The 144179-nt window shown below is 36.3% G+C and overlaps 7 protein-coding genes across 12 annotated transcripts in view; 4 read left to right on the plus strand and 3 right to left on the minus strand.

Moving 5' to 3' along the window:
* Nucleotides 1-225: 225 nt before the first annotated feature.
* On the minus strand, nucleotides 226-4989 carry LOC306878410 (uncharacterized protein). The gene is made up of 5 exons (XM_079430758.1): nucleotides 4528-4989; nucleotides 3741-4226; nucleotides 2158-2314; nucleotides 1842-2080; nucleotides 226-821 (listed from the first exon to the last, which is right to left on the minus strand). Exons 1-5 carry the CDS (start codon nucleotides 4588-4590, stop codon nucleotides 687-689), a joined length of 1080 nt encoding a protein of 359 aa, XP_079286884.1. The 5' UTR covers nucleotides 4591-4989; the 3' UTR covers nucleotides 226-686.
* Nucleotides 4990-5740: 751 nt separating this feature from the next.
* LOC306878438 (pre-B-cell leukemia transcription factor 1-like) lies at nucleotides 5741-14627 on the plus strand. 2 transcript variants are annotated; one of them, XM_079430793.1, is made up of 9 exons: nucleotides 5741-6149; nucleotides 6773-6846; nucleotides 9216-9460; nucleotides 10229-10419; nucleotides 10917-11052; nucleotides 11202-11343; nucleotides 12643-12737; nucleotides 12897-12947; nucleotides 13552-14627. In XM_079430793.1, the coding sequence occupies exons 1-9, from the start codon at nucleotides 5905-5907 to the stop codon at nucleotides 13630-13632; spliced, it is 1260 nt and encodes a 419-aa protein (XP_079286919.1). In that variant the 5' UTR covers nucleotides 5741-5904; the 3' UTR covers nucleotides 13633-14627. The 2 variants fall into 2 exon arrangements, with proteins under 2 accessions (XP_079286919.1, XP_079286920.1); XM_079430794.1 differs by lacking the exon at nucleotides 12897-12947 and having other exon boundaries at nucleotides 5824-6149.
* Nucleotides 14628-15414: 787 nt separating this feature from the next.
* Nucleotides 15415-26326, minus strand: LOC306877552 (uncharacterized protein). Of its 2 annotated transcripts, XM_079429383.1 has the most exons (11): nucleotides 26003-26326; nucleotides 24329-24473; nucleotides 23274-23606; nucleotides 21952-22181; nucleotides 20597-20918; nucleotides 20349-20485; nucleotides 19360-19418; nucleotides 19079-19208; nucleotides 18454-18551; nucleotides 16506-16840; nucleotides 15415-16426 (listed from the first exon to the last, which is right to left on the minus strand). In XM_079429383.1, the coding sequence occupies exons 1-11, from the start codon at nucleotides 26058-26060 to the stop codon at nucleotides 15910-15912; spliced, it is 2364 nt and encodes a 787-aa protein (XP_079285509.1). In that variant the 5' UTR covers nucleotides 26061-26326; the 3' UTR covers nucleotides 15415-15909. The 2 variants fall into 2 exon arrangements, with proteins under 2 accessions (XP_079285509.1, XP_079285510.1); XM_079429384.1 differs by lacking the exons at nucleotides 23274-23606; nucleotides 24329-24473 and having other exon boundaries at nucleotides 15467-16426; nucleotides 26003-26294.
* Nucleotides 26327-27196: 870 nt separating this feature from the next.
* On the plus strand, nucleotides 27197-35440 carry LOC306877701 (antigen peptide transporter 1-like). Its single transcript, XM_079429615.1, has 13 exons — nucleotides 27197-27339; nucleotides 27698-28032; nucleotides 28126-28321; nucleotides 29199-29313; nucleotides 29765-29895; nucleotides 30010-30215; nucleotides 31115-31312; nucleotides 31733-31861; nucleotides 32071-32259; nucleotides 32354-32527; nucleotides 32813-32972; nucleotides 33613-33749; nucleotides 34253-35440. Exons 2-13 carry the CDS (start codon nucleotides 27706-27708, stop codon nucleotides 34484-34486), a joined length of 2196 nt encoding a protein of 731 aa, XP_079285741.1. The 5' UTR covers nucleotides 27197-27339; nucleotides 27698-27705; the 3' UTR covers nucleotides 34487-35440.
* Nucleotides 35441-36045: 605 nt separating this feature from the next.
* Nucleotides 36046-56388, plus strand: LOC306877702 (bromodomain-containing protein 2-like). Of its 3 annotated transcripts, none has more exons than XM_079429616.1 (12): nucleotides 36046-36210; nucleotides 38000-38306; nucleotides 39906-40043; nucleotides 40844-40991; nucleotides 41142-41317; nucleotides 44315-44767; nucleotides 44925-45053; nucleotides 45943-46218; nucleotides 49883-50127; nucleotides 51579-51895; nucleotides 53804-53932; nucleotides 55309-56388. In XM_079429616.1, the coding sequence occupies exons 1-12, from the start codon at nucleotides 36179-36181 to the stop codon at nucleotides 55437-55439; spliced, it is 2481 nt and encodes an 826-aa protein (XP_079285742.1). In that variant the 5' UTR covers nucleotides 36046-36178; the 3' UTR covers nucleotides 55440-56388. The 3 variants fall into 3 exon arrangements, with proteins under 3 accessions (XP_079285742.1, XP_079285744.1, XP_079285743.1); XM_079429618.1 differs by having other exon boundaries at nucleotides 36061-36210; nucleotides 45943-46206; XM_079429617.1 differs by having other exon boundaries at nucleotides 36138-36210; nucleotides 38003-38306.
* On the plus strand, nucleotides 55310-60223 carry LOC306877704 (HLA class II histocompatibility antigen, DO alpha chain-like). Of its 2 annotated transcripts, none has more exons than XM_079429620.1 (4): nucleotides 55310-55606; nucleotides 57168-57425; nucleotides 58948-59232; nucleotides 59974-60223. In XM_079429620.1, the coding sequence occupies exons 1-4, from the start codon at nucleotides 55588-55590 to the stop codon at nucleotides 60105-60107; spliced, it is 696 nt and encodes a 231-aa protein (XP_079285746.1). In that variant the 5' UTR covers nucleotides 55310-55587; the 3' UTR covers nucleotides 60108-60223. The 2 variants fall into 2 exon arrangements, with proteins under 2 accessions (XP_079285746.1, XP_079285747.1); XM_079429621.1 differs by lacking the exon at nucleotides 55310-55606 and adding an exon at nucleotides 56899-57037 and having other exon boundaries at nucleotides 59974-60222.
* A 10186-nt stretch (nucleotides 60224-70409) lies between these two features.
* Nucleotides 70410-144179, minus strand: part of LOC306877575 (raftlin-like) — a 99094-nt gene continuing 25324 nt past the window's right edge. The window contains exons 3-10 of the mRNA XM_079429417.1: nucleotides 126427-126604; nucleotides 115576-115684; nucleotides 102615-103029; nucleotides 96627-96830; nucleotides 88989-89104; nucleotides 80374-80477; nucleotides 76422-76497; nucleotides 70410-74119 (exon numbers count right to left, since the gene is read on the minus strand). Coding sequence (XP_079285543.1) covers nucleotides 73634-74119; nucleotides 76422-76497; nucleotides 80374-80477; nucleotides 88989-89104; nucleotides 96627-96830; nucleotides 102615-103029; nucleotides 115576-115684; nucleotides 126427-126604 — 1688 coding nt within the window. The 3' untranslated portion in view covers nucleotides 70410-73633. The remainder of the gene's footprint in view (nucleotides 74120-76421; nucleotides 76498-80373; nucleotides 80478-88988; nucleotides 89105-96626; nucleotides 96831-102614; nucleotides 103030-115575; nucleotides 115685-126426; nucleotides 126605-144179) is intronic.

Here is a 144179-nt window from a genome sequence, read left to right on the forward strand (position 1 = left end):
AAGTATTCCTCAATATAAAGGCCCACATGGCAAAATATATTACAAAATATATAAAAAATATATCGCTGATAAAATGTATTGATGATATATTAAAATATATGATTTTACAAAATGTATAAAAAATTTATATAATTTATTAGGCCCATTTGGCAAAAAAAAAAAATATATATATATATATATATATATTTTACAAAATATATTGTAAAAATGAACTCAAAATATATTGGTGATAAAATGTCTTTATGCTACTCAAATGAGATGAAATTTGTTAGTCTCTTTCGCCCTCTAGTGGCTGAATCTGGGATGTAAAACAGAGAAACTACAACTTCAGAAATGTTTCATCTTGAGTTTACATATCTTTTCATAATAAAAGTAAACTTTATAATTCACATTTAAACATTTATTTCCATATTTTTGCATATACATAACAGAAAGAGGCAGAGATCCTTCAAATGGTATCTTTAAAGCAAGAGATATTCTGTGACTCTCCCATTCATCATGGGGCTCTGAATTCAAGCACAGTGAATGTAGCAATGTTGAGAAGTAGTGCAGGTATTCTTATACTGGTAGTCTGGTCTTTATAGTTATTTGGACAGGAAAGAGTCTGCCATGATAAACTCACACACTGTAACAGACCCAGGGAAGCAGGAACCTCCCGTTTGATTCTCAGCTCATCGTAGCATCTATTAATGAACAGGCTTGAGATCCGTTCTCTGTTCATCCATTCTTCCGCCCTGGACCTTCAGCAACAAAGAAAAGAAATCTTCATCGTCCATCGGTCCTGGAGCTGCACTGCGCTGCTCCTCCAGCCGCCCCTGGGCCTAAAAAAAAATAAATCCATTAATAATAATAATAATTATATAATAAATATATTTATTATAACATTAGCCTTTTCCAATTTGACATTACTGACCAGAAATTTAATAATAATTAAATAATAAAAAATATAAATAATAATAATTAGTAGTAAGAGTAGTAGCAGTATTAAAAAGTTAATACAATAACAATAATTGTAAAAATCAAAAACATTAACCAATTTGACATTACTGGCCAGAAATTATTATAATAATTATAAACATTTTGAAATGATTGTTAATGATAATAATAATAATACATTTTAATATAATGATATATAATTATTATTATATTTATTTTAGGAATCCGAAACATTAGCCTTTGCCAATTTGACATTACTGACCAAAAATTATTATATTGATTATAAACGTTTTGTGATTTTTTAAAAAAAATTATAATTTTTTATTGTTGTTATTATTATTAAAAAGTCAACAAAATAATAAAAATAATTTTAGAAATCAAAAACTTTCGCTTTTACCAATTTGACATTACTGACCATACATTATGATATTAATCATAAACATGTTGCAATTAATAGTATTAGTAGTAATAATAATAAATATACACATTTTAAATAAAAATAAACTTTACAGATTTGATATTACTGACCAGAAATGATAAGTATTCATATATAAGTATATTAATTATGGTCTTTTTGTGCCTTTTGACAAGCAGAGTTTTAAATAAAAACAATCAAACAAACTAATTAATTAATTAAAAACAAACAAACAGTTATTTATTTAAAAAAAAAAAAAAAATCATGTTTACTGTATGTGTCTTTTTGCACATATACAGCTGTCTATGTAATATATTTGGAATGGGGTCCTCATAAGAGGATGCCCTTGGCATCAACAAGTTTGAAAACCCCTGTCTTAAGTGAAGCTAGCAAAAATAAAAGAAAAGTTTGCTGACACAAAGACAAGCATGCCATGTACAGGCCAGGACTATGTCATATGTGTGCTAAACAGCATCTCGGCAGCGCTCACTTGTGAGTTGACGATCATGTTGTAAAAGTCCTCATTGGGTGTTTGCGTGGGAACGCTCCGGGTGACCTCTGGGATCTTCCAGCTGCTCTTCCTCTGTTTGGCTTTGGGCAGCAGAGGTGGGGGGGCAGAGGGAACGTCTTGGAGTTCTGCTCGCTGGTCATCCAGTCGACGACCCTGAGAGGTCACCAACAAATCGAAGAACTCCTCCTTCTGCAGGGACGTCATGGAGGAGAACACCACTGTATGGAAAGACACGCTTCATGAGAGCCCTGTTATTGTCTGTGATTATGGTGAGGAAATGCGTTCATCTCTTCACCTCTCTGGCTGTGGCGAGGTGTGCTGGGCTCTGAGTAACATCTCCTGCGGTGCTCCAGACGGAACGAGCAGCGCTGGTCATTGAGCCGCCGGCCCTCTTGTAACGTGAACAACAGCTCACACAAAGCGTCTGGGAAATCTGGAGATATCCTGTGAACCTGAGCACATCATCATTATCATATCGAATCCTTTCACCCAAAATGACAATTCTGTCATCATTGACTCCCCCTCGTGTTGTTCCAGACCTATATGAGCTTCAAAAGAAGATATTCTGAAGAATGTTGGTAACAAACAGTTGCTGGTAGCCATTGACTTCCATAGTATTTTTTTTTTTCCATTTATGGAAGTCAATGGCCTCCGCCAACTGTTTGGTTACCAATGTACTTCAAAATGTATTTTCTTTCATGTTCAACAGAAGAAAGAAGCTCTTACAGGTTTGAAATGATGCGAGGGTGAATAAATGGTGACAGAATTTTCATTTTTAGGTGAAATATCCCTTTAATTCAAAATAGTCCATCCATAAGTGTCTGATACAGCTTAATTTCCAAACGTCAGATTGCTTCGAAAAGTAATAGTGTCTCCTTAACACAATCGGTTCCTGAAGGATAAAATCAAGGCTCTTTTCTTGATGAATAGAATTTTCACTCATAAAGAATATTACATATATATTTAAAATATTAGAATTTAGTATTTTTGTAAATTCCTTTTAAAGAAAATTTCCAAATACTTGGAAAATTAAAAATTCTGAAGAAAACAAAAAGGCTTTCTAATCCCATGACAACTAAAACGAATAATATCAGTGTCATTATGTGAAGCTTTTTTAAATAACATTAGTCCATGCCTGTTAGCGTTGAGGCTCATTTACAGTACTGTTCAAACGTTTGGAGTTATGACGGTTTTTATTTTTTAAAATTGTTATATATTAATACTTTTATTCATTAAAATAATACAATTTTGCATTAAAATAATAAAAAGTGACAGTAAAGGCATGTATAATGTTACATAAAATGTTTATTTTAAATAAATGCTGTCCTTTAGAACTTTCTATTCATCAAAGAATCCTGAAAAAAATTATTACTGTGTCCATAAAAATATGAAACTGATTTCAACATTGATAATAATGAGAAATATTTCTTGAGCAGCATTTCTGAAGAATCATATGACACTGAAGACTGGATGCTGATGCTGAAAATAAGCTTTGCGTCACAGGAATAAATTACATTTTTAAAACATATACAGATAGAAAACAGTTATTTTAAAATAAAATAATATTTCACAACATTAACAGTTTTTACTTTATAAAAACATTCAACTCCAACACCAAAGTTTTGAAAAGTAGTCTATATGCTAATATAATAAATAATGAAATAATAAAATGTTTATTTGTTATAATAAATTATTTGAATTTCTCAAATTTCCTAGCTGTAACTAACAACTATTAGCTTAAAACGAAAAACGACAAGAACTTCAAAGGTCCCGCCCACTTAGTGATTCAATAGGAAATTCATCAACACTGGAAAGAAACTGCACTTGTCAAGCTATTTCATGGTGTCTTCTTAATGCAGTATAATTATTAAACGTTACCGTTAGTTTCGCATCGTCAGGGCTGAGTCTGTCTTTGGGCCGCAGTTTTACTTCTGCTTGAGTGCTTGGTTTGTCTTGAGTCTCTGCTTGTAGTATCTTCTCTGGTCCCGCTGGTGATCGCTTATCCGTTTTCGCAATATTTTCTTCCACCTTCTCTTCTTGTTGACTTTCCAGAGTTACATTCCTCTCCTCATCTATTTCTGCCTGCATTGCTTCACTTTCACCTTTTCCTACTTGGACATTGTTGTGATCATGTGAACTTCCCTCTGTGGCTTCTCTAATGTCATCTTTTGTGTTTTCATCAGTCGTCCTAACTCTCAGTACGGTCCTTCCTCTCTCTGTGTTGTTTATCACATCCGAAGGTTCATCCCCCTCTTCGAGAATGAGAAGAGGTTCCAACTGCTTGTCCACCGAGGTTTCAACTTTGACCTCTGAGCAGTTCATCGTAGCTTCAGCTGAGCTCTCCGTGGAAGAAAATATGAGAGCCTATAAAAAAAAGCATGAAGTTAGAGATCCCTCATTTCCATATATTGAACAAGTCGAGACATTGAGAGACACTGAACAGTCATGCACGTAATCAGCATATATATCTAAAGTATGTTTATCATTTATAATGCCACTTTTTATCTAGCAATCAAAGCATAGGCTGTGGTAGAACATGACATATGGCAACTAATCTTAGATCAAACTTTTTCAGCACGCAACATAGTTATTGTAATATAGTTATAACATGTACTTATTTCGACTCCGATTTAGATAGCGGGTGACATTTTACGGCCCTGCTTACCTTCACAACCTTAGACGAGTTAAAATGAGGTCCTCTCAGCGGAATGTCAAGTAAAGCCCACATGCATCTCACCTCCGTGTACGAACACGCATTAACTCCCACATTTCTCAGCTAAACTTTGAGTGTTTCTCACAAACGAATCTGAAAAGAGCTAAAAGCTGACACGATGCATCGACAACTTCACTGTTTCACAGTCTGCTTGCTCTGTCTCTCTTCCTGTTCCTCTCTTATGGCCCTGATCCACCCCTATTTATTTGGCCCGTTTCAGTTTAACTAGTGGAATAGGTTCACGTATAGAAATGCACTATAGAAGTGCTTGATGCAGTATGTCCCATTTAAACCCACTTTCATTCAAATTCTAAGCTATTTTATAATCATACGTAAGGGAAATGTGTGCTGATGCTCAACAGTTCTGAAAGTGTTGCATGTTGAAACTGGCGGCCTGTTTGTTTAACGCAGTCTGTGGTTTTGCAGGTTTCCTGTTGACTACCAGCAAAACGAGAAGTTAGACTTGGTGATATAGTGTAAGACTTGAGCACAGAGGAGAAGATGACTGAGTGTCTAGAATTTAAATTAAGGTACTTGACATTCATGTGCCATTTAGCACCAAGAAACATGTCCTGTTTCTCCCCCGGTTGATTACACTGCAGACCTAAGCCTCCAGGCTGTGATATGATGACATGTAAACTATGCACTTACAGAAAGGAATTTTGTATAGGTTGAGCAACTCATAATTTATCATGAAATATCATGAAAATGGTCAAGAACATGACCAGAGTTCACATTTTACCCTTAAAACAAACAAACAAATAAATAAGAAAAATAATAAACTTTTATTTATATTATCTTAATTATAATTAAGACAGTTTCTACTATTTCCATCTAAATCATCTGGATGTTTTATTTTTTTGAATACGTTTTTAATTCCACTTAGCTATAATTCATAATATATCATAATTTTTCTTCTTTAAATTTGCATAAATTAAAGCATAATCACATTTACATTTCCTTTTAATGTATTTTGCTATGAAATGCAACCTGAGCATGTTCCTGTGAGATTTATTTACAAAAACCCTGAACTTCTACATATTTGTGCATTTAAACTACACTTTCCTGGACGCATAAATCCACGTTTCATGGACTTGGTTAGATGAGGTGTCATTTAATTTAATCTCTGTGTGTTTTCATACTGTTTTTCACCCATGCAAAATGTACTCATATCTTGACTTTTGCATTTGCAGAACGTCTATTTCCATGCAAGGGCACGTTTTTATGTGTCAATCGCTAGGGGACTCCAGTGTGGTGATGCATGGACACATACTCACTCACAGTCACACACACACACACACTCATCTAGATTAATGTGTACTGCTCAGGATGTTGCAGCCGCAGCAGCCCATCACAGGCAACGGGCCCAGCGCAAGCCGCGGTCTCGGGTTGAACATCCACCCGGGAATGCATCCCCTTAACCCGGTGCACCCGCCTTCTCAACACCGCCCCGACAGAGACCCCGCGGGCCTCGAAGGCACCGAAAATGGACACGACAACCGCCGAGACATTGGAGATATCCTGCACCAGATCATGACGATTACTGACCAAAGTTTAGACGAAGCTCAAGCAAAGTGAGTTATTTAAAACTATTTCTTTGAAAACTTACAAGTTTAGCATCGAGCTAACGATCGCGTGCGACAAGGGTATGCTAAACATAGTATAATCTATCATCTAACCTTTTTAATGACACCATTTCGTCTTTAATCCGCTTAAATACACCTTTATTTCATTTAAAAAGGCCTAAAATGTTAAAAGAATTATTAGAATGTGTGCTGAAGTTCACGGACTTGACGTTAGCTGCTATTGTTTACGTTTTTCTTGACTTCAAACAAACTCTTTTTCGTAAATTATGCAATATATACGTAGCAAAATAGCGATTCGCTATTAAATGTAAGTTACATACATATATGTATTTTTTATTTATCTTATTACAGGAGTAACTTTATTTTTATTCATGTCACAAAAACACAAATCACTGCCTGAAGCTAAGGTGAAAGGCTAATGTGTCAGGAGAATCGAAATGGGAAATAATATATATAAATATATATATATCCCATGTATATATAAAGGGAGGATGTGACATATTATATTTTCACCTTATCCTTTATATATTTACCGCGAGTCTTGCTGTCACTGTTATATCGGAAGCATGCTAATGTTGGCTAACTGACTTTTGTTTGTTGTTTTGTGACAGAAAACACGCTTTAAACTGTCATCGGATGAAACCGGCTTTATTTAGTGTCCTGTGCGAAATTAAAGAGAAAACTGGTAAGTAATGCATTTCGTTTTCTAAGTGGTAAATATCATAACTGCAACTTTATAATTGGTTTAAAAGTTGTCATTGGATTCGGCACAGGCGCCATGTTCTGCAAGAACAAAGCCAGAGAGAGCACACTTCATAAAATACAATAATTGCATTATTTTTTCCTTAATAATCATTTATGTTTTATTCTAGTTCATGCATCTATTCTCAAACCCTGCCGTTTGCATGATTTGAATGCTAAAACAGCACTTTTTACTCAACAATAGCATGATTATGGGGTTGACCAGGTTTTAAAAATTGAAGTTGCTCTCGTATCTTATACCAAAAAAGCAGTCTCAGAGCAATAAGCACACCAATAACAAATGGTTTCTGGTTTGTCTAAAGACCACATTTGCAGTTCCTGAGTACCAAATGAAAATTTATCTCAGCACTGTTTTAGCGATATTATTATCTTTTTGCATGTGATACCACATTTGCATGCATTAGGATATCAGTACAACAATAAAGTCATAATTGGCTTGTATGAGAAGCTAAATAACTCTCCAGTATATCAACACAAACATTTTTATTTGCATGCAGCATCCTATTGTTTGCATGCAAGAATTGAACTATTATTAATTGCATTAAAAAAATGGCTTAGGTAGTCCCATAAGAGGACTGAAATGTTTACTGTGATGGTTAGTAATTAAATGGCGTGGTGCCTAATGGAGTCGTTTAATTTCCGTGGTTTGGCACGCTCCCTTACAGCCCGTGCTGTGTGCCATTAATCATACAGTACTGCCCTGCACTAGTCACTGTTTATTGCACAGTGCTGTCTTGAAACATTTTGTAAAGTATATAAATAAAAATGTAATCTCTCCTAATCGGACTATGTGTAATAGAATAAAGCAGTACTTGGGGTAGCTGCAATGTTAAGCAGTGATGACACAGGAACTGTCAAAATGAGTCCTGCTTAATGTTTTGCCCTTGACTGAAGCACTTAACCTTGTCTTTCTCCAGGGAATAAATTAAAATTAATTCAATATTCATATTTATCTTGTAGGTCATTGACTGCCATTACAGTATCAGACATATTGGATTGTACTATTTCTACTCCTCTGAGAAAATTGATTAAATAAATGAACCCAAATTTAGTTTTAAGAAAAATGGGTATAAAATTGAATATCTTATTTACTCTCTGCTTTAAAGTTTAACAGCTCAAAAATAGTTTACAGCACGAACATAGACTAATAATTTGGCATCACCTTCAAATAAACAGTCATTACAGTACAGTTGTATAATTATATATTTTTATTATATATCTATTAATGTGTTTTATTTTTATGCATATTATTCACATGCACAATTTCTTACATTTGAAGTACTAATACCAGTGTTGCACAATTAGGCATCTGCATTATTAAAATTAAACATAATATGGTGAATATTAAAGGGGTAATTTTTATTTTTGAATCATGATACATGACTAGAGGAAAAGGGCTGTGATGAAGAAAAAAAAAAACATGGAAACACTTCATTACCCATAATGCACTGGGTTCGATCAGACTACCCTTGAGCAGTGATACAAAAATGCGAAAGTACAATCGGTAGTTTTCATAAAAGTTGTAATACAGCAGACCTTTGCTGACAAATAAATAGATTTTTATTTTTTGGTGCAGGCATAGTTTTCATGTGACGTTCATAGGAACGCCCACCTGGCGGGCAAACGAAGCTTTGCTCCGCTGACCGCCAGCTATTTTTACGCAGATTGCATCAAGTAATAATGTAGTAAAATGCAGATATTAAAAGGCGAGATTAAGTGGACACCTTATTGATGATGTATATTTTGTACAGGCAAGAGGATGAAGCCAGAATATAAACGCAATGTGCAAAGTTTCACATTAAATAGCTTCCCGTAGAAAACCATTAGAAGGACTGTTAAGCGGACTGCGTTCATATTCCAGCCTCATCTGCTTGCCTGTGTAAACTATGCATCATTAATGTGGTGAATACTGAATTTGATCTTTTAATATTACTGTTTTAAATATATTAAGGCACTTTAAGTGTTTTTACAACGTTTTGTCACACTGTTTATGATTGAAATATTGCTTAATATGGATTGCATATGGCCAAAACTTGCATTTTGTTCAGAAATAGCTTTGTTTTATTCTTTTGAGAGGTGATCTAAATATTTGCGGCTGTGAAACATGAAAAATCGACACGCTTGTGCAGCAGTTCTATGGACGTTTTGCCCTACAAGTCTTCGAGCCGGTCACGTGACTGAAAACTATCTATACACAATGATCGTTTACTTAAACTACCAACATTGCAACAATGCAAAGCTGAAAATCAGTGAATGGATGAATCCTTTAATGAATAAATGTCTTATTTGCAGGTCTTTCCATTAGAAATGCTCAGGAGGAGGAGCCTTCAGACCCACAGCTCGTGCGATTAGACAACATGCTGCTGGCCGAAGGTGTGGCCGGTCCAGAGAAGGGGGGCGGAGCTGCCGCCGCGGTCTCTGCCGCAACAAGCTCTGGCGGGATGTCACCTGACAGCTCACTGGAGCACTCTGACTATAAAAGCAAGTTGAGCCAAATTCGGAACATTTACCACACAGAGCTGGAAAAATACGAGCAGGTACATGACGCTGCCATTATGCTGGGTAGCCATACCCACAGCAAAATCTCATTGGTCCAGAATCCTGCATCACAATAATAGAGTGCAGCAGTGCACACCCACTTTTTTTTTAGCAGCTTTCTTTCAGCAAGTATTTTTCTCATTCATGTTTTCACATAAAAAAAGTTTGTTAAAAAAAAAAAAAAAAAAAAGTGAACCAATCAACCAGCTGCAAGGCGAATCACAACATTGTGATTATTTGAAATGTTGATTTTAAGTATTTGAAAACTGGCCAAAAGACAAGATTAACAACTTTAATGAGGAAAAGAACTATTGTTTATTAAATATAAAGAAACTATAAATTTTATTGCAAAATAAGTCTATTGTGCATACAAATATTGATGTAGTTTCAGATCATAGGAAGACTTATTTTTCTGCAGAATCATGGGTAATATAGTTTTTCATCAGGAATTCCACATTTGAACATGATTATATAAAAAATACGCTGAATCAACAAAAGCATTGATTAATAATCTCATAGATCACAGTAGGTCTCGCTTTATAAGTTATTGTTCAAAATCAGTTGTTTTATGGAGAAAATGAATGAGATTCTTACTTCTGGAACCTGACTGTTGCACTCTATTGAGTTTGAAATACATCTTGATCTGTTGTTTACACAGCATTTGTCTTTGAGTGGGGACAAAATTGTATGTCTGACATAGGAAGACACAGGTTTTGAGTGTCCTCAGACAGAAAGGAGCTGATTTCTAACCTCATTGCTGTTTCCAGGCCTGCAGTGAGTTCACAACCCATGTTATGAACCTGCTGAGGGAGCAGTCTCGCACCCGGCCCGTGTCTCCGCGTGAGATCGAGCGCATGGTGGCCATCATCCACCGCAAGTTCAGCTCCATTCAGACACAGCTCAAACAGAGCACCTGTGAAGCGGTCATGATACTGCGCTCACGCTTTCTGGATGCCAGGTGGGATTTGTGATGTTACATTTTAGCTTTTAGTGCTTTTTTGTTTTCCTATACAAATATCTAAACATAATCAGGATGCATTTACTCAACAAGTCTTGAAAGACTGAGCAACTTTAAGTGAGTTCATGCTTAAAACAAGAACAAACATCCGTCAATGGGGAATGAAAACTTGTTTTTCCCTTTTAATGAAATCGATTTTTCTGAGCCCATCGGCATATATTTGATCATGTTTTAGTCATTTTGATCAGTTTCACAGAAAACAAGACTTCTTATCTTGTCATTTTTCTTCTCAGTTAAATGTATCTTGATTTAAGAATCATTTGAGAGAACATACATATAGTATTCCCTACAAGTTACTCCTTCATTTTCTTTACTTTGTCTTAAAAAGGTCTTTAAAAGTCTCAAATTTATCTGCAGAAACCCTGTTTGTTCTTCATGCAGATGTTGATTTCAGATTTTGCATTTTTTTTGACTATGACATTTTCTTGCTTTGTCAGGCGTAAACGGCGTAACTTTAGTAAACAGGCCACAGAGGTCCTGAACGAGTATTTCTATTCACATCTCTCAAACCCTTACCCGAGCGAGGAGGCCAAAGAGGAGCTGGCCAAGCAGTGCGGAATCACTATGTCTCAGGTACGAGCTCTTCTACCAGATCTATTTTCTCTATTTAATAGGCTTGTTTTCTTTTGAGCGTTTGAAAGGAGCCTGGCTCTCAGTCCACTATGGGAGCGTCCGGCCGTCAGAGACGGATCAGTTTCATTCTGGCTCTGAAATCGTGACAGGTGTGCAACTGGTTTGGCAACAAGAGGATTCGCTATAAGAAGAACATTGGGAAGTTCCAGGAAGAGGCCAATCTGTATGCCATGAAGACGGCCTTGGGGGCGACACAGAGCGAGGATTCACCCCACACTCCAAACTCTACTGGTTAGTTCAAGTCTTTAGCTCTAACAGGGCATTTTCACTCTAGTTTTTGAGATTTGAAATAGTCCTGAGCGATATATTTAATACATATTAAGAAACAGCAACATTTATCTACATGTAGCTTACTGCAGCAGAGTTTTGAATTGAATCATTGAGATGAATCATTGATATTTCAATCACAAAGTGATTAAATATGTTTGAAAGCAATAACTATATATTTAGATGTTTAACAATATATAATACAATGTTATAAATATATTACTGTTCAAAAGTTTAGGGTCTGTACATAATTGTAAATTGTGTGCATTTATGAAAAACTTAAATGTTATTACAATTTCAAATAACTGTTTTCTATTTGAATATATTTTAAAATGTAATTCATTCCTGTTATGCAAAGCTGTCACACGATCCTTCAGAAATTATTCTAATATGCTGTTTTGCTGCTCAAGCTTTTTTCAGAATTCTTTAAGTTAAGTCTAGCATTTATTTAAAAGATAAATCTTTTCTATGCTTATAAATGTCTTTACTGTCACTTTTGATCAATTTATTGCATCCTTGCATCAAACTTTTGAACAGTAGTGTATATTGTGGCGGGAGGAGCAAACGACAGACACAGTGGGCGTGGCGTCAAGCCTTGGAGAGGTTTTTATTAAACAATAATAAGGGAAAATAAAGTGTCCAAGGGGAAAAGTGTCCAAAATAAACAGGGATCTGGTGTCCTCGTTGTGCTGCGGGGCTTGTGAAGGAGGGTAGTGTTCATCAGGGAAGGGTCCAGGTAAGGGGCGGAGTCCGGTGGCCGCACGCGCTCCCCTCTCGGGGCCGGGAGCGAGTGGCGGCGGCGTCTCTTGTGCGGCTTCGTCCATCTCCTATGGTCCCGGCGCTTCTGAGGGACTCGACGGCCCGGCATCCTGGCCCGTCAGCCGCCTAACAGGTGCGGCAGTCCTCCTCGACGCTCCCTTCCTGGACCCACGAGGACACCAGCGTGCATGCACGGGGAAGAGACCGGTCTCTCGAGGAGAGGCGCGTTCGGCATTTAACGGAACAAAGACCACAATGTTTAATCACTTTCTGTTAGGATCTATTGTTAATTGCATAATGTTAATTGAAACTATAACAGTAAAATGTATGTATATGTTTATTTCTTCACATAGAAATGCTCTTTATACTGCTGGTACCACAGTGCAAAATCCTTCTTAATTAATAATTAAATTCATTCAAATTGATATAAAATTGTAGTACTAGTAAAAGACATTTGGGAGGTTTTTCATACATGACTGAGTCTCGTACCTCTCATTCTTCCAGGCTCGGGATCGTTCTCGCTGTCAGGGTCAGCTGACTGCTTCCTAGGAGTTCCTCCAATGAACGGAGAGCAGCCTCCCTATCACATGGGGGCTCAGGTACGACTCTCCCGAACTCAGTCAGCATTCAGCTGCATGGCATCATCTCTGTGCATGTGTTTGGATCTCACTGGTTCAGAGAGGCAACGGTGTGGTTTTGTGTGTTTGCTTTGCCGTGCAGCTCTGCCTAAATGTCCTTTTCCTCTCTCTCTCTGGTAGGACGCTCAATCACGCTTCTCAGAAAGACTCTATAGTACCAGAGAGAGCCGGGTGAGGAGCTCATCACATGCATGCTCTTGTCTGCCGTCTATCAGTCTCGCTTTTTAAGTGACTTCACTGTGATGGTCTTTACTCAGTTATGCAGTTTTGCAAGGATTCACATTGATTTGAATTAAGGCCTATTCATATCAAGAGTGACGTGTGAAGTGTTACATGACTTTTTCATGAGAAACATTCACACATTTGAACAAAGGTGAATAGCACATACGTGGTCATTTACATAAATGAAAATTATCTCACAATTAAATCAGATTTCACCTGCTTTAAATAAGTGTAAAATAGCAATATATTGGTATAATGATAATATATTAGTAATAAAAATATAGTCTGGTATAAATGTTGAAATGATTATTATTATTATCTAACAGTATATTTCACTTGCATTAAATGAGTAAATTTTCTCCCTCATGTTGATCCAAACTTTAACTTTAAGCCGGATCATTGTAAATAACATCTTCAGTATAAGTGGTAGTTTTTTTCACTCACTGTGAATAGGCCTTAAATTCTGGCATGTATGCTAGCATCATGTTTATAGATTTCTGTACAGGACGACTTCTGTTTTTCTGGTTTTAACAGCAGTTTTCTGTGTCTGCAGACTAATGGGAACTGGCAGGAGCAGAACACGCCACCCTCCGCCACTTCACCCGGCAGCGATCACTCCGACAACTCGGACTGATGAGCTCCTTCCGCTGGCGTCCCGCTCCGATACCGGAGGACACACGGAATGACGAAAGAATGGTCACTCTTCTACCCAAATGCAGTTTTAGTTTTTCGCATTTATTTTGTTTTTAGAAGCTTATTATCAGACTTGACATTGAGCCTCATTCATGAAACACGAGCAGAGATTTTCCATTCATAAAGCTGTTCTTATGACAATTGTCGTATTCCATTCAATACGGTAATTTACATAAGAATGGGCCTCATTCATGAAGCATGAAATAAATTGTTCATAAAATTGTAATTTTTTACATTCAGTTCAGTGCGAGCAGAACAGATTTCTGTCATAATATTTCACACATATATATATATTTTATGTGTGTGTAAAGCTAATTTACATACAATTTTGTTACAGTTTATGCATATGCATACATATGTGCGTGCGTATGTATGTACAGTATATACATATACACACAATTTATGCATTTGTTGAGCTTTTGTTTCATGAATAAGGCCCTTTTCTCCATTCGGATGAATGAGTGTGTTTGTGTGAGAGAGACTACTTGGATGAGTTCATGGCGTTTAGTTGCCGTCATGTATTTTATTTTAGTTTTATTTTCACTTTTCCACTACATTACAACTTCCACTATTTGTTACTGCAATATCTGGGTGTTGAAAGGGGAACTTTTTAACTGCATTAAGACTGCTTTCATTATAGTTATTATATTATTGTTATCACTGCTCTATATTGTTTATTCAAAGCTCACATATAATTGGCTTAGATGAAGGGGGAAATAGAGAAAAATCCAAAGATTGTTTGTTTTGTTTTTTTGTGTGTGTGTGTTTCTCTTTTTTACTGGGTTTGTGTATGTATCGGTTATATGAATGAGGTGTGTTTGCTGTCTTAATTTACCGTTTGAATGAGTATATCAGCAGTGCTGTCTTTTCTCTGTACAGTGAAACACCTGTATTCTCTACCTCTTTTACAATAAAGACTGTCTGTGTACACATTCATCATTTGCGCTCAAATGTAGTTTTTTTTTTCAAGCAGATTATACATTTTACCTTTATTTTTAACACTGAAAAATGTTTACTTAATATGGCACTTGCAGCCCATTTTACTTTAGTAATCTGATTAATTTCCCAGTGAAATGTTATTTGTTAATATTTCGCTAGACTATATTTTAAGTCAGATTCTATAAAAGCGAGAAAATTTGGTTACGACACCATTGTGCAATATACACCGGAATCTGGATGTTTCTTGAATCTTCATCTCATGTGAGTGTACATCTTTTTAAATATATTTACAATTCTTTTTGTTTGTTTGTTTGTGGAAAACAGTAATGGACATTTTATGAACACCCTCCTCAACTAAAATGGAGAGCAGATTAGACTGCTAGAAAATGCAATTCAACGCAATAATATTAGTGCTGTCAAACGATTAATTGCATCCAAAATAAGTTTTTGTTTACATAATGTGTGAATTTATTATGCATATATAAATACACACACAGAATATGTTTTGAAAAATGTACATGCGCATATATATAAAAAATATATAAAATTAAACAACATTTTTCTTGAATATATACATGCATATGTGTATTTATATATATATATATATATATATATATATATACACATAATAAAAATACACATTATGCAAACAAAAACTATTTTGGATGTGAGCAATCTCTTGACAGCACTAAATAAAATCTAATAGGATGAATTTCATAACTTCTGTCAAGAGCATGTCTAAATAATATTTCAACTCTAAATAAAGAGAAATAAGGATTTTTTTCCTTACAGAAAATGAAGCCAAAATTTGTGTTTATTATATATGTTTATTTTTTACAGAAAATATTTTTGCATCAAGGTTTCGTTATGGTATTGTAATACAAATATTATATGAAGTCACTATTTTCATGAAAATGTCCTATTACTATAGTGAAAAAAAATTGAATTCTCACTGCTGTAATGAAATTTTGTTTTTATTTGTATATTTTGTGTAGTATTAAAGTAAACCATGAATTACAATAAAGCAAAACATCTAAACATATAACACTTATGAGGGAATAATTAAGGAGAAAAATATGCTTTATTGTCCTGAAAAATAATGTCGAAATGCAAAACTAACTAATCTAATTATTGCTTTTGATTTTGGGGCGAGGACAAGTTTTCCTGAGATTCCACCACTAATATTAGATTATTATTAAGTGTTAATAGAGAAATTGTAAAGCACAGTTTTATGCATTTTCGAGTTGTCTTGTATAATTTCTTCTCTCTTTATCTTCTCTCACATGCTGCTTTGGATGATGACGGGGAACTCATTACTGATCCTTTCACTCATTTTGGAGTTGCAGTTCCTCATATTCTCCCTCTGAGAGTCCATCTGAGCTGCGCTGAGGCCGTTCCTTGTGGTTTTGCTCTCTGATTGGCTGGCTGCTTCTCTTGGGTGTGACATGATCACTATTTCTACATGCTCATTGGCTAATTTTTCAGCTGGCATGGCTACGGACAGCTCTGGATGGTTGCCGCTGGAACGGCGGTTCAGTGCATGCTGGGTACAGGAGAACGAACGCTGTCGAGGTGCGGGTTGAGGAGACAGGAAGTGAGGCGTTGCCGCTCGAGTAACGTCCTGGGTCATCTCCCTCTCCTCGTCCTCCGCCTCTGACGTCACTTCCTGGAGAGTACTGATAGGCCGAGATGGGAGGCCAAGAATCCTGGGGCTGACCAATGCCATTGCTGATTGGTTGGGCGCTGGACGCCAGTTCTGGGGGGAGGAGCATTGCGTTCTTCCCATCTGCCAATCACTGTTGAGAGCAAAACATGAGATCACGTTGGTTAAAGTTGCATATGGTTTTTGAAGGAACATCTGCAGAGGTGACTTACGTAGGCGGAGGTGTTGACATCCCCCTGTGGCTAATGACCCCTGAAAACGAGGCACTTCTTCCAGGTAGACATGGAGGTGAAGCGACCCAAGGAGAACAGACATACGTGCGATCGTCCCAGAGCAGCTCGGTGGTGGGATCTAGAGGAACCGGCGCCCTGTGAACTCTGTGAGCCAACAGGAGCTCGAGGACCTGATGATGTAATCCCTCTCGAGCCACATCCAGTGACCGCCGCCCCTTGTAGTCAGACAGATCCTGATTGGCCCCGTTGAGCAGCAGGAAGCGTGCGGTGTCATAGCAACCGTGGAGAGCTGAGAGAAACAAAGCCGTTTCACCCTATAGAGAAAGATTGAGTTTTATTCCATTAGTATTGGTGGATTACAATTAATCATTCATCAATCTATTGTTCATTCTGTCTATCATTCTGTCTATCTACATATAAATCGTTTAACTGTTTGTTCTCTATCTATCTATCTATCTATCTATCTATCTATCTATCTATCTATCTATCTATCTATCTATCGACAGTGGGGCAAATAAGTATTTGATACATTGCCGATTTTTCAAGTTTTCCCACTTACAAAGACTGGAGAGATCTGTAATTTTCATCGTAGGTACACCTCAACTGTGAGAGATAGAATCTAAAAAAAAATCCAGAAAATCACATTGTATGATTTTTGAATAATTAATTTCCATTTTATTGCATGAAATAAGTATTTGATGACCTACCAACCAGCAAGAACTCTGGCTCTCACAGACCTGTTAGTTTGTCTTTAAGAAGCCCTCCTATCCTCCACTCATTACCTGTATTAATTGCATCTGTTTGAACTCATTACCTGTATAAAAGACACCTGTTCACACACTCAGTCAATAAGACTCCAACCTCTCCACTATGGGCAAGACCAAAGAGCTGTCTAAGGACACTAGGGACAAAATTGTAGACCTGCATAAGGCTGGGATGGGCTACAGGACAATAGGCAAACAGCTTGGTGAGAAGGCAACAACTGTTGGCGCAATTATTAGAAAATGAAAGAAATTCAAGATGACTGTCAATTTCTCTCGGACTGGAGCTCCGTGCAAGATCTCGCCTCGTGGATTATCAGTGATCCTGAGAATGGATTTTCCATCCCAACCGTGATGCATGGGGATCGGAACATCATGCTTTGGGGGTGCTTTTCTGCAAAGGGGACAGGGCGACTGCACCGTATTGAGGGAAGGATGGATGGGGCCATGTATCACGAGATTTTGGGCAACAACCTCCTTCCCTCAGTAAGAGCATTGAAGATGGGTCGTGGCTGGGTCTTCCAGCATGACAATGACCCCAAACACACAGCAAGGGCAACTAAGGAGTGGCTCCGTAAGAAGCATTTCAAGGTCCTGGAGTGGCCTAGCCAGTCTCCAGACCTGAACCCAATAGAAAATCTATGGAGGGAGCTGAAACTACGCGTTACCCAGCGACAGCCCCAAAACCTGAAAGATCTGGAGAAGACCTGTATGGAGGAGTGGGCCAAAATCCCTGCTGCAGTGTGTGCAAACCTGGTCAAGAACTACAGGAAACGTCTGACCTCTGTAATTGTAAACAAAGTTTCTGTACCAAATATTAAGTTCTATTTCTCTATTGTATCAAATACTTATTTAATGCAATAAAATGGAAATGAATTATGCAAAAATCATACAGTGTGACTTTCTGGATTTTTTTTATATTCTGTCACAGTTGAGGTGTACCTACGATGAAAATTACAGATCTCTCCATTCTTTGTAAGTGGGAAAACTACTTATAGTATCAAATACTTATTTGCCCCACTGTATATGTAGTTTTACTATAGTTCTCTCTGTCATTGTCTGTCATTCCATACGTCCATTCATCCATCTACCTCAATTCAAATTTTGAATGGCGCATAACCCCAATTTATTTGATTGGTTACACAAAAGATTGACTTTTTCTTTACCTTATGGTCCTGTAAGTCCACTGCAGCACCGTAGCGAATGAGAGTCCGTGTCAATGGGAGGTCGTTTACTGAGCATGCCCAGTGGAGGGCAGATCTCCCTGGATGAAGAGAATTGGAGATAGAGAGAGAGAGAAAAGATGCAAGAAGGAATTGACAACAAACAGGGCAAGGGTGATCAGGAAATGGCGTGTTGTGGCGCGCAGAGGGGCCAGAAAGTAGTGGACAAAGCCAAAAAATGACATGCGAGCATCCAGGAATGTGTTATGGGAAGGGAAAACAGGAAGCGACAATAAAAGAGGGAAATTTTTGAGAGAGAGAAACAGAGGCATGGCAGGTTAATACATTATTTCCACATTGACCGGGCGCTACAGCACATTAACTGTGTTCTGAATCAGACGTGTTTATCAGGGGTGCTGGAGTGACGCGAGGGAAGCAGGAGGAGACGGAGGACCGCAGTGGGGAGTTCAGGACAGGACAGAGACAGTGACAAAGACAAAACCAGAAAGGGCAAAACACATTACTCCCCAACTGCAAAGGAAACAAAAACTATTCCTGTAATGTATTCTTGAAGACCACTTTGATTGAAGGGACCCGTTCCACATGCAAGGGTTAATGGGGCTCTTACCCGTGTGGTCGGTGTTGTTGACTGGCACTCCGGCTCTCAGGAGCTCCAGAACCACTCGGTCAAGCCCGCTTCTGACAGCTCGGATCAGCACGACCGAGCCGTCCGGACCGCACCACTGCACCGGAGCAGCCTGAGAGAGGACAGCACAAATAATCAGCTCTTCAGAGAGCATGCACAATGATGCAGCATGCAGAAATCTTTTTAATAACATGTATCAAGAGCGTTGTGGTATAATATGTTCTTTAAAGTGCAGGCAGATTGTTAAAATTAAATAAACTCACATTTCTTGGAGGTCTTTGAGGTGTAGGAACTGCATTTCTTTCCCATCCTCTAGGGGGAGCTAATGGTATAAAAGAAAAACACAATTGAAGCACAGTAGCTGTGTCCCATTTCTCCTCCTATCTGTGCTGAATAGTATGCATGATTAGAAATAGCACTCTCTCCATTCATGATGCATTGAAAATAATATGCAAATGTTATTCAGATGCACATGATTTTCAAAGGTCATGTTGGGGATGTAAAACAAGTTTTTCAACATGAATCTGTTGAAAGATTTTCTTGAATCATCACTTGGAAATGTTCACAGAAGTCCCCACATGGCAGTTACATACTTTTAAATGCATAAATAATGCATATATTTATACCGATTCGTTTAATACATTATCTAAATTAATCTAAAAAAAATTTTTTTTAATGAAAATTAAATATTAAACTTAAATTTCAGAAAACTGAAATCAAAAATAAAGCTAAATAGCAATGTCTAATAAAATGTAAAAAAAAAAAAATAACAAAAGCAAATAAATATTACTAAAACCTAAACTAAATTTAAAATGAAAACTGAAAATAAATGCTCATTTAAAATAATAATGATAATAGTAATAAATGCTATAATAGTAGTATATAAAACGAATTAATCACATTAACTGCATTGTTAACATTATACATTATATTGTTTTGTTAATCTTTTATCTTTTGAATCTGCTTGGCTGTTTGTGAAATGATTGTTCCAAAATAAATAATATATATATATATATATATATATATATATATATATATATATATATATATATATATATATAATATGAAGAGAGAATAACTAAATTAACATTTATTGTTCCATCTACTAGGCTGTTTTGCCAAAATGATGGTTTCACAGATATAAAATAACACCCTTCTTTTGTCATTTAAGAGCAAACACATAAATAACACTGAAAAAATATCATTTTTAGCTGTATGCCAGTGAGTGGCTCCTCATTCCAGCAGGTCTCACCCAGCATGCGGGGCTGTTGGTGGTTGAAGTGTTTTTGGTCGGGTGATCTGTGGTCACAGATGGTCTTGTTGATGTCCTCCATGGAGCTCTGGGTCACATCGGTGTCACTTCCGATGTCCAGTTCCTTCCTCAGGGGTCTATAATCAGCGTAAAGGACACGGACAATTCCTCCCCATTAGCACTGTTTCCTCACTCACAGTATGAAAACTCTTCAAAGACCCTCGAGCTCCTTTGAAAATCAGACTCACCGCATACGGATCGCATCCTCGCCGAGGGGCTCCTTGCGACTTTTTCCTGACTCCTTTCCTTTCTTGTTTTTCTTCGTCCCATTTCTGTCTTTATCTCTTCCCGATCGGCTTCTTTTCTCCTCAGAGCGGCGGGACCAGTCCTTGCTGCCATTATTGCTGTAGGTCACCGTGGATCTGTGACGCACCCGCTCTCCTCCCTCTCGCCTCTGTCTTCTTCTCTTTAACCACAGGAACACCACCGTGATGATCACGGCAGCCGCCACACCGAGTCCCGTCGCCACACCGACCACAGGCCACATCCAGGCAGGAGAGGCTTCATGAACTGAAACGTGACATTTAGCAGCTAAATAAAGCTCAGGAATACAAGAAAACATGAAAATGAGGCTAAATGCTAGATCATTAGTGAATAATGATTTCAATTTCAGTTAGTTTCTAACACAAAGCTATTGTATCGTTTCAAAATACTACTTTTATGGTGCTTTTTTGTTGTCATTTTAGAGATAATAGTCATTGTTAGTGAAAATAAATATTGCTGCTTTTTTTGTTAACTAAATATGAAACTAAAACAAAAACTACTAGTAACTGAAATAAAATTTAGATAAATATAAGATGAACAACTAGGCATAATTAAATGAAAATTAGTGTTAGCTGAATCTTAAACAAGTTTACATTGAAGTAGTAAAACTGAAATAAATATAAAGCTATAGATTTTCTTTATTCAAAAAAGTTTAAAAGCACAACTATTTTCTGCAAATAGTTGCATAAAATTAAAAGAAATCTTAAAATAAATAAAATCTCAAAATAATCTCAATAAATACCAAAATAACATGAACATAACTCAATTAAAATTTAGTTTTAAAATAAAATAAGTAAAAGAAAAGCTTAAAATGTAGAATATGGCCTCTTTAAATTTTGCCTTAGCAAACTGAAATTTTAAGTCATAAAATTAACAAAAATAAAGCTATATAGAAATTCAAATGAAATGAAAATTTAAAAAATGTAAACTGAAAAGAAAATGAAAGCGAATTGAAATTATTATTTTTTAATTAAAAAATGAAAAAAATAAGTTTAAATAAGTAAAATAAAAGCTTAAAATGTAGTATATGGCCTCTTTAAATAAAATAAAGATGAAAAAATTAACCCTACAAAACAATTTAAATAAATAAATAAAAGAAGCTAATTGAGAATATTAATAAATACTCATACTAAACACTTTCTGCAGGTAAAATAACAGCATGCTGGTTTGAAATGATAATAGTGAGTAAATATTAGCAGAATTTAAATTTTGCATAAAGTTCTTCTCTAAGTGTCTGAACAGTATGCTTATGTTTTGGCAAAGTACAAAGAATACAAACCGTTGCGCTCCTCCTTGGGCAGTTTCACCTCCTCTCTGGCTCCTATTTCCTCATCGACTCCTCGTACACTGATCACAGCCGCCAGGATCTCTGGGATCATGGGAAACATGGAGGCATGATTCTGTGCCAGGATGGCACGCAGGAAGTGTGCAGCCTCGATGGCATACAGGAAACAGGTGGAGGAAAGATGGGAGCAGGGTCTGTTATCCAGCTGCAGGAATAACACTGACCTGTAATACATTAAAAAAATACAAAAATATAATACTAAATGATTAATTTTGTACATACTTTTTAGGTATATATATATATTTTTTTACAATTGTTTGTTTATATCATGAGTAATTTTGGTGCATAAAAATTTTGATTAACATAGAATATAAAACAATTAAGACAAAACATAAAACGTATAAAACAACAAAGCAGCGAAATGGTGGAAAATAGCTGTGTAAAATTAAATTATTTATTTGACATTATTGTAAGTGTATTTTTTAGCCTTTTCTTCATGGGTTATTTATATCATGAGTATGTTTGGTGCATAATCCCTTGATTAACATGGACTATAAATAAGAAATATAATAAAATAAAATAAAAACTTGAAATGTAGCATATGGCCTCTTTAAAGGATTTATTTTACATAATTTTTAGTTACGTTTTATGCTTTTTACAGTTTATATTATGAGTATTTTTGATGCATAAACATTTGATTAACATGGAATATAAAATTAAATTAAATTAAAATAAAAAAAAATCAATTTAAAAGCTTGAAAAGTAGAATATGGCCCTTTTAACTTAATATTATTAACATTATTTTATAGGTATTTTTTAGGGGTTTATTTATATTAGGAGTATTTTTGGTGCATAACCCCTTTAGGGGAAGTCGTGGCCTAATGGTTAGAGAATTGGACTCGTGATCCAAAGGTTGCGGGTTCGAGTCTCCGGCCGGCAGGGATTGTAGGTGGGGGGAGTGAATGTCCAGCACTCTCTCCACCCTCAATACCACGACTGAGGTGTCCTTGAGCAAGGCACCGAACCTCCAACTGCTTCCCGGGCGCTGCAGCATAAATGGCTGCCCACTGCTCCGGGTGTGTGTTCACGGTGTGTGTGTGTTCACTGCTGTGTGTGTGCACGTTGGATGGGTTAAATGCAGAGCACGAATTCCGAGTATGGGTCACCATACTTGGCTGAATGTCACTTCACTTAATTAACATGGACTATAAAAATAAATACTTAATATTTAATATTTAAAAAAAAAAGTAAAAAAAGAAAGCTTGAAGTGTAGAATATGGCCTCTTTAAATGAAAACATAAGACAGTATCACTAACCCATTGCTGTCATAGGATGGTGTTTGAGCGTACAGCTCGGCGAGCTGTCGGGTGTCCATTGTAAGTAGGTCTGTGGTGGGCTGGAGAGGTGCCATCCCTCTGAGTTTGACGCTGGTCAGCAGGACAGTGCTTAAGGCCCATAATAGAGAGCTGTTCTGGGTCTGACCCCTCTGGAAAGGGATTCTAGTGTGCAGTATGAGGCTCCCTTTGGCCCAGATGGGGTACTGCTTTTTGTGGCAGTCCGAGCCATCCCACCCACAGGGGGCGTTGTTGCAGCCCTGGTCGCAGTGGCCGTTGTCATAATGATTTCGGCAATATTGAATATACCCTAAACTGAGAAAACAAAACATTTTACTTCAAGCATGCATGTAACAAATGATAAATATTTGTGTTGCATTGCAATAAATTCATATGGATATCAGTTGTAAGTTCTTGTGTGAATAGCCTAGGCTAATTATAACAACTGCATCCTCTTATGCTTTATACTCTTTAAAGGCATGCAATTTGATGCATTGTAACTGTGGTTACAATTATTTATGACAAATAATACTTTATTAATACTTTATAAAATCCTATTTAGGTCACGACTGAGTTGTTTGTGAACTAAATATGCTGTAAAAATGTGAGCTATTTAAACCCACCACTGTATGAAATGTTTGAATATGGACATGTCCACATTTGTGTATCACCGTCTCAACGGGGTAAGTTTTTTCGTTTTTAAATACTATGTTATATTTAGATTTTTTTCAATTGTTCGCACACATGACGTATCGGTTACCTAAATTGATATTTTAATATATTTTTAATGTTGGGATAGTGTATGATAGCCCCCCCTCCCCAGGTATTTTGTGCAGTAGGAAAACAAAATGTGAAAATATATTAATTAAAATAACAAAATAAACACTTGATTTAAAATTGAGTACTAATACTCAAGTCTAGAGTAATATTTTGTTAGGGTATCTACTAGATTTCTGTACTTCCTCCACAGCTGGAGTTACTTCTCCTGGTTTGTTTTATGTGATATTATATTAGCATGTTTCACGTTGGTTTCTTACATGCAGGTGCCTTTGTCTTTGAGGCAGTCGAATCCATCTCTCAGACAGTCAGACGTTGAGCACTCCTGATCACATACTCCATTCCCAAACTTGCCATGACATGTATTTCCTTCACTACAGCTGCTGTATGGATCACTAGGGGAGCCTTTTTAGGAAAAGCCAAAGTAAGTATGATTATCATGTAATAGAAATGAGTAGAACACATGGCAATGTCAAGCATGTTTTTGACCTATTAAAAGGGCCCAGGTCACTATAGATGTTCAGCATCATCCAGGCTGGAGTGGGCGGGGCCTTGACCTGAATTCCAGGAGAAACAGGAAACGAGGGGCATGACACAAACAGGAAGTTTCCAGAAGCGATGAACAGCAACAGGAAATGGGGTGGAATGGGAGTGGATGAAGGCAGAAGGGCATTACTGTAGCGATGAGGGATGTAATAGAGAGGGACAATAGCTTTGACAGGTGTGTGAAGTAAAAATCAAGCCCTTATGGCTGAACAATATACCAGAATTTTTATATTGCAAAACACAGAAAGTATAAATGGGTTTACTTTTACATTGTATATATTTTTAAATCCTACAATATATGCTTATGTACTACAGTACTGCAAAAATTTTGTTGAAGGAAATTTGACATGACAACTGAACAATATCACACAAAAAAATCTCTTCAAAAAATTTCACATTCAATATCTCATTTTTGTATGTCTGCTAAAAATCTTGTAGATTTGTATTTTTCCTCTTAGCATTTTCTCCATTGAAGTGAAGTGAAGTGAAGTGACATACGGCCAAGTATGGTGACCCATACTCGGAATTCGTGCTCTGCATTTAACCCATCCAAAGTACACACACACAGCAGTGCACACACACACACCGTGAACACACACCCGGAGCAGTGGGCAGCCATTTATGCTGCGGCGCCCGGGGAGCAGTTGGGGGTTCGGTGCCTTGCTCAAGGGCACCTCAGTCGTGGTATTGAGGGTGGAGAGAGCGCTGGACATTCACTCCCCCCACCTACAATCCCTGCCGGCCCGAGACTCGAACCCGCAACCTTTGGATTATGAGTCCGACTCTCTAACCATTAGGCAAAATACAGAAAGTACATATGGACAAATTGATCAAGTAGATACTTACACACACACACACACACACACACACACACACACACACACACACACACACACACACACACACACACACACACACATATATACACACACACATTATATTTTTTATAAAATGCTTTTTTTTAAATTAGAATATATTTACTTTGTGGGTCTGAGATTAAGTTACACCCAATACATATTTTAGATTTTATTTCAGAAATATTACATATTTTTACAAAAAAGGAAAAACTAATAATATCTAATAAAACTAATAATCAAAATAGAATCTTTAATTAATTTGCATGTTTGTTAATGTTTAATTTAATAAACATGTAATACATATCTAATATCTATTATCTAATAATATATCTAATATCAAGTTTCTAATCGTTTGCCTTCAAATTGAAGTTATAAAAACAATTAGTGAATATTCTATATTAGTCCTGTCTTATTTGCAGCTAGTAAGTGGGTCTTAGAATATCCGGCAATCATCAAATCATCATGCAGTCATCTGTGTCCATCATTCATTCATCCATCAGTTCTGTCCACAGGAAACTGAACTTGACTCACCATGAGATAATGTGCAGAGAGTCCATACGATGAAGGAGAATCTCACAGTCAGGTGCATCTCTGAACACACAGACGAGTCAGGAGTTAGTCAAGTTCCTCTTGATTTGACAAATCAACCCCTTCGAGTATGAATCACCAAGAACAAGACCTGGTGTCTTCTCATTTGAGGCTGCTCTTATGTCTTCAGAGAGTCTTGGATGGTTTCTTCAGATGGATGCAGCATTATCAGTCCAGTATTACTGTGTGAACGTTCATGTCTACACCCTCAACAGCTCCCTCCCTGAATTTGTCCCTCATTCTTTTTCAGAAGCACGGCGGATATCTGGACGACTTCCTGCCACTGTGTGCAAAAGAATAGGAGCGAGTGTGTGTGTGTGTGTGTGTGTGTGTGAATCTGAAAGGTCATTATTATTTTACTGCATGAGGAAATTTGACAGGACAATTGAACAATACCACACACACAAAAAACTTTACTTCCTTGTGTTCAAACTAGACATAATATCTCATTTTTATAAATATGCTAGAAGTCCTATACATTTGTGTTTCTTTTTTCAGCATTTTCTAGGTTGAAGCTGGATATATACACTACTGTTAAAAGGTTTGGGGTCAGTACGATTATGAAATTAATACTTTTATTAAGCAAGGGCATGATAAGATGATCAAAATGGATAGTAAAGACATTTATAATGTTACACAAGATTTATATTTGAAATAAACGCTCTTTCTGTTCATCAAAGTATTATTAAAAAATGTTTTCCACAGAACTATTAAGCAGCACAACTCTATAATAATCAGAAATGTTTCTCGAGCAGCAAATCAACATATTAGAATGATTTCTGGATCATGTGACACTGAAGACTGGATTAAAGATGCTGAAAATTCAGCTTTGCATCACGGAGAAAAGTTTTTTTTTGTGTGTGTGGATTTGTGGAGTTATGCAAGCAAGACACAGAGACTGAAAGAATACCTTTTTTTAAGTTACTAAGGTGCTTTGTTGTTTTAACTTGCCACAATGGTGTATTTAGATATTTTTATTCAGTGTAAATATGTAGCTGACAAAATGAATAGGCTACTTGTATAAATTCAGTTGCAGTTATCTTTATGCTGCATTTATGAGAAGAAAGAGGAGGTTACACGGGTTATGTAATTAATATTCATGAGTTATGCTCAGATGGGATTTTCCTTGCTGTTCTTACTTTCGGTTTCAGATTTGAAACTTGTGTAGGTTACACGAGCAGCACTCTTATTTATCTTCTTTATTCACTGTTTTAAACTATAATGTGACGTCGACATTGAAAACATATTAAAGCAGATTTTCAGTAGTATCAACTAACAAGGTACGTATTGTTTCCTTCTTTCTGTTGTCAACATGCAGTGCTGGGAACTCTTTAATCTCACACAATACTTAAACAATGAAGAATTATTCACAACTTTGACTGCTACTTTGATATCAAATGGATTAAGTACCCCAAAAATGCATTGAACGTAAATGAACATAATTTTTAGAGTGAAAGTGAAAGTGAATTATACGAAACCAATAACAAAGAATACCATTGTTTTACTTTGAACATGATAATGGCATGCTGTGGTTTCATAAAAGCTGTTTTTTTGCACGTGCTATTCTGGTTGTTTGCAATTGCAAATGTGTTTGTTCTGTGATTTTACTCAGATATTTTGTTTTCTCTACTTTGCCAGTGCTGGAGATGAAGGAGAAGATGGCCGTTCCTCTGTTCGCCGTGATGGCAGTGTGTGTAGATGTGTGTGCCGTGATGTTCATTGGTGCAATGCAGCTCTCCCCGTCCTTCATCAATAACACCTTCATCCTGCTGTGGGCCGGTGGACTGCTCCGAACATGTCTCCTCCTCTTCATCTCCTTCACCTACCCTGGCAGCCCGGCGTGGATGAGAGGATTTGAGGGGGTGCAGACGGCTGTAGTTCATGGTCTTCTCTATCCAGTGTATATTTCTTTCCTCTGTGCTTGTGACAGGTCTACAGTGGAGCTGGTGTGGGGCTGGCACACCTGTCAAGGGGTAAGATGTGTTTACAGACACCTGGAAGAGTATTATAAATGTCAGGTGTGTAGATACAGTGGTATTTTGTATTAAAGTCCTATTATGTTTCAGCTCCTGCAGGGCTATGTGGTGTTGGCTTTGTCTCTGTTGCTGTGGAAACGCTATGTTCCCAATCTCCTCCCGACAGCCAAAAGGCAGAAAACAGAGCAGAAGGGAAAAACTTCACTGCAAAGGCTGCTGGGATACATGAAGCCTTTCAGTGACCGTTTCGCAGTAGTCTTCTTCTTTGTGGTTATTTCTTCATTAGGTAAAAACATGCTTATGTGTTGTGTCATACATATCTATGAACGTCTTCTATTTCATTTTAGGACTCAAAGTGGGATTTAACAATTTTGCAAAAAATAATTTTAGATGCCACAGAGCCCCAAATATGATGATTCTTCTTCAAAGGTCCCAAATCCTGAAAATTAAAAAGGCAGCTATATATATATTTTTTTCATGTATAAAGAAAGACCCAATTTATATAGTAAATATTAATATTATAAATATGTTTAAAATATAATTTGGTAAATGTTTATAGTACTGTTAGATGCACTATTTATTTATTTGTTTATTTATTAAAACCAAATGTATATTATTTAATTTTAATCAGTTTATGAATTCATTTAAAATTATTATTATTATCTATAATATGTGTTTTATATATTATATATATATACACATACACACACGTTACAGTTTTTCTCATACTGGCCATTAAAAAAATAATTTCATGTTATTATATATAAATTAGAGTTTTTCTCTTTTGAAACAATATTTCACATGACATGTCTGTTTATGACCTGTAAATAATTACCTTGAAATCTAGCCTCCAGTGTAATTTAAAACTATAGTCTGACAAACGAAAGAAAGATAAATGTGATCTAATGTTACTTTTAGTTTCACTTTGGTCAAGTTTGCTCTGATAATTGTTCAGTTCACAAAATCATGCCAAGTTTGCAAACACAGTAAACTTTTCAGCTGAACATATTGATTCTTCTCTACAGAGATGAGACATTTTAATGCTTTGATTGCAGAATAATATGGGCCACTGATCATAAATCTTGTATCTTTTATCTGTAAGCAAATTAGAAGATATTGGCACGAATGTTAAAATGCGAATTTGCATGCATATTGTTCTGCAGGTGAAATGGCGATTCCTCATTACACTGGTAAAATGACAGACTGGATCACGAATGAAGATGAACCCGAGGCCTTTAACCATGCTATCACTGTCATGACACTGATGACCATTATGAGGTAGGACCAAGAAAGACAATCTTTCTTACACCACTGTTCAAAAGTTTAGGTCACTGCAAAGCAAAGACACATTCAAATCGATCAAAAGTGACAGTAAAGCATTTATAATTTTACATATAATGTTACATTTATAAAGTTTCAATTAAACATTTTCTTTTCATAAAAGAATCCTGAAAATGTATCACGGTTTGCACAAAAATATTAAGCTGTTTACAGCATTTATGATATTAGAATGATTTCTGAAGGATCATGTGACACTGAAGACTGGAGTAATGATGCTGAAAATTCAGCTTTTATCACAGGAATAAATTACATTTTGAAATATATTCAAGTAGCTAACATTCCTTTTAAATTGTAATAATATATCACAGTTTATACTGTAAAAGTAAACAGCTTCTCAAATGCATTAAAGATAAATGCACATCTCAGGATTTCCACCTGTTTTCTGCAGCGCTGTGTGTGAGTTTGTGTGTGACCTGATCTACAACATCACCATGAGCCGAATACACACGTCCATCCAAGGACTCGTCTTCCAGTCTGTGCTGAAGCAGGATATTGCGTTCTTTGATAAAGCTTCCACAGGTAAAACTGCACACATATTCCATTAGTGCTGGTTTTTGAACACTGGTGTCTTTTATCATATAACTGCTGCTATCCTGATTGTTTTAATGCATGCTGTCACGGTTTTCTGTTCAGGGGACATTGTGTCTCGCATCACCACCGACACCAACACCATGAGTGAGTCTCTGAGTGAGAAGTTGAGTCTGCTCATGTGGTACTTCATGCGTGTCATCTTCCTGTTCGGCTCCATGCTGCTGCTCTCCACCAGGCTGTCCATCTTCACCGCACTCGGCCTCCCCATCATCTGGATCATCCCAGAATTTTCCGGCCAGTTTTACCAGGTAAGATTAATATACAGTAGTCAACATTTGAAGTGTATCAAAAAACTAAACAACTAAACTTCAAATGTTGACTATATAAAGTCATACTTAAGATTTCTCACACAAAATGCATCAAAATTTAGTCATGATTTGGTCAGAACATGATCATTTTCAGTAATAACCTTTCATTTTTACAATTAATATAATAATTGATACATTTAATATATATTACCATATTAATCACGGATAACTAGGTAAATATATTTTTTAACTAATAGATATAATCATATTACCTCAATTGATTAATTATAGTACAAGGCAATTATTCTTTGTATTAGAAGTTTTCTGAAATGTTATGTCAGAAGGGTCATTGTGTAATTAAATACCCCATCATTTACATACATTTCAAGAACAAAAATATGAACATCGAATAAGGCAGGTTCAAAATTCTTATTTTAAAAATCTTACTGTGGGTAAAAATAAAACTGTAAAGTTTGGTGTATGTAAGTGGCTTTTTCTAATTTTCAGAAAATAGCCTTTAAATATATGTAATAAAAATTGACAGACAAAATAGAGAAAATTTAATAAAAAAGGCATTTGTTTCGAATGTTTTCTTTCCACTAGTCTGAGAGAAGACATATCATGAACGCAAAATAGCCCAAAGCTCAAAATTGAGCAGTGCATTAAAAAAAGGGTTTTGGCTGTAGAGTCTTGCCTTAAGACTTCTATGGACAAAGAAAATTAAAAATAGGTTATTTTTGATAAATTTTATGTGACTGAAATAAAATGAAGCAGCTTTTTCCTAATGTTGGGTGTGCAGATGTTTCTAATGATACCTTGAAATTTGCTGGTGGTTTTCTTTAGTTCATCGAGTGCATCGAGAGCATTTGTGTTTATGTGTGATAATGTTTTTCCCATAGAAACTTTCTGTACAAGTGCAAGGATCTCTTGCCAAGGCCAATGATGTTGCCACGGAAACCTTTTCTTCCATGAAGACAGTGAGGAGCTTTGCAAACGAGGATGGAGAAACCGAGAGGTACAGGAAGTGCTTAGAGGACACATATGCCCTGGATAAAGTGGAAGCCGCAGCATATGCAGCCTCAACGTGGACCAATAGTGTAAGTGTTTTATTGGTATACTGACAAGCTTTCATTTGGCTCCACATGCCATATCACAACAGGAATATGCCATTGAAGCATATCTTCATTTAAAATGTATATATTTGTTTTAATTTTTGCATTAAAATGTAAAAAAAAAGCAATATAAGTGAATTTGATTAAAAGATATTTGCAAATTTTTGTAAAATTATTTAAAATGATTAAAAATTTTATACATTTAAATATAATGTAGTTGGATATAATGCAACATGTACATTTGACCCAATGGCCCTCAATCAAGTTTGATGTTTGTATTAAAAACCTTGGGTACCTCTGCTTTAGAAAACTGCTTTGTATATTAAAGCAGTTTGCATGAATATTTACTCTATATTTTTAATGCATCTTGAAGTCAATGTTTGAAATCAAATGTGCATTTTTCAGATGTCCAGTCTGGCTTTGAAAGTCAGTATACTGTACTATGGAGGGCGGCTTGTGACAGGAAGTGATGTCAGTAGTGGTGATCTGGTGTCTTTTGTGCTGTATGAGCTTCAGTTCACATCAGCTGTGGAGGTAAGACTTCAAATGCTATCTGTTTGACCTCAGGCATCATGCTAAACAAGTATCACTGTTTAGACGAACCCCTAATGCTTAGTATTAAACTTTAGGAATGCTCTGCATGCACCCACAACACCTTAGCATTGTTGTGGCAAATTTTGCATAGAAAAACACTACTTTGAGTTTGCTTTTGTGGCTTTAAACCGATGCTTCTTCTATCACAGGTACTGATGTCATACTGGCCGCATGTAAAGAAGGCAGTCGGTGCTTCAGAGAAAATCTTTGAGTACGTGGACCGAAAGCCTGACATTCCTCCAGATGGATCCCTCACTCCTCAAAGTCTAACAGGACATGTGCAATTCAAAAATATCACATTTGCTTATCCAAAGCGACCAGACACTAATGTGCTAAAAGTATGTATCGAAAATCTCAGTAAAAATGTCCTATTATATTTTACAAAATCAAAAAAAAAGAAAGTAGTTAGTAATTTTTTGCCGGTCTTTCTAGAACATTTCTCTTGCGCTGAAGCCAGGCCAGATCACAGCTCTGGTGGGTCCATCAGGTTCTGGAAAAAGCACTATTGTGAGTTTGCTGGAGAGATTTTACCAGCCTCAAAACGGGGAGATTTTATTGGACCAGAAGCCACTACTGGAGTACAAGAACCAATATCTACATGAGAAGGTAATCCTATTCTTTTCAATATACACTCTCAGAAAAAAAGGTACAAAAGCTGTCACTGGGGTGGTACCCTTTCAAAAGGTACACTTATTTATGCCTAAAGGGTGCATAGTAGTACCTTAAAGGTACATTTTAGTACCTTTTAAAAGTGTACCGCCCCAGTGACAGGTTTTGTACCTTTTTTCTGAGAGTGTACTAATAGCTGCATCTATTTAAATAAATAAAAGTGACTTTTTCTTTGTCTGAATTCTTTGTTTGCTGATCTTGTTTAATCTCCACCCTCTTCAGATTACTGTGGTGTCACAGGAGCCAGTTCTGTTTGCTCGGTCAGTGCGGGAAAACATCAAATATGGCAAAGAAAATGCCTCGGATGAGGAAATGCGTGCTGCTGCCAAGCTGGCCAATGCAGATGACTTCATTGCCAATTTACCTAAAGGATATGACACAGGTGAGTCTTAAAGTAACTGTCCACCCAAAAATGAAAAATGTGTGGAAAATGTATTCACCCTCAGGCCATCAGAGATGTAGATGAGTTTGTTTCTTCATCTGAGCAGGTTTGGAGAAATGTAGCATTACATCACTTGCTCACCAGTGGATCCTCTGCTGTGAATGGGTGCCGTCTGAACTTTTATTGGTAAAGTGTTGCTTCTGGCCAAAATACAAGTCCATAATTCATAATAACACTTCATCCACTGAAAAAGTCAATTTCCTGTAGTCATCGCATATCAAAGTCCTCCAACATATAAATGTTTTTACTCATAAACTATGTTTTATCTGTGCATATTTATCTCCTGATTCTGAATTTTTCACTGGAGAAGGCACTATTATGGTAGAGGACTCATATTTTAGCCAGAAGCAACAGTATGAATGTTAAAAACATCTAGATGGATTTTTTTTTCTCTCTTTACAAGGCATTAATTTTTGGACTGGAATGGTTGTGGATCATTTGTGGATTATTTTTTGATGTTTTCATCAGCTGTTTGGACTCTCATTCTGACGGCACCCATTCATTGCAGTGCATCCTTGGTGAGCATTTAAAGTTTAAAAGTTGTTTGAGAAAGTAACACGTGTTGTTTTGTGTTTGTCAGATGCTGGAGAGAAGGGCGGTCAGGTTTCCGGAGGTCAGAAGCAGCGTATCGCCATCGCCAGAGCTCTGATTCAGAAACCGCAGATTCTAGTGCTTGATGATGCTACTAGTTCCCTGGACACCGAGAGTGAACACAGGGTAAGAGGCACACTTATTGCCACCATGAAAACACCTGATTTAAACGATTAGGAACGGGCTGGGTAATGTATTGAATATTCACGGTGCGTGTGCGATAACTTTGCATTAAACTGCATTATGAATATTGCAATTACCTTTTATTGGAATCATTTTCATGACAAATCACTTTAAAATTCGGCCATTAAGTTAACTAAAGAGCATATCACTATTAACAAATGTTTGTGATTTGCATCTGATTTTAAGTCCAGTAGTAATAAGCTTAATGCGTTCTTGTGAATCAGTTCAAACTGCCTTAAAGAAACAATTGAAATGATGTCTCCTCTGAAAATAAATAAATAAATAAAAGCATTTGTAAGGCATTTAAGAGCAAATGAGTAATTATGTATTTATACCAAACATCACCTAAGTTTGAAAAATATCAAGATGCTTTGTCTTTGATTAGTGGCTCCTTGGGTGTGAGTGTGACATTCCCTGATCTTGGGTTCTCGTCCACTTCTTCTCAGGTGTACAGCGCTCTGCGGAAGGAGCTGAAGAACTGTACGGTGCTGCTCATCTCTCACAGACTGAGCGGCGTGGAAAACGCAGATCACATCATCTTCCTCCGAGAAGGGGAAGTGGCCGAGGAAGGGAACCATCAAGAACTGCAGGCCAAAGATGGATTCTACGCAGAGTTCGTGAAACAACAGAATACTTCAATCCATCGCAACACTGAAGACGTCACAAACTCCGGCCAATGATCTAGACCAGCTGCTCTACATTTAATCTGAGCCAGCACAAATCAGATTACAAATCTGTGCATTTGTTCTCCATTAGCACATATTTCTCAGCTTTTCAATTATGTAAATTCTACTAGTGTTTTAAAATTAGGTGTAAATATCACAAAAATGCAAGAAACGATATGGGTGAATCTCACTGAAATATGTCCAGGTTTCCTAATACATCAAAATAAAATAATTTTAATGTATTTTTAACATATTTTTAGGGAACCTATTTTATTTGTTATATTTCCCCAACTCACATTACTATAATGTGGTTTACTTTTGAGCCCTATATAATTCAAAGCCTTAAAATGCATAGCATGCACAAAAAGTAACTACTACACACATATTATTTTTCATAGTGTTTACAAGAGTATCCATTGGACATGTATTGTATTTCCCATGTATTATGTAATGCATCACATTAAATTGCACAGGTGTATTTTTAGTTGCACTAAACTAATTTGTTTACTTGATTTAAAACTAGGATTAAAATTAAAATTAGGAATATATATTTTTTTTCTTTATTTGCCTTTTTATTATCATTTAGTCATTTAGCAGACGCTTTTATCCAAATGAGGACAATAGAAGCAATCAAACCAAAAAAAGAGCAACTACATGCACATTTTTGTTTTGTTTTTGAAAAGGAGTAGATAGAATATAGAAAAAATAACAATAAAAGAATATTAATAAAAATAATATTTTTATGCATCCTTTTCCTTTTTTATTTCTGGATGAAATATGTCCTGTTCTTGACATATTTCCTGAGACTCACCCATATACTGTTAGCCAGGGCTTATAAATCACTTGTAATATCAGCAAAGTACTTCAACCATGTCTTTTTTTTTTTTTTTTTTTTAGTTAGTTATGGTATTTGTGTTTTTCTATGGTTGATATGTTCATGTAAATAAACATAGTGCTTTGTAACTTGATTAATTTGGCATTTTAAAACATTATTGCTTGACAGATGTTGATTATGGCATGTGTTTGCCCAGTAATGTTTGATAATGAAAAGATCTTGAAAAGATATTTTAGGACCATTGATAATTCAAAAATAATGCTAGAATAACACCTGCTCATATAGACTTGCACTGTAGCACACATCCACACAAAATAAAAGATTAATAGGTGAATCAGAAAAAATATATTTATATTTTATTATTTAAAAAAAAAGTAAATGAAGTTGAAATGAAGGGACATATTTGCTTATGAATATAAAACTTGGAGGTTAACTATTTTTATATCTTTCAAAATATATGAAGTAATTTAATCAGAAGCTTAATTAACATGCTAAATAAATTATATTGTAGATTTAAAAAAATAAATAAAATGAAAACAAACAGTTTAGTTTCCTTATCATCCTCACAAAATCCTCACTAGATGGTAACCGTGAGTCATATATAATAAACTCCGTCAAAGCGCACTGCACATGGGCGGTTCTAGCGCTGCGGAAGGACTTGACACTAAACCAATAAGAAACCAGCTTCGGAGGCGGGACGAATTCTGATTGGTCAGTGGCGTTCTTATATAAAAACCCTGGAGCGGAAATTGAAAGGCGCCATTTGCTCGTTGGACGGCGCGGGGGTAGCTCAAGCGTAAGGTGTCGAATAACAATAAAACGGGGGTGAAAACTCAGGATTTCGCACCGCAAAACAACCCCGACCCATCCGAATGGAGGCGGTCATCAACCCCTCTCTTGACAGGTATTATCAGCGTGCCTTCGGAGCCTATAAACTAATCCTATGTGGGTATTTAATCACAAAGGATGAGCAAAAGGGAAGGAAGCGTTCATTTCCCTCCTTAAATGGGAATGTAACTCACGTTAAAACTGCCTTGCGTCTTTTTAAATGAGTTCCAGCTCTTTAAAGAACAGCATGCAGCGAGCATCACTGTGTTGTGGGTCTGCACTGCATCATTTCCCTCCGCCATCTTCAGCTTTTAAACACACACATACTCACCATGGTAACCACAGTTCCTGTCAAAATACGATATCTACTTTAGTTATTGATACAAACAGGCATGCAGCTATGTTAATTTGATATTTACACTGTTGCAGTGTCATCTCGTATTAATAAATCATGGCTTTATAGTAGTAACTGTGCTAATTGTGGTACAGTTTTCTAACCGGCATGCTAGTGCTCCATCTCAGTGTCTGTCTGATTGTGTTGTGCATGCAGTTCATTTGCATAAGAGCAGTGTGAATGAGCGATCTGAGCCTGTAGTATTACATGTGTGTGCTAGGATAGGGAGGGGTGGATGATTCATGTGGCTGCTGTCCTGTGCTGATTGGGCATGAATGCACTGGACGCTTGTTTACAAACAGAATAGAGACCGACTGAATGACATTTACGTCACTGTAGTGTTTCTTACAGTATGTTTTACTATGCACTGATGATTTAGGCTTGCTGTTCATGCACAATTTCCCTCATGGGATGAATTGTCTATTGAATGAATGTGTTAGTACTTATTTTCTAAATGGACTAATACAGTGCATGTGTTGTTATTCCTTGTAAATTAAATTAATTATTGTGATATGATGCAGTATTACTTAGGCCTATTTTACACAATATCTAAGCCTTCTCACCACTCCCTATATATATATATATATATATATATATATATATATATATATATATATGTATATATATGAAGAGTTTATTTGCAAAAACGGATAACTCCATTTTTAACAATTCTCAAAAATCATGTTTTATCATTGTGCATTTCAATTAACCTCAATCAAACTGCAGTTGGGTTATTTTGATTAGGTTAGAAAATAACAAAAAATACAGCTAACGAACACAATAAAAACATGATAACTGTCAGCGGATAAACAGGTTTGATGGAGACTGTGGTGACTCTGAAAATAACAATAAAAAACATGATTTTCGAAAAAAAAAAGTTATGTTTTTGTAAATAAACTCTTCATATATATATATATATATAATTATTATTTTAATGTAAAATGTGTATTATCAGTTAATAAGGCAGTAGATAGCTTTTGAAACTGACATGAGAGAAGTTTATCTACTGGTTTATGCCATTAAAATGCCCAAATATTTGGTTATTAATCGACTTGGCTGATATGTCTGTCTGGTTATGGATTATGTATGTTTTATGTATCTAATGTATATTGTGTATGTGGCTTGTTCAGGCACAAAATAATGCAATGTTCAATATGTAATAATATTTACTATTTATTGCATGATTTAATTTTGATGTACATTTACATTTATTCATTTAGCTGACGCTTTTATCCAAAGCGACTTACAATTGCTATATATGTCAGAGGTCGCACGCCTCTGGAGCAACTAGGGGTTAAGTGTCTTGCTCAGGGACACATTGGTGTCTCACAGTGGATTCGAACCCGGGTCTCTCACACCAAAGGCATGTGTCTTATCCACAGCGCCATCACCACCCAGATGTATTTCTCCTTATCCTCCAAACTCAACACTGAATGCTGCATCTTTTGTGTTTTGTTGATGATTTGTGCAGCAGCTCTGTGGGAGTAGGGCTGTCTGTCATGGGTGGGATGGAGCAGAGTTCAGGTAAGCGTATTCGGAAACCCTCACTGCTCTATGAGGGCTTCGAGAGCCCATCTCTGCCCCACGTGCCTCCACCTCACGTGTCTCCACCCGGACCTCCTCCACCCCAGCAGCCCCCGGTGACAGACCCCAGCCGACAGGGACGCACCACCAATCAGCTGCAGTTCCTCCACAAGGTCTTGGTGAAAGCGTTGTGGCGGCATCATTTCGCATGGCCTTTCCATGAACCTGTGGACGCGGTCCGACTCAACTTACCTGTGAGTGAACATTTACTTTCTGAGAATAACTGTACATTTTTATCATATGGACATCACTTTAATATAGTCACCACTGATAAATTGCTCTTAATTGTAATGTAGAAACATTCTTTTTCTGTTAAGCTGCTTTGCAATCATGTGTCGTGAAAAGTGCTGACAAAATGAATTGAATTGGCTAATTCACATTAAAATGTTAAGGGTCATTATGTGTCAAATCAACCAAATTTCAGAAACTTATAAAATTTTTTTGTTTTGTTTATTTGTGACCCTGGACCACAAAATCAGTCATAATGGTCAATTTTTCAAAATTGAGATTTCTACATCATCTGAAAGCTGAATAAATAAGTTTCCAGTGATGTATGGTTTGTTATGATCGGACAATATTTGGCCGAGATGCAACTATTTGAAAATCTGGAATCTGAGGGTGCAAAAAAATCTAAATATTGAGAAAATCGCCTTTAAAGTTGTTCAAATGAAGTTCTTAGCAATGCATATTACTAATCAAAAATTAAGTTTTGATATATTTACAGTAGGAAATTTACTAAATATCTTCATGGAACATGATCTTTACTTAATATCCTAATGATTTTTGGCATAAAAGAAAAATCAATAATTTTCAGAATCAGAATGAGCTTTATTGGCCAGGTATGTTTACACACACGAGGAATTTGTTGAAGTGTCAGAAGCTCCACAGTGCAACAGAAAGACAGCGACAGGACAGGACACAGATAATAATAGAATAATATACAAATATCCAAATAGGCAATGTACAAAACAGCAAAAACACAATATATAATATAGACAACAATTTTGACCCATTCAATGTATTTTTGGCTATTGTTGCAAATATACCCCAGCGACTTAAGACTGGTTTCGTGATCCAGGGTCACATTTTTTCTGTAGAAAGACGAACATAAATTGTTATGAAAGCCTAAATATAAAATTTCATAGATGTATATTTACGGAGTAATCCACTATTTTGTAGAGGAGGGTCAAAATGTCAATTTTCACCTGAGATTTGGAGACAAATTACAGGGGGGTAAAAATGACTTTAGAATGATGGCAGCAACTTTGTGTTATTTTTATACAGAGATAGATATATCTATTAGTAAAACCTGTTGACTTCAGCAGTCTTGGTTGCATTGTATGCCAATGGTCACAGTTCAAAATGGGAAAAAAAGCACTTTTCAAGTTTTCTTTTCCCAAGTTTGCATGCCAGTAACTCAAGAAGTATTAAAGATATTTTAATACCCTTTTAGACATTGGGTCTTAATAAACTTTTCTTTTGGTATTGTTTATTTTTAAGGCCCTATGTGGTTCAATTGCAGTGATATTGGGATCTCAATATGACTCCAAGAGTAAATTGTTAAATTCACAACTGTAAATAACCGTCACAACTTTCAATCTTTGCTTTTATTTTTTTATTTGGTATTGCATTAATGCATAAAGACTGTCCAATAGAAATCGTCAGCATGTTGTATGAACATCTCATATTACCAGTAGCCTGACAGCATATCTACAAACTTTGACCTTGCCTATTATATTCTTATGCACATATAATATGATCTACAATGACACTAATTCCTGTTTTGCTTTAAGGACTACCATAAGATCATCAAACAGCCGATGGACATGGGCTCAATCAAGAAACGACTGGAGAATAACTACTACCGCAGTGCCAGCGAATGCTTGCAGGACTTTAATACCATGTTCACCAACTGTTACATCTACAATAAGGTGTGTGTTGCCATGGAAACATCCCACAGTGCTCGTTTGCCATTTCCTAAAGGTTAGAGCAGAAGCATAGTCATTTCATATAATTGCTGCGTTATTAAGCACTAATATGAAATGTGAGCGAGTCAAATGGTTATAGGTGACATATGGAGAATATGCGTCATTTAGTGCTTATTTGAAATACACATGCAAGGTTTAAACAGATGTCAAAACCATGCATGCATACATCCACCTACACTAAGGTTTGAAAGTTTGTTTTTTAATTAGAAATTATTACTTTTATTCAGCAAGGATGCATTCAATTGATTAAAAGTGACAGTAAAAACATTTATAATGCTACCAAATATTAAATAAATAATAAATACTGTTCTTTTGAATATAATATTCACCATAAAATGATGAAAACGTGTCATGGTTTCCACAAAAATCTGAAACAGCACAACTGTTTTCAACATTGATTCATAAATGTTTCTTGAGCAGCAAATCCACATATTAAAATGATTTCTGCAGGATCATGTGACATTAAAGACTGGAGTAATGATGCTGAAATTTCAGCTTTGCATCACTGAAATAAATGACATTTTAAAATGTATTCAGATTGAAAACCCTTTTTTAAATTATAATAATATTATTTTACTGTATTTTGATCAAATAAATGCAGCCTTTGTTAGCATAAGAATTTCCAAAACTTCCAAACCCAAACGTTTGAATGGGATTGTATATTTACATATCATCATTGGTCCAGCAACTGATGGCGTTGTTGAAGTTTTCTACAGAAGTGTATAATGTGAATTGTCTTTCAGCCTACAGATGACATTGTTCTGATGGCACAGTCTCTGGAGAAGGTCTTCTTACAGAAGGTTGCCCAGATGCCCCAGGAAGAGATCGAGTTGCCCCCTCCTACCCCTAAAGGCAGAGGAGCAAAAACCATCAAAGGACATAGAGGCAGAGGTGAGTTACACAGTCTTATAGTCTGTAGTGTTTGTATCTTATTCTGGCCAAGAACTGCTTATTCAGACAGGAAGATCTCACCTAACTGACATGTAAAGCAATCGGAACCAGTTTGTCACTTTTGCAAAATGTATGTTTTATTTCCGTCAGGAGGAGGAAGTGTTACGTCAGCTCACCAGGTGCCTGCCGTGTCTCAGTCAGCGTACTCTCCCTCCTCACCCGACACGCCAGATTCCCGGTTTTCCACCCCTCCACAGACCCTGCTGAGCAACAGTGGCCCTCCTCCACCGCTGATGACCCCACCTCCCACCCAACCCACCGCAAAGGTACATACACACCCGCTTCAGAGTATCAGTAATTATTTTTTATCTTTTGTATGGTCTATGTGATATTTTGTGTCTGCTATATGATGTTACTCCCCTACTTGAATTGCCTCTTGTGGGATTAATAAAGCTGTTAATTTATCACTCTGTGATGTTTTACATGACTGAGCCTGATACTGGTCATCATCATCATCCGGCTCATCTGAAGTTGCTTGTTTATCCCTTATATTATATCATATATAATATATTTATTTATTTATTTTATTACATTTATATAGATTTATATTGAGATAAATGCATACATACAGTGGTCAACATTTGAAGTGGATCAAAAAAAGTTGTCCTAAGACAAGAATGCATTTTAAAACATATTCAAGGGAAAACATATGTACACAATGCCATAAGGTTATAGATCATATACACATATTTTGGGAATGTCCGAAAATATCTAAATTTTGGCGAGGAGTAAAGGTTGAGATTAGGAAAATTCTGCTTATAGACTTGCCTTTTACTCCCCTCTTTTTCTAGCTTGAAGGGATACCCCAGGATTTATGTATTAAAAACCAGAGATATACAGGTGCTGGTCATAAAATTAGAATATCATGAAAAGTTTATTTATTTCAGTAATACCATTCAAAAAGTGAAACTTGCATATTAGATTCATTCATTACACACAGACTGATATATTTCAAATGTTTATTTCCTTTAATTTTGATGATTATAACTGACAACTAATGAAAGTCCCAAATTCAGTATCTCAGAAAATTAGAATATTGAGAAAATGTTCAATATTGAAGACACCTGGTGCCACACTCTAATCAGCTAATTAACTCAAAACACCTGCAAAAGCCTTTAAATGGTCTCGCAGTGTAGTTCTGTAGGCTACACAATCATGGGGAAGACTGCTGACGTGACAGTTGTCCAAAAGACGACCATTGACACCTTGCACAGGGAGGGCAAGACACAAAAGGTCATTGCTAAAGAGGCTAGCTGTTCACAGAGCTCTGTGTCCAAGCATATTAATAGAGAGGCGAAGGGAAGGACAAGATGTGGTAGAAAAAAAGTGTACAAGCAATAGGGATAACCGCACCCTGGAGAGGATTGTGAAACAAAACCCATTCAAAAATGTGGGGGAGATTCACAAAGAGTGGACTGCAGCTGGAGTCAGTGCTTCAAGAACCACCACGCACAGACGTATGCAAGACATGGGTTTCTGCTGTCGCATTCCTTGTGTCAAGCCACTCTTGAACAAGAGACAGCGTCAGAAGCGTCTTGACTGGACTGCTGCTGAGTGGTCCAAAGTTATGTTCTCTGATGGAAGTAAATTTTGCATTTCCTTTGGAAATCAAGGTCCCAGAGTCTGGAGGAAAAGAGGAGAGGCACATAATCCACGTTGCTTGAGGTCCAGTGTAAAGTTTCCACAGTCATTGATGGTTTGGGGTGACATGTCATCTGCTGGTGTTTGGTCCATTGTGTTTTCTGAGGTCCAAGGTCAACGCAGCCGTCTACCAGGAAGTTTTAGAGCACTTCATGCTTCCTGCTGCTGACCAACTTTATGGAGATGCAGATTTCATTTTCCAACAGGACTTGGCACCTGCACACACTGCCAAAGCTACCAGTACCTGGTTTAAGGACCATGGTATCCCTGTTCTTGATTGGCCAGCAAACTCGCCTGACCTTAACCCCATAGAAAACCTATGGGGTATTGTGAAGAGGAAGATGCAATACGCCAGACTCAACAATTCAGAAGAGCTGAAGGCCACTATCAGAGCAACATGGGCTCTCATAACACCTGAGCAGTGCCACAGACTGATCGACTCCATGCCACGCCGCATTGCTGCAGTAATCCAGGCCAAAGGAGCCCCAACTAAATACTGAGTGCTGTACATGCTCATACTTTTCATGTTCATACTTTTCAGTTGGCCAACATTTCTAAAAATATATTTTTTTGCATTGGTCTTAATTGATATTCTAATTTTCTGAGATACTGAATTTTGGACTTTCATTTGTTGTCAGTTATAATCATCAAAATTAAAGGAAATAAACATTTGAAATATAACAGTCTGTGTGTAATGAATGAATGTAATATACAAGTTTCACTTTTTGAATGGTATTACTGAAATAAATCAACTTTTTCATGATATTCTAATTTTATGACCAGTACCTGTATACTGCATACACTCTTATTAAGTGCAAGGAAAAACAACAATTAACTGGTTGAAGCCACACCCTCCAAAAATGCCCAGTGGATATAAAAATCTATTTATAGAATGGAATATATGACTGCTAAACTCCAACTGAAACTGAAAATTTTTATACAAAGGTGGACACCGTTACTATTTTTCTGGACGCATTGAAAATGAACTGATCAGTAAGGAACCTTGATTTATTTCCTGTTGTATTATTTGACAAGGTTGTATGCATTATTTGTATTATTATTTTTTCTTTGAGTCACTGCTGCTGTCAAGGAATGTTTAGTTCATTGTTTGTAATTTGCTTTAATGTATAAAAGTAGAGTAAAAAAAAACATTCAAATAGAAAAGTTATTTTAAATTGTAGTAATATTTCACAATATATAATATAAGCCTCTTTGAGCATAAGCGACTTAACATTTTCTGACTTTAAACTTTACAAATTTGTGTGTTGTAGATGTAATTAAAAATAATGTATTGTGTATATAAAAATTTTGTGTTTATTTCTATTTATTGAATTAACTAGTTATTAAATCAGCTAATGTTTTATATGTTCATATGATCAGTATTTAGTATACTTACAGACTATACTATACTTAGTCCATGCTACTTGTGCGCTCTATTCCAAGTCTTCTGAAGCTTTGTGGTAGAAATGTCTGAGGAGCAGACTGAAATTTAATGAATTATTCACAAAAAATGTTGCCTTTTGCCAGTGCTTTCAAATATTTTCAGCTGCTGGTAGGTTCAGTTGAGGAGGTAGTTATAACTAGCACTAACTGAAAGCCTTATGTCTCTGCTCTCTCTGCAGAAGAAGGGTGTGAAGCGTAAAGCTGACACCACCACTCCCACCACACACGGCTTCCCCGTGACTGCAGCTGCTCGTATGGGAGGCATGGGGAAAGGTCACGGATCGGCCAGAGAGATGCCCCACTCGCTCTCCTCAATGCCCGTGGACTGTTCACCCAGCATGGGCGTGAACGAGCCCACCCACCTCCAGCCCGTCTTGGGGCGACCGCTGTCCCGTCGTCCAATCAAACCTCCCCGTAAGGACCTGCCCGACTCCGTGCGGCCTCATCAGCCCTCGCGGCGGGGGAAACTAAGCAAGCAGCTTCGCTACTGCAGTGGCGTCCTTAAAGAACTGCTGTCCAAAAAACACGTGGCGTACGCCTGGCCCTTCTACAAACCCGTGGACGCATCAACGCTGGGCCTGCACGACTACCACGACATAATCAAACACCCCATGGACCTTAGTACCATCAAGGTGACTTGCATGAGCTGCACACACACACAGTGCTGGTGCTGTTTGGATGGTCATGTATACATGGTTCCGCTGCAGGTTTTTGGCTCTGGAAAAGTCCTGGTAGCATTAAAGTAATCAGAGGTGGTGTAACACTGCGCCTGTGTTTTGTATTCCTCAGAGGAAGATGGATGAGCGCGAATACAGAGACGCCCAGCAGTTCAGCGCTGATGTCAGACTCATGTTCTCCAACTGCTACAAGTACAATCCACCTGATCATGACGTGGTCGCCATGGCACGAAAACTGCAGGTACATGGAATGCCTCTGCTGTTTTATATGAAGATACGCCGATATAGAGATGCTTAAATGCAAAATCCAAATTGATCCCAAAATAGGCTTCTGTTTTTGTGTAAAATGTTAAGAGAATTTAACCTGGACATGTTAGAGAGAAGTTTCTTGACATTCAACCTATATAGTAGTTGTTTTAGCTGATAACTAGAATGATTTATATATTAATAATATTTAATTTTAAAATGTATATTAGTAGTAGTATTAGTATTATTGATTTAGTGTTAAATATTAAATTTTTCTTATTTGATTGGAGAAAATGAAGACTGATATTATTTGCTTCTAATATCAGCCTAGTCAAGGTGAGAGCGAAGAAAAAAAAAAGTTTTAAATATAATTTAGTTTTTTCATAATTTTATTATTGTTTTATTTAGGTAATGTCAGATATTTGTTATTATTTATATTGTTATTATTCATTTAAATATTTTAAATATATTTTCTTATTTTTTTTATTTGATAGTCAAACTGAGTGTTATAATAATATAATAATATATATTATTATTTTTTCTTATTTAAAATAATAAAAAAATATAAGATTCTTTTAAGATAATTTTAAGATTCTAGATAATATCAGTTAATTTGTTTTATATTTGTTGTTATTGTTCATTTTAATATTTTTATTTATTTATTTTTATAATAAAAACATTTTTGATTAGAAAAAAATAATGACAATAGCCTAGTCAAATAATTTTAAATAAAGTATAAAGTAATTAGATAATAAAACTATTTTTATTATGACAGAAATATTTTACATTTCCTAAAAAAGTTGTTTATTTTTGTTAAAAATCTTGATAGCATTGTCCTTCTACAGATGTAATATTTTAATATTCTTCCCTTTCTCTTTCCACAGGACGTGTTTGAGTTCCGCTTCGCAAAGATGCCTGACGAGGTTTCAGAGGAGGAGGAATTGTCTCCCATGCCATTAGGCCGGAACATGGGCATGCTGGGAATGCACCACTCCTCCTCTTCGTCCTCCTCTTCCTCCTCTTCATCCTCCTCTTCCTCCTCGTCAGAGAGCGAGCCGAGCAGTGACAGTGAGCCGAGCAGTGACAACAGCCCGAGCTCTGACAGTGAGGAGGAGAGAGCTCAACGCCTGGCCCAACTGCAGGACCAGGTGTGTACTCAGGTACACAGACCTTCCTGTTACGCTCTTCTTCATACATGCACATGAACTACAGGAAATCAAAGACCCTGTTACTTTGATAAATCTCTCTAGTCTTACTGTGCACGCTTCATCCATTCACACATTCTTATAATAACTCGCGTCTTAATCTAAAGAAAAAGTGTCATGCTATTAAGGATGCACAATATTATCAGACTGATATCAGAATCGGCCGATAATGGCTTTAAATGTAAATATCGGCATCGGCCCGATATGAAAAATTATGCTGATATGTCTTGCCTATAAGAGGAATATATTAGTGATCGACCGATATTGATTTTTTATAACCGATACCGATACCAATTATTTGCATGTCTATGTGCCCGATAACCGATATGCAGAACCGATATTTATTTACTGTTATAAAGTAAATAAATGACTGAGTGAAGTAAGTCCATACTTCACTTTGGTTTTACCTCCTTTCAGTCATCTTAACAAAAAATGTTTTGAGAATTAGCAGTCTTTCATGCAGGGCTCTAGACTCATTCTTCCCACTGATCTCACTTTTGCGCACGAACACATAATTTGGTTGCAATTTGTTTTTTGTTTTTGCTACAACATTTGATTAATCAATGCATGCTGATGAACTTTTATCATAGTTTATAGTTATATGGTAACGAAAGTTTTCAACATTCAACTCGTTCTTTTTCGTCTGTATTATTTGTGATTTAAATTTTGTGAACAGGAATTCCTTTTTTCGTGCGCTTTTTACTTTCAAATTTGCGATCTTGGTGTCACATTTTACAAGAAAAGATCATTGTCTGTTTTGCTTATATCTATACACCTTTAACTTTTTAAGACTAAAACAAAAGATGGATTCATTGTTATTCTTAATTAAAAAGCGCAACAACAATAAAACAGTACGTTGACAATGACAAACTCTTACATAACATTTATCAACAAAAACGAATAAGACGAGGCATGGCATAGGACACACCACATGCTGTACTATATACCGAGTATATTACAGAATGTTTAGCAAACTCTGAGGAAGCAAATAAATATTAATATATATATATATATATATATATATATATATATATATATATATATATATATATATATATATATATATTTAATTAAGGAAAGCAGCATAACCTGAGGTAAACAGCAAAGATAACAAGCTTCTCAAAACGAAAACAAAAAGAAAAGTAAAACTAAACTGGCTGTAGCTGACAGGACTTGCATGTTTTTTCTACAAGAATACCAGCACGTTCACCTTCTCTGGTTTAAGAAGCGGTCTTTTACTTTAGTTTGAAAACAAATCCATCCGTTGCGCTCCATACGCGACGCGCACCTTCACGCTCGTGCTGACGCGGCGAGTATAAACCAGGCTCTACCCACTAAGCGCTCGCGCTGAAAGCACCTCTCTTCACGTGATCAGTGAAATCTGACTCCTGCTATAATGTGCTGCGGCTGGCAGCGCGCGCTGTATGAAGCAGACGCTTTGGAGTAGCGCAGACCTGGCACTCGTACAAATGCGACCACGTCAAATTTTAACTCGCAAACAATTACCATTTTGGTCGCAGTCTAGAGCCCTGTCATGTTCAATTTAATCTTCGTATTACAACAATAAAAAACATTTTATTTATAAAAAGCTTTAGCAGCAACACTAATATTAGCAGTAAGCAAAATGAACATAGAAAGTCTAATGTTTTCAAATGGAGAAAATAAAGGAAAGGAGTCATATCAACTTCATTTTTAACTTCATTTTTAAAAACAGTTTTTTAAGCTGTTTAATAGGATAAAGAGTGAAGAATAATTCACTGGATAATGTTAATTCACGGAATAATATTCTCTGGAATATTGGAATATAACAAGCATTGTATTTTATTGCATTTCTCAACTGGCATGCTCTAAATTATGCTGCTGACAGCGCGGTTTATCTGCATTTACACAGAACTATAGGCTACTCAAACTGCGATCGATCGCGGAGATAATAAATAATTAATTTCCATAGAGTTGTATTAATTTAGATGTTTATAAACGAAATAATGGTTATATAGTAAGTGTTAATACAATTTAGGGTGCTTCAAAAAAGTGAATCTTGTTAAAAGTTACATGCGGTGTCCGAGCTGAGCATTTCTTGAGCATCAACCCGCTGAGTGAACTGCAATATGAAAGCGGCTTCACGAGACTAATGATGAGCATATAGACAACAGAGAGAGAATTACATTCAATGCTTTTCTTTCCAACATGCAATCATTCATGGCTGTATTATTTAATTCATGCAAAGTTACGTCTTTATTGGGAGAAGACTTGACGGATTATCTATGTGACTCCGACTTCACGAGACTAATAGACCACAGAGAGAATTAAATTCAGCGCTTTTATTTCCACCATGTGCTAATTCATGGCTGTGTTATTTCAGGCAAAGTTATAGCCTATCTTTATAGGGACAGGGCTTGACAGAGTATCTTATTTATCATATTTCTTAGAGCCAAGTTGCATTTAAACTATATATCAGGCATTTATGTAATACATCTAATTTGTGCATTAATGCCTGTAATATTAAATAGTTTACTAACTACAGCAAATCAAGTACCTGCACGCCGTTGCTGTCTCGTCTCCCCTCAGATGCGCTGCAATTGCGATCCTGCGCGCAATTCTGAAAACGTCCACAAGATGGCGGTGTTTATTGGGGAATCCGATATTACAAAACCGATATTCGATTATGAAAAAATGCTTAAATATCGGGAAAAATATCGGTAAATCGATATATCGGTCGATCTCTAGAATATATTAACTCACATGTGCTCAGGGTGTGCTAGTGATTAGATCACGTCAACAGTGTGGCTCATTCTTGAAGCAAAGTTCAGCGGCAGCCTCACCAAGGTGTGTCCAAATGCCTGTCCGGTAAGGAGTTGTAATCTGTAGGGGGCGCTATTGGCCTACTTCTAATTAAATTAAAAGTAAAATAGCCTACACGGATAACATTTACACTGTATTTCTGATTAAATAAAGCAGTAATTGATGTCATAAATTAATGTGTATGTTTTGATTTAAAGGTCAGAAGCTATAGCTTACATGAAGAAAAAAATCACAAACATAACACCTGTAAATTAAATAATTTATATAATAAATAATTTATATAATAATTTTAATTAATTTAATAACTGATTTATTCATTATTGTGTAATGTTTTATTTTTTAAACAACTCATAAGCTCTAAAAGATTTTCATTGTTTTTACAACTCTTTTGCGCCTTCAGACCATCGACAAATGTTAAATCTTAAAATAAAATGTTAGGGTTAACTGCATCTTCCTGGGGGGGAAAATTGCAGCAATTGATATATAGCTTATTTATAGTTATTTTCAAAGCTTCAATGTACTTAAAAAAAAAAAAAAAAAAAAAAAAAAACCATCATTATTGTTTAATTCTAACAAATAAGTTGTTGTTAAAAATAACCAAAATTAAAAATATTTTGCTTATAATTTCTGCACAGGAGAGACTTGGTGTTGTTTCCAAACAAAAGGAAATATATCGGTATCGGCCAAAATGAGTTGAAAAAATATCTGCATATCGGATATCGGCAAAATCCAGTATCGTGCATCCCTAATGGCTATGACTGTCATAACGTGATAGTAGCTTTAATCTTTTAACATGTAGTATATGCCTGTGTTTTAGCTCAGAGCGGTACATGAGCAGCTGGCAGCCCTCTCCTCCGGCCCGATTGTCAAACCCAAAAGGAAACGAGAGAAAAAGAAAGACAAGAAGAAGAAAAAGAAGCCTGAGAAACGCAGAGGAAATCGAAGTTTGATTAGTGATGAGCGGGACAAACCCGCCAAACTGCCTAAAAGCAAATCCAGCCGTGCTTCACTGTCATCCACACAGAGCAAGAAAGGCCCTGCGAAGAAAAGCAGCAAGAACAAGTTCGTATTTTTCACTTCACTTGTTCTTATTGGGAGTGGAGTAGCTGATATGGATGGGAATTTAATTATTCCACCTTAAAGAGTTTTCCTTCCAAGCTAGTGTTGTTACTTAACTAAGACTAAAAATAATAAAAAAATTTTGCTAATTGAAATAAATTTGAAATACAATACAAAAATAAATAGATGGAAAAAAATTCTAAAAGATTTGAAACTGAAATAAGTTTAAGTTGAAGTCCTAAAATTATTAAAACTGAAACAAAAATAAAGTTATATAAAGTATATTACAAAATGACTAAAATTAAAACTGAATTAAAAAAAAATATTTTAATGAAAAATAAATAATAATTTAATAAAAATACATTGAATGTATTAAATATATATATATATATATATATATATATATATATATATTTAATACATTCAACTTAAATACATGTATCATTGTCTACATATTTAATTTTTTATTTTATCATTTTTAAAGTACCATTTATTGCAACAAAAAATATTTTAGCTAAATGTTATAAACCACCAGCTATTTTGTTGGATTAATTCAGCAGACTGATCCAACACAACATGAGATGTTGAAGTACCATAGTAGCATTTAATTAAGGTCTAAACTGGTAACTAAAACATTTTCATAAGGAGCAACATATCTTGGGATAGTTCTAATAGTAATAATTAATTAATCACCCTCATGTCATTCCAAACCCAAGACCTTCGCTCATCTTCTGAACACAAATTGAGATATTTTTGATGCATTCTGAGAGCTCTCTGACTAGGGTTGGGAATCGAAAATCAATTCCAATTCCAGAATCGGATACTTAAGGTCAGGAATCGGATACTTGTTGTAAAATAAACATTTCTATTCTGCCTAAAGATTCCTGTGCGCTTTTTTTTCTTCTCATCTGTGAGGACCCGACCTAGCGATCTGCCAGGACCTTGCTACCTCATACTTTGGCTTCACTTGCGATCAGAATCAGAAGCCAAAAAAGCTAGCTAAGTATAATATAATAACACTGAAGTACTTTGATAAAAGTTTATAGTTTGGATATAAACTAAATGTGTACGGTAGTGATTAAAATAAGAGTAAATCACCTTTTGAAAGTAATTTGACCCTTCAAATGAATATTTATTGATTACATTACAATGTTACGCCAGTAGCTGGTGAAAAGGGGCTGTTAAAATGTATTTTTCTTTGAATCATACAAGAGATTTTTTTAAAAACGCTGATTCATCCAGTAATGAAACAAGAGTCATTGAATCATTCATTCATAAATTACATGTGATTTTGTTTAGTTGTCTAATGTTTTTTCTTACAGGTTTGGAACGACATGAGGATGAGTAATTAATGACATAATGTTAATTTTTGGGTGAACTATCCATTTAACCAGTAGCTTCACCCTCCCTCTGTTCAGTGTTACAAGTCTCTTTTATTTGATTTACTCTGGCAGGAACACAAAGAAATCATCCTCATCTCGTTTCACGGCGACCGCTGCCATCGCCTTACCGCATTACGACTCTGAGGAGGAAGAGGACGGTCTTCCCATGAGTTACGACGACAAGCGGCAGCTCAGCCTGGACATCAACAAGCTGCCCGGGGAGAAACTGGGCCGTGTGGTGCACATCATCCAGTCACGGGAGCCCTCGCTGCGCGACACCAACCCCGAGGAGATCGAAATCGATTTTGAAACGCTGAAGCCGTCCACGCTGCGTGAGCTGGAGCGATATGTTATGACCTGCCTGCGCAAGAAGCCCCGCAGTCCGTACGGTGAGCAGAGATTTAATGCTTGCTACCTATGAAAGCTAGAAAATATCTACACCTAGTCAATATTTTATAAATTTTTTTATATTTATATGTATTTAAACAAGATAAATTTTCCCCAATATTATTTACCCTTAAATTAAACACTTGGATAAATGTTTCTGGTCTTATTGTGTGGAGTTAATTTTTATAAATTTTTCACTTATATATCCTTTTAGTAAGTTATGGGATATATTTTCTCATAATCATTATCAAAACGTAAATGCTATATTTTAATCTTTTATAGTTTTACACATTTTTATATTTGAAATGTTCTAACTTTTCGTTTTGCAGTTTTATTCATTTATATTAAAATGTTGTATATCAAAAAAAGTTAGAGGATGTTTTTACATTTTAAAGTTTTAACATCTTTGACTTATTCTTTGTACACATAAAACAAAATCAGTAGAATTCAGATAAATTTTTTATAAACCTTGGAAAAATTTTATATATTTGTCAAGTTTAAATTATTTTTTATATAATTCATCTTCAAATTACCCGTATTGACCCAAATATAAGACAATGTTTTTTTCTTAGAAATACATCTGAAAAAACGGACTCTAGACTTTGACATGTCAATAATACACCCACAACAATAGGTGGCGCCGACTACGCGTAAAACGAGTGTGTCATGAAATACGTAATGGAATGTGTGTTGTAATAATGTTAGAAGATCACGAGTGAAAACAAGAAAAAGAAAAGGTTGTGACTGTCATGTTAGCCTGATGGGACCAAAATTCCTCTGTAAGTGATTTTAAAACATAAGACAGTACCCAGATTGGAAGACTACAATAAGATTTAACTTCTACTGTTAATAAAATATATATATATATATATATATATATATATATATATATATATATATATATATATATATATATATATATATATATATATACACAGTGCTATGCATAAGTTTAGGCACCCATGCTAAAGTTGACTAAAAAGAGGAATAAAAAATAATCTTTTGTAAATTGAACTTAATGCCTTAATTAAAAAAATTGGGAAAAATCCAACCTTTAAGGACACCAATTTTCTTTGTGAATGAATAATGTATCGTAAATAAATAAATGTTCTTCCTTAAAATACAGGGTGCATAAGTTTGGGCACCCCTATGTTAAATTCCCATAGAGGCAGGCAGGCAGATTTTTATTTTTAAAGGCCAGTTACTTCATGGATCCAGGATACTATGCATCCTGATAAAGTTCCCTTGGCTTTTGGAATTAAAATAGTCCCACATCATCACATAGCCTTCACCATACCTAGAGATTGGCATGGTTTTATTTCAGTTAGCCTAATAGCTGGTTTGATTTGCATTGAGAGGTGATCTTATGGAAAGTACTCGATGCCAATCTCTAGGTATGGTGAAGGCTATGTGATGATGTGGGGCTATTTTAATTCGAAAAGCCAAGGGAACTTTATCAGGATGCATAGTATCCTGGATCCATGAAGTAACTGGCCTTTAAAAATAAAAATCTGCCTGCCTCTATGGGAATTTAACAAAGGGGTGCCCAAACTTATGCACCCTGTATTTTAAGGAAGAACATTTATTTATTTCCGATACATTATTCATTCACAAAGAAAATTGGTGTCCTTAAAGGTTGGATTTTTCCCAATTTTTTTAATTAAGGCATTAAGTTCAATTTCCAAAACATTATTTTTTATTCCTCTTTTCAGTCAACTTTAGCATGGGTGCCTAAACTTATTTATGCTTTGTAGTGGTCAGTGGCCACTCTGCTCTGTAAAATATGGCATTGACCATCAACAACAACAAAAAAATCAATACTGGTTGACCACTAGTTATAATGCGTGTTTTAGCTAGAATTATTTGTTGTGTGATGCATCAAGTGTAATCTAGATCCGTCCTGTGTGCAGCGGTGAAGAAGGGAGGAGGTGGGAAGAGCCGAGAGGAGCTGGCTCTGGAGAAGAAGATGGAACTGGAGAGGAGGTTACAGGATGTGAGCGGACAGCTGAACTCTGCCAAGAAACCCCAGAAACCCAAAGGTAGGGCTGATAGCAGCTTCTGAAGCACTCTTCAGTTTGCTCTATTATGTCTTGGTGTTCAGGACTCAACAATAAGCCCGGTCTGATGGCCTGAGGCTGGTGTAATCGAGGTTCAGGCCAGTGTTGCCTTTATGGGATCGATTTATTCTGTGTATAGAGCTGATGTTGAACAAGCAGACAACAACAGAGCAAGCACAGGTGAAAACAGTAGACACAGGATGAGATCTTATGCTCAGTAACTACTAGAAAGGGACAAAAACGCAACGGACATGCTGCAAGATACTTGGGGCTGCATGATTAATCAAAATAAAACCAAAATCATAATGATGATGGCTTCGTGATTATGGTGTTTTCAGCAGCTAAAAGCGGCTTGGTTCACAATTAATGCCACTCCACACAAACTTGCAATTTGGGAACGAAACATGCGCCAACCATCTTCCCTTGTAATGAGAAGTGCTTATAAACCAGCTGTTGTCAACAAAAGAAAAGGCTTTAAGGGCTTCCTGCGGTTTTACAACAAAATATAAAAGCTTGATGGTTTAATATTTGAAAATGAAAAAATTAAGACAGCCTTTAATATTAGTATCGTAATGCTACAGCTGTATTGTAACATAAAATAAATTATAAATTGTTATTATTATTATTAAGTCAATTATTTGATAAAATGAATATTTTAATTGTATTAAAAATAAGAAACTACAAAATTATAGAAAATATTAAAAGTATTTATTGTTATTATTAGTATTATTATTAATAAATACTTTTTTTGTTAATTGTATTGCCGTAGTAATATTTCTTCTTTGGTTTAATAATTTATTTTTAAACCAGTTATTTGCTAATAATAATAACAATAATAATAGTTATTATATTATTATAGTCATATAGATATATACCTGGTTTTTCTTTACAAATCACATTTTAAATCATAATCAAGTTTTTTTTTTTTCGAAAATTTTCAATTAAATTGTTTTTGAATATTGAAGTAATAATTGAAGGAATTACTCTCAAAGGTGCAGACCGATTGTATAATGTATACATCCTGTTGGGATTTATTTAAAATTATAATGTAAAATCCAGTTAGAAGTTAGGTTTTTAGCCACTTGCATATTTTCAACTCTTGTATTCTTATCTATTATAAACCTTTATGAAAATTATTTGGTCTTTTGAGAACAAGCTATTTGTTTTTAGTAATTTTTTTCTTGTCTATTTTAAAAATACAAAACCTACTTCCAGTATTCAAAATTATTTTTCATTGTTGTCTTTTATCTGGACAACCGACCCAACAAAGTCAACAGCAGAACTCACTGTTAAACCCTGCTGGGTCACACCCACAGTTTCCTTCACGAGTGAAAACCGGTTTTGTTTTTATCTTCCAGTGGAGAAGCCCAGTGGCACGGAGCCTCATGCCATGGCGTCACGTCTCAGCGCCAGCAGCTCCAGCTCAGGCTCCTCCTCTTCGTCCTCCTCCTCCTCCTCATCTGACACCAGTGACTCGGACTCCAGGTGAAGAGGACTCTGGGAAGGCACAGGAAGCAGCCTGCCGTACAGACACCTTGTTTTCCGTGCCTCCTCAATCCAGGGACTATGTTTACTTCAGTGTAAAAAAATGTATATACTAGGATTTTTTTTCTTTTATAAAGAAGACTTTTACCAAGATGCCCATAATGGGAAAGAGTGCGTAATCATAACTACTTTTCTTAGTTGATCAAATAGCTTGTTGTTTTGTTTTGCTTCCATTTTGACTGTTTAATTTAGTTTTGAAATATTTCTTGCTTCTTTTTGCATTGCTTTAAAGATCAGGGCCAGTATTTAGATCTCTTTGAGCAACCAAAACTTGCATAAAGGACCTTCAATGGAGAAATGAGAAAGAAAATACTACTTTGCATTTGCATTGGCTTTAAAACGTTTAGGTTTTCACGCTGCGATACACTGGACTGTTTTGGGATTTATGTACGGATGATATTATTCTGAATAGTTCAGTAAAATTTTGCTATTGCTTTGATCTGTAAGAAGTGGATTTAATTTGACATCTTTTACATGATCGAATCAATGTCAAATGACACTTTTTGTCATAAATCTGTCTGATTAGGCATCTGTGAAATTGGTGAAAGATGGACGGGATTGATTCATGAGCACTAGAGAAACGCTTCAGTGGTTTGAATTAGTTAAGTTGAATGTTAACTTGAGAGATCTGGTTTGTAGATGAGACTAGAGGAATCGCATTTAAGCAATAGACTGTCCTTTATTTCTTGTATATAGAGTCCATAATACCTTACTGCTTTCTCGTTTGTATTTATTTGCATTGCTCTCTTTTCTAGAATATTCTTTTTGAATATATAAGACACATGGCAGACCTAATATTCCCTATCTGCAGTATAATTAAGAGTTTATGCGCTCTGGATTATACGTTGGTTTCTATTTGGATGGAAATACAAATACAACAAGTGAATGGTGTGAAGTGGTGTTTCAGTATTTTATTTCATATTTTATTTATTTTTTGGTTGGTGCAGCCTTGCAAAACAGGATATTCTAGGTTGCATGAAGTGGGTGTTTAAATGGTGTTTACAAGGAAACTCAGCATGAGTGCTTTCAGTTTAGAACAAGGACTTGCTGGTATTTTATGAGTGTAAGGTTCCTATTGTCTCAGAAAACATTTAAATATCGGGATTTGTTTTTTTGGGACATTTGTGCTGTAAAACATCTCAATGGCAATTTATATAACTATTAACATTCCTATCATTAACATCTGGAACAAATTATTGAATGTTTATTGAAATGTAAAAGACTTTGTAAAAATGTAGTTTGATTGACTGGTTCATCACACCATATGTTTCTATTATCATTGGTCCTGTGTACAATGGTTATTACAGAAAAAACACCGTGGCTTCTTGCATCACAAAAGAAGCTAAACCTGATTAGCTGTTGGAATTCAGTGCCCTAGTTTCGATCAGGCATGAGGAAACCGTATTGTGCACAATAATGACTGTGAAGGGGGAAGTAAATATTACCAGTAAATGCCTCGTTCATGCTGTTCGCCTTGAAATGTTGCGCTTGTTCATTCTGTTATGCTCGTTTGACGTTTTTGGAGTTTTTCAAGAGCTCAAGGTAATGATTTTATCTTTTTAAAAACTACTAAACCTGCTGGACTGAAATTTGAGTTTGTTCCCATTGACATTGTGTGTATTGTCTGTAATCCTGTATGTTGATGGTTAAACAGAAGGTTTTTCTCCCTCAGGTGTGAAGCATTTAATGCGTCAGCTGACGTACTGTCATATAAAGATGATGGACGCTGGTTTTGAGCTGGAGTTTGACGGTGAGGAGCTCTGGCACGTCGACCCTGTAGATTACACAGCAAAGCAGCGTTTGCCGGAGTTCACAGGCGACTGGACCCTCGACCGCAATCTGCCTTCTCAAGCGCATTACTCCATCGACACCTGCTTCTACAATATTCCTCGCTGTATCACAGGAGAAAAAAATCCCCCGGGATCCGTCGGTAAAATCTTCATATGAATAGAAAAATCACGATTCAATTATTGAATGCATTAGTGTGTATATATAATATTGTATGTTTCTTTTTAATGAATCCTGTCAAAACATAAAGCAACTTTTACCTCAGTCAAAAGAAAGTTAAAGCTGTTTTATGACTCGATTTCCATAACAATTAAGCACATTTTGTCCTAAAATTCTCATTATTTTAATGCAAAAATATATTTTAATTGAAATTACTAACTGGAAATAAAAACCGAACTAAACATAAAACTGAAACCAAAATAAATGAACTGTAAATAGTAATATTTACAATGAAAAAATATATCTAAAAACACACAATCGCATGAAAAATAAAAAAGTGCAACGATAAAAGCTATAAAAGTGTAGAAACAATACTAAAATAACATGGCTCTAAATTAAAAGTAAATTAACCCTAAATAGTAATATTAAAAAAAATAAAAGCAAATTCAAAATATTTATAAAAACTGTGACTATATAAATAATACTAAAATAACATGGCTCAGTTGTCTTTAAAATCATTACTTTTTTCAGTTAATTTTATTACTGCAATATAAAAAAATATATAAAACTGAAGGGGAACGTGCTCAGTTGTAGGTTTATTATCATTAACTCTTTTTTTTTTTTTTTAAAGAAATAAAGATCAAATAAAAATAAAATATAACACACGATGAAAAATTGAAATGACTAAAACGGAAATAAAATAAATTAACCCCAATTAATAAAATTCATTCAAAAAAACAAACGGTAAATAATTTAAAAATGGAAAAAGTGAAAGTAGAAATAAAAGCCTATAATAGTATGTAAATATTAAAATAGCATTGCTCAGTTATCATTTAAAATCTTGACGCATTTAAAAATATTTTCTCAATATTTTCTTAAATCTACGATTATTATTTTTTTTTAATCGTTTCAGAATAAGTTGCTTGAGCCAATCAATCAACTATAACTTCTTGTCTGCCATTGGTCGGCCAGACAAGCTATGTTTCCATCCATCTATTATTATGCACATTTTGGCATATTGCATAAAAAATGCTGAATAGAAATGCCAAGATGCACATAAATTCTAAAAATGCACATAAAGGTAAGAAAACATGCGCATAAACTACAATGGAAAGATTTTACTGAATAAATTCCTTACTGCGCATCAAAAAAGACGTGACTCATAATTTATTCTATACAAAAATTATATACAGTGCCTTCTCCTACTGCAGCAAATTTAATTTAAATATTTCTTTTTATTTTTAAGTTAATCAGGAAGTGACTATTTTGTTCTCTTCAACTCACTGGATGGAAACGGTGCTTTATTCGCAAATGTTTTATGCAATATTCCAGTTTAATATGTTACTTTGGATGGAAACAAAGCTACAGATAGTCCTGCCCTAAACTCGCAGCATTAGTTGAGTGAGTGTTGCTGATTGTGATGCTCAAACACACAAACAGTGCCTTAAGTATGTGCAAATGTTTTAAGTAATGTTATTTCATATCTCCATGAAATCTGTCCACAGTTCCTCCGTCCACACAGCTGTACACCAAGAGCGACGTGAAGCTTGGTGTTGAAAACACTCTCATCTGTTCAGTGACCAACTTCCACCCGCCGCCGGTCAACATCTCATGGACGAGGAACGGAGAGCCGGTGAGTAAGCAGGACGTCAGCGAGACGCAGTATTACTCCAATCCAGACTTTAGCTTTCGCCTTTTCTCCTACCTGAACTTCCGTCCTGAGCGGGGAGACATTTACACCTGCAGCGTGAGACACAGAGGACTGGAGCAGGACATCACCAGGTTCTGGGGTGAGCACTTCTCCTTTGTGGGAATATCAGATGTTTGGTGAAGATTTCCAACCGCATGCAGTTGCTCGGTCTGAACACTGATCTTAGAGTGTGAGAATTTTCCAATTAGTTCCTTTTCGTAACCCAATGAAACCGACTTTTTCAAGGAAAGTTTGTGAATTTAAATTTTTTTTGTATTTCTATGCAGCGGGAACAATGGAATCAAGTCAAAAATTCATCAATAAAAACTAAAAGCATGTTGATTTTTTAGTTTTTATTAGTATAATGTATATGTAAATATTTTCTAAATATATACTGTATGTGTATGTCTTTTACATATACATAATAAATATACACAGTTCACACAGATATAGTATGTAAATAAAAACTTTTATTTTGGATGTGATTAATCGTTTGACAGCACTAGTTTTTATATTATTTTATTATTATTATTATTATTTTAACATAAAATTAAGACCCAAATGATTAAAAAGGCCCCCTCGATGCCTTTATATTTACATATTTAATAAAATATTTATTTATTTATTAATAAATGTTAATTATTGCTTCATCAGTAGTTAATAAAATAGCTTTTATAGATGCGTAATAATGCTCAGACATAATTTGTGAAGCAAAAGGATACTAGAATGCATGTTGTTGATCAAGACTTTAGTTTTTTTTATTTCTGCTATTAATTTTTGCTGTATATTTGAGATGTTTGGATGGCTGTTTAATGTTGGTGCTGCTGTCTGTGTCCCACAGAGGTGGAGGTGCCGGAACACACTCAGGAGGTTGAGACGGCGGTGCTTGTGATCGGAATTCTTGTGGGATTTTTGGGATTTGTGGTGGGAATCATTATAATCGTAATGAGCAAGATGGAGCTGCGGGCTGTATGATCTCTCACAACATCTGCCCTCGGAAACTCTGACAGCCTTCTGTTCTTCTAGCACAAACTCTGTAAATCATTTGTTTATTCTGACTTTTAAAATTAATAAATGTAACTATTTATTTAATATTGAGTCTTATCATATTTGCCTATTAATATATTTACGTATACATTTTTGTTTATTTTTGTCATTTTTTTTTTTTTCATTTGTTGTTTTTGTTTCTTTGGATAGCTCTTTCAGGTGTCATAGGCAAGCACAACCTTGCAATTTATTATTAGCTAAAATATTCATATTTATTAATATTATTATTATTTTTTTTATTTATATTATTTTTTATTATTATTATTATTATTATTATTTTTTTTTTTTTAGCTCATTCAGGTGTTATAAGCAAGGAAAATGGAAAGTAATATTAAGCATACAGGATTAACCTATAAATTGACCATTTTAAACACATTTTCTTTATACGTTTAGAGAAAGAAAATATTAAATATTAATTTGTGCAACATCCAGGAAATGACAAAAAAAAAAAAAAACATCCAACCCATTGCCTATAAACTGAATGTAACGGCGAAAATTATTTCAAGTTCACCACAATTTTCACTTACAAATATTTTTATATATATACAGTCATGGCCAAAAATATTGGCACCCTTGGTAAATATGATCAAAGAAGGCTGTGAAAATTTATCTGCATTGTTAATCCTTTTGATCTTTTATTTAAAATATTCACAAAAGTCTAACCTTTCATTGGATAATAAGAATTTAAAATGGAGGGAAATATCATTATGAAATAAATGTTTTTCTCAAATACACGTTGGACACAATTATTGGCACCCCTAGAAATTCTTATGAGTAAAATATCTCTGAAGTATATTTCCATTCATATTCACAATTCTGAGCACTCCAGGGTGATTATGAACATGAAATTATCCATAAAAAAAGGGATAAAAAGTACCCCATGGGTACAATTAAATATACTGCTGTATTTTTGATGTTGTGGGCCTATATTTCTGCTGGACCTGAACCCTGTAGAAAATGAGTGAGGTGAACTGAAGAGAAACAACATGGAGCTGGGAATCTAAAGGGTCTGGAGTGATTCTGGATGAAGGAATGGTCTCTGATCTCTTGAAATGTGTTCTCTAACCTCATCAGGCTTTATAGGAGAACATTTAGAGCTGTTAAACTGGCAAATGGAGGTTTCAAAAAGTGTTGAATAGAAGGGTGACGTTAATTGTGGCCAGTGTTTATTAGAGAAAAACATTTATTTCATAATGATATTTCCCCCCATTTTAAATTCTTATTATCCAATGAAAGGTTAGTTTTTTTGTGATTTTTTTTTTTTTAAATAAAAGATCAAAAGGATTAAAAATGCAGACTAATTTTCACAGCCGCCTTTGATCATATTTTTGGCCATGACTATTTCCATAAAAAAAATATATTAAAAAAATACAGAGGGAATGACCCATTTGAAGACTCGCTCTTACTCCTTTAGTGATTTCTATAACACCTCTCATATCATCACTGATGTGCTAAGTTTTTTTTTTTTTTTTAATTGTGCATCGCAGTTACGCTGATGCGTATTCATCATTCAGTTCAGATTGCCGTTATGAACTAAGCAGATCGAGGTAATTAATTCATTTACAGTTTGGGCTCTGACAGCAGCAGATAAGCATGCATGTGGGGAGAGCAAAGCTTGATTGCATTAATTAAATGAGGGCTGGATAATCCGCCTAGACCCTGTTCACATTTGCAGTGATGCCTGATGTGAAGCAAACACTACAATTTAGCAGAATATTCGAGTGGAAAAGAGGCTCGGAAGAAATTAGTGTGTATTACACATACAAAAATTACACACTGGTGGCATTAGATGGAAATAATGTGGTACTTTTGAATGATTAGCATCATATTCATATTTACAGGAGTAGTTTTTTTTTTGGTGCTGACATGCACGAACCACTAGATGGCACTGTGCTCCTTCAGTCAGGTTTTACCTGCTTAGATTTGCATACTTGGTTTGTTACCTGATTTGGCTTGAGTAAACAAACCTAACATGTTACTCCAAAAATCCAAGGTTATACGGTCATGTTGGTATTTTTCCCTTCATTAAATCCTAAAATGTGGCCTGTTTTTAAGACAGTACGGTAAATTAATGATACTCTCTCTGATGTTGCACATGAAATAAGGTCTATACATTATTCATCGTCCTCGTCTCTCCACATCACTGAAGTGTCATTAGCGTTTTCTGGTAATGGACGCGGCATTGATTTCATGTGCTGTGGGAGTCCGTGAGTTTGTGCTTGAAGTCTGTGTCCCAAACAGCTTCACGGAGGTCATTTATACACCGTCCAGTGGTTTACTCACATGTGCTTCTGGTTAGTCTGACAGCAGATCTGTTTAGGAATGTGGCACTGCGTCCTGATACCTGATCCTGATCCCATCCGTAATGCGATATGTTTCACGTTATGGTACGTTGTGTAGCGAATGGGTGCCGTCAGAATGAGAGTCCAAACAGCTGATAAAAACATCACAGTAATCCACACAATTTCAGTCTATCAATTAACCTCTTGTGAGGGAAAACGCTTCATGCTTGTAAGAAACAAATCGATCATTAAGACAGTTTAACTTTAAACTAAAATACTCCTATGTTCATAATATTACTTTCTCCAGTGAAAATGACATGTCATGTGAATCAGGAGAGAAATATGCACAAATCAAGACCAGTTTAACAGTCAAAATAGTTTCAAACAAATATGTCTGTGGATTTTGATGTGAAAGGACAACAGGAGACAGACCTTTTCACTGTCTGGAGGAAGTGTTATTATGGGTTATAGACTTGCATTTTTTTCCAGAAGCAACGGTTTTACGTTAAAACTCTTTAATGATGGATTTGTTTCTTACAAGCACACAGCGTTTTACTTCATAAGATGTAAACTGATGAACTGGAGTCATGTGGATTACTGGTGGATTATTAAGATGTTTTATCAGCTGTTTAGGCTCTCATTCTGACGGCACCCATTCACTGCAGAGTTCAAGTTCATTTTATTTGTATAGCACATTTATAACAATGTTATAGCCAATGTTGGCTGACCAAAGTGCTTTACAGGAGAGAAAATTAAAAAGAAAAGAACAATCCATTTTAAAATGACAGTAAAACAGCAATCAATACACCAAGGAAAACAAGTAGGTTTTTAGCAGGGACTTAAAAACAGACAGGGAAGGGGCTATTCTAATCTCTAAAAGCAGGGTATTCCAAAGTCGTGGCCCTGCCACCGCAAAAGCACGCTCCCCTCTACGCTTAAGTCTAACATGTGGAACTACCAACAAAGCCTGGTCGCAAGATCTTAGGCTTCTAGATGGAGTGTATATATGAAGGAGTTCAGAGAGGTAGACAGGAGCTAGGTTATGTAAAGATTTAAAGTAAAAGTAAAGTAAAGTCGTGACGTATTGTCAAGTATGGTGACCCATACTCGAAATTGGTGCTCTGCGTTTAACCCATCCAAGTGCACACACACAGCAGTGAGTAGTGAACAAATGCGCACACACACACACACACACACACACACCGTGAACACACACCCGGAGCAGTGGGCAGCCATTTATGCTGCGGCGCCCGGGGAGCAGTTGGGGGTTCGGTGCCTTGCTCAAGGGCACCTCAGTCGTGGTATTGAGGGTGGAGAGAGCGCTGGACATTCACTCCCCCCACCTACAATCCCTGCCGGCCGGGGACTCGAACCCGCAACCTTTCGATTACGAGTCCGACTCTTTAACCATTAGGCCACGACTTGTATTTATACACAAAGAGTAGAATTTTGAAGTCTATTCTCTGATAAACCGGCAGCCAGTGAAGAGATCTGAGAACAGGAGTGATGCGTTCATGTTTGCGTCGCTTCAGAAGAAGCCTGGCCGCAGCGTTTTGGACTAACTGAAGACGTGCAATTTGCGATTTAGATATTCCGCAATATAAAGAATTGCAGTAATCTAGCCGAGATGTGACAAACGCATGAACAGCCATTTCTAGAGTTTTTGGAGTGAGAAAGTCTCTGATTTTAGATAGTAGACGAAGTTGATAGAAACTGGAACCGATAACGGAAGAGATATGTTTATCGAATTTTAAATGCTGGTCGACAAGAACACCTAGGTTTCGCACCTGTGATGATCTAAAAACTGATAAACAGTCCAAATCAGGGCGTATATACTGAGAATTCTCATTAGAACCAAAAACAATTACTTCGGTCTTGTCTTCATTTAGGAAGAAGAAAATTTTGGCGAGCAGAATTCTCTCTTTTGATTGGTAGATAGATTTGAGTATCATCTGCATAGAAATGAAATGACATACCATGTTTACGTAGAATAGAGCCCAAAGGTAGCATGTAGAGAGAAAATAGAGAAGGAGATAAGATAGGACCTTGCGGAAGGCCGCAGGATAGAGGTGCAGGGGAAGAGGTCAAATTACCAAGCTTCACAATAAACTTTCTTTCCAACAGGTATGACTGAAACCAATTTAGAACGGTAGCTTTTAAACCCACCCAGGATTCTAGTCTGGATAATAGTGTGGAGTGGTCTACGGTATCAAAAGCGGCCGATAAATCTAAAAGAATGAGAACCACAGAGTCTCCAGAGTCAGTGGTGATATAAATATCATTTAGCACTCTCAAAAGGGCAGACTCAGTGCTGTGGACAGACTTAAAACCAGATTGAGAAATCTCATAAATACAATTACTTAAGTTGATCCAGCACAATTTTCTCCAAAACCTTAGAAATGAAGGGTAAAACAGAGATAGGCCTAAAAAATTTTAGAACAGAAGAATCCAGTGAAGGCTTCTTGAGCAGGGGAGTGACCGTAGCCACTTTAAGATTGGCAGGGACAGAGCCAGTTTGGAGACTCTTATTGATAAGAGACACCAAACCAGGTCCAATTGAGTCAATGATTAATTTTAAGAATCTTGGGTGAATAATATCATTAGAACAAAATGAGGGTTTGAGCTTATCAACCACATCCTTCAATGACTGGAAATTGATAGGGACGAAAGCATCCCAAGAGGCAGATGACAGGGCAGGAGAGACAGTTAAAGTGGGGCAGACACTAAGTCTCAAGTTAGTAATTTTGTCACTGAATTATCTCAAGAAGCTTTCACAGAGAGCATCAGAGGCATCAGGTAAGGAGTTAACAGAAGGATTTGCAACAGATTGAATAATTGAAAACAAAACCTTGGGTTTAGAGTAAATAGTGTCAATTAGATTGGAAAAGTATGCAGCTTTAGCAGACTTAACAGCAGTTTGGTAAGATGTAAGAGAGTCTTTAAACATTTGGAAAGAGATATGGAGCCTGTCCTGCTTCCATTTGCGTTCTGCCTTTCTAAAGTTTTTCTTAGGTCGTCTTGGGTATCAGAGTTGTGCCACAGTTCAGATTTTGGCTTGTGCTTGTGAGGCTTAAGGGGGGCAGTCGCATTTGCTACCTTCAGCCAGGCAGAATTTAAAAGGCTAAGATGTTGATCAGCATCCAAGTCAAATAATGGTTGATCCAAGAGCAACCCTGAGCAAAATTCAGCAAAGCACAAACTGAAGTTTGAGCTAAACTGAGGAGAGTACCGAGACAGAGTTACAGGTGTAGTAGAAAGATGAGAGAGATCCGGAAGAGTCAATGAGAATAGTATAGGCTTATGGTCAGAAAGCAGAATGTCTGAGAGTACAATATTAATCACATCAAACCCATAGGAGAGAACAAGATCCAATGTATGGCCCTGGATGTGAGTAGAGTCTTTGATCCACTGGGATAGTTTAAAAGCATCAATTAGATTAAGAAAATCGTGCAACAGAGTGTTGGACGTACAGCAGACATGGATATTAAAATCGCCCACCAGTAGAAAGCGATCATAATTAGTGGCAATATAGCCGATAAATTCCATGAATTGTTGTATAAAATCCTTAGAAGAGTGACGAGGGCGGTAAATCACTCCTAAACAAACCGGACCGTTCCAGTCTAAGTGAAGAAGCTGAGCTTCAAAACTGGAAAAGGCCGTTACAGGGACCAACCGACAGCGTGCAGAGTTCTTTAAAACGGTTACTATCCCACCCCCACGTCCACTCAGATGGGGAGAGTTAAAAAATGTACAGTCAGCAGGGATCAGATCAGAGAAAGGAGTTAGATCACCAACCTTTATCCAGGATTCTGTGATAAACATAAAATCCAAGTTGTGAGATGAGTAGGAATCGTTTAGTAAAAAGGTCTTGTTCACCACGGAACGGGCATTTATTAATACCATCTTCGGTGAGGGAATAATACCAGGAGATGAAGACGCTCTTCTCAGTGAGCGCAGATTAACGTGCAGAGGATCCGTTGGTGAGCAAGTGATGGAATGCTACATTTCTCCAAAATCAGTTCTGATGAAGAAACAAATGCATCTTGGATGGCCTGAGGGTGAGTACATTTTCAGCATTTTTTTTTTTTTTTGTATGTTTCTGACAAGCATATGACAAGATGTTGTGTGCCATTAATGGTGTTTTTAAAATACAGACTAAAAGCATATACCTTCCTGTAGAACACAAGTGTATAAATTGTGATCCAGCCTGACTTAATGATGCCAGTTTCATTCTGACTTCTATGGAGCTATAAATTGTCTCTCTACATGACATCTGTAATGAACGCACTCTTCAAAAATCATGCAATTACAACTTGCATAAAGAAAAAAAACGCCTATTTTAGGGCCGTTAAGATTTTTTACACAGCGAATGTAATTTGGTAACAATTAAGCACATTACATTTACTTTAATGTGTCCAGACATTTTAAGTTTGAGGAGTTTTTTGTAATTAACATTTTTCTCAAAGATGATTCTCATTAGATTATCATTTGGAGAAATGTACCTAATGGTCATGAAATTAGTGCCTTGATGCTAAAAAATAAATAAAAAAAATCTTAATGGTCCTGAACATAAGGTTTCATTTTCTTAATGCAAAATATAATTTAGTTTTTTTTTTTATGAAATATGACCTGTGCAATGCCTCTATTAGAAACAGTAGTTTTATCTCGAGACTTTGCTTCATTAGGCAAGCAATAAAGAAGCTGACAGATATTACTGCAAATAAAACCTCCAAAACAAATCAAATATAAATCATATTTATTATATTATACAAATTGTACAGATGACATTATCATGTTGCTTGTCCTTACAAACGATGAAAAACATTGATCAATGTTCACTATGGCACAACAGTGGCTGACAATCAAAGAAGCGACCTGCAAAAATATGGAGGCAAAAATGGCAAAGTCCTTTGAGATATACAAGCGTGCTTGGTTGAGAGGGGAAATGCAGCATGTTTGACTCTTTTATTCTCTGAAAAGCAAGAAAACCGTCAGTAAATGGACCACAAAATGAGGTGCACGTGCTTAAATGTGCGTTAGTAGCTACAACGATCCTCCCCTGCCACTGCAGGACATTAAAATCCATTATATAGCTAATAAACTGGCATACAACACAAAACACCGACAGCGGACGAGGTCAACCGCTGCATGAGTCGCGGGTCACCCTGTCAATACTAAGGGGAGGGTAAATATTACTCAGCATCATTTCGCTGATCCTGCCTCACTTTCTGCCACATCCTTGTTTTTCCCTAACAGCTCGTTTGATGTGGCCTCGCCAACCCACGGATTGATCCGACTGACTCTGCGGACCCAGACCGGACATAAACTTGCTGATGTCATGCCTGCTATTGTGTGCATTTGAATCTACACGGTGGGCAGTGGGTGGTAAAGATCATGCATGTTACTTTCACACACTAACCATTCATCACTGCCATCTAGTTAAACCACATAAAGCGTGTCTACATAGAAATAATTTAACCTTCAAAGTATTTAAGAAATATGTAGCTGATGTGTGTATTTGTTTAACAGGGTTTGAGTTAGGAACAAAGGCTGTGTTTGAAATAGCATACTATAATACTACTATTTTTACATAATTATCTGGATGCATGTGCATATACATGGATGTGTACGCTACACTACTGTTCAAAGGTTTGACGATTTTTAACTGCTTTTGAAAGAAGTCTATTACATCTACACCAAGGCTGCATTTATTTCATCAAAAATAGTAAAAACATAAAGTGTTTTCTATGTCAATATCTGTTAAATGTCATTGGTTCCTGTGATCAAAGCTGAATTTTCATCTTAACTCCAGTCTTCAGTGTCACATGATCCTTCAGAAATCATTCTAATATGCCGACTTGCTGCTCAAAGAACATTTCTTGTTATAATCAATGATAAAAAACATTTGAGCTGCATAATATTTTTATGGAAACCATGATAGATTTAGTTTTTCTGAATTCTTTGATGAAAAGAAAGTTCAAAATAACAGCATTTATTTAAAATAGAAATCATTTGTAACATCTTTTACTGTCATTTAATGCATCCTTACTGAATAAAAGTATTAATATCTTTCTACTGGCCATAAACCTTTGAACAATAGTGTACATAATGCATATCCCACCATGCAATGCACTTAACTTGATGTCATAAATTTATATTTCCAATGATTAATATTAATAGATGTTACCAAATATTGATTTGTCAGTGATTTTTGCTCTTATAAAAGCAGTAAGTCACTCAAGGCCACGTGTAACTGTGATTTACGTCAGTTTAAGTTTCTGGCTTAAAGCTTTATTTTATGTTGTTTCGCATTCTATTACAACAGTAGATGGCATACAGCATATACAGCAGTATGCACAGTACACTAGTATTCGGTTCCAAACACAGTCGCGGAACTCAATCTAGATAAGCCAAGCTTATCAGAGCAGATGCTGACAGTAGAGCAATATGCATACTAGCACATACTGTAACATAATTGCTATCTGTCAGTGATAAGCAGGCCCACACACAATCAGCGCCCACAGATGTCCGCAGGAATCGGGACGCCCGTCATTCACAAACATCTACACATTGTCTGTTTCTTTATTGAAGTGTTTTGGCTAATTGTAATGTTTTTGTAGAACTCTCCGCTATTGTTTAACACAATCCACAGATTTGACCACCTCAAAAAGCCTACAGATTCCACCTCTGATACACAACAAGTAATGCTTGAAAAATACATCTGCATGTAAGCTGCGATTGAACATCTGAAATGGGATGATCAGAATGTCTTTTCGTCTCTAGTTGAATCGTCAAAGCAGCGCTGTCTTTCCCCTGTATTAAAACAATAAACAAGGCCTTTCCCCTCCAGCTGCGCTGTGACAAAGCACAATTATAATGACAACGTGTCAGAAACCGCTCGGAAAAAGAACGAGAACCGCTGTCGTGTAAGAGGGAAGTGTAAAATTAATTTCTTTAAAGTGTACGCGGACAGATTGAAAAGAGCATCTTTTATTAGGGAGTTGGGAGGCTGATGTCCTTTCTGATGAGGCCGAGTGCTTCAGACGTTTGTCCCAGCAGGAGGTGGGAACGGAAAAGCCATTATGATTTTAAACATGACCCCTCTGGCCATTAGAGCTAATGCAGAACCGCACACACGCCATCCCTCAAGACCACATGCTGAAACCCAGATTATAAATACGGCCAGGCGCCAACACAACAATGCTGACTTAATGGAAATACAGATGTTGCTCAGGTGAGGTGTACAGTGGGTACAAAATTCAGCATGAAATCAAAATCAACATGTATACTTTTTTAAGGTGCAGTAGTGAAATTTTGTGTGTAAAATCATAGCAAGTAGCGTAGAGTTGAGTATGAATTATTGCTTACACAGAAGTCACTTTAACTTTTGAGCAACCAACTTGATCATGAGGGAAATCTGCGTGGGAAACTTTTTCACTCTTACGCGAAACAGCTGATCATTCATTTTCATTAATGATAATGTGACATTTACAGTTGTGGTCAGAATTATTGGAACCCTTGGTAAATATGATCAAAGAAGACTGTGAAAATTAACCTGCTTTGTTAATCCTTTTGATCTTTTATTTAAAAAAATCACAAAAAGCTAACCTTTCATTGGATAATAAGAATTTAAAATGGGGGGAAATATCATTATGAAATAAAAGTCTTCTTTGATCATATTTACCAAGGGTTCCAATAATTCTGACCACAACTGTATCTTATGACTTTATGCACATTTTTCATCCCACTAACATTTGACGACCAGAAAGTGATTTTGAATTATTGTTTTGTCATTTCAAACATCTTTCTGTGAAATATTTAGCTTGTAAATTTTGCTTGCGCTCTCCTGGCTAACAAAGTATGTTCTAAGGACGTTTTTTTAATGTTCCCATTAAATTATGATTTTTTTTTCTTGGATTATTTCCTGAACGTTTTTTTTTTTATGTTTAAAATCATTTTTGGTTATGTGAATGTTAAGGAAACATTATGGGAATGCTACCTTTGAATGTTCTCTAAAAATTCTGAAACAAGTAGTAACATTTACAAATGTTAGATTAACATCCAACTAAAATATTTCATGAAAAGAGATCCATAAACAATATATAATGTTTTTGCGCTATAATTTTGAGAACGTAACATCACAAGATAACTTGGAACAAACATTCTATTAATGTTACTGGAATAATTCCGTTCATGTCGTTAAGTGAACCTTGCCAGAACGTTTTGATAACGTTCCCTGTTAGCTGGGCTCTTTTGTTTTAACTAATGCAATGACATTTTATTTTAAGTGTTTTCACCTTCCCTGTTGTTGACTAATTTTCCTTGGCTAAATCCAGTCATTTCAACAGGATTCTATGCGATCAGGAATTTGGTGTGTGGGGGCGAAAGATTTCCCCATGCAGATTTCAACAGGTTCAAACTCAAAGATTTTTCGCCTTGACCAAGCTGCTTGGTTTGAAAGTGAATTCTGTGTGAGCTGGGTTTCATTGGTCGATATGCTATACTGACCGAAATTTAATGCGAACACACCTTTAAGTGTCTAAATGCTTTTTGGCCTATTCTGGTATAAAAACAAGATGTGTTACCCAGTTGTTGTTTATTGGAAAAGCAATACGTCAAATATTACTTTAATAATAATTTCTATGAATAACCTAAACCACGAGTCAGACAGGATAATACTTTCAATCTGAAATCATAGTCTTGTGATTCAGCTGGATTAAGGGATCTGATTTCTAAAATACAAGAAGCACGTGAACCGGTAAGCGCATTATCTCATCAACTGTCCTCATTTTCTGTTGTTCACTGAAACATCCCAGAAGATCAGGGTAATAATATCATTGTCATGAAATAACCCCTCTAACCCATCACAACATTCTGTTACGGATTATCCACGTATCCATTTATTTTCTTATGCAAATTGAAAATCGACGGCGGCCTGTATAATAACACCATGAAGTTTCACTCTCGTATTACGTCCTCCACAGAAAATGCAATTTTCATAATAAAAACTGTCAGTATCTTTATGAATTCTGTGCAGTGAAATATTCTAAAATATATTAAATATTCTAGTCTTTTTTCATTTCGGTCTGTGCAGTAGGCACATATGTGTGCATCAGTGGCAAGTTTATTTTTGTAATTTGACGTATTTTTAATTTTGATTTCATATTTACTCATTAGTTACAAATCAAATCTCTGACAATTTTATGGCCATCAGATGAATCAGAGGGCAGAATGAACATCTTGAGGTGAACATTAGCCAGTGTCTGGGAGTTAATGTGCATATATGCGCACCTTCTGTTGTGCTCTGCTGATTTTAACACAAGAGAAAGGACCTGTGTGAACAGCCCTTTACTCGTCTGCTAATTAAAACAGGGAAAGGATCTGTTCATGAGCGTATCTCATCTGTCTGCTGTTGACTTCCTCAAACAAAATCACTTGTGATGCTTTATTGCCTCTGAGAGCAATGTTGAAAATGTTTGTATTAGAGCTAGAGCAGATTGTTTCCATGTAAAAGTAAACTGAAGCCCAAACAGACACTTATTATACCATCTGCCTCTTTTAAAAGCAATAATACACCCTGTAAATGATAATTCTGTCATCATTTAATCACCATTTTTTTGCACAATGCATTAAATGGATAATTTGTTAATTAAGCTTGTGGCTAAACTAACAATACAATATTCTAATAAGCATAAACATATTCTACGCCCACAAAAATTGGGTAAATAATATATTTCTAATTAAATTGACTACTTTTCTGATGCTTTTATGGAGCTCAAAAGTATAGAAGCCCATTTCTGCAGTTGAAGAAAAAATGATGCTTGATGATAATCATAATTATGACATAATTGTCATCATTGTGACAAAAATATCAAAATTATGGGTTGAAATTGACAAGGCATGATTATGAGATTAATAGTTAATTATTAATAGTTTAATAATAGTTTAATAGATTAATAGTCAATTATGAGATAAAGGTTGAAATTATGGGATAAAATTATATGAATTACATTTTCCACTCCATAAGAAAATAAGTATGCGTGGTATAAAATACCATCATACTTACGGGATGAAAAAAGTTAAATTATGATTTGCTTATAATTATGTTTTATGTCATAATTATGACGTTTTATCTCATAATGTCAGAATTATGGCTTTTTAAATCTGTGTTGACTTTTATGTCAAGTTCTACTGTATGTCTCTTAGTGTGTCAAAATATTGACTTTTTATGAGTTTTAATTTTTATGTAAATTTCTACACTTTATCTCATAATTATGACTTCTTTGTGTGTCATAATTTAGACTTTTTATCTGGTAATTCAGAATTTGTATTTACTAATGCATTATTGTTTTTCCATACAACAGCCTGAGTCTTCGTTCATATATTCTACTTTTCCCACTTATTTGAAACAGTATGAGGGTGAGTAAATGATGACAGAATTTTCATTTCTGTGTTATTTCTTTAAACCAGCGGTGGATCCGCTCTGAATGCTACGAAAAGTCGCCCTACTGCACAACAAATTTAGTAATATCCTAGTATGTTTCTCTGCCTGGTGCGAATCTTCTCTTAAATTTCAAGAATATGACTCTTTTGTTTGGACAGTGACATGAAATATTCATATAAACGTAAACAAAAAACATACACAAACATATGCACCTTACATCACAATAGATTGCTTCTCGCAACAGTAACCTTCTCCTCGGAGCGCGTCTGAGATGCCGTCTTTAAGTCTGTCTCGACCCTCTGGGCTCATTGAGTAAATATTAATGTGGTTTTCTCATCCAGTGCATTTACCGATAACAATCTCTTCCCATCTCTCCTCCCTCTTCCTGGATACCGGAGTCCATTCGGCTCATTTATGGGGAAGGGATGTTATCGTGAGTTAAATATTCAGCATTGGTTACAAGAGGTGGAAACGTCAGGTGAGGTGTTTGTGCGACAGTTTACCTGTCTTAAACCATAAGCTACGCGACATCAACCATTTGTCTTGAGTATCTAAAGATCAATAAAACAACTCTTGCTTTCTCGTTTTGTATAGTGAACTTGCTTCAAGGATGTTTAGATACTGAAAACAAGACAAAATATTGATTAGCGAAGTGATTTTTTTTGCAGAGTAGCATTAGAACATTCAGAAGGTCCACTTCCATTGGCTCGGTGGGTCTGAGCGCGTCCTCAATCCTGATTGGCTGAGCTGTCTTCCTGTTTGTCCACCTCCTCATCCTGTCGTCCTGTTTCTTGTGCAGAAGGTGAGGCCTTGTCTTGACACGAGCTCATTTCAGCTTCTGTTTTCACGCCACGCTCTTCCTCTTTAACATCTACCTCATCCTTGGCGTTTCCGTCTGTCTTGCTATTTCCACCTACCGCTTCTTGTTTTTCCCTGCCTGCTCCTACCGTCCCTTCCTCTGTCTCGTTCTCTTCCTCTCTGTCCTCCTTCTGTTCACTCTGCACTTCAGCATCAGTCTCATTATTCTGGTTTTCCTCCCGTCGTTCATTCACACTTGTATTTGTCTCTTCAGCGCTCTTCTCGGCTCCATCACAGGGCTTTTGATCACTTATCTCTTTCTCTACGGTGGGTGTGGAGTCTTTCTTCTTCTTGTTCTTTGGTGCGTCTTTGACTGAGTTCTTGTTGGACTTGTTCCGTGCTTTAAAGATGACTTTCTGAAACAAAAAATGTCGACAGAGAGTCTTAATACCTTCTTTATGGATTGGCAATGAGATGCAGATTAATATTTAATGAATTGCCTTTTTAAAATAGCAAAAGTATGCTTGGTTCTGATACTGCTTCATCATTTGATCATCATTTTATGAATCACTGCTTCCATGATAAATAAAAATGTGCTTTGTAACAAAATTCTGTTTACGTACTGTATCATTTTTTAAAATGTATTATTTATTCAGAAAACAACACTGCAATAGTGTGTATATAAATATATAAGCCTATATATATAACTTGTATACATTTTGACTGATAAATAACTTTGACTGATTTTAATTATTATTATTTATAACTGGACTTGATTGATTTAATAAATGTAATACTGATTTGAGTTGATATCATTATAATTACCTCTATATTATCTTTAATCTTAAAGGAAAAAAAACAGTCTGTAGTGTACAAAATAAATATTGAGAAAATCGCCTTTAAAGTTGTTCAAATTAAGTTCTTAGCAATGCATATTACTAATCAAAAATTAAGTTTTGATATATTTATGGTATGAAATTTACAAAATATCTTCATTGGACATGATCTTTACTTAATATCCTAATGATTTTTGGCATAAAAGAAAAATCGATAATTTTGCCCCATACAATGAATTTTTGGCTATTGCTACAAATATACCCGTGCTACTTGTGACTGGTTTTGTGGTTCAGGGTCCCATATTAGGACATTTCTGATCGTTAGATGCCGTGATTGATTAATTAAAGTCAAAAACTCCAGAGAAGCGTGTAATAAGGATAATTAGACGTCGTGTTATGGTGCCTCAGCAGGTGCTTTCATACAGAAACACTGGCAGCAGCACCTTCGGTCACGCCGCCTGTGAATGAGTTTGTGCTGCTGTCAGTTAGGACTGTACTGTGTGAAGTAAGTGACAAAAACCTGTCATGCTCCACCATAACTAACCTAATGTCAGAAGAGCTTCACCCAGATCATTTTGATAATGTTTGATAACTGATAAATCCGAGGAAGCATGAACTGTTTGCGGAGAAAGTATAAACACCTGCCTTAAGTCATTTATGCTCACCGAAGCTGCATTTATTTGATTTGAAAATACAGTAAAACAGTAATTGTGAAATATTAAAATGTATTCGTGTGAGGCAAAGCTGCATTTTCAGCATCAATACTCCAGTGTCACATGATCCTTCAGAAATCATTCTAATATGCTGATTTACTGCTCAAGAAGCATTTCTTATTATTATCAATGTTGAACACCATTTGTGCAGTTTTGTATTTTTGTGGAAACTGTGATAGATTACCATTCATAAGTTTTGGATAAGTGATAAAAAAGAAGAAAATACATGTATTCATCAAGGATTTGATTAAATGAATGCAGCTTTGGTGAATATTAGAGACTTCTTTCAAGAGTGTGGGTGTGTGTGCATTTCAAATCTGAATTAAACATAGTAACTTTACTATATAATCACATGATTTAAGCTTTATTAACCTTTATTAAACCTCTTCAAATAACAAACCGGCATCATCATTATTAAACAAACCGACAATAAATCCTCTCTCCTCACAGTGATCGGCTGCCGCCTGCCACTTTTCTCTCTGTTTTTAACCCTGTTTTCTTCAAGTGGAGTAAATCACAGGTCATTGCGATTTGTAAGTGCTCAAAAAAACCTGATTGTTGCCATATTGCACTTATGAATATGAGAGATGATGCTTACATAAAAACAGTGCACACAAAGCTGCGGTGTCCTTATGCAGCCACGAGATGTCTGAGACAGGAAGCTCAGGCCTTGCATGTCACATGACATTTTTGTTTTCGGAAAAAGTTAATTTAGATCTCTCTCCTCAGTTTGTTATGGTTGTGAATACATAAATTCCCATATTGAATTACATATACAACTGATGACAAGTGTGACAGGTTGATTAAAGCTTAGCACAGTTCATTTGCATTGGCCCTTCCTTCCCAAAAAATGTAAAAAGACAACACTAAGTAAATATCATCAGGAAAGCCAAACACGCAGTAACACCCACTAAGCACACACTCGCTCTGGTTTTCTTTCAAGTGACATGGAGCTAAATCTTTGTTTAAATTATGCATTGTTCTGTTCAAGCGTCTTGTGCTTTCTGCCCCATTTTATGTGGTGCTTTAAGGAAATGCCTGACGCCTGCACTGAACCCTGTAAAAACACTCGGTGTGTGACTTTGGCTGCTAAAACAAACTACGTTAACTGTGTGTGTGTATTTGACAGCCGTATGTCAGTAATGCGGCTGGAATAAGAGGTCACGCACCTTGGATTCCTTCTTCTTGCGAGGCAACATTGGTCTTTGGAGGAAAATGATCTGCTTGGTGGCCAAACTTCCATCACTGGAGAAGAGAGATGAAGCAGTTTAGTTTGTGATCTAGGTATGATTATACTTTAAACAATAATAATCAAACTTCCCAGTCCAGGTCCAACCATTTTGACCAGAGGTGGACAAACTTTTATCAAAAATCAAAAATTGGTTTAAAAATTTATTTTTATATATATATTTTATACACAAACACACACACATACACACACAAGTTGTATAAAAGTTCTATACATATATTTACTTTTATTTATATATGTGACCCTGGACCACAAAACCAGTCTTAAGTCGCTGGGGTATATTTGTAGCAATAGCCAAAAATACACTGTATGGGTCAAAATTATTGATTTTTCTTTTATGCCAAGAATCATTAGGATATTAAGTAAAGATTATGTTCCATGAAGATATTTAGTAAATTTCCTACCGTAAATATATCAAAACTTCATTTTTGATTAGTAATATGCATTGCTAAGAACTTAATTTGAACAACTTTAAAGGCGATTTTCTCAATATTTAGATTTTTTTTGCACCCTCAGATTCCAGATTTTCAAGTAGTTGTATCTCAGCCAAATATTGTCCGATCCTAACAAACCATACATCAATGTAAAGCTTATTTATTCAGCTTTCAGATGATAAATTTCGATGATAAATTTAAAAAAATTGACACTTAAGGCTGGTTTTGTGGTCCAGGGTCACATATAAACTTTTTACTATAAAGAGCCAAAACTTGCACTTGTATTGTAATTTAAATCTGTAAATAATAATACAAATATAAAAAAGAAATCCAATACATGTACAAGCGCACACACACATATAACATTTATTTTAAAAATATATTAATATATTTTTAATTTATATTCTCCATAATCAATGCACACACACACACACACATATATATATATATATATATAATTAGCTATATTTAATATTATATATTATAAATGAACTATTCTGTATATTTCAGTGCAAAAAAAAAAAAAAAAAGGTAAAAAATAAATGAGAAATGAATTTATGTATCAGTGGCATGTTTTTTTTCCGTATTTCACCCCTTTTTGTGAGTGGCATGGAAGGCCCTGGTTTGGGCATCTATCATTTACACCAACTTTAAATGACCAGCTAGTTTTAGTTTTTTTTCCATCTTGCCCGGCGCTTTGCAGAGCAGTCACTGTTTATTAGAGTGTGTTTGGATATTCAGCATCTTATCTTGTATTTATAGCTCCAATAATGCTGGATGGTGCAAAAAAAAAAAAAACCTCTGGAGATGTGTTTAAATTTTTAGCTGTGATTGCAGTGGGAACATCCGGCATTGAAAGGGAGGAACAAAATATCTGTTTTGTGAAATCCTGTGATGACTAAATCTCTCTTTCTTGCTGTCTTGTCAGGGCTCTATCGCAAATATGTTTAGAGAAGGAAGTTTCACATCATCGAGCAAACATAGAGTGCTGTGAGTTTGGTGTAAAACCACGTTTAGATAAGCCATTTAATCTTCAGTGGAGATGGGAGTTGTGTTACTAAACAGTCTCAAGCGCTCTCCCATGCTCCCCGTTTCTCTTTACGATTCTGCTACAAATCTCTTACATCAAATGGGCCTCTGCATCTCTGGCATAAGCTGGCAATCAATACCAAATGTCTAATTCACCCTGCTTTTTTTCTTCCCACTTCCTATTTTCTTGCTTGTCAAGGAACTGTATATTTATTCAAGTGCTTCCTGCTTAAATCAAAGAGACAAAACTGGATTCCTGCAAGCCTCGGTCCATTAAAATGTAAACGAGTGGCTGGTCGGTGAAATTACAGCTCTGGTCTTCAGTCTCGCCAGCATCCAAACTAGTCTGCGTCTCTGCTTTATAGAGGACGACACACGCCGCCTATACAATCCCCATCATTAAGGGCTTAATTGAATGGTAACTTCAGCAATTTTGAATGTAATGAATGTACAAGCCTTCGGTACGGCGTGATGCATAGCAATGAGAAGCCGCACTGTTTGTGGAAATATAACCGTGCAGATTACAAACAAACTCATCTGCATTCAAAAAAGTGCTGTGGAATTACCTTGTTTGTTTGGCAAGGCGACTTCTAGTTGTTTGTGATTACTGGAGGACTTTTTTAGTCATTTTCTAGAGATTGTACTTACAAAGAGTGGATTTCTAGCTCATCAAGAATTTTAGAGCGGAGCATAAAAAGATTCTGTGTAGAAATCTCTAGCACTTTTTTCCATGATTTAAAAAAATAAAAGGATTCATAGGTTTGCCATTGCCATGAGAGTTTGTGGTGAAATACTGCTTGTATTGCAAAGCAAATAATTAATTAAGTACAATTAATTGCAAATTAATAAATAAATAATTGCAGAGCAAAGTGGCTTCCGTTCAAAAGGTTTGTCTATAATTTTGGCATATTTTTTAAATGAGTATCTTGTGTTCACCAAGGCTGCATTTATTTGATCAAATATACAGTAAAACATTATTATTATTGTGAAATATTATTACAAGTTAAAATAGCTGTTTTCTATGTGAATATGTTTTAAAATATAATTTATTCCTGTGATGAAAGCTGTATTTTCAGCATCATTACTCCAGTCTTCAGTGTCACGTGATCCTTCAGAAATCATTTTAATATGTAAGAAATTTCTGATTATTATCAACGTTGAAAACAGTTGTTGCTTCATATTTTTGTAGAAACCGTGATACTTTTTTTTCAGGATTATTTGATGAATAAAAAGTTCAACAGAACAAAATTTTTTAAATAGAGATCGGTGTAATATTATACATAAATATCTTTACTGTCACTTTTGATCAATGTAATGCATCCTTGCTGAATAAAATCATTTCTTTCAAACAAACAAAAACAGACTTACAGACCTCAAACTTGAATGATAGTGTATTTTTTCAAAACAGTAGCTTGTATTAGTAAATAGTATCATGAATAATAAAACTGGAACTTCGCCAGCACTGGTATTCATAGTACTACAACTTTACCCATATGTTACCATGTTATGTTCCACCTCCCAGGAAAACAAGGCCAGCCGTCTTCAAGGCATTGAAAAGTGACGGTTCTGTAGTATCTAGGACAGCGTTTTGATTAATTAGCCACATTGCTGCTATGTTGTGTGTTGTGGTATGTTGTGAAAGTTTAAAATAGGCCTGTAATTAATCAGCAGGGGCTGCAGGACGGATAGAAGAATGACGTGTGAGAGAAAGGCCAAGGCGGGATCGGCCCGGCGCAGGCGTGGGTATGACAGATGGAGATTACATGAACTTCAGTTCGACGTCGCCAGAAGCTTCCACTCGCCATTACAGGAATCATCAGTTAGCTTGTATTGACATTCCATTAGGGCGAGCAAACAGTGGAGTTCTGCCCCCGTATTCCTTGCATATTTTCCATGCTTTGCTTTTTTTTTGCCATGCTTTTTATCTCACAGCAGACAGATCACATGATCTTTGCTGTCATTCCCATTGGTAGTTGCTGCATTGCTTTGCTAATCATTTGCATAGTTAATTTTTACTCGTGTTTCTGCAGATCACCAGCTTTCATTGAAAATGCATGATTCTTGGGCTCTTTCTTGCAGTAAATTGCTGTCAGTGAATGTGAATTCCCATAGTGCTAGAAGTCTAGCTGAACATACCACAAGTCTATGGCTGCACTCCAGTTTGCATACTAATCCTAATCTTGTGTACTATATAGTACAAATAGTGAGATTTGGATTAGTGTGTACCAAATCCTTGTATGCTGAAAACAGTACGCCAAGGGTGTCTGGATAGTGTACTATTTCCAGTGCATTCTCCTTAAAGCTTTTTCAGATAATATTGCACACATATTTTTCTATTGACCTTTGCAGTTTCAGAAACTGTGTGAACCTAGAAATTAAGTAACAATGAACTTTAAGGCTTTAACTTGCCTATTAGTCTTGATGATCGGTGTAGGCAGCACACAAGTGAGTCTCCATCCAAATGAAGCCAGCGACTGCAGCAGGGGAATATAGTCTGTCTTCACTTGTAAACCCTGAAAAGAAAAGGTTACCGTGAAAAAAATGCTTCCAAGAGAGAAAAGTCACACTTATAGCAAACAACTGATTTTAGACTTTCAATTGAAGTCTTTAGGCATATATTAAAACATTTTATATGGGGACTCTGTTTAGATGCACCCTCTATTGCATTTGTGTGGCCGCTTTCTTTACATATTTAATAGCAGTGTTTTTAATCATTCACATATTTACAAGTTTTTAAAGGTTGACAAACTATATTTAAAAAACTGCTTGTCCATATTTGGAAGTTTCATAATAAAGGATGTTTATGAATAAAATCTAAATAATTGAATCGATTTATGCAGATATACAATCAGAAATGTGTCATATAATAAGGATGCGGGTTTAGCATGATAGAAAACAAATCCTATTTTGCATAGATACCCATTAATTTACTATGGGTAAAAAGTAATGTAATTTAATAGGAATAAAAAACAACACTATACTTGATACTTGGACCCCAGGGACTTGTCTGATTCAGTTTAGGTAAATTCAGAGTGATAAAAATGAAGGTTTAATATCTGTTCTGGTAGTATAACAGATGTTAAAATAAAAGCTGTATTGTATGAAGAGCTCGTGAATGTGTTTCTGTGGGATTCAGAGAGCAGCGTTAATCAAACAGGGTTGTTTTGAGCAGTTAGGGGTTGTACTGTGGTTTCAAAGAGAATGCTTGTAGCCTCATTTCAGGAGAAGTGCAGGAAGTCAGAGTGGTTTAACGGCACCTGTCCTCAAAAGGAAACCATGTCGCGTGTCAGCCATGTGCACACACTCATAATGATAACACAAGACAGCGCTGCATGATAATGCTTCACTTATGCCATATATAATATGCCATGGGGTTTGGCACAAATGCACCATACGGTTATACATGAGTCACTGTGGAAAGTTCGGAGAAGATAACATGATGATGCTGGAGAGGCAGAATCGAAGGGTTCTCAGTGTAGAGGCACAGTGAGCTGACATCCTGTCCACTGCCTACAGAGGCAGCAGCCTTTTAAGACAGCAACTGAAATAAGTGGCTGTTTTGGATAACTTTCCATATGCATAAAAAGTACATGGCATACACAATCACTGGGTAAAATTAGGTAGATCGGTTTAATAATTGTTTTGATGCATTTAAAAATTGTGCCTAATTTGTTATTATATTAAAATATATTTTATATTATAATATCTATAGTTGAATAAATACATACAATTTTAAATTGTACATTGAAATTGTGATCAATTATATATATATATATATATATATATATATATATATAATTGACATTTAAGTTTTTAATTAAGTTTTTAATGTGTATAAATTTTGTGTATACATTTACATTATTGAATATATAGTTTTTAATTATGTAAATCATTATCTTTTATTTATATATTCTTATTTGTGTGTATATAATAAAATATAATAATATAATACTTAAAATTTAAAGAATAATATATTTTTTAAAATACATATATCTTATTGATAAAATGATAAATTATTTAATTTACTGTAATTACATATTGTCATCATTTATGTATGTGTATATATAATAAAAAAATTAAATAATATATTAGTACTTAAAAAATAGAAGGAATAAGTAATATGATAAATTATTTCATTTATTGTATTTACATATTGTCATCAGTTGTCGTGTGTGTTAATATACTATATATATATATATATATATATACAGTTCAATTTACTTTTTTTACTCATAATGCATTGTGGGAATGCCCTCTGTGTGCTGAATACATGTGATGCTGCCTAAAAATCTGCCTACTTTTCAGAACAGCCTACACAAACGCTCAAACACTGCCCACATTGGTTTTGGGACAGAGCCAGGGTCTTAGTTTAGTCCTTTGTGGAGGTTTTGTTTCAACACCCTTCCTAGTTATGAAGCCCTTTTGGCCAGATTGGATGACATTGTTGTGGGTCGTGCGTTGAGACCTCAGAGGCCCAAGTTTCTGTTGAAATGGTTTTTGGGTATTTGCGTTGGCCAAGACCACAGCGGCAGCCATTGGGGAATCCAGATATGTGAGAAGAGGTTTTTGTTGGAAGCGGTCCCAGTAGTGGACCCTGTAAGCGGCACTGCAGACTTAAAAAGTGGAGGAGAATTGAGAAAATATGGTCTTTTTAATGGCTTTCCATTGCTGTGGGTTTGTGTGCTACACTCTTTCAACATGGAGGTCAGTGAAATAGAGCAGAACCAAGACTCCTCAAGAAAAAGAGTCGTAAAGTCAACACGAATGTCAGATTTCGCAATATGGCACATTTCAGAGAAAATAGAAAAAAAAGTTGACATTTAGGCCCCATCCACACGGAGATGCGTTTAGCTGTATACGCAACATTTTTGTATCGGACTGGTGTTTCGTCCAGACGGATCCGGCGTTTTGGGAGAGTGAAACCACTTTTTTTTTTTTAACCGGGTCCCTGAGTGGATAAATCTGAAAACGACACCCTTGCGTTTTCGTGGGGACAGCCAATCCATATATTTTGTGAAATGATGATGCCATCACCCCACGTCTCGAACCTAGTCAGACACCGCTACGTCACATTACAGCAACAACAACATGAATAAACACTGAACGATTGTCTTTTTATGAACTAACATTAACACAGATTAATAAATGTATTGTTCCATGTTCGTTTGTATACCGCGTGCAAGGTTTACGCGCATGCTCCAAGTCATCTTCTCCGTTTGTAATGTATCTCTGTGGCAGAATTACAGTGCCACATACTGGCCTGGCATGTATACTACATCATTTTGTGTCGGTTTCGTGTGTACGTAGATATTTCTTGAAACAAGGGGAAAAAAAAAGATCAGATAGTGAAAGCTCTGGCTTTGTGTTGATGTAGACTTATAATATTACAAAAGATTTCCACAAAAAAATATTAAGCAGCACATCTGTTTTCAACTTTGCTAATAATATTAATAAGTATGATTGGCAGTAATCTTTAATTATTTCAGCATATTAGAATGATTTCTGAAGGATCACTTGAGTAATGAGTAATGATGTTTAAAATTCAGCTTTGCATCACAGAAATAAATTTATTTTATTTTTTTAGATTTTTTTAGATTTCAAAATACTACTGTTTTTACTCTACATTTGATCAAATAAATGCAACTTTGAGTATGAAATATTACAGATCCCACCAACCCCAAATTTTCTCCAAAGCATAAAACATTTCTAAGGAAAAAATAAAAAAAGTAGCAAAGATTGTACCAGAAGATCTGAGGGATCTATTTTTATTTTAACCTTTTCAGTCAAAGAAGCAGATTTCAGCTCACAGACTTCCATTCTCGACAACTAAAAATAGTCCAGCCTTATTTTACACCTATATCACACTTTTCTACCCAGGGTCTACAGAACGGCATATCTGTCACGGATGTTCGGCTGCCGCTGATATATATATATCCTCACGGCCTGACAGCAACCGTCTGTCTAGCATTGAAATCACACACACGTCATAAACTTACTATAAACTCACTTCACTGGAAATAGACTAATGAAAGATTTGAAAAGCACATTTTTTGGGTTTCAGAGTCGTGTAGTTCAGCCACATTCAGACAGACAAAGAAAAGTGTTCTTTGAAACGGCAGGTCGCATGTTTTTCTCACCTCCACAGGAGCCATAAAGGTTACATTGCCAAAGGATGTGTTTTAATGGTATATCTACAGCCTAGATATCACACCGCTCCAGTGACTGCACTGACCTTCAAACTTTACCTTCTACTCTAACTACATACTAAATATATATCACCTGAGGAAAATTATATTGCTCAGAGCATTTCATTGAAGTTTCTCTTATGATGCTTCTCTTATAGCTACTTGAACTGACTTTGAGCAAAGTTTAACTCATCTTTGAGCTCTCTTATGAAACTCCAGAGGCTTTTTCTCATGCACAACTAAACTTCGTTATTAGCATCCTGATGCAACCACATTATACTAATCTTATTTGAGCTCTAATTGGGTTTCTAGTAACTTTTTAAAACAGTTACGCAACGGTTAACTTGTTAACTTAGTTAACTTATTCAACTTATTCTGCTTTGTTAGATCTCTCTCATCACGGGCCAGTGAGAAAAAAAGTTGTTTTTCGCCTTGTTCCTGTCCTTTATAATTGAATAAATCCAATCCGAGCAGCAGAAGAACTGCTTTCAAGAAAAGAAATCCGGGGTAAAAGTGATTAGAGTTTAGACTGTACAGACGTCGCCACGCTTCAAAACATGCGAGAAGAATCTGAGGCTGCTGTAGTTACGCAAGCCTTAGATAGACATGAATAATTTGAAAGGGAAAGAAATCCTGAGAGCTAGATGGGAAAACCATAATAAGATCAGACTAAATTTCACATTGCGTCTTTAGATGCCACGGGCGAGGGATTGGTTTTAGCAGTCAGTGGACTTGTTCCAGACGTCCCCGGGCCTTGGTCTGTCTGTGTTTACTCACAGAATCTTCCTGAAATAAGACGCAGGGTTAAAGCATTGCGGTAAGTGTTTTCATATTCATGTTAATCATTCCAATTTCCTTTTCCCTTTGTGACCAGACAATGTGCAGGACTCGTTATACAGGTAAAGCAGTGTTTATACTTCACAAACAATATGATTGTCACCAATCAGGTGACAATTGCTAGGCCATTACAGTCTCAGCATGATGCATCTGAAAAACACTGCAAAAACAAAATTTAGCCCCTTTTTTTTTTTTTTTTTTTTTTTTTTGAAACTCAGTTTCTGCCTCAAAGGATTTAATATATAAATTAAATATTTATGTATGTGTGTTGTGCGTTTGTGTGTGTGTGTTCCTGTATATACAAACAAACACACACAACTTGTATATAATAAGTAATGTGTATATGTATGTGCGTGTGTACTGTGTATATATATATATATATATATATATATATATATTATTTATTTAAATTATAATGGTACACATTAAAATGGGTTTATTTCTCATAACTTATTTTATATCTCACAGCTGTGAATTATTTTTTTTTTAAAAGATAAATTTAGGCAATTACCTTTCTGAACTTTTTTTATGCATGGCCATTTCCATCTGAGAGTGGAAAAAGATCATTTATTTCTGTACTTTAAAACATAAATGCAATATATTTCTTCTAATTTTATAATCTCACTTGATGTCTTTCTGACTGTATTTCTTATTTTAAACTTTATTTCATCATTACATTTTACTTTATAGGTGCCTATATTTTTATTATTTTTAATTATACAGATACATTTTAAAATATAATAATTTCTTGTATTTTTACATTATATCTCACATTTGTGACTTTTAAGGCAGTTACCTTTTAAAAAACATTTTATGCAAGGCGTTTCTATCTGAGAAAACACATTTGACTTTAACTTTCTATTTTTCAGTTGCACCTTTATATCTTATTGTGGCTGTATTTATTATTTTAATAAGCCATCGTTACCTGCTTTATTTTATAGACATCCATACGTTCAAGTGTTGCGACTGCACTGCAGCTTTCTGAAGTCTGCTGCTCTCCTCTTAATAAAATACACTTATATTTGGAGAGAGCTTACTGCAACTCTGATAAAAGGTAAGTCAATTTCCTTCTCAGTGGATCAAAACTAATAAGTGTTGCTGTGAGTAAATATTCAAGGATTATTCCTCAAGGAAATCTAAAATGGAAAACAGTTTTTTTTGTGGTTGTGTTCCAGGGGCTGAGCTCTAGCGACAGAGCGCCCTCATTGCATTACATGTCCAAGGTTACACTGCCTATTGATTTTCCTTTACGACAAGAATAGAGTCCTCGCTCAATTTGACTCGTATTGAACAAACATGGCTCATTTACTCCGTACAAGTGCTTTGGAGATTTATGCATGCAATTAAACATTTCATTAAAGGTATAATAATAAATGATATATTAAATATATAATCAAATATTTATTGTTTTATTTATTTATTTATTTATTCCCTTTTGAATATATTCATTAATGTAGTTGTTTTTATGTATACGTTATATTGTGGGAAATTAAGTAAATTTAAAAATACTGGATTTATTAACTAACAATTTATATATACCTTTATTTAACCAGGAAAAGACCTGTCTTTTCCTGATCTCTTTTCCAGGAGTGTCCTGGCCAAGATAGGCAGTGGTGTTTGCATATACAAATAAAAAACATAGTTACGACAAATATTACAAACCAGCATATAACCAGTTAAAAACAATTACACACCATTAAGTTGCTCTCTAGATTACATAGTAAGGACTTAAAATAATTATAAGACACCAAGTTTTGTAACTTCATCTCCTTTTGGAGAAGGTTCCAATCTGAGGCGGCAGCATATTTAAAAGAGGTTTTTACCAAGCTCAGTTCTGACAAAGGGCACACAGAGATTATAATTTGATTGAGAACGTAATGAATGATTTCCAAACAAAGTCCTTTGTATAAAACAACAGAGATAATTTGGCAAATGACCCAAAATTGCCTTATATATCAACAAGTGCCAATGCATTTTTCTCCGAATTCTCAAAGAAGGCCATGCAACTCTTTCATATAATTCACAGTGATGGGTTAAAAATTTACAATCAGTTATAAATCTCAGAGCACCGTGGTACAAAGCATCCAAGGAAGAAAGAAGATAAGAGGGGGTATGCTGGTAAACCACATCCCCATAATCGAGAATCGGTAGAACTGTAGCAGATACTAATTTATTATAACTAAAAAAAACAACTTGTATAAACACATACCTTATACATTGTTACGTAGAAATAATATTAAAAAAAGTTTTTAAACTCTAAATTGTAGAATACTGTAATTGTAGTCAATTTAATAACTAACTAAATTAACATATTGAATGATATCATACATTTTTATTTGTTGCGCTACATTAAAAAAGCATTTTTCAGAATACCATCGAGTGAATGAGTAATGTGCAGTGATTGTCTGATGCTATTATAGAAACATGATTCAGGAGAAGTTTGAAATAAACATGCAGGCTCATTGAAGACAGAAATATCACTGACAGTAAATGAGACAGTGATTGATGGGCCGATGGCAGACAGTGAGTCAGACAGCAGCTGAACATATCAATTCAAAATGTCTTACTGCATTAGTGAGAATACGCTTCTGTCCAACGAATCTATATGATACTGATGTCTGGCATATACATCAACACGCCCTTACACAATATTAATACTGAATACCATTCACAAAATCTTAAATTACAACCGTGCTGAATGCTGGGAGATGTGGAGCAGACTTAGATTTGAATGCAGCCCTTCAGGCCAAGCGGCACTGAATAATGCTGGGCAGAAACAGAGTGTCCTTACCCTCCACAACAGAAACACCGTCATGGCTGAGTAGAAGAGAGCGAACGAGAGAGGACAGCAGAGAGCGATTGAGAGCTGCAGGATTATAAAATAAAGCTCAAAATTCGATTACGCTGATAGCATCAGTACACAGTGCTGCTAACTAACACGACACTGCCCAGTTTGCGTGCTCTTCACACACACCTAGCCCAAATAAGCCCAAGCGAAACCAGCTTGAGAAGAATCAATGGCGAACTGGCACAATATCTGATTTCAGCAAGCATGGCTAAGACTCTCTGAGCAGCAGGACCCATTACTGTCACTCAAACGGGGGGTTTCCTGCTTCTTTTCTGTATTTCGTGCTGCGCTTCTAGATTTTTTTCCAGTCTTTGCCTAATTTAATGCTTTTTGGAAGTTTGTGCAACAAATTAAAGGAATAGTTCACCCAAAAATCAAAACTTGCTGAAAATTTCCTCACCCTCAGGCTATTGAAGATGCAGATGAGTTTGTATCTTCATCAGAACAGATTTTGAGAATTTTGTATTGCATCATTTGCTCACCAATGGATGCTCTGCATTATCTCTCCATGCACTTTCTTCAGTGAAAAAGAGAAATCCACTCATATTTGTTTAGAACTGTTTTTGCTTGTAAACAGAGCAAACCTGTGCATATTCTTTTGCCAAATCAGACAAGACAACTTTTTTCACTGGAGAAAGCAATGTTTTTGCTCATATTTTATCCAGAAGCAACATTTTAATTTTGCAACAGCAAAATTAAAATGACTTACTCATTTTATTTTTATTTTTTCCACTTAATAAGGTAATTGATAGACTGGAGTGGTGTGGATTATTGTGATGTTTTTATCAGCTGTTTGGACTCTCATTCTGACGGCACCCATTCACTGCAGAGCATCCATTGGTGAGCAAGTGATAGAATGCTACATTTCTTCAAATCTGATGAAGAAACAAACTCATCTACATCTTGGATGGCCTGAGGGTGAGTAAATGTTCAGCAAATTGAATAAATTCTAATACATTTCACAAATAATTACAATGAAACGACAAGTAATGCATTGAAATAAGAAATTCTGAAGTAGAAAGGTTAAAATAGTATTTCTTGTAAAACATACTCCAATAACCTAATACTCTGAATAATAATTTTTACAGTGTACAGTTAAATATGATAATAGTACTTTGAAGAACAGAATGCAAACGTGTTTGAGTGTAACTCACATCAACGATTGTCCATTGTTCCACCACTATAGCGTCGTACGCAGCAGCTGCATTGGTGTCGCTCTCCACCCCCTCCTGGAACACAAACACGCTGTCCACAGTCTTGACGAGAAAATCTGCAAGGAATAGAGGAGAAATCAGGCAGTGTTCTCGGTTTAACATCAGTTGGATCCAGTGTTGTTTGGACTCCAGTGCTCTATTTAATATCTTCTGTTGTCTTTGTTTAGAATAAGGAAACAGTGTTGTTATTGTTGACTAAAGCTAAACATTTTGTAATATTCTTTTTTGTAAATATTAGATGAAAAACTTACTGAGAATCCTTAAACAAAAATGAGAAAAAACTGAAATAAATTAAGTTTAAGTACCATATTAATTAAAAATATTAATAATATTAGAGAATATAAATAAACCATAAAAGTAACCATACTGGTTAGGAATGGCATGAGTGTAAGTAAATGATTTTTGGGTGAAGTTTACTGATCCCCAAAAAAACTAAAAATCACAATTACAGTCACAGTTGCAATAGAAGTACACAGTGGCAAGATGTTAAAATAATGTTTCAAGATTATAGGCAACAGAACGTAAATATTACAATACCTACTGATTTCAATATCATGACCAAATAAGGCTGATACAACTGTAAATTTTGCATAATATTTGCAAGGAAAAAAAATTGACAATCTCTGTAAAGCAGATTTGTTTTTTAGAGCTTGATGTGGTCACTGTGAACTGTTGTCTGTTTTTCAAAAATGTTCCATTCATTTCTTAAGAATTCATTGCATATGGGTTTTGAACGGGATGGAGGTAAGTAAATAATTTCCATTGCTGGATATACTTTTGCTTTTACTTCTATTAAACCCAGAACATTCCTTTAAAAAGACAGTGAAAGCTCTATGTATGAAAGCACAGGAAGAAAAGGGTAATGCAATCCTAGGTGATAAAAATATAACTAGAGTAGAGAGTATGTGCGGATGAGGAAGTCATTTGAAATATTTCAAAGAAATAAAGAGTGACAGCAACAAGACAGACAGAGACTAATGAATGACCAGCCTAATTAGCCAACACATCCATGTTGGAATGTAGAACATTTCTGGTGAAATAAATAAAGTTCTTTCAAATGCAAGAGCCGCACACATTTTAATGGCCTGATGTCACTGCCGCCCCATGCGGTTCCTGCGTTTGGCCCTGTTTTAGACTGATCTTTATATATGGCTGGATAATAAGCTCTGCTGAGTATTGAAGACGAGCACAGGGGCGTCTGGGAACCGGCTCACATCCCGTGTTATTTCTGCTCTGTGTCCTCTCATGGCCCAAGAGCTTCCTTATTAGCCTTCCTCCATTTACACACTAATACTGTTTGCGCTGCCCCTGTCTGCTCTGGGAGACACTCCAGATTACATTATAGGGGGGCTGAGGGATGGGCGATCGTGGGCCGGCCCCGATGGGAAGGGGTTTTTCTCGGGAAAGGGAGGGTGTCGCCTGCATTCTTCCATCAAAAAAAACCTATTTAAGACTGCACTTACTCAATTGAAGGCATCTCACTGGCCTTTCAAACAGGGCCATTGTTCTGGCCACCTTGCATCAGATGTTCCCACTCGGGATCGTAATTGGAAAAGTCCACTCAGGAGATTGCCTCAGCTGTCGAGCCCGTCTGGACGGACAGCGATGTCTCAGGTGAGCGACTCCGACAGGGAGACGCGCCAAACGTGGGCTCAATAAGCCGTCAGGTCTGCGAGATTGACGGCAGAGAGATTGTGCGTTTGATGGAGTGAGACTGCCGGAGTATGTGGAGTTAGTCTGGCCAGGTCATGGTGACTGATAGCGTTCAGGTTTAAGTATGTGTCCGGGAGAGCTGCTAATGCTCAAGACAGCTTATGCATATTTTACAACGCGGGGCAGAAACGGGCCGAGACAGATTAAAGGTGGAGGATGTGAACATATTAAATGTCAGTCACTTGCGCAGACAAACTACTTCAGAGAAACTGTACTGTGCTGACAGTGATGTAAAAACATCTTTGTTAGAGGTTAAAGGTTTGATTTCTGCATCAGCCACCAGCACCAAACAAAAACACAAAACTAATGATGAACTATTGTTCAACTAACGTTCTATCAGTTGCTCTATAATTCTATCTGTCATTCTGTCTATCTCTCCATACATCTGTCTGTTGTTCTATCTTTTGTTCTGTCATTTCATCTATTGTTTCTATCATTCTATTGTTCTATCTCTTTCTCTTGTTTTGTCTCTGAATATCTGTATATCTGTCTGTCGGTTCATCCATCCATCCATCCATCCATCCATCCATCCAGCGATTGTTCTTTTGTTCATTCTATTATTCTATCTATCCATCTATCATTTTTTGTGCTGTCTATTGTTCTGTTGTTCTATCTATCTGTCTTTCTGTCCATCTGTCCATCCATCATCTATTTATCATTCTATCGTTCTATTGTTCAATCGATCTATCTGTTGGTCTGTCTATCTATTAATTTGAATTCTACTTCCTTGCATTCAAATTTGAACTGGAATTTTGCATCCTGTTTGTAGCCTTATTTCAAATTCAGGATCTAAATTGGAATTTCAAAAGCATTCTCAATTCCATTTTGAATGGCGTTGATGTTGAGACTGAACACTCAGAAGAGGAGTGACATCCGTATTTAGCTGCAGTGTGAATGCGCTCCATAAGACCAGGTACGTGTATTAAGAAACTAAATAGGATCAATTTGGATTTCATGTTGACTTTAACGTTTAAAAAATGGCGCTCTTCACTTTAATGCCGTGAATAGGTGTGTCTGTCATTCTCTCTCGCTCATGGACCTGTTCAAATGCTTCCATTCATACTCCGATTCTTTTGTGCATTAGGAAAATGACAGTGGAGGTATCTCCAAAATCCCTTTCATAGCGAGATAATGCCTTATTGGAAATGCATACGCTGAATATCTGTGCCTTCGTGCATCTGAATATAGGCAGAACAGCATGAATAGTCAGGAGCATGAATGTGTCGCAGCTGCGGGTGCATATTCTTTTCTGAGGAGGGGGAAATTCACACCGGAGCAAAAGTCAGACAAAAGAAACCTTTTAGTCAACATTGTTGGTGTCTATTCAGCAGAAGCTAAACCTGGAACGGTGATGAGCCTGTGGCCCACCGTGTTGCTCTCCTGTGGAGCGTATGAATCTTTAATTGCGGACTCATAACAGTGGTGTTGAGCTAAAAAATTAAATCCTGGCCTGATGGGCGGCACTTGCATGCCACACCCATCGCATTAAAACCCGACTCCTGCCTCCCACCTTCTCTCACCATGGAAACCCGTCTCTAAGGGTGAGAGAGGCGAAAGGAAAGCTTCCTTATAAAGAACATTCTCCTGGACAACTTCAATGTCAGTGAAGCTAGACGAGGGCACAGGCGAGATGCACAAGTAAATCAGTGGAGCAGAACGCCACACCAACAGCATCGACAAAGAGCAGAATCCATCAGGAGACTTTAAGCCACCACAAAACCCCCTTCCACCCCTGGACCGGTGGATAAACTCATATCAAAGCCACCTGGAGGGCAGTTTCTGAAGATGGAGGAGGAGGAGGCCGTGCCACCACTGATCTCCTAAGACTATCTTTTTGATCTTCTATCAAATAGGACCACAAATCTCACAAACCTTGTCAAGAACATGTCCAGGTCATATTTCACCTCCAAAATCAATAGAAAGAAATATTTTTTCAACAACACGATGCCTACAGTATTTCAGAATCATTCAGTAGTTTACATTTGACAAATATTCACGACAATTAAACGTTTTCCACGCAAATTCTAATGCAAAAAAAAAAAAAACTAATGCAAATGGTGTTATTTTTGTATTATTTACTTTTTTAATATTTTGAATTAGCTTTTATTTTTATGTTTTCAGTTTTATTTCAGTTTAAATTTGCGTCATTTTATGTAATTTGTCAGTTTTATTTGGTTTAAATATTTTTTAAATATAATTTCAATTTTACTTTAGTGATTTTATTTTGGTTAGTTGCCAAGGCAACATTTGTAATTTCATTTAAGATTTTTAAGTTAAAGGCTTTTTTTTTTCTAATATTTATTTATTTTTATTTCAGCTTGATTTAACAGTTATAGTTTTAGTTGACAATAACAACACTGAATGCAAAAACAAATAATACAAAATTAAATTAAATTAAAAGTAATAATAAAATCTAAAAAAATAAAATAAAATTAATAAAAAAAACATCTAAAAAATATGATATAATATAGTAATTTAAAAAAACTACTGAAAATGTTTCTTTTGGTGTGTATATATATATATATATATATATATGTGTGTGTGTGTGTGTGTGTGTGTGTATATATATATATATATATATATAACAAATAGTAATATATTATTGAACTAATAGAAATAAAAATTTGGGGGAGAAATTTGCACTGTAAAAAAATCTTTACAGTCTTAAAATGTGCTTAACTATTTTTATGCACAAAATCATTGGTGCAAATACTTTGAGAATGGAAAGCATTGCTATTACTCTTGCATGGTCTTGCGCGGCATGCTTTTATTTTTCTTAGTGATTTTTTTTTTGATGGACAAAGTAACCTGCCAGAACAATCCAGCATCAAGGCCGTGGGATTTGCAAGCACCGCTCACATTTTTAAAATTATTATTATTATTTCTTGTTGATTTTGGGGTGAAACGTGACCTTGGCATGTTTTAGAGAGATTCACCCAGAGAATCTGTCTGTGATGGGCTTGTGTTATCTGTGTGCGCGTCCCTCCTCACATATTCCGGACGTGTTGATGTTTACAGCGAGAAGACTCTGTGGGAGTGCATCACCATGGAGTTCTCATTATGCATTCGCAGGCCAGACTCAAAGAGGAGCTAAATTTGGATAGATCTGGCCCATGTGCTCACAGGCCTGATAATGAATGCGTCTCCAGCCTTTCATGTAATCAGACACTTATGAAAAGTCTACATGCTGGCGGTGCTTTGATATCACATTGTTCCCGGGCTCCACGGGGCTCTGCCAGCACCTCGCCGTCCTCCTGCTTTAACACGGCCCTCACTTCCTGTCGTTTTTCTTTCACACGTGTGGTTGACATGAACACCATCATTTGTCTTGACTCATGAAACATATTGAGTTCTACTTTACATATTTATTTAGTGATGCTTGGTAAGGTTATATTTTCTACTTGTATTTTATTTATTATTTTTTATTTAGTCATTATGCAATTTAAGAAAAATATTTATAAAGTCAATTTCATATGTAATATCGCATGTATTATTGTTTTTTTTTTAACTGTACATTTTTTAGCATCTTTTTATTAGTGGTCTTTGTAAAAAATCAAACAAAAAAAACTGTAAAGCAAACAGTGTTACTTAGTATTATTTAATGCACTGTTGTAATATTTATCAACATTTGAATTTTATTTTTATATTTTATCTGTTAATGTTTTATTTGTTATGCGATTTTGCATCGGTATTATTATTGCTCATAGTCCCGGTTAGTATTAGAAGTGAATTAGACGTGATTGCTGGTCCTGCGTTTGTCTTAAGGACATAAATAATGTCTCAAGTCGTGTGATTTGCTAAATAGATGTGTGCTTTTACTGTTTCAGACTTGTGATTTTTGCCTGGTTAGAGATAAAACAGGCAATTTGCATTGAATGAGGAATATCTAGAGGTCTTTTGCTTGTATGCAACCAGAACACCACAGCTTTGTGGCAATACGGGCCAATACCACTCTTCTGGTACTCTTCTTTTCCTTCAGAAAATATAAGAATCAAATTGAATTTCTGCTTTTGCTCAGTAATTACCCCAGGACGACTTCTCTCGGTAGAACTTCACAGAACTTGGCAGGGGTTTACTGACTGTACAGGGGAGTCGTTAAAGAAAATGAATTAACTAATAAGAGGCTTGGGTTTTGCGTCATTGCTACCACCGCACACGTTCTCTTGCCACATCATTACCACTTGAAGACCCAGAAAGCTCTAAATGATGACAAATACCCTCCTCTCCCCATGTCCCCGATGTTATAACCCAGCCACAAAACAGCTTATTCGGTTAGCCATCAAAGAACAAAGCGAAACTCAAACCATCGGTGCATTTCCCTCGGTGCTAGAAGATCCAGTGCAGATCTCTACTGCGCTTTCTGCTCACTCAAGTGAGCCAAACCCACAATGTATTTTAATAGCATGATTAATTAATGAGGCAGAAAATAAAATATGGCACATTAGTATATCAAACTAATCAATTTTCCAAAAAATGCTCATCCATTTATTAGAAGATGCATTTAATTCAATTATTTATCACCTATAGGATGAGCGCATATTAATATTAATAATATCATAATCCTTGTTTATAACCCCTATATACAGTATATATATGTGTGTGTGTGTGTGTGTGTTATATACATATATATATATACATACACAGATCTGGATAGTAACTGATTACATGTAATCTGGATTACGTAATCAGATTCCAAAAATGAAGTACTGAGAGTAATTAGTGTTAAAGTTACATTTTAAAATACTTGTAATCAGGCTACAGTTACTTTTTTATTGATTACATGATTACATATTATTCACACAATAGCAATAAATTATTCATCATTTATTGATTCTCTCTAATTCCTCTTTTTTATCTTTTAAATGTTCCTTTCTAAAATAGCCTCCCGCTTATATACACTCAGAAAGTCCAGTTTTGTGGGCATTCACACATAGACTGGTCATTAGTCAGGTGGTGACACATCAATGAATGTGACCAAAAGTCATTTCAGGATTAAGAAGTGTTTCAACATTGCATCAACTACTGATGAACTAATGAACACATTCATTTTTATTTGAATTATCACTCAGTAGGTTATTTGTATTATTACAAAATAAGAGAGATCAAACAAAATGCATGTTATTTTTCGTTTAGTACTTTCCTGATTAAGATATTTTACATAAAGATGTTTACATATAGTTCACAAGACCAAAAAATACCGAACTTATTAAAGTAACCCCATTCAAAAGTTTGAAAACCCTTGGCTCTTAATACTGTGTGTGGTTACCTGGATGATCTACGACTGTTTTTTTGTTTTGTACATGAGTCCCTTGTTTGTTCTGAACAGATAAACTGAGCACTGTTCTTCAGAAAAATCCTCCAGGTCCTGCAGATTCTTTTTTGCATATTTGAACCCTTTCCAGCAGTGACTGTGTGATTTTGAGATCCATCTTTCCACACTGAGACTCAAACACAACTATTAAAAAAGGTTCAAACATTCACTGATGCTCCAGAAGGAAACACGATGCATTAAGAGCCGGGGGGTGAAAACTTTTGAACAGGATGAAAATGTCCAATTTTTTCTTATTTTGTTGAAATATAATTTTTTTCCATTTAGTTCTGCCCTCCGGAAGCATCAGACTTTACTTGCATGTTTCCCGGAAGACAAATTAAGTACAATTTACCTTGATCTTAAAATTCAAAAAGTTTAATGCATAGTGTTTTCTTCTGGAGCATCAGTGAATGTTTGAACCTTTTTTAATAGTTGTGTTAATAAATAAATAGCATCACTGAATTATGGTACCACCATAGTATTTTTATAATACACTAATGTGATAATGTAAATGCCTGATTGTTTGAGTTTGAGAAGTATCAGCACTAACTCACCGTTGTCACTGGCCAGCTGAAAGTATCCGTCCACTAGTGAAGCTCCGTTGTTGAAGTGTTGAGTCATGTGATCGAGCCAGTTGGCCTCCATAGTGCAGATGCCCTCGCCCTGCGGCTGCACTCGCAGAGGCACTTTAACTGTGTAGTACTTCAGCTGACCCTCACGCCGACCCGGGTAGTTAAACAATCCAAAGAGCTCGGCTCCTGTGCACATAATAAACACTGATTTTAATTAAATACACAATAGTTACGCCCCAATTAAATACATTGAAATGGCAGAGGAAGCTGTTATGAACATTGTATTAAAACACGGATCGACAATGATTACTATGATGATGAATGAAGACATAATGATATCATAATTATTGAAAATATTTTTTTATGTATTTGTTGTAAATATTTTTTCATCTCTATTATGTTTATATAGTGTGTGTGTATATATATATATATATATATATATATATATATAATTTAAAATATATATTTTTATTTAAAGTAATAGCACAAATTAAAACCATAAAGAGCATGTTCGTTATTTTGTAGCTAAAATAAAAAATAAATAATAAAAACTTTTCATTTCAGGAAGCAGTTCTCATTTTCATTTAGTTTAACTTGAAAATTCCTGAAAATTCACAAAAAAAAAAAAAAACTATATAGACAAAAATGACTAAAAATGATAAAAACAGTACAAAGTAGTTTTTAATTTAAACTTTAAAATTTAAATAAAATAGAAAAATAAAAACTGATTCAAAATATTAATACAAATTATAATATGGTAGTCTATCTATCTATCTGGATATAAATATATAGATTATATATATATGTAATATTTATGTATTATAAAAATACATGTATAACACTGTTTAAAAATGTAATTTTCATTTGATTTAGTGGACCGTGGGTGAATATTTAGTCTGAGACTAACTAACTAACCTTCATAACCCAAACTCAGACTGGTCTTGTCAGCACGGTTATGAGATTTGTGAACTGCGTGTTCCTTTGCTGTGGTCCTTCACACTTAATTAATTAGCTTGTAGATGGGCTTAACAACTAATTAGCTGGCGTCCAGGTCTAGCGGAGGTGAGTAATTAAGGAAATTAGGTGATGTAGTGGCAATCTGGAAGGAGTATTTAGGACCATCGTTTCTCACTAGACCAGCCTCACTTGAGAGAACTGACCATTCATTCTTCTCAATGAGATTACGTTTGGCTGGAAAACAAACCGCTATTTACATCTGCCACAAAGAGAAAGAGAGCAGACCTAATGGATTACGATGGTCTAAGATGAATTTGTTTGTGTGCCTGCTTTACCCAGTAAAACCTCCCTATTTTCAGACCTATATTAGAACTAATGGGAAATTGACCGAAAAGATAAATATGGATGCACTTTTGTTCTGGCAGCGATCATTTAGATTGCCGCTGACTGCATTGAGTCATTAACCGCCTCTGACAGGACCAAGAGAAGCCAATGAGAGAGAGCCATCTGAACGGCTTGCATTTACAGCACAAATCTCAGCAAGGATGAATCATTAATTGTTGTTTTACTTCAATTTCAGTACAACAGGTTCTTCCTATAAACCCATTTCCTGTAACATTCACAGTACATGTGCATCACTTTAATACAGGCTGATTTTTATTTTATTTCTGCCCTTTTTATGAATAGGGGCCAGAGCGAGATGGAAATAAGGAGGATTTCCATCCATCACATGAGGACCGCAGCTGAGAATATGTGTACTTTTAGACCCAAAAATCGAAAAAGGTAAATCAACTTATATTTTGAATGAAGAACAATTTATATATATATATATATATATATACGTATAACTTTTTTGTGTTATTTTCATTACAATTATGCACATGACCCCTCATTTTTATTACTCCAGTGCATAACATTAATTATTTACAACTATTATATATTTACATTGTGAAATATTTATACATCACAATAGTATTTGTTGTACATACCTTATTTTTATTTAAAATAATTTTATGCACGTCCTCATCATTATTATTACTTCATTGCAAAACATTAATAACTTACAACTTACAACAATATGTTTTTTAATTTTTAGTATTTAAATTTTTTTTTTGTCTGTAGTTAAAACTTGCATTAATTTGGAGATTTTGAGAACGAAAATGTGAAAGAAACTAAATGTTTCTTTTAAGGGCAGTGACAGTATATATGTTTTAGGTGAGATGTTTAGATGAAATCCACCTAAATATTAAAGCTGTATTTATTCATAGTTTGAAATAAAACTGGCTTTTTACTTTGCAATATGATTTAATACCTTGTATGTAATATGACATGTGATATCATCATAAATCTTATATAATAATATATATAAAAAACTGCTATCCATCAAAATTTCATGGTTTATCAAATGCTAATACCATCACTACCACAATAGTATTTTTATAATATGCTAAATCTAGTGTAAACAAAATGATTCAAAATTATCAGCTCTAGCTCACTATTGTCACAATATTTTGCAATTAAAATTTGCATTCATTTGCAGAATTTGGGGAGGGAAATGGGATTTAATTGTAATGAAAGTAATTAAAAAAAAAAAATTCTATATTAAACTTGTACATATTTAAATAAAACTGGCTGGATGCAGCTCTAAATAAGTTCATTAGACACAAAGTCATGCTCTCCTCACATGAAAGTCACCGTCTCTGTGACATTCTCTAACTTCCAGAGGGTTTTGGTGAAGCGTTGGACGTTTAGTGGGGAAACAAGCACACAAACGACCCCGTTACAGGCCTCCAAGCTCTATGTGATCAACCCTTTTGACAAGGTCAAACACGCTGGATATCTGCAGTTAGCACTGCCAAGGAACGCGACATGTCATCAAGTGTTTGCCTAATCCGCATTTGAATTGCATCATATCAACACATCCCCACAAGTCCTGACCTCCGTCTTCACTGGAGCCGATAACTGTGGAAATATTCGGATGTGGATTGCATCCCACTGGCTGATTGCCAAAGTTACGGTTCAGATATAAATAGATGTTTCTTTGACTCAAAGGAGCAAATTCTCGAAGCACTTGAAGACAGCATGTCTATTTTAGCATTGCGGTTGCTTTCTGCTTGATTCCCTTAGTGAATCGTGTGTTAAAACAATGCAGACAGTATTGAACACGCTCCAAATAAACATTGCTATCAGTGGAACCAATTCATATTTAGTTAATTTCCTGGAAAATTTGTTACTTACAAGTATTAGTGTTATTTTAGTAGCTTTGAGATGCTATTTTAGATTTTATTAATAATTTGAATTCATGTTTTTGAAGGCTCTCAAGAAGTAATCCCTTTATTTATTTATTTATTACATTTTCTTATTGTTGTGTGAATACTTCTATACTTGTGTATAATCATTATGTATTCTTTTATTTATTTTCTTTGCCATTTGAGTTGTGTTGGGAGAGGAATTAATAGTTAGAAAATTAGAAAAAATGAATGCCTTTGGAAGTGCTTTTGTTACTGAACAATTTCATGTTTTGATAAAAATAAAAATATTTTTAATTAATTTTTATGATTTTGTACATTAATTTTTATCTGTTATTTTTTAATTTTTAAAGTAATTTTGTTGTGTTTTTTGGCAGTTGTATTATTATTTTAATAATATGTGAATGTCTATACAGTTTTTATTCATTTCTATTTAAGTTTTAGTTGATATTTTAGTACATCAAGTTCTAAGTTGAAGTTTCATTTAAACTAAATTAATTTGTTGTTAATTCATTTTGTTTTAAGTTATTTTTTTTATTTCAAGTAATGAAAATTTTTATTGTTTTAGTTTTAGTTGACTGTAATAATCCTGACCATTATACTGCAATGCATTTGTTTCTATTTTTCTTTAATTTCACATCTTTTGCATACAAATAAAATAATGTTTCTTTAAATGAATTTTTTGAAATTCCTAAAGGAAACCATGGCTTAAGTTCTTTTCCACAATTTTAGGACTACAACCTGAACGACTTCTCATTAAAATAATGAGACAATCTTAATATTCCTACAATAGACTTCATTTTCACAGTCTTATTTCTTTTTCATATTGGTTTAAAATGCAACTTGCGAGATTAACCCAGAATATTGGCTTTATAATATTCATTTACTTTGTAAATGAATATTATACTTTGTACTTTGTGGGAAGTCGTGGCCTAATGGTTAGAGAGTCGGACTCGTAATCCAAAGGTTGCGGGTTCGAGTCTCGGGCCGGCAGGGATTGTAGGTGGGGGGAGTGAATGTCCAGCGCTCCCTCCACCCTCAATACCACAACTGAGGTGCCCTTGAGCAAGGCACCGAACCCCCAACTGCTCCCCGGGCGCTGCAGCATAAATGGCTGCCCACTGCTCCGGGTGTGTGTTCACGGTGTGTGTGTGTTCACTGCTGTGTGTGTGCACGATGGATGGGTTAAATGCAGAGCACGAATTCCGAGTATGGGTCACCATACTTGGCTGAATGTCACTTCACTTTATCACTTTATTTATTTCACTTTATTTACTTTATTTATTTTTTATTTTAAAGCACTCTGAATTACTGCTGTGCATGAAATGAACTATACGAGTAATCTTTCCTTTCCTTTCTGAATGCAGGTTTCATGGCTTTCCAGCTGCGTGGCGGGATGGGAAAACCCTTGGACAAACCTGCACCTCATCTGAGCTCTGAGCATTTCACACTGCTGACCAGTGCCATTATGTTTTATAGATGTTCACCCGGAGCATTAGAGGGACTTGTGCAGGGAATGACTATATTTATCAGCAGTGGCGATAAGTCATAAAGATGCAGCGGTGTGCAAAGGACTCCTGGCAGCTGTCATTTTGTGGCTGAATGAGAAAAATTGGTGTAGCGTGAGGCCGCCGGTGGTGACAGTAGCATACTTCCACTGCTGACGAAGTCACTTCCACATCCAGATGGAGACTGGGGCTGCCGGCGCAGGACTCCCAGCATGCATCATTCACATGGTACGGCGATCTCTGCTCACAATGCCACAGTTTTTGCACAAAAAAGGCTCCCTAGCTAATGTTGAGAATGAGGTTTGCCATCTGGTTACTGGAGGAAAAAGAAGGGTGAACAAAGCCTAATCTAGCACCCGCTGTGTGGGTTTTTGTAAATGCCAAATCTGCCCAATCCCATACGTCAAAGCATTGCTTAAACTCTGTGACAATGCTTTTCTTCAGACAAAAACTACAAAATCAGGCCAGTGAGATGCTTTCACAGTGTGTGACACCCAGAAGACAAGTGAGTTTTGATCTTTCTGTCATCACTACTTCAAGAAAAACAGCTGGCTTTAGGGCTGGGCGATATATTTGCAAAGATGTTGTGCTGTCAATACTAAAATTAAGTAATATTATGATTTTAATGCACTTTATTTGACCAATTTAAAAAAAAAAAAAAACCTCAATCTGCTCCAAAAATAAAAAAGAAATTATGGAATTATGTTAAGTGATATGGAAATAAAATGGACAATATATAATTTTAATTCAGCAAGGATGCATTAATTTGATTCAAAGAAACAGTCAAGACTTTTGCAGTGCTACAAAAGCTTTCCATTTCAAATAAATTCTGTTCTTTTGAACTTCTATTAATCAAAGAATCCTGAAAAACTAAATGTATCACAGATTCCATAAAAATATGAAGCAGTGCAGCTGTTTGAAATATTGATAATAATGATAAATATTTCTTGAGCAGCAAATCAGCATATTAGAATGATTTCTGAAGGATTATGTGACACTGAAGACTGGAGCAATGATGCTGAAAATTCAGCTTTGATCACAGAAATAAATTACATTTGAAATTATATTACAATAGAAAAAAGTTATTTTAACTTGTAATAATATTTTACTATATTGCTGTTTTTACTGTAATTTGTATCAAATAAACACAGCCTTGGTTAGCAGAAGAGACTTATTTTTAAATACATAAAAAACCTTTCTGACCCCAAACTTTTTGAACAGTAGTGTAAACACTTATCTTGAATATATCAACCCACCACTCTTAGTCAGGGCCAACCTGCTGGGTTTCTCGGTTGTGTCTGTGATTTTGGCCGTGTCGTTGTTGTTGTGTGTCAGTGTATCCCCTTGCTGTGTTTCACCAGATCCTGATTTCTCAACAGAGAGATCATCTCCTCCGTCTCCACCTTCAGAAGCTTTCATGTCCTCTCTCAGAGCCTCACCTCTCCCGTTTTTCCCTTCGTTCTCCTCTCCGGACTCGTCTCCCAGCTCCGGCTCCTCCAGGGGACTGGGACTGGGCGTCAGCCCCGAGCCGTGCAGCGAGCTGGGGCTGGAGTGCAGGGAGAGGGAGGGTTCCTCTGGTTCTCCGTGCCGTAGCACGTGTGGGCGTAGGCCAGCTGGCTCCTGGATGAAGCCCACAAACATGATGCCCTGATCCGCAGCATCCTGGATCTGCTGAGAAGAGAGATATGAACACAGAGTAAAACTATATGTTTTGCTTGCCAATTTAGACCAACATGAATTTCCATGCTGGTCTGGTTTATCCTGCTTAAACAATAACATTGTTTATTGTAACCGACAATAAACAACTTGAAATCCTTAAGCCATCTTCTGAAATCCTTAAGCCATGTGCTCTGAGAACAAAACAAGCACGTAACCGCCAGTCATTTACATATGAAAAGCCTTTGCATACAAGACAGAATTTCTGCTCTGAATTATCAATGAAATTTTACATATTATTATCTATATATGTGGGAATTTCACACATGCATTGCTGTTCAAAAGTTTTGAACAATTTTTATTTTATTTTATATTTGTTTATTTTAATCAGAATCAGAATCAGAATCAGAACCAGAATGAGCTTTATTAGCCAAGTATGTTTACACATACAAGGAATTTGTTGTAGTGACAGAAGCTCCACAGTGCAACAGAAAGACAGCAACAGGACACAGATAATAAAAGAATAACAACAATTAACCAAAAGGCAATGTACAAAGCAGCAAAAACACAATATATAATATAAACAACTATGTATGTACAGGTCAAGTATGTGCAAATTAGAAATGAGAAAATAAAGATAAAATTAGTGGGTGTGGTGAATGGATAGTGTATTATAATTGTGTGTTCCACATTTATTGTTGAGTATTCATGAGATCTGTAGCGTCGACCAGATGGTAACACTTCAAAGAGGGAATGTGCTGGATCTGAGGGGTCCATAGTGATTTTACCAGCCCTTTTGCTCACTCTGGATAAGTACAGTTCTTGGAGAGTGGGGAGGGTTGTACCAATGATTCGCTCAGCAGTCCGGACTACTCTCTGTAGTCTTCTACAGGTCAGACTTGGTAGCTGAGCTGAACCAGACAGTTATTGAAGTGCAGAGGATGGACTCAATGATGGCAGAGTAGAACTGTTTCAGCAGCTCCTGTGGCAGGTTTAACTTCCTCAGCTGGCGAAGAAAGTACAACCTCTGCTGGACCTTCCTGACAATGGAGTCTATGTGAATGTCCCACTTCAGGTCCTGGGAGATGGTGGTGCCCAGGAATCTGAATGACTCCACTGCAGTCACAGTGCTGTTCATGATGGTGAGTGGGGGGAGAGCAGGGGGGTTTCTCCTGAAGTCCACTATCATCTCCACAGTTTTGAGCGTGTTAAGCTCCAGGTTGTTAAGACCAGCTCCATAACCTCCTGTCTGTAAGCAGACTCGTCACCATCCTGAATGAGGCCGATCAGTGTGGTGTCATCTGTAAACTTCAGGAGCTTGACAGAGGGGTCTTTAGATGTGCAGTCGTTGGTGTAGAGGGAGAAGAGCAGTGGGGAGAGTACGCAGCCCTGAGAAGCTCCAGTGCTGATGGTTCGAGTGCTGGATGACAAACTAACTGCTTTACTAACTGCTGTCTGTCTGTCAGGAAGCTGTTGATCCACTGGCAGACGGAGGTGGGGACTGAGAGCTGTGTCAGTTTATTCTGAAGGGTGTTCGGGATAATGGTGTTAAAAGCGGAGCTGAAGTCCACAAACAGGATCCTCACATAAGTCCCTGGTCTGTCCAGATGCTGCAGGGTGAAGTGCAGTCCCATGTTGACTGCATTATGCACAGACCTGTTTGCTCTGTAGGCAAACTGCAGGGGGTCCAGTAAGTTAGAGTCACAGGTCTGTAGTCATTAAGTCCTGTAATCTTGGGTTTCTTTGGGGCGGGGATGATGGTGGTGCGTTTGAAGCATGAGGGGACTTCACACAGCTCCAGTGATCTGTTGAAGATCTGTGTGAAGATGGGGGCCAGCTGATCAGCACAGGTTTTTAGACAGGCTGGTGACACATCTTCTGGGCCTGGTGCTTTCCTTCTTTTGTTTTTCCTGAAGACCTGGCACACATCTTCTTCGCTGATTTGAATCGTAGGTGTGGGGGAGAGGAGGGTTGCTGGAGGTGTTAATGGTTGTGTGGAGAGGTGTTCAGCGCGGGTGTGGGGTGATCTTTCAAAACGACAAAATAACTTGTTGAAGTTGTCTGCCAGGTGTTGATTCTCCACAGTACTGCGGGATGGTGTCTTGTAACTGGTGATATCCTTCATGCCTTTCCACACTGAAGCAGGATCACTGGAAGATAATTTTTTCCTGAGCTTGCCAGAATAATTCCTCTTTGCCACTCTGATCTCCTTTTCCAGTGTGTATTTGGCCTGTTTGTACAAGACTTTATCCCCTTTTCTGTAAGCATCTTATTTGGCCTGACGGAGCTGTCTGAGTTTTGCAGTGAACCATGGCTTGTCATTGTTGTAGATTAGATGAGTCCTGTTAGGAATGCACATATCATCACGGAAACTGATATATGATGTTGAGCTAGTCCAGATCGGTGGCAGCGGCTTCAAAAACAGTCCAATCAGTGAGGTCGAAGGTCCGTGTACGTTTTGATAGTTTGTTTTCCAATTTGAAACGAAATAAGCAGAAACGAGAAAACGGCACCTTTATTCGTTTTTTCGTTTTTTTGAAAAAAACGAAAAAACGAGATTTCGGCTTGATTTTTCGTTTTTTAGTTCAGAGGCATAAAACGAATAAATGACTTCAAAATTCGTTTTCCACATGTGGGCGGTCCTGAGACGCCCCCTTCCGCCGATTGGTCAAGCAAATCTGAGCATGTGACATCATCAGTAGTCGCTCAGGTCTGTTCAACAAAATAATAGTCCTCTAACGTTACTATGGCTACCGATTCTTAAACTGTACAGGGCAGGTCCTGTTGGGCTTTCTTCTGTGCAACTTTACGCGTTTCACAGAAATCTTTACATCAGAAATATTAAATATTAGTCTGCCACCAGCCCGTTTTATTTAGCTGTGCAGAGTTAAATCTGTGTGATGAAGCTGCGCTAGACAGCGCCGAGCGAGAGAGGATCACTCATAGATATATATGGGATCACTGACCAGTGTTCAGTCAGCAGTCAGAACTTGGGTACCGTCGCGATGATGGTCAAATACATTTGTACTGAAAATGACCCGCGAGTATGATTGACAGGACGATAGCGGAGGCAATTAAAAGCGCAATATAACTTCTGTTAACAAAAACATAAAAAAAATGTTTTTTAATATAAGTGGCTTTGTCTTTGTTTTAATCAAATAATTGTGAACCACAAACCGAGCCTTCGTTTTAAAGGGCGATTTCCAAATATATTTTATTTATTTGTTATAATATGGGTATTTTATGTCACCCGTCTTATAAGTTTGATTATAGTAGGCTATACGCAAGTTTTTTTATTGTACTATTTTACTGTTGTTTTTTAATTAACAATATATCATAACAACTTATAAAGATCAAAATCTACAGAAGAGATTAACAAATAACATTGGTGTTGTCATAAATTAACTAATCAATGGGAAAATTTCCTCACCGGCACAACCCTATTCTTAATGTTGGCTACATGTTACAGATTTAATGTTGAGCACATAATGTTCAAGGCTTCTTAAATACCATTACACTCGGTTGAAGAGTCAAGAAGGATGTGTTAATTTACTGTAGATTTCAATCTGTCATTAGTTGGTGACCCGGTGTAATTATAATAGCATAAATAAAAACAAATACACGTAATAGGCTATGTATGCCAATAGGCAAAACACATCTGCTTTTCCTCTAGATCACTTTACTATGGAAGCCCGTTTCCGCCAATGAATAAAAAATAAAACAAGGTAACTGCGACTTTTTATCTCACAATTCGGACTTTTTTTCTCGCAATTCTGATTTTATAACTCGCAATTCTGACTTTTTTTCTCACAATTGCGAGTTTTTATCTCACAACTCTGACTTTCTCGCACCATAGCAAACCACTCTCCGTGTAAGGCTTTTGGACGCGGTTGGACAGTACCATTACCGCCGGGCTTTCAGACACAACATTCTTCATTTCTTTATAGTTCTGAGTTTGAGGCAGCTTCTATCACGTTATTTTAATAACAGCTGTCAAGTAAAGCGCGTATTATTGTAACACGAGAGTGGATATATATGAATGCACGCAGGTGGATTTCCTTCACTCTCGCATAAAGCGCGCTTTCATCTCTATGTTCTTGCTATAGAATTATCTTATCTCCTGTATCTAATGTTGTAAGATATCAAGCAAGACATCCCCAATGAAAATGATAAATAAATTAAGGATTCATTAATTTGAAATAAGTTTTTTTTTATTATTATTATTATTTAGTCAATTATATATGAAGAGTTCAGATGCAAAAGCCTAAGTGCCATCTGAAATTTTATTCTAAAATGAGCATTTTTCTCAGGTACAGGTTCTTTTCATTGTCATTAAAACCCTCTGATTGTTTACGGGGTCTTTTTTTACCCCAAATGACTTTTGCTCAATTTTTTAAAAATGTTCCCTTTGTCCAAATGGTATGAAACCTTCTATGGCTCTCAACACTTTCTAGATCTACAAAAAAAAATTAATTGGAATGATATCTGTTTTTATGTTAGCGTGACAAAATTTGTGACACTCGTGGCTTCCGGGGTCTCTGGAGACCCCGCAATCAAAATAGACAAAATTCATCATCAAAATCAGAAACAACGCAGAACACATCGACAGAAATGGCACAAATAAAGTGGCACACTTCCACCAATGCGAAAAACATCCACAATGCTAAATTATATTGCTCACAACACACACACACACACACACATATAGAGGAACACATTTTTGAGACTATAAAAACTGTTCTCTTATCATTTGTAAAATAAAATCATCCAAAATGCAGTAGGCTACCACCACAAAAATAAATTGGTGACACTGACACATTGAAAATGTGCACACTCACACACACACACACACACATTTGTAAGGCTATAATTTGTCAAATAAAATCATCCAAAATGCAGAACCAACACAAATATAAAGAGGTGACACTGACACCGACAATGTGTACTCACACACTCTCTCACACACACACACACACTTATTGTTCCTCGTTGTTTGATTTCTTTTACTAAATTTGATCTTTTTACTGCTTTATTTGCTCACTTGTTATTGCTGTTCAGTTCATGTGTTCATATGTAATATAACTGTTAATTTCTGTTCATTTTTGTTCTGTTACAGTTAGTAACTGAAATATTGATTAAAATTGTAGAATTATATTAAAAATAGATAATTGAAATAAATGATAAAATCTTAAGACTCCAACATTTCTCTTTGTAACATTTTGTTCAGGTTTGATTCTAATCATAATGTAACATTATTGAAAAACTGGGTGTTTTTCAGTACAAAAAATACTAAACTTTGACAAAAAATATTTTATTTTTGTTATAATTGTGATTTTATAATATTTAGATATGAATCCAACTGAATCCAACTTGTGAAAAGATATCTTTCAGGTCTCTCAAATAGCAAATAGCATATAGTGGAGCTCTATGGCCATCTAGTGGTTAAAGTGATATTTTTTTATTTTAAAACTGCATTTTCCAAAAATGGGTATAAATGTTACATTAAATCATTTAAAATGATCCATGTTATCCCCATGAATGAAAGTTAGAAATCTGGGCCTTTTATAAAGTGAATTTTACATCAAATGCTGTTTTTTTGTAAATTTGTAATTTAAATAAATATTTATTTATTTATAGAAATTTAAAAGATATCATAAATCCTCCAAAAACTGCACAAATGTTGAGTAAAAACATTAACAAACAGAGTAAAATTACATTTGTAAAAAAAAAACTATTATCTTGTTACAAAATTAAATGTTATTGTCTGGGGTCTCTGGAGACCCCCAAAAAACTATAGGGTACAGAGATTTAAACCATCAGAGGGTTAAATTAAAATAACTGAATATAAACGAAAAATACTAATTTTAGAAGAGAATTTCAGATGGCATTTAAGCTTTTGCATCTGAACTCTTCATATATAATTGACTAAATAATTTTCATTTATTTATAATTTATTTATCATTTTCATTGGGGATGTCTTGCTTGATATCTTACAACATTAGATACAGGAGATAAGATAATTCTATAGCAAGAACATAGAGATGAAAGCGCGCTTTATGCGAGAGTGAAGGAAATCCACCTGCGTGCATTCATATATATCCACTCTCGTGTTACAATAATACGCGCTTTACTTGACAGCTGTTATTAAAATAACGTGATAGAAGCTGCCTCAAACTCAGAACTATAAAGAAATGAAGAATGTTGTGTCTGAAAGCCCGGCGGTAATGGTAGGCTACTGTCCAACCGCGTCCAAAAGCCTTACACGGAGAGTGGTTTGCTATGGTGCGAGAAAGTCAGAGTTGTGAGATAAAAACTCGCAATTGTGAGAAAAAAAGTCAGAATTGCGAGTTATAAAATCAGAATTGCGAGAAAAAAAGTCCGAATTGTGAGATAAAAAGTCGCAGTTACCTTGTTTTATTTTTTATTCATTGGCGGAAACGGGCTTCCATAGTAAAGTGATCTAGAGGAAAAGCAGATGTGTTTTGCCTATTGGCATACATAGCCTATTACGTGTATTTGTTTTTATTTATGCTATTATAATTACACCGGGTCACCAACTAATGACAGATTGAAATCTACAGTAAATTAACACATCCTTCTTGACTCTTCAACCGAGTGTAATGGTATTTAAGAAGCCTTGAACATTATGTGCTCAACATTAAATCTGTAACATGTAGCCAACATTAAGAATAGGGTTGTGCCGGTGAGGAAATTTTCCCATTGATTAGTTAATTTATGACAACACCAATGTTATTTGTTAATCTCTTCTGTAGATTTTGATCTTTATAAGTTGTTATGATATATTGTTAATTAAAAAACAACAGTAAAATAGTACAATAAAAAAACTTGCGTATAGCCTACTATAATCAAACTTATAAGACGGGTGACATAAAATACCCATATTATAACAAATAAATAAAATATATTTGGAAATCGCCCTTTAAAACGAAGGCTCGGTTTGTGGTTCACAATTATTTGATTAAAACAAAGACAAAGCCACTTATATTAAAAAACATTTTTTTTTATGTTTTTGTTAACAGAAGTTATATTGCGCTTTTAATTGCCTCCGCTATCGTCCTGTCAATCATACTCGCGGGTCATTTTCAGTACAAATGTATTTGACCATCATCGCGACGGTACCCAAGTTCTGACTGCTGACTGAACACTGGTCAGTGATCCCATATATATCTATGAGTGATCCTCTCTCGCTCGGCGCTGTCTAGCGCAGCTTCATCACACAGATTTAACTCTGCACAGCTAAATAAAACGGGCTGGTGGCAGACTAATATTTAATATTTCTGATGTAAAGATTTCTGTGAAACGCGTAAAGTTGCACAGAAGAAAGCCCAACAGGACCTGCCCTGTACAGTTTAAGAATCGGTAGCCATAGTAACGTTAGAGGACTATTATTTTGTTGAACAGACCTGAGCGACTACTGATGACGTCACATGCTCAGATTTGCTTGACCAATCGGCGGAAGGGGGCGTCTCAGGACCGCCCACATGTGGAAAACGAATTTTGAAGTCATTTATTCGTTTTATGCCTCTGAACTAAAAAACGAAAAATCAAGGCGAAATCTCGCTTTTTCGTTTTTTTCAAAAAAACGAAAAAACGAATAAAGGTGCCGTTTTCTCGTTTCTGCTTATTTCGTTTCAAATTGGAAAACAAACTATCAAAACGTACACGGACCGTCGAAACAGGCTTGTAAATTCCGCTCGGTTTCATTAGTCCATCTTTTAACAGTTCTTAATACAGGTTTTGTAGATTTAAGTTTCTGCCTGTAGGACGGAATAAGATGAACCAAACAGTGATCAGAGAGTCCTAAAGCTGCTCGTGGAACCGAGTGATTTGCGTCCTTTATCGTTGTGTAACAGTGATCCAATATATTACTGTCTCTGGTGGGACATGTGATGTGCTGTCTGTATTTTGGTAGTTCGCGGGAGAGATTTGCTTTATTAAAGTCCCCGAGAGTGATTAAAACAGAGTCCGGGTGTTGTTGCTCACTCTCTGTGATTGATGTAAAAGCACGTCCCGCCGCCGCGCGATTTCCCCGTTGATTCCACGTCCCGATCTGCTCTGATCAGCTGGTAATTAGGCAGATGTAGTACGCTGTCCGGTATGTCGCCATTCAGCCAGGTTTCCGTGAAACACAGGGCAGCAGAGTTAGAAAAGTCCTTGTTTGTCCGGGAGAGCAGAAGTAGTTCGTCCGTTTTGTTGGGTAGAGAGTGGAGATTCGGCAGATGGATGCTAGGCAAGACCGTTCGAAATCCGGCCTGACGAAGCTTCACGAGCGCTCCCGCTCTCTTCCCCCGCCTGCGCCTCCTGTAGCGTTTGACCAGAGCTATGGCTCCGCCAACTACAATGTCCAGCAAAACGTCAGAAAAATCTAAATCCAGTAAAAGATTTTGTGGTGTGTTCTGCCGAATGTTCAGCAGGTCATCACTGGTAAAACTGATCGTATTTGAAAAACAAAAAACAGGAAAAACAAACAAAAACAGTACAGACACTGGAGAGCAATGCACAATAGCTGCCATCATCGGCGCCATAATTTCTTCTAATACATAATTTCTAACTCATAATTTCTTCATAATTTTAATGTTTGTAAAAATTATTTTTTTTTTAATTGAGAAATATTATTCCAACTCAAAATAACGGTTTTCTATTTGAATATATGTAAAAATGGAATTTATTTCTGTGATCAAAGCTGAATTTACAGCATCATACATCATTACATCATTCAGAAATCATTCTAATGCTCATTTGCTAATCAAGAAACATTTCTGATTATTATTTTAATCTTAATCTTATTATTTCTTATCATAAATATATTATTATTGTGTTGAAAGCATTTTAATAATAAATTGTTTTCAACATAATTAATATTAATTGCTTAATATTTTTGTGGAAATCTTGATACAACTACTTCTTACTACCTTTTACTTGTTAAAAAAATTATATTTAAAATAAATGTTTTTTTGTACTTTCTATTCAAAGACTCCTGAAAAAAAAAGTTTAGCAAAATAGATAATAATAAGAACCATTATTAATAAACCAAAAAATGAATTTAGCACCATGATTTCTGAATGATCATGTGACACTGAAGACTGGAGTATTGACTGTTGAAAATTCAATTTCATCTTCAAAATTTAAATACTTCAAATATTTCAATATATTACTGTTTGTACTGTATTTTCAATCAAATAAATGCAGCCTTGGTGAACATCAGAGACATATTAAATGTTTTTTATTATTTGTTTCTTAAATATTAATTATTCCAGTCCTTGACCGGTAGTGTACATCTTCCAAATATGACATTACACGGTTTACTGTGCCTTCATATTTTTCTATTTGATTTCTGTAGGTCTTGTTGTTGGTCCAGCTATGCAGAGTTTTAAAAAATTGTTCACAGACAACATCTTTTATGATGTTATTGGTGTTGGGCAAAATTTGTCAACATGGATGAGCAGATAAACCTCTCACAGCGCCGAGGGCTTTACGTAGCATTGTGTTTGTGCTGTTGAATGAGATACGAAGTTTCATTTCAAAAAAGTAGTTTCATTCATTTCCAGTTCCCTCATTGGAGGAACATTAAAACGATTGATATGCCACATTACCCTAACAATAAAACGCAGTTCAAAACAATATATTGCAAAAGCGGCTTTCTTTCTTCCACACCATCAGCTATTTGAAATTAGCAAGTGCTGATTACAATGGCAGCGGTCCACCATCGACTGTCCTCTGCATCCCGAATCAGTCTAGCATCTACCACTTTATTGTCAGTTTGCGTTGTGAAGCCAATATTTGAATTCTCATCAAACCAAATTGAATCGTTAACTGTCAAGGAATGCTAATGATGCCATTTTCCATTATGCTGCTTTAATAAAGGCCAGCCTGAGGCCTGCCACCACTATCTCCATCTGACGCCTTCGCCCACACCAGCCCAATCAGTTTCCATGAGGTGCACAGGTTATTTTCTCTAAAATTAAACCGGGAACAGGCCCATCCTTTCCAGTCGCATTGTTTAATGCATATTGAACGCTGACGCCGGGAGTCCTGTCATTATATTTGCAACAATGATGCAAATGAAATTGCATAGATAAGAAGCCATTTTTTTCTCGCCGGGCTCCTCCGCCGGTGAAGGGGCACTGAATAATTTCCGAGTTTGATGTGATGGGGGGAAGGATCATTGTCGTGATGGATCATGGCGATTAATAGCGCCCGGGTGTGCACCGCAGACGCACCTCCACAGTTCTGTGATCTCCAAGAAGTATATAGACACTTACAAGGAGAGTTCAGACAAAAGTTTGGGGACAGGTAAGATTTGCAAATGTTTTTTAAAAGTCTCTTACACTCACTAAGGCAGGATTTATTTGATCAAAATAAACATTGTGAAATATTGTTGCAATATAATAACTGTTTTTTTTGTTTGTGTGTTTGTTTATATTTTAAAATGTATTTTATTCCTGTGATCAAAGCTGAATTTTCAGCATCATTACTCCAGTCTTCAGTCTCACATGATCCTTTAGAATGTATATACACTATATAGATATATACATATAGTGCTCTCCAAAAGTATTGGAACAGTAAAGACAAAATTGCTCTGTTGGCTGTGGAGTCAAGACATTTACAAATATGATTAAAAGATGAATATGAGACAAAACTACAGAACTGTCACATTTTATTAATGGGTGATTCAACACATAGATGTTTTATCAGCTAAGAAGTTCAGCACTTTTAGAGTTTCATCCCTCTATCTGATGTGAGCATAAGTATTGGAGCAGTTGCCTCAAAGGTCTTTCTAAGTGATCAGCTGTGTCCTGTTGCATTAATTCTTCAGATATTAAAAGCAGGGAATGTGTCGTATCAGTTATATCCATTACTTCTGCATTCTGAATCTTGCATTCGATGATGACTCACACAAACCAGGATGAAGACGAGGGAGCTTACTTTGAGAGAAAAGCAAGCAATTTGGATGCTAAAAGAGAAGAGGAAGTAAATTAGAGCTCTAGCAAAAACAAAGGGCATGGAGAAATCAAGAGTTTGGAAACCACCAGCAACCAATAACGACCTGATCGGCTGAGAAAACAACAGTAGTTGATGACAGACAAATCATAAAAGCTGTGAAAATGAACCCTAAAAGACGTGTCTGTAAAATCACCAACAACTTCCAGAAAGCTGGGGTGATGCTCTGACAATCTACTGCCTTCAGGAGACTTTGACACAGAATTACAGATGCTACACAGCAAGATGCAAACCTCTGACCAGCATCAAAAATAGAAAGGCAAGATTAGAGTTGGCAAAAAAGCACAAAGGTGAGCCAGAAGAGTTTTGGAACTGTGTTTATGGACCGATGAGAAAAAGATGAACCTTTATCTAAGTGATGGGAAAGCAGAAATGTGGAGAAAAAAAGGGAACTGCAATGATCGCAAGCATACAGCCTCATCTGTAAAGCATGGTGGAGGTGGTGTCATGGCATGGGCATGCATGGCTGCCTCTGGATCAGGCCCTCTCAACTTTACTGATGACTTAATGTATGATGACAGTAGCAGAATGAATTTGGAAGGGTACAAAACCATCTTGCCAACCAATATTCAAGAAAATGCCACCAGATTCATTGGGAAGTGCTTCATATTGCATCAGGATAATGACGCAAAACACCCTGCCAGTTCAGTCAAGGAATTTATAAGGGCAAAGAAATGGAAAGTCTTAGATTGCCCAAGTCAATCTCCAGATTTAAATCTGATTGAACATGAATTTCACCAGCTGGAGAGGAGAGTAAAGGCAGAAACTCCCCAAAACAAGCAACAATTGGAATTGGCTGCATTAAAGGCTGGGAAAAGTATTTCAAAGGATGAGACCAAGAGTCTGGTGATGTCTATGGGTCCCAGACTCACTGCTGTGATTGTGTGCAAGGGATCTGCAACTAAATAATAGCTTTTAATCTTTTATATCTGCCTTATGTTCAACTGTCCCAATACTTATGCTCACATCAATGAGTAGGATGAACTGTAAAAGTGCTGTTCTTTTTATTTGGGAAAACATGTATGTGTTGAAACGGCTAATAATAAAATGTGACATTCTGTAGTTTTGTCTCATATTCATCTTTTAATCATATTTGCAAATGTCTTGACTCCACAGCCAACAGAGCAATTTTGTCTTTACTGTTCCAATACTTATGGAGGGCACTGTATACATACAACTTTTTCCCCAGAATGTTTGATAAATAGAATGTTCAAAAGAACAGAAGTAGGTTTATGCTGCCTATTATAAGGTCTTACCACAATCACAGATATCTGAGTTTATTTAATTAGGCTTGGGCCGTATTCTAAAGCAGCACTGCATATATCCTTCATGAAGGAGTCAATCCCATAATAAATCCATTTAATATCGACCTTACATGCAGTAAACAGCAGGGCAGATATGTTTCAGGCAGAAATGATAACTCTCGTAAGTTTTGGCAGAAATTTTGGCAACATTTTCAAATGTGTGAGCAGATTTGAATATTCATGATTCAGTTATGTGCTCCAACTGTGGACAAGACGCTAAACAGGAGGTTCTTACTTTCTTCACATATCCTTGGATGTGCTCTGTGGTGGGAATCTGGTCTGCAGACATGCATTCCTCCAGTTTGAGATGGTAAGGCTCAAAGTCTGCCGGATTCTTCTCCCAGCTGAAGAGAGAGAGAGAGAGGGGAACACCGATTTAATGTCAAACATGCCACTCTTAAACAGGTGCAGAGCAGCGATATATCACAGACAAACTGAAAAAGTTCATTTTAGCAACCTGATTATACATAACGTTAGTGAGAAGATGGAGAACATCTGTTCACAAGGTTTATTATTGGAAACATTTTGCACAGCGTTGGCAAGAAATGAGCTCTAGAAAGACACATTTGCACTAAATGAGCAGATGTAATACTTGAGTTCTGCTTTCTGTCTCGGAGGTGATTTCCTTGGGCATTGTTAAAGGTGAAGTGTGTCGTTTATTCGATGTTAAAATACTTTCAATCCCAGTTTAATATGCAGAGTCAACTGTAAGTAAAATACTTGTAGGTTTAATAAAGTGTCGCTGCTCACTCAGAAAAAAGGTACAAAAGCAATCCACGGAGGGGAATGGGGCATTACCCTTTCAAAAGGTACTAATGTGTATAATTTGGGAACTAATATGTATCTTTAAAAGAATAGTTCACCCAAAAAATGAAAACTTGCTGAAAATGTACCCTCATGCCATCCAAGGTGTAGATGAGTTTGAAACATCATCAGAAACATCATTACATCACTTCCTCAACAATGGGTCATCTGCAGTGAATGGGTGCCGTAAGAATGAGAGTCCAAACGGCTGACAAAAACATTACAATAATCCACACCACTCCAGTCCATCAATTAACATCTTGTTAAAGAGAAAAGCTGTGTGTTTGTAAGAAACAAATTGATCATTAAGTTCAAGTTCAAGTTTATTTGTATAGTGCTTTTTACGATACAAATCGTTGCAAAGCAGCTCTACAGGAAATTAAGTTTCCACAATATATTTATATATTGCAGAACCTTAATATATTTAACTTATGGCAAAATTTGGTAATTCTGTGTGTTGTCTGAGCGTTGGCATCCTCTGAGGTCCTCTGAGGGGTTGGCATTATCTTTTCTCAGGTGTTCGGTCATCTCAGATCATTTAAGGGTTGGATCCAGACTGAAGCTTCTGTAATTCCTAGTTACCACGGGATGTTAATGTTGCAGAAACAGAGAAACAAATAGAGACATGATTAGCGTAGCTGCTGTTCCATCTAAACAAAAACGATTTGTTCAACCCAAGCTAAAGAATAATAATAATGTACGTCTGATCAGATATAACTGCAGTACAAGATTATAAGATGCATTATGTGAATGCTTGGCTAAAGAGATGTGTCTTTAATCTAGATTTAAACAGATAAAGTGTGTCTGAACCCCGCACGTTATCAAGAAGGCTATTCCAGAGTTTGGGAGCCAAATGTGAAAAAGCTCTACCTCCTTTAGTGGACTTTGCTATCCTAGGTACTACCAAAAGTCCAGAGTTTTGCGACCTTAGGGAGCGGGTTGGATTGTAGCGTGGTAGAAGACAAGTTAGGTACGCAGGAGCTAAACCATTTAGGGTCTTATAGGCAAGTTATAATATTTTGTAAATGATACAGAACTTAATAGGTAGCCAGTGCAGAGACTGTAAAATTGGGGTAATATGATCATATTTTCTTGACCTGGTAAGAACTCTAGCCGCTGCATTTTGGACTATCTGTAGCTTGTTTATTGAAGATGCAGGACAACCAGCTAGCAGTGCATTACAATAGTCCAGTCTAGAGGTCATGAATGCATGAACTAGCTTTTCTGCATCAGAAACAGGTAGCATGTTTCGAAGCTTGGCAATGTTTCTAAGATGGAAGAATGCTGTTTTTGTAACATGGGAAATATGATTTTCCTTAATGCATAATAATATTTAATAATAAAACAGTCTGAAACAGCTCTAAACAAATATACCAGTGCATTTTGATGTGAGAGTACAACAGGAGATGGACTTTTTCACTGGAGGAAGTGATATTATGGATTATGGACACACAGTTTGGCCATCTTTTCTCTTCACAAAACATTAATTGTTGGACTGGAGTGGTGTGGATTACTGGTGGATTATTGTGATGTTTTTATCAGCTGTTTGGACTCTCACTCTGACGGCACCCATTCACTGCAGAGCATCCACTGGTGAGCAAGTGATGTAATGCTAAACTTCTCCAAATCTGATCTGATGAAGAAACAAACTCCTCTACGTCTTAGATGGCCTGAGGATTGGAACATTTTCAGCAGAGTTTCATTTTTGGGTGTACTATTCCTTCAAGGTACCTATATGCAACCTTTAGGAGTAAAAAAGGTACAACGATGCACTGCTTAAAAATCCACCACTCCAGTGACAGTTTTTGTATCTTTTTTTTCTGAGAGTGTGGTGTTGGACTCGACCAATGGCATGTGTTGGGGGTGTGGCTATCTCTTTATTATTATGAGTGATCCAAACTCAAAGCTCTTTTTTTTTTTCTCCAGAGGAACCATGCAGAGATCCCCGTGAGGTGCTGATCTCAGGGACACCCATTCCAGTGTCTTCTCTTCCCATCTTCTGTGTGCATGTGACATTTGGGACAGAGATTAAACCCACTAACCCAGAGCTCTATCCAACCACAAAGTCGCAGCACAGCAGGGCCCTGACTCACCTCTGTCATACACACACACACACACACGAATTCACACTTCCCGCCAACACACGGCCATCTGCTGCCTGAACACATTCCCCTCATGGTGTTCCTGCAGCACGTACGACTGGATCCTGCAGTCTGGCTTTAACATGAAGATAAACAAATCTGAGCAGCGTATGAGCGGCAGAATGAAAGGCCTGTCTATTTAACAAGTTAATTTAGTGTGATTAACAATAATAAAAAGGAAAAACATGCTTTCTTGCAATTAATCATGGCCCCTGACATGTTGGTGAATTTTGTAATGTAAATAAGAAGATTTCCTACTATCTGAGCAATTGCGAGTCTGTAGTCCTATAACCACTTGTGATAATACAAAAAGCTGGCTTTCAAATATACTTCAAATTGCAATCTCACGAGAAACATGACATCTTGAGCTGAATGCATTTTCCTTTTTTTTCAAGATTTTTCAAGCTCCGTAAGTTTGGGTTCAATCCAATTTTGCATTAACGCATTAAATGCATTAAATTTATCAAAATTGAAACAGAAGGCATTTACATACAAAATATATTATATTATTTTAAACGTACTATTCATCAAAGAATCCTGAAGAAAAATCTAATTTTCCACAAACAAATCAACTAATAATCAGAAATGATTCTTGAGCAGCAAATCAGTATATTAGAATGATTTCTGAAGGATCATGTGACAATGAAGATTGGAGTAATGATGCTGAAAATGCAGCTTTGCATCACTAGAATAAATTACATTTTACAATATATTAAAATAAGACATGGTTATTTTAAAATATAATAATATTTTATAATATTACTTTTTTCACTGCATTTATGATCAAGTAAACTAAGCCTTGGTGAGTTTTTTTGTGTTTTTTTTGTCAAATAAAAAAAGAATATTTCAGAAATCCTTTTTGTAGAGCCCAGTACATGACTGACAGGGTTGTAGGCGGATCTTTCTTCAAATTCAAATTTTGGAATGTTTTGGAACTTTTTTCTAATCGGTTTTTGATTTTGCTGACCACTTGTTATGAGATAACCTGAGACTACCCATACTGGGATCACTACTAAAACATCTGAGAAGCAGGAGACCTCAGCTTTCTATTACTCCACTTCTGTATTTGCTCTCCATTTGATCTCAAATGATTTATTTTAAGAAATGAAATTTTTGTCATCCTATGCATCCTGTGGTCACTATGAACTTTTTCATTCAAAAGAACCATATGCTGATTCTTCTTTTGTGTTCAACTGAAAAATACACCAGCATGAAGGTGAGTAAATACAGATTTCTCACTTTTGCATGGACTTTTCCTGTAAAGAGATTACATTTGTGATATTTCTTTCCTACAGGCTTAATGCACCTACAGAAGAGCGATAGACAGTTCTTGGCAACGCCGAGGCTGTTTGTGGAAATGCTTTAGCGGGTTAAACAGCAGTAACTTTGACAGAAAAGATCCAGCAGCTTGCTCGCAGGAGTGCCGCTTCTGGGAATAAAAAGCTTTAAGCAACACTGATCTAGACTTCCTTCAGAAACGGTTCGCTCAAAGGTTTGTCTCAGACATGGATCTTAGACACAGCTGGGTTGCACTGTTGGCAAACGCCTGTTTGCCTGCGGATCATCTTAGTTGGTGTGTGCGAGTGTGTGTGTGTTTTCACCTCTCTCTATCTTTGCCCACAGGAATGCCGATATCACTGGTGCTGTCAGATTCAGTGTTTCCGGGTCTGGAGGCTAAATCCAGCTGTGTGCATGTGCAATTCGGTGGCATTGCCATGACAACAACCTTCGATGGGATCCATCAAACCTAGGTATCCCATCTTTAATCACTGCATTAATAATGTATCACATCTTTCTTGATGTCAGCTTATTTACCGAGCCATGAATAATGTTATTCAAGCATATCGGCCTTAATGGTTTCTGGTCTGTACCGGTACCCCTGTGAGGTGCTCGCCAATTATCAAAAAATGATGCATAAATCACCCACCCTCGTCGCTGAAGTGGAACTGTAACTAAAATTGAACATGGGGGGCTTGACAGTTGACATTTGGAATTATAAACACAGTCAGCTACCGCAAACATTCACCGCTAGGTTATAAGTAATGATATTATATTATATATATTTTATACTATATTATAAGTAATATAAGTAAATCGCTTTAAAACTGGCCTGCCGACGCTACTCCCGAGATTCTCCTTCATAGTTGTGATGTTTATGTCTACACGGGCCAGAAGTCAGGAGCAGCTCCTGCTTTAGCGGTGTAGCGTCTGGTTTGGGTGAGTTTCGGAGGGGAAACTGTAGCAATGTCACCTACTATAAGCTCCACACACAGCAGCTAATCCTGATGTGGGAGAGCTGGGCCTGCATCCAGAGAGTCTGGGTGAATATTAAACACTGGAACATGTGGTTGACTGACGTCTGAACTCCATCCCATCTCCTCTGTATTGTTCTACTATACTAGAACAACAACAGGTGAAGGTGTTGAATCAGCTCCCTGTTTAAATTACTTAGAGGTGGGCGATATGATCAAAATCTTTACCTCGATGTAAGTGAATTTTAACTAAAATCTTCACTACATTGCAAGTAATTTTAACCAAAATCTTTACCACTATATAAGCCATTTTTAACCAAAATCATAACTCGGTATCAGTCATTTTTAACCAGCATCTTTACCACAATACAAGTAATTTTTTACCAAAATCTTCCCTACGATACAAGTAGCCTATTATTGAAACAACGTCTTTACCATGATACAAGTCATTTTAAACGACATCTTTACCACAGTACAAGTAATTTTTAACCAAAATATTTCCCCCCGATTCAAGTAATTTTTAAGCAACATCTTTAGCAAGATACAAGTACATTTTAAGCAACATCTTTACCACAATGCAAGTAATATTTAACAAAAATCTTTACCCTGATAGAAGTTATTTTAAACAACATCTTTTCCGCATACAAGTAATTTTTAACCGATATCTTTACCGCGATACAAGTCATTTTTAACCGAAATCTTTACCACATTAAAAGTAATTTTTAACCGATATCTTTACCCCAAAACAAGTAATTTTTAAACAACATCTTTACCACAATAAAAGCATTTTTTTAACCAAAATCTGTTTTGTGAGATACATTTTTAGCCAATATCTTTACAAGATACAAGTCATTTTAACCAAAATCTTTACTCCGATATAATAAAATTTTAACCAAGTTAACCAGCATAAATCTTTATGCTGATATCAGTAATTTTTAACCAACATTGTTACCATGATATCACTCATTTCTAACCAAATACAAGTCATTTTTCACCACGGTAAAGAACGCCATTACATTATTCTGTCTGAAATCAGAGATGCTACTAAATGAAATTGAAGCCATACCCTGTATTTCTCAACATCAAATGACTGTTAATTACATTACATCAGACTTTTTGACAACTGGCTATTTTTCACTTAAGACGACCAAATTGTATTGATACTTTCTAACAATTGTCTCTTGCTTACAACAAAACCAACTATTGTCCAAATCCCTTATTTACTTTCAAGTCACTGCAGGACTGATAGATGTGCTAGACAACATTATAATTACAATATAGCCCTAAAACTGTTCAATGTTAATGCAAAGAGGCCATAACACTATGACTTTCTGTGAAACTGCTTTGTGAAAAGTGCTTCACAAAGAAATTTGACTTGACAAGAATTTCAGATAAAATCTCAGTATTGAAGATCTGAACCTCTTCACATGCATTTTATATCTCTATATCCTTGTAAAGATGAAAAATCACTGAGATTAAACGATAACATTTACCTCTAGAAGGTCTTCTACCAGTTTTAATTAACTTGATCAAAATGGACTACCAGCCGATCAACCATCTAAACCAAGTAATGACCAGCTCAGACCATCAGTAGTTACTTTTAGCTGGATTTCCCGACAGATCCTTCTTTCATCTCTCATTTTGTTCCGTTCCCTCCTCCTCGTCTCCTCTCCAGCTCTCTTGTCTTCTCCTCTGGACGTTTTTGGGTCTGTTTGTTTTGGGAGAGCGAGGAATGGCTACATGAAGGTTTTCTTTCATCTGCACTATTCCTCCCTCTCCTCTGTGATTGCTGGGATTGGCAGGGGAGGAGTAGAGCTGTGCCCTGTTTGATATCTCGCCTCTCTCTTGCTTTTTTTCACAGGTTTATCCCTCAGGGCCGCTGCTGATGCGAGCAACTGTCTCCACGGTGACAGACGCCAAAGATAAAGCAAGGCAGCTTTGCTGAAGCCATCAAAGGTTGGCAGCCGTCTCGATACTACGATTCCTCCCAACACGCTCACATCCACGCACACATGACAGAATCCAAGTCTGATCATCTTTCTTCTCATTTTGCTCTTGGTCTCTTTAAGTCTTCACTATGAACAACACATGCACATCATCCCAACATCACGCCTACTCTACAGATGAAACATGACTTCTTAAAGGAAGAGTTAATCTGAAAATTCTGTCATTATTTACTCACTCTCATGTTGTTCTGAACTCATATGACTTTCTTTCTTCCACTGAACCTTTAGAGGAATATTCAGACTGCCATTTTCCATCTGACAAAATCAGAGTAACCAAAAAGTAACCATAAAAGTAGTCTATACAACTAATAATAATGTTTCTTCAGAAGCAAATCAGCGTATTAGAATAATTTCTGATGGATCATATGACACTAAAGATTGGAGTATGCTAAAAATTCAGCTTTGCATCAAAGGAATAAAATTACATTTTTAAAATAAATTCAAATAGTAAACAGTAAATTGTAATAATTTTAGTTCACAATATTTTTGATGAAATAAATGCAGCCTTGGTAAGCAGAAAAGACTTCACACTTTTGATCAGTAAATATCTACATAAATTGTTGTTTATTTTTTTATGTTAATGTTTTTGTAAATATATAGGAATGTTGAGTGATAATCTTTTAGCTAAACCATACAGCCGGTTTTGACAATCACTATAAGCTGTTGTTGTATAGAAACAAGGAGAGTCTGCATTCCTTAAAATGTCTCCTTTTGTGTTGCACTTAAATAAACTGACAGCATACAGTATGGGTTTGAAACTAAATTGTCATTTCTGGGTCAACTGTTCCTTTAAGATGAGTGATGAAGTGTGTATATGCCTTTAATAATGAGTTTTTGAGTGAGCATTCTTGCTTTTCAGTGCATGACACATTAACATGAGGGGAGGTCATGCCAAGAGTTCATCTTGACATCCATTGAACTGTGTAATGTTACAGTACAGTTTACAGCTCAAGCTCATACCGGCCCTCACAAAGTGCTGTTTCAAGTGGAAAAGAGTAGCCAGAAGATCAGCAATAATAGAGAGAGGATTTTTTCCTTCTTAATGTTTTGTATTAAACCTTAATTTGCCAGGAATGTGTTTCAGGATTAAACTGAATAATTCCAGGGCTTTTGAGTTTTGATTTTGAGTCCACACTGCATCTCAGAAGCCACTTTTTCCTTACACAAGATGCCGGTCCCCAGTTGGGAACTAAAGGTTCATTTATGTGCAAAAATGGGCTCTGCATTGGCCCCTGAAACCTGCTGGTCTCAACCCTAACATTAGAGGCCAGGATTTAAGGTAATTTCCACAAAACATAAAGTCAGGTCAATAAAATTGCTTCGTTTTTCTCAGTATATTTACAAAGATCATAGTATTTTTATATGTGATACTGGAGTTTTAAGTCACTGGGGTATATTTGTAGCAATAGCCAAAAATACATTGTATGGGTCAAAATGATTGATTCCCTTCCAGGAACTCGAGCTGCGTCGAAACGCTAGAGGAACGTCTTCAGTGGGACCACGCTCTGAACCACGTGTGTAATTTGTCCAATGGAAGGGCGAGACGTCACGGCCGGGTGACGTAATCGACCAGGAAGCATAAAAGCATGTGCGGTGGAACCGGCATTTGCTTTCTGTCATTCAGCAACCGCTACTCTGTGTGTGTGTCTGTCGATCTGTGTTGTGAGTCTTATTTAGTGTTGTTTGTTACATCATCGTTCGTCTCTCAAATCAGTGGAAACCTGAATCTCAGCACTGAGGTAAGGCGGGCCTTCACATGGGCCCCATCATTACCTCACTTCCTTCCTCCAAGGAATCTCCTCTAAGAGGTCAGCGGGGTCAGACACATGCCTGCAGTCTCAGATGCAGAGGGAGATGTGACTGTGGTGTGTGTGGGTGGAAGTCAGCTCAGTGTCTCCCGCTCAGTGTCCTTTACACCGGTCTGGACACTGTGTGACGGCCATCCAGCAGCGCTGCAGGCAGGAAGTGGATGTGACTTTGAGTTCCTGCCACTGTTTTGCCAGAGGATTATCGAACCGCTCTTCAACCTTCATCAGCTCTGTGTGACAGACTGTAAAGTGTTGGCCTCATGCAGGCAGACTTTGGACTAACAGCAAACAGCAAACTAACAGCTTACGCTGTCCACTGCTTGACTGACATTTAAAGCAGCCAATCGCATTTTTTCAGTTGTATGTATTGTTTAGCGGTGGTTTATCTGAAATAGCTGCTACCACTGTAATAGACTGGAGTGAAAAAAATAATAATTTAAACAATGACACATCTGCTGTTAGTTGTACTAAAAAAACACCAAATAAATTGGCAGCAAAGTGGACAGACTCTTTGATCTGAATATATGCTACCATTCAAAGTCAGTAAATTTATTTTTTATATTTTTAAAAGAAGTCACTTAAGCTCACCAAGGCTGCATTTATTTGATCAAAAATACAGTAAAAGCAGTAATATTTTGAAATATTATTACAATTTAGAAAAACTATTTTCTATTTGAGAATATTTTATAATGTAATTTATTCATGTGATTCAAAGCTGAATTTTCTGATCAATATTTTTGTCAAAGCCATAATGAGATTTTTGAAGACTAAAAAGCAGTGTTATTTTGTTATTTTATCTTTTATACTATTATAGTTTCTGTTAATATTTCAAATTAATTTTTAATTAGATTTTTATATTTTCTGTTGTCATTTAGTTAAGTTTGCTTCTTTTTCATTTTCATGAGTGTTTTTTAACATGCCTAATTTTAATATATATATTTGTACTTTAAATAATAACTTTTTTTTTAGTTACATTTTGAATTAAATTTAATTTTTTTAAATTATTTATTTTTGGTTATTTTAGTTGTTCATCTTAAACTAAAAGAAAATGAGAATGGTTGCCTTTATTCAATGTTTATTTTATTCCAAGTAATTTTATTTGTAGTTTAGAATGATAAAATACTGCATTTATTAGATTTTTTATTTATTTAATCTTAAACATTTACTGCCACTTTTGATCAATTTAATTCATCCTTTCCAAATAAAAGTATTAATTCTTCTTAAAAATAAAAATAAAATAATAAATCTTACTGACCCCAAACTTTTGGACAGAACGGTAGAGTATGTCCATCCAAAAGTCATATTTTTTAATTTATTTTGACATTATTTTCTTTTACAGATAAAGCTCAAACAATAAAGCAAATATGCTATTGTTCATGCAGTCACCTCATGCACCTCAAACTCTTATTTTGTAATACTAAATTTGGGCAAATCTGGATATTAAATCTTCCTCAGAAGTGTTTATTCCTTCAACCTGGTAACTTAATTACACATCTTCCTTTCCTGGTGAACTGAACCTATTCTTACTCCTGGATGATGTGCAAAGTCAGAGCGAGCAGATTTTGTGTAAAAATCATTTGACGGTCGACTATGGGTCATCAGTGGCAGACGAGGTGAGTGGAGAAACTGATGAAAGATAGCAGTGCAGAAATGATTCACAAAAGTCATATTGGGGGGGGGGGGGGGGGGGGGGGAACTGATTATTCTTGTATATAATGCAGACTATATTGTTGTCCAGTTATAATGCAATCAGGCTTTACAGTACAAAGAGGATGTGGCAGCACCAAATACAGCATATCCAACCCAATAACAACACGTGGAGTCTTAAAGGTACAGTAGCACAACAGCCAGTTGAAGGATCACAGGATGGAGGATGGAAAATGCTCATAAACACAACATTATGTTGTTTTGTGGTGCAATAAAGTAACATTATAGAGGACTATAAAAACATTATAAAGGATTTGAAGCAAAAAGCGGAGATAAAAAGTGGGACACGACCCCTGTAATAAATGTCAGCACCACCTGTGGAGTTGCAAGCAGCTGTCATGTTTTCATTAGCAGTGTTGTGACCCCACCTGTCAGAGACTTTGATGAGCACTGCCCGGTAGAGCTGGCGCTGGATGCTGGCGGGCTCGGGGCCGCACGGGTGGACGAAGGGGTGCACAGCTGCTAGAATGAAGCCCTGCTGGTACAGATCCTGCAGCTGAGACGGCAGCTCCCTCACCGAGGACAGGCACAGCGTGGACGTCCCATCTGCCAGAGGATACAGAGGGGTGAGAACAGCACTCACTGGACCGCACATGCTTCCCCTGAAGTCTGCACACTGGCAAATATCTATATATTTTTCAAATTTTTGATGATATATACATATACATGATTTATTTAGGATTTATTGTTTTTTTTGCAATTTTAGCCAAACAGTTGTTGCCAAGTAAAGGAAGGAATAATATTTATGTAGTAAAATTATTTAAGAAAGGAAGAATATTTAATTCACAGTTATACGCACTAGGATAACAAAATGTAATATTAAACAGCAATATATATTATATATTTTTATTTAATAATAAATATATTTTTATAATATTTAATATTATAAAAAAACATTTCAATAAATGAAAAAAAAAAACAGGCAAAGGCTTCAGTGGTTATTGTATTTTATAGTATATTATTAGTTTTTGCATATTAAAATTTTAAAATAATATATAGTTTTTTAAATATATCTAAAATTAAATATCTATCTATCTATCTATCTATCTATCTATCTATCTATCTATCTATCTATCTATCTATCTATCTATCTATCTATCTATCTATATAGGCAATATTTATCTATATAGGCAATATTTTGGCTCTGGTTGATATATATATAGATGAAAAAAATGATTTTCATTATAATTTGTATAATTTGTTTGCCTATTTTGTCTTTATTCGTTCTCTTTAGGACAGTAGATCGGTGGGCAGAAAAGTAGTCCCCATGAGCAAATAGCCTGAGTCCCCATGAGCAAACAGCCCTCATATGTGCTAAAGATGTGCATTATATGAATCAACTGCCAAATCATTGCAGCTATATCATGAATCGTTAATATAACACCCAGTCTTTTGAGCCATACAAACAGCGGACGGTCAAACACAGTTTGTTGTTTTTCCATTGCTCAGAGTCGGTTCTCCTGGAGGATTTGCTAGTTTGTTTGCGATGAAAGCCAGAAAGACTCAAGGGTTGCTTTAGCAACTGGTGCCTCACTAACCTTGTCTATGATTTAATGCGCCTGGTGAAAAATCGAATTAAATGTGATTGTTTAGCTGGTGGTGAGATGAGAGTGTTTTACACAAGAGCTTTGATATCTTCCTGACAGCCCAGTCACATCCAGCTCTGGCTGTAATGAGATACACTCGTGGAGTGACCAGACATTTAGAAGTGGGAGGAACACCTTCCCCGTTTTAATCTAAAGTCTTGTCTGGGCATAATCGAGAGAGAGAGAGAGAGAGAGAGGGAGAGAGAGAGAAGACATGCTACATAACAGACAGAAAGTGTCAGAATCGCCCAGCTGTGCAACAACACAGCAGATCTGTCTCACAACGCAACCAAGACGGCCGTATGCTAATGAGAGGGCATCGACCACAAACGCATTCTATGCACACTAATGCAGACATGAATGATTGGCTCATGCATTGTTAGTGTGACTGTGAGGTCCAGTTGTACATACTTATTGCCCACTATAGTGCACATTTTGAACAGAACTTTATTTCGATAATGGGCCTTATTTACATGTTTGAATGACATTAAGTGCATTTGGAATTGCATGCCAGCTTGCTCACTATTTCTTCAATATGTAATATGACAAACTGAATAACCAGATTATTTATGACATTTGCCAAAATGCAGTATGCAACTGAGAAGAATACTGTATCCCACAATGCAATGCACTAGACTTGAACTTTTATTTCAAGTGTGGAAAATGTTTTCACTTCAATTCCAGCACAAATACCTAAACATTCTTAAATCAAGAAACATTTGCCTGAGATGCAAAAAGACTTCAAATATGAAGTCTTGTTTTCTAATTTTTTAAATAAAAAAAATATATATTTAAAAAAAGAAAAAAATATAAATAAAACAAACGTTCTCCCGTTACTATCGTAACCTCGGTTCCCTGAGATATGGGAACGAGTACTGCGTCACAAGACACTTGTATGGGAAAACCCCTTTTTTCCTCTTCACTGAAGCCTTTTCAATCACGCAGTGAAACTGCACATCCATTTGTTCGTGCAGTGCTATAAAATCGAACCAATGGCTTGGCGGCGGTGATGAGCGAGCCTATGGCTATGCAGCCCGCCAGAGCCTGCCAAAATGGGGGGGCTTCTGGCTCTATAAGCGGCCGTTTTGCTGGCGCAACTCAGATTTCTTTGAATGAAGCGACTGAGGCGTGCAGCTTATAGCACAGCCAGGAACGCAGTACTCATTCCCATATCTCAGGGACCCGAGGTTACGATAATAACCGAGTACGTTCCCTGTCGATATTTCATTCGTACTGCGTCGTAAGACGCTTGTATGGGAACCAGTACAATCACGCCGTGCTATGATGGGAAACGACTCAAACCGTAGAAAAAAGCCCAAGGAGGAGTATGCTAGGGTGATAGCATCCACTATCCACCTGGAGATTCTTTGCTTCGTAACAGAGCAACCTTTAGCACGGTTACCCAAGCTGACAAAAAGCTGTTCTGATCTCCTGAACGAGGCAGAATGTATACCCTCAGGGCCCTGACGGGGCAGAGCAGGGACAAATCCTAGTCATCCGTCGAGGGGGGAAGCGTGGAAAGCGCTATGACCTGGGCTCTGAACGGGGTGGAGAGCACCTTAGGTACATAACCCAGTTTTGGTTTCAGGACGACCTTGGAGTCGTTAGGCCCGAATTCCAGGCAAGCAGGGTTGACAGAAAGGGCCTGTAGGTCTCCTACTCGCTTAACCAGTACCAAACGGTTTTAAACGAGAGCGATCTCAGGCTCACGGATTGCAATGCTTGAATGAAGCCCCGCTGACGTCAGCATGGGATTTCGCCAAGCACTCAGCGTGACCCTCATCAGCGTGCAGGGGAGTCCTGCACGTCTTACAATGACGGCGCAACATTTGAAACAACGGTGAAGAACTTGCTCTTTTGTGAGGCTCTTTTAGATAGTCGCCTGATGGCGGCAGGGGATAGACCGGAATCTGCGAGCTGTGCACTGCGAGAGGTCCAATCCGGCTGCTGAGGCTGCTGAGGCGTTTCAACGGTGAATCTCGGCGTCAGCGAAGAGTTAGCGAGGAAGAATCTTCGTCGCTGAAGAGAAGAAATCTGAGTTGCGGCGGTGAAGCGGCCACTTATATAGCCAGAAGCCCCCCACATTTTGGCAGTACGAGTGAAATATCGACAGGGAACTTAATTTTTTATTTTTCATTTGTATTTGTAGTTTATTTTTTTAAGCATTAAGTCACTTAATATTTTATATATATATTTTTAGATATTTGTACTGGAAAACAGAACAAAGTTACAAAGATTTTTCTGTATCTTTATTTTTTATATTAGTTGCAGGGTTATTATAGTTAACTAAAACTAAAACCTTTTTAAAATGTAAAACCTTTAAAAAAAAATGTTTCTTAAAATAACTAAAACAACTGAAACTATAGACATAACTATTTAGGCATTTATAAAAAGCTAATAAAAAGGACAAAATCACAACACTGACTAAAATTAAAACAGAAACTGAAAAACTAAAACTATAATAGCATCTTAATAATACTATAACCCTGATTGTTTGTAATTTTTCAAAATCCCTTACTTGATTAGACTGCCAAATTTTAAGACATTTTTTTCACAAAATTAAATAAAAAATCAAAAATACCATTTTTTTTATATTCAAGATCATAACCAGATGCCACATGTACAGTATTCATTGTAATAATGTGACCACAATGTATGCTAATGTTTATCATTACAAAAAACACACTGTAAGTAGTATATTAGTTTTCAAGCATAGCCAATGACTCAACTGAAATAATCAGCAGTGCACTGGACCTGGTTAAGTTGGTTTGTGGGTGGTTTGTGAATGAGACACGTGTCTTTGCACAACTATTTGTGAATCGTGCCCGAGACAGAAACAGTCAGTTTGTCTGTCTGCTCACAGATGGCTCCGTGCCAAAACACTGTCATAAAAACCAACCCAAACAGCTGCTCGGAGTGAGTTCTTCCAAAATAAACACAGCCCAACAGTCAGCTGTGCCTCCATACACTGTAAGTTACATGTGCACAATGTGCTGGAAGAAGTCGACTTGAATACTGAACTCAACCTTAAGAACAGGAAGTCATCCGAGGTCACGCCGTCGAGCTCTAGACCCTTCTTCTGCTTTTTAATCTTAGAAGAACTCTAAATTTACACCGAGACACAGACAGATGTGTGTGTGCCTCGACAGCAGTTTTGGAAAGCGGTATTATGGTATTCCACAGCTAAAAATGTATTTCTGTGAATACCAAACAAACAATAAAACCTTCATATTTCCAGATAACAATTTCAGATCCAGTTACGCTTGCAGATTTATCATGGTCTCTTGCAAGTTGTGCAATATTTATGTTCTTTTTGCTGTAAATACGGCCCAAAAATTGCTGTTTGCACCAACTTTTAATGCCAAGTGGAGGACATTTGCTTGCCATTAAACTGTATTTTGCACATATTTTTTATTGGAAGAAAAAAAAGAAATAGTAATGATCTTAGAAACCTCTGTTTATCTTTTTTCATATATTGAAATGTTTTAAAAATATTTTTTTAAATAATATAAAATATACAAAAATATGTAATACATAACAAAAACATATAATAAAAAATCATAGAAGCCATATTTAAAGATGCCACTTCGCTAGCAGTCTTGATGAACTTTTTGATATTTTAGTATTTGTAAATTAATTTGAGTCATGTTTGTCATGCTTACACTTCAAAAAAAGAAAAATCGCAGGGAATTGTGTTGCATTTACTTACAAATGGTGTTTTGCGCTTGGCGAGTGTTATTTTTTCACCCTGGCTTTTCGGTAAAAGGACAAATGGAAGATAAATCATAAGATGGAGCTGACATAAAGGGCTGATTGTGCCTGGATGTATGTTCTTCTTTTCTCAGCCGTAATTCCAAAGCTCCATTGTAAAATAGCACAAGCAAAAAAGCAAAGGGCGCTTGAGGCAAATCATTGGCCAGCTAAAAATAACCCTGGATTGCTCAATCATATTCTCCATATTCTCAATCATATTCTCCAAGCCGTGAGATAAAACGAATGATGAGAAAATAGTCCACAGATACAAAAGCCCTCTAAACTGTACGTTCGCGGTTGGATCTGTTTAAGTATAATTAATCCTGGTATGTTTGATTTGATTTTTTGCTTTGTGTGTGTATACAGAGTTTCTCCCCAGAGGCAGATGCATGCTGGGTTTGCCCTCTCACAGTCGATGCTATTAGCTCTCTCTGCCATCTCCTCCGGTATGTGCACTTTCTGTGTCTTGTAGACAAAAATAAGCAAGAAATTTTATCACATGCCACTGGGAAAACACATATTGGGATGTTGCTTAAGTTGGCCTTAATCACCGTATGAACTCCCAAAACGTCCAAGTCTGTGGCAGCCAATATAGAAAAGTATTTTTCAGGCTCGTGCACCGGAGCAGATCAGCCTTTGATAACATATGAGATAGCTCATCCCATAGGAAAGACTAATCACAAAGAAGCGCCCTATAATACCTCAATTGTTTCTCTCAGAAAGTAATGAGAAGAAATGGAGAGCAAATGCACAAGCCTTACAGATTTCATTTTCCAGAGAAAAAGACCCCAGTAACCTCATATACTGTATTTATTTTTTTTTTATAAAAATGTTTCAATCAAAAGTGCGAAATATATATTTACATTAGAGATGCCCAAGCCAGGGCCTGTGGGCCAAATCTATGCCATGTCACAAGAAGAGGGAGAAAATATTAGAAAATATTATCCCCCATTAGGCCATGGGGAAGTCGTGGCCTAATGGTTAGAGAGTCGGACTCGTAATCTAAAGGTTGCGGGTTCGAGTCCCCGGCCGGCAGGGATTGTAGGTGGGGGGAGTGAATGTACAGCGCTCTCTCCACCCTCAATACCACGACTGAGGTGCCCTTGAGCAAGGCTCCGAACCCACAACTGCTCCCCGGGCGCCGCAGCATGGCTGCCCACTGCTTTGTGTGTAATGGCAAAATCATTATATTTTGTTTTGTTTTTTTATTAAGTTAATTTAGAAAAACGTTTGGAGCATTTTTGTTCCTTAAATAGCCTATAAGTTTTTGATTTTTTTAAAGTAACGACCAAGCGGCCAGCGGCATGAGCTGATCATAGCCTATGTTTGATCAATTTAGCCTTCTCATATCATCACGACTTGCCTAAAATAAAATCTATAGATATACTAAAACAGTTCAAGCATATAACAGTGTTTAAACGTTAAACCTGCGCTATAATAATAATGTGTGTAGCCTATATCTGAGTTTGTGCGGAGAGTGGAAGCTAAAGCGCGCTCTGCAGGACATGGAGGCACCAGCGCAAACACTTGCATTTTTTTCAGTGGAAACAAATTAAAATAGCCTATGCCGTCATTTTTTTTTATTTTTTTTTATTTTTATAAAGGTAAGAGTAATACATCATTCGGAACTGTAAAGGGTCTACTTGTATTTGTGTGCACTCACAATACCAACAAAAGGTAGTTCTTTTATAAAACAAAGAAAACAAACATGATGCGCTTTCTGCCGTCTTGAAGCTGAGCGAACACATGCCTCACAGACATGATAAATATATCTACAGACAGATTTAAATTATTACTTAACGAAATTAAAAAATCGAAAACAAAAACCTTGTTATTATAATCTTAATCAATCAATAAAGATGCATTTCTCTCTAAAGGCGCGTCTATGAGGAGACGGCGAGTCAGGAACAGCAACTTCATCCTTGAGACACAGACTCAGAAAACATTAGTTTATTAGTAATAATTCAAATATCTCCTTAGTATTTCCTGCAGACACACATTCATGGTTATGTTTGCTGGGGTGTTGCAGCAAGCTTTAGCCTATAGCATGCATTTGAACGCAGAACTCTGCAGCTGCGCTGAAGTCACTTGCGCACGCTGCTGCGGGACACTAAACACCAAACACCGATTATTTTCAGCACTAATCGATGGATGTCTACAATATAAAAATAAGGAGAAACCCAAAACAGGTCCGAGGCCCGGCCCTGCCCGTGTCTGAACTATGATGTGAAAATTGTCCCGAAGCCCGGCCCTAGAGGCCTAAAAAAGTCGGGGCCCGTCGGGCGCGGGGCCGAAATGCAGGGCTCTACGTCAGTGCTTAGTTCAAGGCATGGTTTTGGGATATTCTACGCTTACTGTGGCTTAATGTTTTAAAACAGTGACATTGGAGGACCAAATTTCATAATAATAAAAGCTGATCAAATTTTTAAGCTAATATTAATAACCTTATTAGTAATATTACTAAGCCCAGAATATGAACGCAACGCCCTGCACGTAAGCTTTTTCTCCCCATATAATATCCTTAAGGTAGGCTAATGAATGAAAACGGTGATTTAAAAATACCAAATCCATTGCATTCATATTCTGGGCTATTCCGCTTTATTAATAGTAATATGATTAATAAGGTTATTATTATTAACCTAATAATTTTATTAGTATTTATTATTATCGAATTTGGTCCTCCAATGTCACTGTTTTAAAACATTAAGCAACATTAAGCGTTTTAGAATGTCCCAAAACCGTGCCTTGAACTAAGCACTGACTGTATTACTTTATTGAGTCCAAGTTCAAAATAAAACTCTATGAACTGCACCATTGTGAACATACGAGCTGTAACCACTGCAAGCTGTAAAGTAACCAGGAAGAGTTTGTCCGAACTCAACTGGTTTTGCGAGAGAACACAAAGTTTCTCGAGGGAACGCAAAACATTAGAAAAATATTTTTTCCTCCCACCCCAATTTTTTTCCCATCACCATGTCCCATAAAGGGCTCTGTAGAATTGGATTAAAAATAAATAAAAAATAATAAATTTTATTTAAATTTTTTTTTAATACATTTTAATATAATAAAATTGGATATAATGCAACATAAATTTTTGCCCCACGCCCCTCAAACAAGGTTGATTTTTGGCCCTCTGTATTAAAAAGTTTGTGCATCTCTGATTTAAACTTCTTGGTTGGTTAAAAACATCTGAAAACTGTATTATTTCTCACAGCTGAGCAATAAAGCTGTCTGGTTAGTGTGTTTTTCTGTTTTCAAGTATCAAGACATTTTTAGCTGGAAGAATTATTATATCAGTTATTTGCAAATAACAAAGTGTGGAGGGGGAAATGTGACATTTACAGGCTTAATAATATTATTTTGCCTGGAAAACTCACATCTGTAGTCATATGCCATGGTAAAAGTTTATTTCCAGTGATTAATAATGGTAAGAGTAATAATGGTAACCCTTGCCCAAAGACATTAGACACAAAAACTCAATTACAGCAGCAGACTGTGGCCAATGCCGCAGAGACTATTAATAAGAAATGTAATTATTTTTACATTAACTCTAATACACGACCCATCCGAGAGTGAATGATTACTCAGGAACACATAGGAGCTTGTGTTTGCCAGCAGTATATTTTTTTGAAAAGATTGCTCTTTTCTGTCTCTTTCCAGGCCTCATGAGCATCCCTGTCAGTCAGGCAAGAATCCGCTTCAGCATCAGACAGCCGTGTCTTTCCACTCACCGATGTTCGGTTCTGTGATGTGATCGAGTCCCCGTGCCCTTTGACCCGGTGCTGGTGTTACAGAACATTCATGAGCCAGTGCATTTAAAAAGAAATGAGTTTGAAATGAATTAACCCAGAGATATGGCTCGGGTAGCGGAGAGAACGCGGTGTTCTGCCGCTGGGGAACACGGCTCAATCCGATTTGCATGAACATTGAGAGAGGGTAAGAATAAAAGATCTGTGGGAAGGAACTGCTTATGTTTTACAGCACGTTAGGCGGTTCCACGCCATTTTATCTCATGACTATTAAAGAAATGCATGTGTTGGAGCGTGTTAATAACTCATCGGGAAAGTTTTGCACTAGATCTGGTGAACTTGCTATGATCAACACCACACACAATGTTAAAAATAAAGCTTCTAAAAGCAGGTTTTCACAGTGATGCCACAGAAGAACCATACTGGAAGCTTTCAGTGAACAATTCTTAAAATCATTTTCTTAGTTGAAAAATAATTATTATAATCTGAAGAACCTTTTTTTTTTTTTTCACTAGTAGCCTATTGTCATAGTACCAATACCAGTAAAATTTCACAGTTCTTGGTACCATAATTTTATTTTAATATTTATGTAAATATTTAAAAATAAAAATGTTAAATTGAATTAATAAATGATTATAATTTTCTTAAATTTAAAAGTATATGGTATATAGCCTTCAAATATTGTTAAATGTAGCCTTCAAATATTAAATTATGTAAACATTGCATTAAAAATATCAATTTTAAAGTTACTAATAAAATAAAAAACTAATAAACACATTAAAGGTACAGATTTATTTTGACATCAAAGTCATTGTTATGTTATCACCATGTCAATCACTGTAATTTAATTTCAAGTCCTGCATTTAAATACGGTTGTCAGTCTGAAACTTTGGAGCATGAAATATAAAACTTTTATTTAAATTATGATTGGGTTATAGCCTATACAGAATCTGAAAAAAATAGCTCCTTGTGGAATGAATCGATAGCTTGATTGATTATAAATGTATAACCAATGAAGTTATCGGTTCACCTGCAGCGCAACATCACTGAGTGAAAACTACCATTATAATCTCAGAATTGCATAATAAATCTCTTATTTACGATGAGCGTGTATTGAGAGAGTTCTGATTTAGAAGCCTCTGATTGGCCACTGAGTTCACGCGCTCATCAAACACGTCTGTGATTGGCTACAGTGCTCAATGCTGCAAAAACACGTTGCAAAAAGAAACCTTTGACATTTATCACAGAGCGCGCGCACATAAATATGCACTGGAACTCTATACTACCAAACCGGTACTGCGTAAAGACTAATATCGTAAAATTTTTTAAATGTAAATATTGTCTTGCTACCGAAGTACCAACAATGCTATGTTCCTCTATAAAGAACCTTTCAAGGTTCCATGGATGTTAAAGGTTCTTCATGGAACCGTCGATGCCAATAAAGAACCTTTATTTTTATAAGGTGAGGTGTCTGTGAAATATGTTTGTCTGTGTGCCTAATGAAAGAGGATTATTTGCAGTGTCGTGTGTGGAAGTGTTTCTTCAGGCTAGGCTCTGTGGAAGACTGCTTTATGTCATTAGTAGTCATTGCTCACAGTCGGTGCATGAGCCCCAGGGCCCAGCGGCACGCGTTAATTACTTCACTAATGACCCTTTGTGAGAGAATCAAGCTGTGGCTGTGGAGCAGTTCCCAAATCTCTCTCCTCCCCTCATTCTGTCTCTCCCATCATCCCCTCCCCGTCACTCTTCTCATATCTACTACTACCTCTCCATTGACCAGCTTCTTTCCCTCACCGGTTTTTAAATGTTTTTGAGATGTGCAATTGCTGTTGCACTACTCTCTTCCAATTAGATGCAGTGCACCATGTTTGACATTATATATATAGTGTGTGTGTGTGTGTGTGTGACCCTGGAGCACAAAACCAGTCACAAGTAGCACAGGTATATTTGTAGCAATAGCCAACAATACATTATATGGGTCAAAATTATCGATTTTTTTTTTATGTAAAAAAAACATTAGGATATTATGTAATGATCATGTTCCATGAAGAAATTTTGTAAATTTCCCGCTGTAAATATATAAAAACTTAATTTTTGATTAGAAATATGCATCACTAAGAACTTAATTTGGACAACTTTAAAGTAAATTTTCTCAATATTTAGATTTTTTTGCACCTCAGATTCCAGATTGTCAAATAGTTGTATCTCAGCCAAATATTGTCCTATCCTAACAAACCATACATCAATGGAAAGCTTATTTATTCAGCTTGATAAATTTCAATTTAAAAAAAATGTACCCTTATGACTGATTTTGTGGTCCATGGTCACATATTGTAAAGCATACTGCAGTATTCTTTGTTTTATTTTGTAATTCATCAAAAAGTAATTTTTACAGTGGAAAGATGACTGATTATCAGGGCTGCATGCGCCAGCTGAGCGACTGCCATTGAGAAGAATGGGAATGCTGACAGATAGCTTTCTCCAGATATATTATTCATAAATAGGTAAATGCAGAAATGCATGTTACCACAGGGAACACAGGGAACACTTGTCCATACATTTATCTGTTTTTTAATTTCATTTATCCATTTTTTTTATTTCAATTTAAGTTTTAGTTTTTATGTGCTTTTTTAAATTGTATTATTTTTTATATTTCTATTTAGCTTTAGTTCTATTTCAGTTTTAGTCATTTTAGTACTTCAACTTATTTTTTTCACTTACAGTAGGTGCAATGTACCATTTCTAGTTTTTCATCCAATGTTTATTTTTTATTTCAGTTTGCTCTCTTCCATTTACATGCAGTGCACAATGTTTGACGTCACAGATTTTTTGTGCCCATGAAGACCACCAGGGCCATGAACGAATAGCTTTCTCCAGGTATATTTTTTGTCTTAAATAGGTAAATGCACCACTGTGAAGGAACGGAGCCCATGTCGCCGCAGGGAACACAGTCGTCCCATACCACCTGGCACTGATGGATGTTGTGTGTGTTTTTTGTTTTATTATATTGAATCTTTTTCATTAATGATTAACCAAATTTCCAGTGAATGTTAATTAACTGTCTTTATGGGTTTCCAGTTTTAGTATTAGTTATGGTCTTTGTTAACATGTAGCTTTTATTTTTATATTTTCAGTTTTTATTTTTTCAATTTATTTAAATTACTAACAAATTATTAATAGTTTAAGCTTTAGTTAACATTAATTTCTATCCAGAAGCGTTTCGGCTCAGGTCACAGTGATGGCCATGCAATATGCACACGGATGCTCTTTTCTAACTCTTAGACAGACTAATCTTCCAGAGACTGTTAGTTCTAAAGTACTAAGACACAAACAAGAGGTGGCAGCTACAGCTCCCTAGAGACATAATCATTCGTCTAAGGTCAGATTGAGTGTTAATGCCTTGTTTAACCACATTCACATCTTTATAAACACTACAGCAACTCTAGTGGGAACAACTAGCTATATTCCCTCCTGTCCAGATCAATAGATGGAGAGACATATTTTGTCTTTTGAGCTGGAGACATATGCCGTAGAGTGTGTTTACCAGCTTATTACCCTGCACTTGACGCTCTGAAACTCAAATATAATCTGGCAGATGATATGATTTATTTCATCTGTAACCTGAGTTGTAAATCATTTTATTGGCTGTAAAAGTTGCAGTAACCGATTATAGACTCGTATATCTGTTGTTATTGGACGTTAAAACTGAATCCTGAAAACTGATGTGAAACCACTGCACAGTGACAAAAGAAATACATCAAGTGGTAAGTCATGGCATATTGCAAATGAAAAATCCTTTGATTCCATGTGCAGCACTAAAAATGAAACGTGGGTAGAGGCATAGTTCAGCCATGAATGAGAGTGCTGTCATCGTTTACTCACCCTCATGCCATTCCAAGTGAACTTTCTTTAGTAGAAAAGAGTTTGCGTCATTCAGAGTTGAATGCCTTTAAAAATCCAATTCTATTTCTGAATTTAAATTGAGGTGGAGTGAACAAAATGAAGAAGTTCAATTGGAATTTGAAATTGCACTAAAATGTTAAAGATGCATACTTAGAAGTTTTAATTTGAAATAAGTAGAATTAAAATTAATAAAAATTAAAATTTTTAGAAGAATTAAATTACTAATTTTTATCTAAAAATGCAATGTTAGATCAAATATATAGATAGATCAAATGAACGATAGATAGATAGATAGATAGATAGCATCACCGAGACACCTGTTACCAACTCCACAATATCACCGGCCCATTCACCCCTACATGCCCAGACATCACCCTCCGGCCCCGGTGAGGACAGACATCGCCTGGACAAACACTGCACGTCGTCCACCACACCCACCAATGGCTCCCTACACATCTGTAACCCTGCAGTCACCAACTTCACATCCACCTGCTGCCCATCAAACCCCCGTAAGAAAGAAGAAATCAAAAACCACCCCACACCAAGAGAAGCCCCCACAGTCGAGAGCACAGAGCTATGCTGAAGCTGCAGCCCGGCCCCCTGCTCCACCCAGCACCTCCACACCTGCCAGTGAACTGAGCCAGATCAGAGAGATGCTGCAGACACTGTGCAACCAGCTCCTCAACAGATAAGGACAATATGCACAAACAGTGCACTAATATCGAAAAAAACAAAAAAAGTGCACTAGATGTAAATTGTCTACCATATACATTGTCACAGGTTATTTTCTCTCTGTCTTACCAAATAGGTTTATCTTTAATATTACTAAAATACTAATGCGTTCATTTCATATAAGTTGTTGGAATATTCAGGGTCTTCATTCTTCGAATTTTGGTCCTAAAAGCACAGAACCAATTTTTCTGAAAAATAACAAAGATGCTGACATTATCGTTCTCCCTGAAACCTGGTGTTGAAAGGATGCTCTTACCTACTGTCCCTCAGGCTACTATGAAGTAATTGTACTCTCAGTTAAATTAAGTACAGTCCACCGTGGACGAGACTCGGGAGGAATTTTGGTGTGGTCCCCGGAAGCTCTGGCCAAACACATTTCTATTATTACACTAAGTCAATTTCATTGTTGGTTAAAACTAAACAATCAAATTGGCATTTCAACCACTGACACTTATCTTTGTGCCATCTACATTCCTCCAGCAGAATCCCCTTAACATTATGAGGAATATCTGAACAACATCCACACAGAGATCAGCCGTTTCCAGGCCCAGGGAAATGTGCTGCTGTGTGGAGACTTTAACGCAAGAACTGAATCTGAACCTGATAACATAGATCCAAAGGGCAATGAACATGTCTTTGGCCCAAAACCTCAAAAAAAACCTCCCATCAAGAAACAATCTTGACCAAACCGTAAATAAAAACGGTAGAGAATTAGTGCAGCTCTGCCGAGCCTCAGGCCTGCACATACTTAATGGCAGGATCAGAGGGGACTCTTTAGGGAGGTTCACGTGTTGTTCAGGTCTTGGAGCTAGTGTAGTGGACTATACCATCACTGACATGGACCCCTCCTCCTTCAGTGCATTCACTGTCAAACAACAAACTCCACTTTCTGACCATAACCAAATTAACATTTATATTAAAAGACATCACTCACTAACACAAAACATACCCAAAACCTGTAAAATGTATCAAATCCAACCAGGATACAGATGGGCTTCAGACAGCACAGACAAATTTATTCAAGCCCTCAATTCTGAAGAAATTAAAAATCTAATCTCTACATTTATTAACAAAAAATTTGAAACAACTAAAGATGGTGTTAATTGGCTATAAATGAAATAAATTACATGTATAAAAAAGCAGCTTGCAAAACTAAGTTGAAAAAGAAAAGAAAAAAATGAGTAAAAATACATGAAAAATGGTTTGACTCAGACTGCAAAACATTAAGAAAACAACTTAGAAAATGATCAAATATGAAACATAAAGAACCAAACAACGCTGACATAAGAACTGAATACTGTTCAATATTAAAACAATACAAAGACACTATCAGAGCAAAAAAGAAACACCATCTGACCAAAAGTTTACAAGAAAAAGAGCATTCAATAAATCATAATCAATTCTGGGATATGGGGAATAACCTGAGCACAACAAAACCTCAAGACTTGCCAATACAAGATAGAAACATACAAACAATCCATCCAAAACAACTCATTAACAATTCTGATCAGATCAAACAAAGTCTACAAACGTATGAAAACATAATTAAAAATAATCAAAACCCTCTCGACTTCCCAATTACACATGAAGAATTGATGAAAAAACTCAAAAGCCAAAAATGTAAAAACTCTTGTGGCCCTGACAACATTCTGGGTGAAATGCTGAAACACAGCACACCTGAGAAATTATTCAACCTTGTACTTAGTTCAGGCTGTTTTCCTGACATCTGGAGCCAGGGACTTATTACCCCTATTCACAAGAGTGGAGACAAATTGGACCCTAATAATTTCAGAGGTATTTGTGTGAGCAGTAATCTGGGGAAGTTATTTAGCAGTATTTTAAACAATAGAATAGTAAACTTCCTTAACGAACACAGAGTCCTGAGTCCAGATTGGCTTTCTTCCTAATTATAGAACTACTGACCACATTTACACCCTACACACCCTAATCAATAAACATGTAAAACAGACTAAACACGGAAAAATATTTGCATGCTTTGTCGATTTAAAAAAGCATGTGATTCTATTTGGCACGACGGATTATATTACAAACTTTTACAAAGTGGTGTAGGGGGTAAAGTTTATGACATTATTATATCAATGTATTCAAGCAACCAATGTGCAATACGAATTGGCAACAAACATACAGAATTCTTCACCCAGAGGAGAGGAGTACGGCAGGGCTGTAGCCTGAGTCCAACACTGTTCAACATCTACATTAATGAATTAGCGGTGCAGTCTATAGCCCCTGGACTCACTCTACAAGACAAAAACATCAAGCTTTTGCTGTGCGCAGATGATCTAGTGCTGCTGTCATCCACCTCACAGGGACTACAGCAACACCTAGACCTGCTGGAGAACTACTGCCAGAACTGGGCCCTGGCAGTAAACCTCAAAAAGACCAACATTATGGTCTTTTAGAAAAAGCCCAGATGTCAGGAACACAGATACCAGTTCAGTCTAGGCAGCACCGCCCTAGAACACACAATGCAGTACACTTACCTCGGCCTGATCATCACTGCATCGGGGAGTTTCAGTACGGCAGTGAATGCTCTCAAAGATAAAGCTCGAAGAGCTCTATACGCAATCAAGAACAAATTCCAAAATATTAAAATACCGCTTCCAATTTGGTGTAAAATATATAGCTAGCTAGCTAGACAGACAGACAGACAGACAGACAGACAGACAGACAGACAGACAGACAGACTTCTTTGAATTGTGGTTCAATAAATTCCTCTTCCGGTCATGCCGGTCATTCCAATTCAATTGCCAAGGCCAGTTCAATTCAAATTCACGCTCATGACCTGAGATGAGGCCAGTTCTGAATGTTCTGAATGTTCATCCTGTTCTTTTTCATTCACAGAACAATAACACTGCATAGGTCTGAGACGACACGAGGGGGGATTTTTGTTTTCGAACGAGCCGTTGCTTTAAGCCGCAAAGGAGTGCAATTTTCTGGCGACTGATTTTTTCAGATGCTAATCAGACGCTACAGCCTATGTCTGATGGGATGCATTAAAGGTGATTTGTTTTCCAGGTAAAAAGGTTTTATTAATAGCCTTTTAGTGGAATTCAGTCATTTACTTGACAGGACATCTCAGATGCCCAGGAGTCCACTGACAGCCCTGTTGCTAAGTGACAGCTCTTGGGAAACAAGCTCTGTTAATAAATAGAGGAGGCTTGTTCATCAGCGTTATTTCTGTATCCATTGATGAGCGTCTGGAAAAGCTAAGAATATTACGCCTTTGCCACTGTCAGAAAGCTTTAATGGGCCCAGTGCAGCAGTCACACTCAATCTAACAATCAAGTGCTATTCAACCCATGCAACAGTCATCACGGCACAAGTGAAGAAATCAATTTGATGTACTCTGATTGTGGCTCTTTTGACATGATATAGGAGCCGTCGGGCTGTTAATTCATGATTTCACACTGCTGTTTCATGCCGCTGTGTTAGATGATGCTGTCGTTAATCCTGTATTATTTAAGCAGCAAATGGACGGAGGTTTGTGCAGGCGTTTGTCTGTGAATCTCGGAAAAGAAATCATAAATAATGTGTAGTGATTGACGGAGCGGCGAGACGCTCATGATGCAGTTTTCTGAATATCATTTAGAGCAAGCGTTCATGGAAAGTGACGGAAGGGCCTGTTCACATCAAGCCTGATGCAACAAAACACGAATTGCAAACAAAAATCCTGTGTCATGTTTCAAAACTCTTCTATGATATAAAAGACTTTTATGCGCACTAGTGATGCATTTATTTGATTAAAAATACAGTAAAATTCTGAAATATTATTACAATTTAAAATAACGTTTATATTTGAATATATTTTCAAATGTAATTTATTTCTGTGATCAAAGATGAATTTTCAGCATCATTACTCCAGTCTTCAGTGTCACATGATCTTTTAGAAATCATTCTAATATGCTGATTTGCTGCTCAAGAAACATTTAGCATTATTATCAATGTTGAAAACAGTTGTGCAGCTTTATATTTTTGTGGAAACAATGATACATTTTTTGATAAATAGTTCAAAAGAACGGCATTTATTTGAAATATTAATCTTTTGCAACATTAGAATGTTAATATATGTTTATAATTTCTTAATTTATTTTTTTTATTTCTATTAAATAAAGGAAAACAAATAGTCTTTCTGACCTCAAACTTTTCACAGTAATGTATATATTGTAACATCAGGGCATTATGGGATCATATTAGGTATTATGGCCTCATAATGCCCATTATAAGACCGTGTTTTATTTTTTTGTAGTGATGTTTTGCTATTCTGCTAGGCTTTTATAATATAAATCCTTGTATTCAGTCCAACAATATCAGCAGCTTAGCATCTTTTTTAAATGCCAGTTTGGACACATGAGGCTCTGACAGAATCTGTGCACTTTT

Source organism: Barbus barbus (genome assembly GCF_936440315.1).
Source record: "Barbus barbus genome assembly, chromosome: 12".
NCBI classification, from domain to species: Eukaryota; Metazoa; Chordata; class Actinopteri; order Cypriniformes; family Cyprinidae; genus Barbus; species Barbus barbus.

What these genes read in the sequence shown, in the direction of transcription:
- LOC306877704 (XM_079429620.1), top strand. An exon ending in AAATCCCCCGGGATCCGTCG is followed by an intron (nt 57,426 to 58,947) that starts GTAAAATCTTCA and finishes ATCTGTCCACAG; the next exon opens with TTCCTCCGTCCACACAGCTG. An exon ending in GGACATCACCAGGTTCTGGG is followed by an intron (nt 59,233 to 59,973) that starts GTGAGCACTTCT and finishes TGTGTCCCACAG; the next exon opens with AGGTGGAGGTGCCGGAACAC.
- LOC306878438 (XM_079430793.1), top strand. Translation starts at nt 5,905, where the DNA reads ATGTTGCAGCCGCAGCAGCCCATCACAGGCAACGGGCCCAGCGCAAGC. An exon ending in TCACGCTTTCTGGATGCCAG is followed by an intron (nt 10,420 to 10,916) that starts GTGGGATTTGTG and finishes TTGCTTTGTCAG; the next exon opens with GCGTAAACGGCGTAACTTTA. An exon ending in ATAGTACCAGAGAGAGCCGG is followed by an intron (nt 12,948 to 13,551) that starts GTGAGGAGCTCA and finishes CTGTGTCTGCAG; the next exon opens with ACTAATGGGAACTGGCAGGA.
- LOC306877701 (XM_079429615.1), top strand. Translation starts at nt 27,706, where the DNA reads ATGAAGGAGAAGATGGCCGTTCCTCTGTTCGCCGTGATGGCAGTGTGT. An exon ending in AGTTCACATCAGCTGTGGAG is followed by an intron (nt 31,862 to 32,070) that starts GTAAGACTTCAA and finishes CTTCTATCACAG; the next exon opens with GTACTGATGTCATACTGGCC. An exon ending in ACCAATATCTACATGAGAAG is followed by an intron (nt 32,528 to 32,812) that starts GTAATCCTATTC and finishes CACCCTCTTCAG; the next exon opens with ATTACTGTGGTGTCACAGGA.
- LOC306878410 (XM_079430758.1), bottom strand. Translation starts at nt 4,590, where the DNA reads ATGTGGGCTTTACTTGACATTCCGCTGAGAGGACCTCATTTTAACTCG. An exon ending in ACTCGTCTAAGGTTGTGAAG is followed by an intron (nt 4,227 to 4,527) that starts GTAAGCAGGGCC and finishes TTTTTTTTATAG; the next exon opens with GCTCTCATATTTTCTTCCAC. An exon ending in ACATGATCGTCAACTCACAA is followed by an intron (nt 822 to 1,841) that starts GTGAGCGCTGCC and finishes ATTTTTTTTTAG; the next exon opens with GCCCAGGGGCGGCTGGAGGA.
- LOC306877552 (XM_079429383.1), bottom strand. Translation starts at nt 26,060, where the DNA reads ATGCACCTGACTGTGAGATTCTCCTTCATCGTATGGACTCTCTGCACA. An exon ending in TCTCTGCACATTATCTCATG is followed by an intron (nt 24,474 to 26,002) that starts GTGAGTCAAGTT and finishes TTTCCTAAAAAG; the next exon opens with GCTCCCCTAGTGATCCATAC. An exon ending in GCCCAAGGAGGAGCGCAACG is followed by an intron (nt 20,919 to 21,951) that starts GTTTGTATTCTT and finishes GTCACGTTTCAG; the next exon opens with TTCATGAAGCCTCTCCTGCC.
- LOC306877702 (XM_079429616.1), top strand. Translation starts at nt 36,179, where the DNA reads ATGGAGGCGGTCATCAACCCCTCTCTTGACAG. An exon ending in TGGACCTTAGTACCATCAAG is followed by an intron (nt 44,768 to 44,924) that starts GTGACTTGCATG and finishes TGTATTCCTCAG; the next exon opens with AGGAAGATGGATGAGCGCGA. An exon ending in GAAGCCCCGCAGTCCGTACG is followed by an intron (nt 51,896 to 53,803) that starts GTGAGCAGAGAT and finishes TCCTGTGTGCAG; the next exon opens with CGGTGAAGAAGGGAGGAGGT.